Source organism: Uranotaenia lowii, chromosome 2 (genome assembly GCF_029784155.1).
Source record: "Uranotaenia lowii strain MFRU-FL chromosome 2, ASM2978415v1, whole genome shotgun sequence".
Lineage (NCBI taxonomy): Eukaryota > Metazoa > Arthropoda > Insecta > Diptera > Culicidae > Uranotaenia > Uranotaenia lowii.
The window spans coordinates 44,565,057-44,709,235 of NC_073692.1; the positions used below are offsets into that span (position 1 = coordinate 44,565,057).

A 144,179-nucleotide genomic window follows, 5' to 3' on the forward strand; every position below is an offset into this window, starting at 1 on the left:
GGCGTCTTCCTTCATAGGCTTTTAATCGGTCTGCCCACGAGAGTGCCCCGTATCCGGACAGACCGAGAAGGGAAGTTCTCCTTAGTAATTAGGGGTCCTCAGACCCCGAGAACGTTGTTGCTGGTCCTTTACGTTGAGGCGCGAGACCACAAGGGATCTGCGGGCCGAACCGTGAAGAGGTCAAACCGGTATTCGGGTGAATTCCGTGGACGTTCACAAACACTATACAGAAACTTGACTACACTCACGGACGCCTGGTACAGAAGAGAGCGAATTTTCCTGAAGCAAGCTTCCTTTTTGCCTTCCATGTTCTCTTTTTCTTTCCTCCTTTTCCTCCTCTGTGAATTGACAGCAGCCGGCAGTAAAATGTAGCCTACTGTGGTGCTATCTTGTTGTGAGACTCGACAAGGAACATGAATTTTCTAGAGCTAAATATACAATACTACAAAAATGAAAACAAAAATCAAACGATTTGTAACCAACCGGTTACACCATTTTGAAAATAAAATTCTTAAATTGTAGATGTTTCATAGCTAAATTGCGCGTTTTCACTTATTCCATCTAAGAAATTACAGGAATTTATATTATTTTCAACACTATCAGGTCATATTAAAAGTTCATCATAAAAATCTGATGCCCCTGGAATATCAATCACAAAAAAAATTTCAACAAAAAAGTGAATCAAAAGTCTCTTCTATATAGCCAAAATATGTAAAACAAAAACACACTTTTCATGTTAAGTTTGTACTTGAATTGTGTGTAAACAAACAGTAAACGTGTACACAGTTTTGGTGAATGATTTAAAAAAAAAAGTTAAGTTTATTTAATCAAAATTTTTTTTGGGCCCAACAATTTTTAGATGAAGAAATAATGTATACATTTTTTTTTTGTAAAAGTTGATATCCTCACTTTTTGTTATTAAAAAGTAGATTATTTTATTGATAACTTCAATTTACGTTTGCAAAAAATCAAATAGTTCATTCGGTTTTTTAAAACTTCAATTCTATCTAATCTATTTCAAAGAACAGACTCTTGTTGAGAGGACAAATGGCCAAGTTGGTTGAAATCCTCTATAATTAAACAAATTAGGAGAGAAGAGACTCTTGTTCAGTTAATGTGTCTAGCATTCTAGGCGTATTGGATTATACGAAATTGAATGTAAAGCTTCCCAATTTCTTATTTTCAAACGTCCTCAAAGTGTCATTACATTATTTCATATTTATCTTTATCAAGTTCATAACTTTTGGCAACAATTTACTACTTAAATTAACACGAATTAAAAATGGTTTTGATATTTGAAATCGTTTAAATGGTTTTGATTCGATCGATAAAATATCAATCCGTGTCACATCAAGGCGTCATTTATTACCATGTGCTGTGTACAAATAAAATAAGCTAGAAAAAAAAAAACACATCTAGGTTGCATATCGCCCCACGTGCATAAGAAATATAGGTACTTGGTTGAGAAATAGGCGCCTAATTTTTAAATTTTCCAGCGATCAATGAACAGTATGCTTTGGTTACTATTATCTTCTAACGACGTTTGCTAGCGACGCCTCGCCCATGCAGACAAAAAAACAAACCCCTCGAAGAAAAGAAAATCTCTAAAAATGGATGCCCGACTTTTCAATTTCAGATTTTGGCAAAACAAATATTATATGTTTTATTTGATCAGCAAAATGTCAACCTAAGTCACATCTTGGCGTCATTCATAACCATGTGCTGTAGAAATGAGCTAGGAATCAAAAACAAAAAATCACATCAAGGCTTCATATCGCCACCACTTGCATTGAAAATATGTTTGGTTGAGAAATACGCGCCAAAATATTCTCACTGATCAGTATGCGATGCCATGGTTACTATCTTCTAACGACGTCTGCTCGCGACGCCTCGACCTTGGAGACGAAAAACAAACCGCGTAAAGGAAAAAAAATCTCGAAAAAATGGATGTCATGACTTTTATTTGATTCAAAAAACTACAAATTTAATTATTACGGACAATTGATGTGACTTTTTGTTAATTTTATTCGATATAAACCGATTCGCATGGCTACAGAATATTCGAAAAATAATTTCATTCAAATCGTTTTGGTCATTTCGGAGGAGTAGTACTACAAACACCGTTACAAGAGAATTTTATATAATAGATACTTAATAGCCTCAGCTGTTAAATGATATATTAGACTTGGGAGTCAACTTGTATGCACACTATGGTTTGTTAGTTTGCAACCTATATCTTTCGAATTTTCAAAACGCCTGTAGTTTAAAAATTTCCTTTTTGTCATAACGAACGATAGAATTTTGCAGATTTTTTAAATAAGATTATCGCACCAGTGTTTCTCTTATAAATTTTATATGAAAAAACGTAAAAATTTACTCGTCAGAATGTATTTTATGATTTTCCGGACTACATGCGTTTTGAAATTCGAAAAAAATGTTGTAATTCAACACACTGTAATGCACACACCAACCTACACTAAACTTATGCGAGAAAAGGCAAAGCCTTTTTCCTAGCCTACTTCTCTGAGGCCGGTATAAAATTGCCATTCTTGTGAATGTAATTTTATTGTGAACATCTTGCGTTTATATACTCAAAATTCAGTGTAGACTCGACTTTAGATGGTAAAATAATCTGAGTAATTAAATATTGACAAAAATATTGGAAAACAGCTACCTCCAAAATTTTGCCAAAAATTCTGTGTTTCGTTTTTTGATAATCTTAAAGATGGGAAAACTAGTCAAATCACATCAACTGTCCAATCCACCTTTAAAAAGGTTCATACAAAGACTAAGACGTTTAATTTATTAAAATTACGGTTTTTACACCACTTTTTACATTTTTGGTAGATATGATTTTTTTTAACAATTAGGAGCTGATCTACAGTCTTTGCCTTTGACAGATTGCTTTTTCGATTTTATTTTTTCCTTATCGAACAATTTTTTTGCCATTTGCACAGTTTTTACATGTTTTTCTCAATTAACACGACATCTGAGAGAAAATATGATATTAGGGGCCGTCCATAAATGATGTCACGCGTTAGGGGGGGAGGGGGGGGGGGTTTTGATTTTTGTGACAATTTGTGACATGGGGGGAGGGGGGGGGGGGTCAGCTTGAGCGTGACATCACTTATCATTACAAAAAAACGCAGCAAAACAATAGTAAATAATTTTATCCTAAATTCAACAAAACTATGCTTGCACCATTCATTTAATGAATAATAATACTCACGAAATCACTTCTGGTAAATTTTATCAGCATAAGAAAGTTCGCAAGAACACTTTCACTGCAACACTCAGGAAAGTCCTTCCCACTTAAATTGTGGCAAAACGTGAACAGATTACTTGGCTATTCTAACCTGTGGAGAAGATTTTGATTGCGAAAGGATTGAAGAAGAGGAACTAGATTTGGATGTTTGGATAGAGATTTGGTCATTGATATGGAAAGTCATCAACATAATCCTTGAACTCATGATTGAAATGTGTTTTAACCAATGATTGAAGGCTTGTTAAAAGTTGTTAACCTTTTTTCAATTCTTTGAATAAAACTGATGAATTTAAAAAAAGCAACATTTTTAATCAAATTTCTATGAGTTGAAAATTTTACTCCAGGGGAGAGGGGGGGGGGATTAGGGAAACGTGACGTAATACTAAAGGGGGGTTACGGAATTTGTGACAATATGTGACGGAGGGGGGAGGGGGGGTAAATTTTTTCCAAATTTTGCGTGACATCATTAATGGACAGCCCCTTATGAGAAAATGATTCTCCCGCGATGTTGAAAATTCCGCGGTGAAAACCGGGGGAATCGGATTAACAACAGTTCTAGGAGGCAACAACAAGACCAGTGGAATTTTCATCTTTCAACAATTCTCCATCGATTCGACCATGTTACGAAATCTAGTTTAGTCACGTTGTTGACTTATTGACAAAATAAGATTTTTCACGTTCATTTTCACAGTGAAGGCCAGGCATAAACACGAACGAATTTAAAAAAAAGCCCTATTCTGAAAACCTGATTTTTTTTTTTTCAAAGATCGCGTTTGCGGAAACGCTACACATGATTCTTTTTTTTGTTGGCTCCATAAAAAAGTTTGTTCTCCACACCCTTATCTATGATTGTGATTATATCTAGATCCCCCTCCCATAAGGTCCCGAAAATGCCAAGCGAAATGTTTTTCTCTAAACTCAAATTTTCAAATTCTTTATCAAATTTTGATGAACTATTAAAATGATTCAAGAGTGATAATCGCGATTAAGAACTGAAGTCAGAACTTCGAAATCCTATTCCAGGTCCACAATTCTACCACTGACCATACTGGATGGACACTCGATTTCGTTTTTTGGATAATTTTTCCAACAGTACGCAATGTCAATTCCAGAGTGCGCATCGATCGATTTGAAGAAATTCTATCCCAGTTAGGAAATGCCACCCAACTTAAAAAAAAACAGGCAATTTCTACGATAAAATCGGGCTAAACAGGTACATTTTTCCTACAGGGTATTTTTTGTCAAATTTTTCAGGTTCGCCACCTGCCGTCGGTATTGCGAACCTCCAAAATCTGACAACAAAAAATTAGACAGAAAATGGTTGAATTTTTTATCTAAGTGTCATGTCAGTGTGATCAGTGATTCTACTACAGTTTTTCAAAAAATTCCTCCCTTGTTGATAGAAATTTAGTCCCAAATATCGAATTTGAATAGAATAAGACTAAGCTAACCAGATTGCCCAGATGGTGACCGATTTTGTGCACTTCATCTGCAAATTTAAACCTAAATTTAAATTGGTTCATATGCATTTTTCGTCATTGAGCAAATTTCAGCAAAATCCACATGAAAAATTTACAACTAGGCAAAATTTAACTTTATAGGTAAAATGCCTCATAAACAAACCTATGATTAAAAAAACAAAAAAAAAACATGAAAGATTTTTTGGAAACTTGAAATATGTTTTCAAATTGACTGATGTATTTTGATATAAAGAATAGGTTTCAAGTGCTTTCCTTCTTTTATTCAATAAATAATTTTAATAGTGACCCGTATGTTGGCAGAAAAATACCTGGCAAGCTTAGGTTAGAATAATTCTGAATTTTGTAGTTCCAAATTTTCTTATAAACACTAAAATTCGATGTCTGTGATCAGATTTCGGATTGTTTATTCATTTTTTTTTGTTATTGAAATCCAGTTTGTATCATCATTGGCAAAAAACCTGATTCTAATCTTGGTTTTGCATTTTAAACCCCAACTAGATGAATTTTCCGTATTCAAAACCTATTATTTAGGAATGTGAAAAAAATAAAAAATTACAACTATTACAACATTTTAACTTTTGTTTCTTTTGCAGAATTGCAACTTAAGAAAGTTTCATAATGGTGATCCAGAGTTAAAAAATCTGAAACAGTTTCATTATTTGTTGTTTTTCTTTATATTTTCAAATAAATAACTAAAGAAAATATTCACATTGAAATCCAAAAATTCAGAATCCTAATAAGAGATTTCTGGTTGAGTGTTTTGATACAAATTTCGTTTTTTGGTTCATTATCAAAAGAAATCATTGGCCCTTATTCTGCGCCGCGCGTGACGTGATGATTGTCACCTCACCTCGGAGTCACCGTGAGATTTGTCACCTTATTCCCGTAGTCGATATGGGTAAAGTGACAGAGGTTCATTCTAGGTGAGTGGTCGAATGAACACATCTTTCAAAATGGTAGAATTTAGCTGGTGCTGTTTTGATTTTGCTTTCGCTTCGGATTTTCCGAATTAGTTTTTTGTGTAACGGTTTAGAATTTCGATTCGAAAATGGCCATCATCGGATGGTACGGCCACAGCAACATGCTTGAGGATGATAAACGGACGATTTGTGCGACGTAAGTAGAAATTTCGCTCATCAAAGCTGGGTTCGTATTTGGGTATTATTGCCGAAAAAATATCAGATGCCGACGGCTCCGAATGATGCCGGTTTATATATTTTCCCCAACCGAAGTTACCACCGCACAGTGGTTTAAAACTCGAAAAACGTGATCATGGGCTTTTTGATGCCTTAGATGTCAAAATAGCTTAACGACATGTTCTACAATGTTTCATTATTTTCAATTGCGCATATTTTGCCATTAATTTTTTTCTGATCGATCCACCTAAAAGTGAGATATTTTTTTTATTTTTTGAATTTTTCGTCCAATCAAAATTATGTCTTCAGAAAACTTGTAGACAATACAATTTTGAAAAACTTTGATTTCAAAGCTCTGTCTTTTCAAACAACAGATTTATAGACATTTTTCTAAAAACTAACCTCAAAAAACGAAATTTCCATTTAACTTTTATCAAAGCGACTTTCGAGTCTTACTTTATATGAGAGAGTTGTAACAATTGTAAAAATACACAACTTCATTGAAGGTGTCAAGTTTGTATCTTGACGTTAAATGGTACTTTTTGTGTAATTACGTTTTAAAAATGCATATTTTCAATGCTCCATATCTCTAAAAGTTGCAAACTTATGAAAACATAACTATATGCATTTGAAAGGCACATTCTTAAGCTTTAATGAACATATAATTTTATAAAAGACAGATCTTTGAAATCTTTTACAAAGTTTTTCAAAATTGTATTGTCTACAAGTTTTTTGAAGACATAATTTTGATTGGACGAAAAATTCAAAAAATAAAAAAAAATATCTCACTTTTGGGTGGATCGATCAGAAAAAAATTAATGGCAAAATATGCGCAATTGAAAATAATGAAACATTGTAGAACATGTCGTTAAGCTATTTTGACATCTAAGGCATCAAAAAGCCGATGATCACGTTTTTCGAGTTTTAAACCACTGTGCACCGTGGCATGCCGGAAATTATCGATCCGAACAGTTAGTTGATTGTGGCGTACTGATTCTTTACTAATGGATTTTATTGTTATTTTTTAGATTTGGAAAAGTGGTCGCAATCTGAGAACTGGACAAAAATTTACAACATGACTGCGCCATCTTCGAGGCTGCGCCCAAGAACCCAAAAAAATTTCAATAAATAAAAATAATCATAAATATTCAAAACTTTCATTCTTTATCATTTAATTAACTATTTAGAGCCTTTCATTCCCATGTACATAAATTTTCTGTTAAATTTATTTTTCGTCAACACCTGAAAAGGTACCGACAATCCTCATCGATTGTCGAATTAGTTCAGCGAATCTAAATTTGTTCGTGAAAATTGTTTTTAAAATGGTCATACTTTAATGTTGTTGAACTTTTAGAGCCAAATTATTCCCTGTTTTCATTGAATTTCTATCTCGTCGCGACCTGGAAAGGTACCGACAATTGTCACCTAAAATCGTCACCCGAATGCGACGATTCTCACCCACGGTGACTACGAGAATAGGGTAAGAACTCACAAAGTTCATCCGAAGTGACGTTCCTCACCTAAACCGACTGCTGGAATAGAGTGACTTGGGTGACTCGACTATCGTCACGTCACTCGAGGCGCAGAATAAGGGCCATTATCTGAAATTGAGATTTGAAAATTGGTGATTAGGCAGTGACGTCACTCGAGGCGCAGAATAAGGGCCATTATCTGAAATTGAGATTTGAAAATTGGTGATTAAGCAGTTCGAGGAACGATTGACCACCGATGGAACACCAGAAGTGAAGGAAAAAGTATTCCGTACAACACCAAAAAATCACAACCGCGTAGTTGGGGCTTTCAACCGAAACCCTAACGCCTCCGTTCGGGATGAGGCTAAGAAGCTGCACCTAAGCCAAAGTTTTGTCCAGAAGGCCAAAAATAAGGTTGGGCTTCGAACGTTCAAGGTACAGAAGGTCCCTAATCGCGACGAGAAGCAGAACAAGTCCGCCAAAACCCTTGCCAGGAAGTTGTACCTCAACGTGCTGACGAAAGTTGAATGCTACATTATGGACGACGAAACATACGTGAAGGCCGACTTCAAACAGGTCCCCAGCAACCTGTTTTTCACGGCCAAGGATAAGTTGAGCGTTCCGGAGCATGTCCGCACTCAAAAGATGTCCAAATTTTCGAATGAATTTTTGGTTTGGCATGCCATATGCACATGCGGGAAGCAGAGTGCACCTTTCGTGACCAAGGACTAGGACACGATGAACGGACAGGTGTATGAAAGAGTGCCTCCAGAAGAGGCTGTTTCCTCCTCTCCTGAAGGCTCATAACGTCCCAAAAATCGTCTGGCCGGATTTGGCCTCGTGCCATTTCTCCAAGGACGTGCTGAAGTCTTCAGATGAAATATTAGTCATAGTTTAGGCTTTAAGAAAAACAGGTTTCAAAAGAAATCGGCCGAAGGGGACCAAAGTTATTCATGAAAAACTGGATTTTCATGTTCCTCCCGAACAAAATATCTTGAAATCCCATACAAACTTAAGGCTCGTTAAGCGACCCTTTCCCGTGATCCGATCTGGCCCAAATTTGGCATGAGACATTGTACTAGGCCTAGAATCAATTTAAGCCTGCGGCGCATAACATTTCACATGCTTCAAATTTCTCATTCAACTTTGGGGCAGTCTAGTGAACACCCTTCTATCAAATATGTTATCTGAAGCTTTAAATGAATGGTCATATCTAAGCACTTTAAGTTCAATGATTCAAGGTGGATAAGAGTAGTCAACTAAGCTAAGATCGTGTTTGCGGAAACTCTAAACATGATTCTTTTTTTTGTTGGCCCCATACAAAAGTTTGTTCTCCACACCCTCATCTATGATTTGTGGAGGATGAGCCCCCAGACTCCCATGACATCATGCAATTTTGAAATACCCTTGTGATCATGCTTTATACTCCTTACTTGAGTAAGTGTTCTAAAAATTTTTTGGTGTTGCGAAAAAGCAACCCCTTCCAAAATATCCAAATGATAATTTAAAAAAAAAAGTGATTAAAGTTCTCCCCGTTTACGGTACTCATTCTTATACGTGTCATAATCGAAACTCAATTTCTACAAAACCCAAAGCACCGTGCGCACTAACATTCACTTGTGTTTAGGAAATAAATTCTCTTGACAGTTGATTGAGATTACGAACTTACAAATCCGATATAATTCAATCTATAAAACATAAAACTATAAAAACATGTTTTGTCATAAAAAATCTAATTTTTTCCTCCATCTCTCTCTGTTCTTACCGAATTCTGTCTGCAAATTTTGGCAGATGTGCAACGTTATTCTGCTTACCAAACAGAAAAAAAAACAATAAATAAAAGCTAACAAAACACTTCATTGAGTTCAATTGTTCCAGTTTTTGTTATCAACTGCAATACTGTCAATTTTTTGGAGTAGATGTTTAACAGTCATTGTTTTCGATAAGACCAGAAAACCGCATCAAAGCTTGTGGTTCAAATTTGTTTCTCTATTTTAAAATCTGGGACATCATGACCTAAAACCTTTAAACATATACCTTCTTGGTGACATGATTTTGTAAACGATGAGGAAACTGTGAATCTCGCACATTTAATTCGAAACCGGATGGTCGGGTCATGAATGGCCCGAAAAGCACCCAACACAATTGCCCAAATTTAGACGACGGACGACGTCGTCCTCCGCTTGTGTCGTCTAACGTCGTTACGATTCGTTTAACTTTCTTCGTTTTCCTCGTCGCCAGTCAATGAGAAAAGTTCCTTTCGGTTGGAGTGAGACATTTGAAGACGGGACTGGAAAATCCAATTTTAGTCACAAACGGCTTGATTATGACGCCCGGATAATGGGACTGTTCAGAACAAAGTGTGAAATGTATCGTAAATTGTTGCATTCAAACATTTAAGCTCAGGTATACAGTCGGACTCAATCTACACAGAAAGGAAACACACTTGGAAATCAATGAATCGGATCAGGTTTTTATTCTTTGACAGACCGGCTGTAGCAATCAGAACGTGGCGTCCAGACACTAATGGTCGAATCGTCGATGGTTAAGTTATGCGTCAGCAATAATGCACTGTCAATTTGGTCAATACTATTAAATTGCAATAGAACTAGTAGATCAACACATTGCTGAGAAGTGTGTTTTGCAATTTTAGTTTATTTGAACACTTATTATTGTACTTTAACATGTATTATGTAAATAATTTATTGAGTAAGAAGTAAAACGCCACTAAAATCGGTATTTGTTTCGAATCAGTCTGATATTGCGACCCAAATCTCTTGCAAAAATCATGTGGGACATCAACCATTATTGGCACAGCTATCGTACTTGACTCGAATCCGGCGGTTTATGCCTCATTTCCACTTCATTCATATGTATTCTACGCCGAGAAGCCGTTGTTATGCGATTCCCTTTGAGTTGAGAGAAAATCCATGAGAAGGCACCCTCATTAATCAGATGGCAGCTTTAAGTACTGCGGAATCCCTCATCTCGTTCATGTTTATTCATTTGAACGATGATTTTATGCTCTCTATTCTTTGGCTCAGAAACAAGGAAACGCCACAAGTGTTTAAGAGTTTTGGGTAATCCGAACAACCTTATATTTAAAAATGGATGCATTTGTTTTGTGACACCGTCAGTTAGAAACGAGTGGTTAGAATAACGTGAAATGTGCTACCCTAGGATTTTAGATGATTTTTTTATATCAGTTTATAGTGCCTTAATTTTTATTTTGAACGGGGGGCTCCCATACAAATCCAGCTAAAATATGACATAACTTAAACGATTTTCAGTCATTTTTTATAAAAATTGGTTCAAGAACATGATTGGAGAACTCTGAGGAAATACACTGCTGTTAATGGGAGCCGCTTACGGGAGAATAAAATTGCTGCGCATTTACTTTTTTTTTTTTTTTTGAAAAGACATACACCGTCTTAGCCGATTTAGGCTTTACAGACTGAATTAATGACGTGGACAACTTAAGATTAACATTTAACACCCAGTACCGAGATGGGAATCGAACCCATGCCATCAGTGAGCTAGCGATTACCGTCTTACCACGCTAACCACTCGACCACCGAGACGTACGATTTAACTGCAGGAAATTCACATCACACCAGGAGGCGAAGAGGAATTTGACGTCTTCGGGGCCGTTGAAGGGATAAAATAATTTCAGGTCGTTAGAATAAGTTAATTTTTGTCCATCGAGGAGCATCAGCAGGTCGTTGAAATAAATCAGGAATAATATTGGTCCCAGATACTTAGCACCCTTGAGGCACTGTGGCAGGAAATTGGTTGGAGAATGGTTTGGTCGTTCGGAAAATGAGTTTTCGACCTGTCAGGAAGCTACAAATCCATTCCAGTAGAAACCCACAAAAACCAATTCGATCAAGTTTGGGGAAAGATATTTCATGGACCACTTTGTCGAAGGCGGCTGCCAGGTCAGTGTAGATGGCGTCTGTTTGACATCCTGAGGCAAAGCTGTCTTGCACATAAGATGTAAACACCAGGTTTGTGGTAGTAGAACGCTTAGGCATAAACCATGTTGATCATTGGAAAAATTATGGTTTGTAGTACGAGAAGATAGAGTCTAATACAACTAGCTCAAAGAGTTTGACAATCGTGTATAAGGCAGAAATGCCGCGATAGTTGTTGACATTCCTCCTGTCGCCCAACCGGGAATTCACAGGAATAAAATGTTTTTAGTAATTCCCACATCCCGGGAAACGGTTAAATATCCCTGAAATTCCCGAACCAAGAAAATATGCTAAATTACTAAAAATTTACACGATCTAAATTGGAAAATAGATCAGATTGAGCAAGTGGATGACACAAAGTTTCTCTAAAACGACTTCTTTTCAGCTCAATTTTTAAGTAGCTAAACGAACTTTAAAGTTGACAAAAAGTTCGCATAAATTACTAAACACCTTCTAACCAGCTTTAAAAATCTCTTTTATAAGCAGTATAAAAAAAAAATACTTTTTCGCTCCTTCATATGCCTTTTCAAGTCCGCTAGCCAATTTGATTCAAATTAATCAACTATATTTGTTACTATTAACACACATTTTAATAACTACCTACATATGAACATCATGAGTAGACAACAATTTTACTTGATGTGATGACTTTCTTTAAATCGACTTTCCGGTTCCTAATTTCTACTTTATTCCCACTTTAAAGTTATTTAAAAGTTCTTCTGGAAGTAACTTCACATTGTCGTTTCCGAAGTTACGACATGTTTGAATTGTAAACACGGATTGATTTTCGAAACAAATAGAATTAAGCCTTTAAATCTACTTCGAAGTTCCTAAATTGCGAAGTTGCTTTTGAACGCCCGTTGGAACTAATTTTCAACTTTACAGTTTTTTTTGCTATTGAGCTGTATGTTGATTATCCACCATGGGTGCACGGATTCACCGCAGTTTCTGCAGTATGTGCTCATGTCCATTCTTAGATTATTAGGTTGGACAAATCCAGTGTTTGGCACAAAAACGCTAATCCGCTAATCGCTAGTTAGTCAGATAACTTTTTGTTAGCGGTTTAATTTTGCCGCTAAATTTTGATCGAGCTAGCGAATTAAAAAGTTCCGCTATTTTTTGGTTCCGCTAAATGAAGACCGCTAACTTCCATTTACTTGTTTCAAATTCACGAATTATTACTGATAGAAGAAAACTTTTTGTCGTTTGACAAGTTAGGGAGACATTGGGTATCATTCTTACACCAATATGCGCTTCAAGTGAAAGTGGTCACTTCGAATGGACTCAGGGCAGGAATGCCTCATTCAGATTTACTTTTTTTCATCTTTTTAGTACTTCTTTTCTCAACATTCTTAGAAAAAGAATTCAAGAAATATAGTTAAACAGTATTAAACTGGTTCATCTCTTTAGTATTCAACTATTTTAAACATCCTTTATGTAATTCATAGCTAAAAGGTAAACTTTTGGATACTGTTTTTTTGTCTGCAAAAGTACAGTCCAAAGCCTACTTGATCAATATTTTACGTGACTTTAGCATGGTCGTCCACATGTGGTGATTTGTTTAAATGTGCTTTTTAGGTGGATTTTCAAAGGCTTTTCCAAATTTCCAAGTTTTTTTTATTTTAGATTTCAACGTTACTATCCCACCCGACAAGTCTCGTTTAATACATTATTATGGGAAGTTGGCTTACCGTAGGCAAAGCTACGAATAATGATTCTCAAAAAATTTTAAATTTTAGTTTGCTTTATAATTTTGGCAACATTTTACCCCACATTCCCCTATTACATATTGCGATCAGATTTTAATGTTCACTTACGGCATCCTCCATGTAAGCGCTGCAGCGCACTGTGTGGCCACGAATCGGCTTCATCCTCTGCCCTGATGCGGACAAACTTTCTTTCGCCGCCTTCGGTGTTGGTTTCGGATCTGCTGTCGTCTTCGTTTTGCCCAAGTGGCCGATGCCACATATGATTTTTGCCAGCGCACTGATGGATAGCAGCCTGTGCTGCTGATGACGTTCACTGGCCAACGCAAATGCTGACGCTGTGCTGCAAACCGGAAAGCAGCTTGTGCTGCTGGAGCTGATGCGTCTGGGCACCACCGTCGTTGCTGCTAGCTGACCTGTTGAGTGAGCGCGGTTTACGCTTCCGTTGAAGCTGTGCGGCCGACCAGGCCACGGTTGCCACAGCTGACAGTGCGGCATGGGAAATCCTGCTGACGTAGTAACCGATCGGTAGCACTCGGACCCCGGAGATGTTGGTTGAACCGAAGAACCACAGTGGATGCTGATGTGGCGATAAGATTCCTGCTAGAGCTGCTTTAATCGGACGACACAGATCACCTCGACTGATGCTGCTGCGGACGCAGCGGATTGCGAGCACCGCGGGGACCGATGTCCCAATTGATTCGATCGACGATGGGATCGAAAACGATGATTTTCCTGCCGAAACCGCCTTAAATTGTGCTGCTGAAGCAGCGGAACGATCACAAATAGGACCGCTTACCGATGATGCGACTGCCGGTGCAGTGGGGACGAAACTGGAGATGATATGTGGCTGGTGGCCACCCTTGTGCTGCCACTGGTACAGCCAACTGCCTGCTGAGAAGCTGCCAATTCGCCCTGTGGACGATTCCACCGTCGTTTCTGCTGGTAGCTAATCTTGGCCACCACCTTGGCCTATCTGCCGATGTTTTTCCTTCGGAGGTTCTCTCCGCCGGAAGTCAATCGCCGGATGTGACGTGTAGTGATGAAATGCACTGGGGTATAAAGAAAAAAAGAGGGGCCCTGCGAATGTGGGACACAATTTGGTCACTCCCTTTCCTGACCGATATTTAGAGATTTCGAGGGTACTCACTTTCTAGACCCCTTTTCTTGCGTCAAATCTTTCCCCGATGCCAATCGTTCCAGACGTGGCGGAGGATTCCTCTTTGGCTTCCCTATGGGAGAATAATCCACTTAGCTTCTGGGTTTCCGTTTCGGAAGCGAGGACTCACCCTATCGGATCGGCGTTGATCCCTGCTCGGCCGTTGGTGGACCTCGAAATCGGAATATAAAATGTGCGGTGTGCTCCTGCGATGTGGATCCGCTTTTTCTGATGCTGTCGCTCTGTTGCGGTTCTTTTTGTCACACTCGAGGGCTATTTATGCCCGAAACTCGGCGCACACGCTTTTTTTTCCGACAGCCAGCACGCTGTCACAAATTTTTCCGTCCGACACTTCTCAATTTTCTCCCGGAACTGGATCTGCCAGACGGGATTTTTTTCTTTTTTCATCCCTGTAGGAATTTGCCGTCTTCTGCTCGAATTCTGTCAAACCGTGCTGGTTTGTGTTCGAATTTTTTCCGATCAGGGATGAGATCGGTTTCTGTTGTACGCTTAATGTAATTCAGTTAAGGGATGGGTTTTATCAAAAATAATGTTGCCATTCGCTCATATCGTATCGAAAGTATCATGACTAACGTATAGTAAAACTTATATGTAACAACATGTACGAATCGTGCTGGGAAAATCCACTTTCTACAACTTTTTTGAAGTGGATGAGATATTTACTTTTCACAATACAGTTTTCACTGGTTTTTCAAATCAGGCAAAATTAAGATAAGATAAAATCGCCATAGAATAAATTTGGATTTTTATTTCATTTAGTTTTTATAAATCCACGTTTGGCAATGCTCCTATCATAAGAATTTTGCATTCCTATTTTGAAAAAAAGTGAAACCTGGTAAAAAAAAATTTTCTTCAGACTGGGCACAATAAATAATCCACCATATTTGTAAGTTTTTGAGCAAACGAATTGAGATGCAACGATAATCCATCCTCTGGCCATGCTGTTTACGTTATTGTTAGTCAACAGTTAGCGATTAGCGATTAGCGCTTTAAACTTGAAGCAATAACTTTTAAAGCTGATTTAGCGGTTTTAATTAGCGATCGCTAAATTTGAATGGGTTAGCGATTTAATTAGCGTCGCTAATTTTTCAATTAGCGATGCAGAACACTGGACAAATCTTCAATGCAACGCGTACACCATACTCGGACCCCATGGCTTCGTATGTACGGTTATGGTGTGAATGTATTGCGTGTGTTACCGCGTGTTACCGTGTGTTGCGTGTGTTGTACCGGATAAGTTTTTCAATAACGATCCGCCAACTGTAACGTCGAAAAAGTCGCGAATGCCATAAAGATGGTAAAACGACTATAATCGAAAAAAAAAATATTTTGTTAAGAGATCAAAATTCTACTCAAGACTAAAGCGTACATCTTTCAAGGGTTTTATGGCTAGCATCGTACTGATGCTAACAACACCAGCCCACAGAAAAAGTACTATGTGTGCCGTGACCGAGACTCGATCTCATGACCTCTGGTATAGAAGACTTGAACGCTATCCTCTAAGCCACGGTCGGCGGCCAAAACCAGACTCGCGACAGCCTATCTGCAAGACAACATCGGCACTATGAGATTTTTTACGAACTATTGACCTGTACAAAAAGACGTATTGCAAAGTCTGCTACTAGCTATTTATGTTAAAAAAAAGCGAAGTATCTACGTAAAAAGATGGTTTTCCTTTATACCAACTTAAAAACCAAACCAACCAAAAGTAGAAACCGAAACCAAAACAGTAGTTTTAAGCTTTTTTGAGTATTGGCTGAACTTAATGAAGAAATAGCATTTTGAACAGCAAATAGCCTTTTGAAATAGCATTTTGAACTTTTTAACAGCTCTATGTGAACTCATGAGTTCGTTCCTTAGGTAATATTCAGGATCGCCCCTGATCGCATGGATCGATAGCATCAGACCTTTCTTTATAGAATAACCGTACACATTCTTTATAACATTGCAAACGATTTAGTGGACTGTATTTTTACAACTAATTTCTAATTACAATTTAGGTGGACATTTGACACAATTATGCTGACTCAAACACTGACTTTGGTCTCTCTCTAGACCACCGACTTTGGCTACTTAGGCCTTTGAGTCGAGTCCTAAGGGACGCTGACTTGGTTACCGTATCCGATGATGGCTGGTTGAGAGAGGAGATCGAGCCTAGAGCTAAATTTGTCTCGACCCTTTGGAAAACCCGAGGCCCGAGGAATATCGATGATATTTTGGCGCGAAACGCCAACGATTAATGCTAGCAGCACGACGATACTGCTACTGAGCCTTTTCTGGTATAAGGGTGGTTCAACGGAGTTCATTCGTTCCAGAATAAATTACATATATTCGAACTTTTGGTTACTTCGACGGTTTTATTTTAAACGATTTTTTCAACGGTTTTCTCGAAATAAGACGATTTTTGAGCATATCGAAAACAGGTCCGCCGCTTTTTCCAAACCACTCATAGGTGGTCAATGGATCCGGACGTTGCTTCTCGGTAGAGGCATGGAATGGCCGTTTAGAGGTTCTGCGGAAGTTCCGGAACAACCGTATCAGAAAACAATATCCAAAACAAATCTTTGAGCTTCCCGATTTCTCTCAAATCACCTCAGGATGGTCTATCAGGCTGGAAATGATCGATTTACAGTGCAAGTTGGCCACTTTAATCGAAATAAGCGATAATTTCTTTCCAGTTGTTTTGAGCTTTCTTTAAACGATTTCTTTAATCGTTTAAAAAAGAATCCAATGTACAGTCATTTTTTACCGTGCCAAGAAATGGATTTAAAAAAAAAGCAGGCGAGTCAAAATGCAAAAGCAGTATGTGCGTTCTATACTAGGGTTACCATATCCCGCAATGCTTAAAAGAGTACAATGCAAATTTTTTTCAAAAGAGTTAGGAAAACTTTATGGAATCTAAATAAAACAAAGCTATTTAATGTCATTCAAATGCTATCAATTTGTTGGGTGGGAGTAATAGTTAAGATTAAGCATTCCATTTTTTGAGCTTGTTTCATCGAAATACACGAGCAAACATTTTTTGGAAATGTAAATGTAAAGAAAAGCTGGATTTTGGTCAGATTTGCTTGGATATTGCCCGGTTTTTGATTGAAAATTTTAAAATCCAATGCCCGGATTATGCAAGGGTTTGCCAGTTTCTATTACGCAATGTTCTTTCTGGAGCATAAATATTAAAGCGAGAAAGTAGCTAGGAGCAGTCAATTTCGTTACGAAGTATCTTAGCCACAAACAGCGATTGACCGATGGAACGACGATCCGACAGCGTATGAAGTTCAAGCAGGGCACAACGATGAGCGTATGGCGGTAAATTTAAAGGATTCTCCCAAGGTAGCTCACGAAGAGCGTAACGCACGAACCGACGTTGGATGGCTTCAAAACGCGCTTTCCATGAAGCTTCAAAAGGCCACCATACTAGATTCGTAGATTCGAGAATCGATCGCACCAGGCAGCAATACAGAGCTCGCAATCACACTGGATCAGTGAATTCTTTGCTCAAACGTATAATAAATCCCAGCATTCGATTTGCCTTTTCGAGTACCACATAGTAATGACGCTTAAAAGTCATATGACTGTCCAAAAAACGCCAAGATCTTTTGTCTCCTCAACACGTTGCAACTGCTCGCACAGAATATCGTGATTATGCATGAAAAGATTTTTCCTACGCCCAAACGTGATAATACAGCACTTCGCAACGCTCAAAACCAGTAAGTTATTACGGCACCAATTCACGACTGCGTCCAAGAAGCGATGCAATTCATAACAATCAGCTTGACTGTTTATGACTAGAAATATTTTCAGGTCGTCTGCGTACAGGAGAACTCCACATCCAATCAGCACCAAGTTGATGTCGTTACAAAAGAGCGTAAACAATAAAGGACCCAGATTGCTGCCTTGGGGTACCCCAGACTTCGGAATAAAGTCCGAGGATTCAGCAGAACCTATTTTTACAGCCAATCGACGATCCGTTAGATAGCTTCTAATCCACGCACACAATCGTTCGGAAAATCCCAATCTAAACATTTTTTTCAGTAGAATGTTTACAGAATCAAATGCCGCTGAAATATCGGTATAAATCGCGTCAATTTACTTGCCACTATCTGTGGAAACCACCTAATGCCAAAGTGACTTACTATCGTCTCATCGATGCTTAGGTACAGGCGAGGCCTGTTATAGCAGCGATGCCCAACATCGATGGTGAACTCCAGCGATAGTACAGCATTCATATAACAGCTGTTGCATAGTGAGTGCATGTTATATTCACAATCCGTTAATCGTGTTGAGCTTGGCCCACACATTCACCCTCTTCTCGAATAAAAAATGAAAAAAAATGCAATCCGCTGTTATCTCTTCAACTCCTGTTCAACTTCCTGTTAAAGTGTTTTCACTTGTTCATGATGCTCCGATTGGCTACATGGATTTTTATTCTGAAAAACTGTCTCGTGAATCTTTATTCTTTCCCGTACTTCTTTCCTGTAATGTTTTAACGGATTACATAGCAAACTGTCACTAGTTTAAGACTCGGTTAGCAATGCTTTGTTTTGCGTGTTGCAGCACTATAGAATTCACGTTTATGCGCGCATCTATCTCGCTTTTGAAGATGTTTTTGATTAATTACTTAGAACAGAATCCACAGAATACAGACTTTGGCTATTTTAATTCGCATGTTGTGTATTAGAACCATTCCCCAGTGTGTAGATTACCGTTTAGCAGACTTACATGTACGTGTCTACATTTCTGCTTCGCACGTAAGTAGCACAGCCCAGTTAGCTCCCTCGTAAAATTGTAACGTAGTACAGTTATGCTTTAAGCTCCTATGAATGAGCAGCACATTGGACTTGCTTCTAGGCGTAGCACATTAGGCTCATAATGATCTGCTGGGCAGTTTGCTAAAAGATGCAAAAATTTCAAACCGAATTTTGGCACAGCACGATTAACTTGCATCTAGGCGTATTTTATTCACTTACGGGCCACACTTATCTCTCATTCATTGCAGCGTATCAAGCTCATACTAAGTGTAGCATAGAAAGAGCGCATTCCGGCGCAGATCTAGTAGTTCGCACTAAACCTCAATACATTTGGTGTTGGGCGCAGCATATTTATATACAAAATAATTGAATTTAAGATACGTAATCTTTTCCGGCTCGTATTAGGTTCTGGAGCATCATGCATAGCTCGAATTGCGGTGCAGCTCAATTGGCTCGTATTACACGTGAAGCTCTCATTTAGCGCATCGCACAAAGATCACATTCAGAGGCGCTAGTCATTTTTTTCAACCAATCGCACAGCACACATGGCTCGCATTTGGTGCAACATTCACAGCACGCATTCAGGCGTAGCACACACGGCTCGCATTCAGGCGAAGCACACATAGCTCGCATTTAGCGCAACATACACAGCTCGCGTTCAGGCGCAGCACACACGGCTCGCATTTGCCGCAGCATTCAAAGCTCGCGTTCAGGCGCAGCACACACGGCTCGCATTCGGCGCAGCACACACGGCTCGCATTCAGCGCAGCATACACAGCTCGCATTCAGGCGCAGCACACACAGCTCGCATTTAGCGCAGCATACACAGCTCGCATTCAGGCGCAGCACACACGGCTCGCATTTGACGCAGCATACAAAGCTCGCGTTCAGGCGCAGCATACACAGCTCGCATTCAGGCGCAGCACACATGGCCCGCATGTAGCGCAGCATACACAGCTGGCATTCAGGCGCAGCACACAAGGCTCGCATTCAGCGCAGCATACACAGCTCGCATTTTAGCCCAGCTTACAAAGCTCACATCAATTCGCCAATTTTCAAAGAATAAATCCTTTGTTACTTGGCTAAATGCATCTGAATTTTGGTTTTTCTCATACTGAAAAATTAAAATACATTAATAAAAATTAATTTCTCAATAATCTTGGCCAAAAATAGGCTCCTGAAAGGATCGCCAAATGTGGAAACCACCTAATGCCAAAGTGACTTACTATCGTCTCATCGATGCTTAGGTACAGGCGAGGCCTGTTATAGCAGCGAAGCCCAACATCGATGGTGAACTCCAGCGATAGACAGCATTCATATAAGAGCTGTTGCATAGTGAGTGCATGTTATATTCACAATCCGTTAATCGTGTTGAGCTTGGCCCACACACTATCCATGTTTGATATGCATAAGGATGTAAAAACAATCAGGTTTGAAGTTACCGAGCGTATGGAAAAAATCCATACTGGTTCTCAGAAATCTAGTTCCGTATGGTAACCCTATTCTAGACGGTACATAGATGTTCCAAATTGGTGCCGTTCGGAACTTGAAAGTTTAATAACAGTGCAATGAAAAGCACTTGAACTTTCAATGTGTCAAAGGCACATCAAACGCACAATTTTGTCCTAGCCGCCTTTCTAACTGTCGGAGTCAGAAGTTGTTCCAAGGAAGCAAATATTTTCATCTCTGGGGTACCGTTTACTCAGCAAAATGTGAACTTTGAATGTTACTGTTTAAGTATATTTCCCTATTCTATAACTATAAGTCTTAGTATTTTTTATTGAAAATGAGTGTATCAGAAAAAGTTAAATTGTCAGAGAAGTTGAAGAAAATTGAAAAACTTTTAAAATTTGAAAAAAGTCTGACTACTGGTACTGACTACACTGTACAATATTTGAACCAGTAATCTACTGCTTCTTGGCCAACCGTATCAATAATTCTACAATACACAGTGCACTTCCAGTGCAGTCAGTATTTTTTTCATTTAAAAATTTAGGAAGATGTATCCATTTGAACGTAGTGTTTTGAAAATATTGTAGTAAAACTTAGTTCTTTTAGAAATGGGACACTTTCTTTTGCTGATAGCTCATTCACTAGTAATCCGACTTTCAAATTTTTGACAGCATTTTACTGCCTGTAAACAGTACTATACGACCTATTTTTTTTTTTTCAAAATTTAATATTCACGCGTTTTTGAGATATTTACGATGCAAGAGAAAAAGAAAAAAAAATTTGCTTAGTTTCCTTCAGAATCCATCATTATCATATGATAGTTGACAAAACAGTTGATTATTCAAATAATAACTGTATATTAGGGTGTCCCAAAATTGCATTATGTTTGGAAATCTGGGGGCTCACTCTCCAAATGGTAGATTAGGATATGGAGAACAAACTTTTGTATGGGGCCGACTAAAAAAAATCATGTTTAGAGGTTCCGAAAACGCAATCTTTGAAAAAATCCACTTTCAAAAAATTTGATTTTGAATAAATTTTGGGTCCAAAAATTTTTACAAAATTTATATATATTTTTTTAAATTTTGTTTGGATTAACTACTACACGTGAAAAATAAAAAATTAAACAAATTTGTATCAAAATTCAAAACAAGCAAGCTATTTTCGTGAAAAATTTTTTTTTTGGTCCAAAAATGTTGCTGTTGTTGACCAAAATGTGTACCTCTCGTAAAATTTGTTTAATACCAACGCGATTAAAAGATGTGGATTTTTGTGCATTTAAACTTTGCTGAACAAAGCATGTTGATTGTATAATCGTGTGAAGAGCTATTTACGCTTTAATCCTTAGTAAAAATAACAATTTAGGATATTTTTTTTTATTTAATTTATCAAATTTGTCTTAATAAATATCTACTTAAAAACCAAAACACTTGCAGAAAAGACTTGAATGGTTTCAGGGAATCATCAGAAGGCCATATGTCATAACTTATTTGTCCTGAGTCCAATCGAGTTGCAGTCTTCAGGTGAAATGTTAGTCTATATTAAAATTTTCATCAAATCAACATAATCAAGGAATAGATTGGTGAAGAAAAAAATATTTGATGAAAAATCAGTTTTGTATGCTTCTTGAGGACACAATGTCTCAGAATCCCTTTCACACTTGAGATTCAGTGCAACCTCTTCCCGTTGTCCTATTCAGCTCCAATTTGGCATATGGCCTTCTGATGATTCCCTGAAACCATCCAAGTCTTTTCTGCAAGTGTTTTGGTTTTTAAGTAGGTATTTATTAGGACGAATTTGATAAATTAAATAAAAAAATATCCTAGTTTGTTATTTTTACTAAGGATTAAAGCGTAAAAAGCTCTTCACACGATGATACAATCAACATGCTTTGTTCAGCAAAGTTTAAGTGCACAAAAATACTCATCTTTTGATGGCGTTGGTATTAAAAATTTTCACTATAGGTACACATTTTGGTCAGTTAAATACCAAATTTTTGGACTGAAATTTTTTTTTCTTGAAAATAGTTTGCTTATTTTGAATTTTGATACAAATCTGGTTTATTTTTTATTTTTTAGGTGTAGTATTTATTCCACACAAAATATAAAAAATATAAATTTTTAGCAGTTATTCTGTTTAAAACGCTTTTAAATTAGTCAAATATAATCAAGTTTTGTTAATTTCATAACAGTTGTATACACCAAATTGCACTCAATTTCTTCTAGAAAAGTATTGGACCAAAAAGTAGCAGAGATTGAAGGAGAAGGATGCATCCACCTCAAAATCAGATTAGACGAAGTATAAGTTGGAAAAACTGATCAATATCATGACCGAAAAAAGTGTGCGCCAGCCGATGGGAGATACCAAGAATAAAGAAGAGTTTTTTTCTTACAAAAAACGGTTATTTTTTTCAAATTTTTTCATGAATTATCCTAAAATTAGCTTCATTTCCTTCATAGAAAGTATTTCGATCAAACGGATGGTATAGAGATACGCGCATTTGTAACTGTTTCATTTCTAATGCACTAAGCTTTATAATGAAAAGGTTAGAACAATTGCAAATCTGCCTAAATAATTTAGCATTTAAAATTTTGAATCTGAATTCTCAGTGTATTTCTTAACTGACTTTTTCGACTCTTATCGTAAATATCGTTAAACCTTAAGTTAAATTCAACTTTATTTAGTAGATTAACAGCCACTACCGAGGATGGAAGAAAAGCTCGTACGATTCCAGTTTCCAAGCGTTCTTTTGAGAGTCGATTTACTACTCAGACAGAAGTCAGAATGGCAAATGGAAACGTGAGAATGAGCGAATCGCACAAAATTCGAAAACCAGTTGGCTTTATGATGGAACGGCAAAACGGCGAAGCTTTCGTTGTTCTACCCTTCTCGACTATGGCTATATTGGGGGAGGAAGCTCATTCAGTCCTCAGTCAGTGCTTCAACCTTAAAAACCCTGTCAAGAGCAGGTTCAACTTTCAGTAGCATAGAAACGGTACGATCGTGTGCACTTCTCGTGTGTTGTCTAGTGGCTGCTGAATAAAATATCCTACCAACTCCTTGTGTTGTTCGAAATCGTGCGTGCGTGCGTGCTTTCGTTCGTTCTTGAGTGACAAATATCTAGTGTGTGGAGGGCTGTTGTGGGGGTGTCCAACCTGTTGAATGCGGGCTGTGTGTGCAGAAACCACGCACGCACTCTTCTCTGTGGCTTTGTGACTTCCGGAAGTGCTTTCGGTCAAGACAAGTGGACGACCGACGACGGTTTTCCGGACTCGGCCAAGTGTGACAAATGCTGGTTCAGTGATTTCAAGTGCAGATTTTTTTTTTGCTTCATTCACAGTTCAATTTTATTGCAGCAGTGGCGGGAAAACATTTTTTAATTTTTCTGATTCAAGTGTGCTGTTCACAACCTTAAGTGGATTTGTTTTAAAACAATTTAAATTTGAAGTGTCATTTTGAGTTCAGTTGTTAATAAGGTTTAATCTAAGGTAAGCTTTATTTTGGAATGTTCGATTTCAATGGGACTGGCTATTGGGTTTAGAATCGTTGGAAAATCAAACTTTCAATCGAATCGATTCGAATCAAGGGCAGCCGGAATTGGGGCAGTTAAAAAGTGGTTAAGCAAGTAATGATTCCGGATAATGAAATAAATCTCTAAGGCGTACGGAACAAACTTGAGCCGATTCGCGAAACTTTAGCGTGATGTGACCTTCAGTAAAAAAGTGAATGTTAAACATTTAGTTCAACGTGAAAAATATTAAACCAGAGACAACAGCTAAGGCATTCGCAGTTCGAAAAACAAATCATCCTACTTAAGTTAAGAAATGAATAAAGAATGAGCATTCAGAATCAGAATTCAGATTCAGAAATCAGAATCACAATTCAGCATTCAGAATCAGAATTTAGAATTCAGAATCAGAGAATTCAGAATCAGAATTCAGAATCAGAATTCAGAATCAGAATTCAGAATCAGAATTCAGAATCAGAATTCAGAATCAGAATTCAGAATCAGAATTCAGAATCAGAATTCAGAATCAGAATTCAGAATCAGAATTCAGAATCAGAATTCAGAATCAGAATTCAGAATCAGAATTCAGAATCAGAATTCAGAATCAGAATTCAGAAACAGAATTCAGAATCAGAATTCAGAATCAGAATTCAGAATCAGAATTCAGAATCCGAATTCAGAATCAGAATTCAGAATCAGAATTCAGAATCAGAATTCAGAATCAGAATTCAGAATCAGAATTCAGAATCAGAATTCAGAATCAGAATTCAGAATCAGAATTCAGAATCAGAATTCAGAATCAGAATTCAGAATCAGAATTCAGAATCAGAATTCAGAATCAGAATTCAGAATCAGAATTCAGAATCAGAATTCAGAATCAGAATTCAGAATCAGAATTCAGAATCAGAATTCAGAATCAGAATTCAGAATCAGAATTCAGAATCAGAATTCAGAATCAGAATTCAGAATCAGAATTCAGAATCAGAATTCAGAATCAGAATTCAGAATCAGAATTCAGAATCAGAATTCAGAATCAGAATTCAGAATCAGAATTCAGAATCACAATTCAGAACTCAGAACTCAGAATCAGGATTCAGAATTCAGAATCGGAATCAGAATTTCTGAATCTTATAACAGAGTTCATCATGAGAATTCCCACTCAAAATGCAAGTTAAAATTGCAAAGTTTTTTTGTATAACCACTCGGTTTATTTCAATTGGCTATCTGCAAGACTGTTTTGTAAACAGAATAATCTCATTGAGTATGAGCTTCTTGTTCATTTCACTTCTTTTTTTTTACGGAAAAGAAAAGTATCTCCCTCGAAGAATATTTGTTTTTGTTTGCACTTGACTTCAAGTGCCTCGTAATTTTGTGCATACTCTAATAGCGGTTTTTGATTGAAATAGCTGATAAGCACAAAAACGGTGCAGAAGCTATGATTTAATTCAATCGTTGTGCGTTTTGTTATTTTTCTATGTTTATCATGAAATATCATAACCTTTTTCTTATTTTTATTTTAGACAAAAACAAATCCCGTCACCCTTTTCAACTGACATCTCAGTGTGAAAAGGTGACGATGATGATGATGTACAGACGAGGGTTCGCTTTGATAAAATTAAGTAAGCAAAATAGCTCCGTATAACTCAATTACCGTCGGTTGATTGTCTGCTAAATTGGCTGACAATATTGGTCTAGCAGCTAGCCTCATGTACCGAGATTGGTTTGTGGAAGTTCAAAAATTGACACCCATTCAAATGATGGAACATGGAAGTTTGGCAGACAATTAATTCAGGATGTTAGAATTACTCTGTGAAAAGTGAACTTTTTTTTTTAATTATATTTGAAACCTACTCATTAGGATGGCTATAATGTATGTATGGGAAAAATTTAATGATTGAATTTTGATAACCGACCACATACCTACGTTTTTTGAAACCTAAAAAAAACCTGGGCAAAATTTCAGCTCAATCGGACTTGATTTAGGGGTGCCTCAAAGCGCTCCAAGTTTCGGTTTTTTACCCCCCAAAATCACCAAATGGGGGACCAAAAGAAAAAAAAATGAATTTTTAATTTTAATTCCCAAAGACTTAAAAATGCATAAAAAGTTGAAAGCTGGTATTATCTTGAGCCGCAGCCCGTGGCGTAGAGGATAGCCTTCCAGTCTTCTAAGCCAACGGTCATGAGATCAAATCCCGGTCATGGCATACATAGTACACTTTCTGTGGGTTGGTGGTTTTAGCATTTGTAAGATGCTAGCCATCATATCCTCAAAAGATGTACGCTTAGAGTTAAGTGAAAGGAATCTCTTCGAGGAAACATTAAGTTTCATTGAGATCCTGTATGTGTTTGTGTTCGTTTAAAAAAAAAAAAAAAAGTTTTTGGTCAAAAATCGATTTAAAAATTTCAAAAATCAACAAGGTGGGGCCAGATGAAATCTCAAAATAGTAATTTTAATTTCAATGCCAAATGTCTTAGAAAGTCATAAAACGTCGAGATCAGGTGTTATCTTGATAAATTCTCAGGCATCCCACATACGCCAGAATTTTCTCACTTGTTGATTGAATTTCAGTTCTGAATATTAAATTTTAAATGAGATTAAACTCATTTGGAAGGTTTTGGTTCAATATTATCAAAATCGTATCTCTGTTTTCATATTTCGAATTCTGTATCCAGTTTAAGATTCGTGATTTTAAGTTCGCATCAACTTTATTCATCATCATTAAAAATTTGAATTTAAAAGGTGTTTTGAAGTTCTGGTTCAAATTTGGTCTTTCATAAATTTTGTCTCATGTTTTATGAAACGCATATGCGTTTTCAATATTCTAGATAATAATTTTTCGAATATGAAAAAAAAGAAACATCCTCAGATTTTGTTTGATAATCAGATTCGAAGTTCATTGACTTATTTGTTTATTTGTTTATTTTTGCATCTTTGTTTATTTAGCATCAAAATAGCAATTAAAAATATAAAAAACTCATAGATAAAAAAAACTTCAAAATAGCCATTCCAAATTGAAAAATCAGAATCAGATGCATAATTCGAAGTTTATATTGAGATTCACAAGACGGATAAAAAATGATTGAAATAATTAATGCAGACTGATCAAAATCTTCAAAATTTAAATTCTAGATTCTGATTGAAAGCTCTGAAACACATCTTGGCTCTTATTTAAAATTCAGATCTGAATTTACATTTAGAAATCGTATTGAATACCGGAAACAGATTCAAAATTCAAATTTTGAATTCAGATATAGAATTCAGATTTAAAAATGATATTCAAAATTGAGGTTTAGATTCAGCTCGTCAATTAGTTTTACAATGAAGATAAAAATTTCAGGATGATTATTTTGTCAAGGAATTCTAATCGCAAATCTCTGGCAAATAATTTTGTTAAACATATTTTTAACATTGTTAACATCGTCGAAAATAATTTCCCTATTTTGTTACTAAAGAATTTAGTTATACAGATTAAACTTACCTTACCGTTCTGAAGGTTTCAGGATGTATGGTCAAAAACAGCGGTTTGATTCGAAAAACATTAATGTAAAAAAACTTAAGAAAGAAAACTTAAATGGTAAAAACATTTTTAGGGGTTTTTTCATGCATTATTTAAGCAAAAATATCATTGAAAACATCAGTGAAAATAATTTAATCGGCACACACATACATGTAGGATCTCGGTGAAACTTGTTTCTGTAGTGAACCTACATGTAAGAGAAGCGACGTCTCAAACACAAAATTCCAATTCCAAAACAAAGGAACTGTCAAAATCGATTCCAATCGATCCGAGCATTTGTCGCAGAGCTTTTACCTTTCTTATTGAAACTCAACCAAGGAAGGTATTGTGATTGTTGTTATAATTCAAACAGATAATTTTAAAGCTGGTCATATGATTTTATGATTAGTTGCAATTTTTTTCAATGCTTTGGTGAATCGTGTTCCTAGTTTTTTTTTTCTTGTAGGGGAGAGCCCACTGCGACCAGTAGCTGATCTATTGTGGTATTTTCCCCGCGTTACTATATGCTTTCAGGTTCACCTGCACTATTGATTGGAGTGACAGTTGATTGCTGACTAAGCATTTTATCCCAATCGGGTATAATATCAAAGATGTATGATATAACCTTCTTAGGGCTGATATGCAACCATATGTCTTGTGCGCTTATTAACTTTGCCCCAAGTACTCGCTCTCTCCTATTTAGGAGGGCGCAGCAGTTGCATAGAAGATGCTCTGCAGTTTCTTTTTCGAACCCGCAGAACCGACAGTCATCGTTTTGAATTATGTTTATCCTTTTGAGATGCTGTTTTGTTGGACAATGTCCGGTCAAGAGACCTGTGTAAGTACTTAACTCGTGCTTACTCAAATTCAACATGTTTTTGGAGAGTCGTGCGCTTGGATCAATGAATCTTTTTGCCTGAGTTGCTCCCTCCGCTGTTTTCCAGTTGGAAACAATAGTGGTGCTTTCCCAGTTCTTGAGCTCCATAGTCAAGGCACTTCTCGATACTCCGCAGAAAGGTTCAGGTCCAATCAACAGTCCCTGAGATCCTTCCCTAGCTAGTTGGTCTGCTTCTTCGTTCCCTAGGATACCGCAGTGGCCTGGTACCCAGAATAAAGATACTCTGTTCCTTATGGCCAGGTTTCTTAGTGCAACTATACACTCCCAAACTAGTTTGGAGTAACATGTGAACGTACTTAGTGCTCGAAGAGCAGCCTGGCTGTCAGAGAATATGCAGATACTTGTGTACCTGTATCCCCTTTTCAAACAGGCTAAAGTGCATTCTAGAATTGCTTGAATTTCAGCTTGGAATACTGTTGGCCAGTTTCCCATAGGAATTGAGATCCTGAGTCTAGGTCCGAAAACCCCTGCCCCAGTTCTATTATCCATTTTTGACCCATCAGTGAAGAATAGGATAGATCTGGGAGGAACCGCAGGTCCACCTGACTCCCACACGTCCCTATCATTGATAGTTACATTGTATGGTATGTCACGGTTAAAAATGGGCTCCATCCAGTCATCATTTTTCACAATAAGTGAGTTTAATTTAAATTTCTTTAGGATTTTGAGATGTCCTGTAAGATCTCCTTCATAGAGCGTTTTGTGTTTGGAGAGTCTCAAGGCACTACGTTCCGCCTCTAACTCAATGAATTGATGTAGAGGCAGAATATTAAGTAGTGCATTTAGAGCCTCATTCGGTGTGCTTCGCTTAGCGCCAGTTATAGCTAGCGTTGCTAGTCTTTGAAGCTTCGCTAGTTTTTTCTGGGCTGTAATTTGCATAGTTTTGGTCCACCATACTAAGGAGGCATAAGAGATTTTGGGTCTTATTATAGCTGTAAATATCCAATGGATGATTTTCGGCCTTAGTCCCCATTTTTTCCCTACTCCTTTCAGGCAGACCCATAGAGCTGTTGTAGCCTTAGCGATTACATGCTCTATCTGTGGGTTCCATGATAGCTTTGAGTCTAGTACTATGCCTAAATATTTCACTTGTGATTCGAGGTTTAACACTTCCCCATCTAATGTTAGAGGTTTTAGTGTAATTTTTCGTCTCCTAGTGAAGGCTATCACGGTAGTTTTGGAAGGGTTTATGTTCAGTCCCTCTTCCCTGCACCAGAATAGTGCGTAATTAAGTGCAGATTGCATTCTATTAGACATCACATTCTCATGTTTTCCCCGAACTATAATAACTACGTCGTCTGCAAAGCCAATAACTTCGAATCCCATGGATACAAGTTTGTTTAGGAGGTCGTCCACTATCAAGGACCACAACAACGGTGATAGAACCCCGCCTTGGGGACATCCCTTCGTTGGTGTGGCTTTGATTGTAAGCCCTCCCAAGCTTGCATAAATGGTTCTGTTTATTAGCATGGCACTGGTCCAGTTAACGATTGCCGGGTGGCACCCTCGTCTTTTCATAGCTGTTTCGATTGAAGTGTGAGATGCGTTGTCGAATGCCCCTTCAATGTCTAAAAAAGAAGCGAGTGCTATTTCTTTTGCCTCTAGAGTCTTTTCTAGTTTTTGTGTAAGGGTATGTGAGGCCGTAACCGTGGACATACCTTTTTTGTAAGCAAACTGGAAGTTGTTTAGCTTACTTAAGCTAAGATACTGCGATTTAATATACTCGTCAAGTATCTTCTCCATTATTTTTAAAATAATGGACGTTAGACTGATAGGTCTGAATGCCTTAGGTTGAGTTTTATCTTTTTTCCCTGGTTTCGGGATAAAGATCACGCGCACCTTTTTCCACTGAGTTGGAATATGACAGAGGGTCATACTGGCGACGAACATCTCTACCAAGGCAGGTATTACCATTTGTTTAGCTTGCTGTATTTGAATTGGTATAATTCCATCTTCACCAGCCGCTTTAAATGGCTCGAATGTACTTATTGCCCAGTTAACCATTGAAGGTGTAAAGATTGTGCGTGATTTGCGAAGTGCTTCATCACGTCTGACATCCCGAGTGAGTCTTTCAATCGGAATGTCATTAATCTCTGTTCCTTCGATGGATTCCGGGAAATGCGTACTTAGTAGTAATTGAAGCGTTTCATTTGGGTTTGTAGTGAACTCCCCATTCTTTTTCTTCAATTGACCCAGTCCATTAGAATGTTCTTTTGATAGAACTTTCTGGAGTCTGGCAGCTTCGGGTGTAGTTTGCACGGTTTCACACATGTGCTTCCAACTACTCCTCTTAGCTTTTCGAATGTTTTTATTGTACTCAGTTAGGGATTTACGATAATCGTCCCAGTTTGAGTTAGCTTTTGCTTTGTTGAAAAGTTTTCTTGTTTTTTTCCTCAACTTTTCTAGTTGTCTGTTCCACCAAGGAACTTTCCTGTTTGAAACACGTTCCTTGAGTGGGCAGTTGGCTTCGAAAGCGTATATGATTTTATTGGTGAAATTGTTTGAAGCTTCCTCTAACTGTTTTGTTGTTCGTATTTTCGTTTCCAACAAAGGATTGCAAGCTTCAAGTGTGTGTTTGTAAAGACTCCAGTTGGTGTTCCTGGGATCTCTATAAACGTCCTTGATTATAAACCCTCCCACTATATCGAATGAGATATGTCTGTGATCAGACAGTGATTCTTCATCCGATACCTCCCAGTTTTTAATTTTATCTAGAAGTAGTGGTGTGCATAGAGTTAAGTCGAGGACTTCCTGTCTATTTCTCGTTATAAACGTTGGTTTGTTTCCCTCATTGCAAATTTCGATATTATTTTGTGAAAGAAACTCTAGTAAGGACTCACCTCTAGCGTTGATGTCGGTACTTCCCCACAGCGTGTGATGTGCGTTAGCGTCGCAGCATACGAGGAATTGCTGGTTTTGAGCCCGGCACTTTCTCATGTATTCTACAACCATCGGTGGGGGTATATCTGTGCTATCTCCGGGGAAATACGCTGACGCTACACTTACCGTGTGCCTACCTTTCGGTGTTGGTATTTCGATCCGTATAGCTGCGATGTCTCCGCTGATGAATTCTGTAAAGGGAGTAAATTTAATTCTATTGTTTACTAGTAAAGCAGCCCTTGGGTGAGAACTGCTTTCATCGTATAGAATCTTACCATTCGGCGTGTATAGCCCTTTAACTTTACCCTTGTTAATCCAAGGTTCCTGGATAAAGGCAAGGTCCAGGTCTTCGGCGGCGAATCTTCTGAGTAGTGTGCACGAGGCTCCTACGGCATGATGAAGATTCGCCTGGACACACTTTAAGGTGTTTATTTTGGTAGTGCTTTGCCCGTGGATGTGGGGCATTGCACTGGCTTTTTGCCTTTTGCACATGTTTGACTACCCTTTTTCGGTTTGCTCCATGTGCTCAGTGTTTTCGGAGCCGTTTTATCGGTCTTCGGTTTTGTGTTAACAGGTTTCTTGAAGGTTGAAATACCCCCAACGCTGCTCATCCCGCTCGGCCCTGGTTTCTGTTGATTAAGTTCCAAAATGCGGCCCTTATACAACTTCCCAGCTCCTTCCGGTGAGCAATTGGCATTGGATCCACTGTGGCTCTCCTCATTGTTCTCGTAAGTCCCGAGGTTCTGTCCCTGGTCCATAGGTTGGCCCTGGTTCATAGACTCCAGTTCATTGAGATCTAGTGAGGCCTCAGTGGTACCTTTGCTAATCGTCTCTCCTTCTGCGGATCGGACTTGGTCTATCGCCGACTGGTCCTTTACAAGGCCCGGTTTAAGCAGCCCAGGTCCTTGAGCAGCTTTGACGGTGTTCTCCCCTCGGTCAACTCCGCTGTCTGTTGGATTCTTCCGGTTTAACTTCCAGATTTTGCTGGAACCGAATCCGTAGTAGATAACGAATTTTCTTTTCTCTAACTCCCTCAAAGAATTTTCGTCCACGGTAAAGACCACTTCGAGAGCCTCGTTCCTTTTCTGGATATTATAGAACCTCCAGCTTTCGGTGCTCAGCTCCTCATTCTGGCTTTCTATAGTAGCCTGAACAGTTTCGATGTCGTCTTCAGCAGCTCCTGGTAGGTGAGCCTTTAAAATCTCCGATCTGGGAATTTGGGATTCCCCGACGGCGATGAGCTCTGCATCTACCCATGGTTTGAGCACTGGTGTGACTTGTTGTAGCCAGTCCGCTGTGGCCTGATCAAGACATGTCACTACCATGAACCCAGATTTGTAACAACACTGCGCAAATTTTGGTTTTAGTTTCTCTAACCGTTGGCCGAGAACTGCCCTTTTTATTGCCTGTTGTATCAGTTTAAGTTGCTCTGTCGTCAGCTGTGTGCTTGGGTAGTTTTTGGCAAGTATGCCAACCCTAACAGAGCTAGCAACCTCTTTGTAAGAGGGCTTTTGGTTGCCATTTCTGTGGCTTTTTGTGTTCTCGATCGGTCTCACTGGGCGATTGGCACCATTCGACCTCCCACTCCTTACTTTTTGTTGTGGTCGAGACTTTGTTGGTTCTTTGGGATCCGGTTTTGTCATAAGGTCTAAAGGTCCCTTTGCCTTTTTGGCATTTGACTTTTCCGCGCTGCTCGAACCACTGTTTTCTCCACTGCGAGCCCGTTTTGCATTTTTAGCAGGTGGTGTGCATTTAGTAGTGGAAATAAGGCGCATAGCCTCTTCGTACGGTACATTTTGAGCGAGATACTTCTTCAGTCGCTTCCGTCCCGCACCACTTAGTTGCCGAGTATCAAAGTTTTTCGCTTTGATTGGCGTGTCGATCTTTATGATGGTGACATTAACCCCATCATCGTTGCTCTCATCTTCCGCGGGGGAGTCCAAGGCGGAAGAGGAAATGGATGGCACTCCCGTGAACGACTCGATTGAGAGCTGTCTCTCGAGCTCACCTTCTGTGGCTTCCATAGGTTCCGGCTGAGGCAAGCAGTCGGCACTCTTTATATTTTTATTTTTATTTGGTGTGTTCATTATTTGAATCCCACGAGTAGCTAGGGAAGAAACGGTCCGCTGTGTCAGTGCCCTGCTTTAACACAGTAAGGGCTATATACTGTGGGGTGCGCCCTGGTGCCCCACAGGCTCCGTTAGAGGGCAGGATTAAACCCCCCTGCCCATTCATCCTTCGGCACGGTTGCTCGCGTAACACCTTGGAATTAGGGGTTTGCCCCCCATCTCAGTCTGCATGCGACCATAGCATCCACCGGGGTTGGGTGTTCCTAGTTAGAAAACTATCTGATTGTTAACGAAATTCAAGTCATTCATAACGTTTATCGCGATCCTTCGGGCATGGAGTTCAATATTGTTTTGTTGGATTGAAGGAACGTTCACTTTAGAGCTTGAACATTGAGCCAGAAAACAGTGCTGAGGATGTTTTTTGTCCAAGATTTAGAAGATGTTGCCACATATTTTATTTTAAGAGGGATCAGATGTCGCTTCTCTTATATGAAGGTTCACTAGTTTCTGTTAAGAGCTCTTTTAACACGTTCGTCGCCATGCTCATTTTGGTAGTTTTACTAGCCGGGCCCAAAGAAATTTTCAGAGAGAGAAAGGAAAGAGGGAGAACTCCCATATTTGAAACGTGTGGCGAAACTGAGCGGTAAACTCAAGTAAGAGAGCGTCACACGCATTTTGAGGTGACGGGGCCCCCCAGGAAATACACCCGTCACCCGAATATGGGTGCCGTGGCGACGAACGTGTTAAAGCGCAAATTTTTCGATGGTATGATAGCTAGCATCTAACGAGTGCCCACCAACCCTCAGTAATAGTAGGGGAGAGTGGGAGTACTTGATCTCTTTTTCTTTTTTTCATCATATTTTTTTGGAAAAAAAATTGCAGATCGTCGTCTTTTGCATTTTCGACTGCGTGTAATCTAAGTTTATATGCTACAAAAGTTAGATCGAAACATGAACCCGTAGATGAACTAGAAGCGTCTACGGTTTTGAGTCCTGTTTATCAGGAACCTAGGCCGGAACAAATATCAAATGCTTCTTTTGTCTCCCCTTCCCCTCGCTCGATTTTTCCGAAAATATCCGAGTGAGATATAAATAAAGTTCAAGATATTTTATTGCATTGGAAGTATATCACTTTTTGTATTCGAGATTTTTTTTAAATTTTCGATCTAAAATAATTCGACACCTCGATTTTGTGCAATGAATATTGTATGGAAATTTGTTGCATGCAATCTTTTGACCAATTTTTCCAATTTATTGAAAATTCATATTATTTTTTAATTTTACAGATTTCAGAATTATTTATTTAAAAAAAAAGTGGTATTGTATAAGAAAATTGAAATATCAGAATGCCATCCCAATTTTAAACCTAATTTATTAGGTGATATAGCAAAACATTATTATTATTTTATTATTATATTTGTTATGAGGTACATTCAGAATTTTTCGCTATATGACATACAGAAAAATGGGATAAATATATTTTTACCAAACCAGAAACCAGAATTTCTTATGTTGTATCTTTGTTTATTTATTTAACAATTCTTTATTTGAAACGGCTCATACCTTTAGGCTTTAAGGAGCATAAATCGATTTTGTTGTTTACAATTGTTTTCTTAACTTAACACTTTGTGAGAGGAGAAAAATATCTTTGTTATTTAGTGCGATTTTTTTTCCATCAAATAAAATATTAAACCCGCTTCTTGTATTCTGATTGAACAAGAATTTAAAGTCTTTAGAAAATTATTCTTCTTGAATCAGATTTTGACGAAACCTTTGAGGACTTGTATGGTTATAGCACAGACAAACAGACAGGACACTCTGAATAAAATCCGGTAAATTTTTCGCAAAGCTACCACACTGCCATCTGTTGCCGACATTGCCTACCAATCAATTTCAATAATAGAAATGATCATGGTTACCTTTGACAATTCGGTGTTTTGTTTTGAAAAGTAAACAACCGTTTTATAATTTTCAGAACAGCATATTGTTATTCAATCTGTATGAAGTGAAACCCTTCTTTTCTGAAGAGTAGAAAACCAGCTCATTCTTGACGGATATTCTCAGATGGATTTTGATGAGGATGATTCATAATTCAAAAATTATTATTATACGTTTTTATCAAGATTTTTCGAAAACAGCTCTGTGGAATTCCAACTTGGTCTCCTGAAATCACCTGATAACCAGTACCAGTATAGTAACTTACTCTGCCATGTTCCTGCCACAATTATGTTATGTTGATCTGTCGAGAGTGAAGATTGTTTACAATTTGTAACGAAGATCAAAACTGCACTACATTACTTTGTTCTCATTTCAAGTCCTTTAGATAGCCTAAATTGTATTCTAATATTTAAAGATTATGATAAGAAATATATTGTAGGTACCTAAATATTTATTCAATTTATAAACTTCCCAAGGAAGTTGGAACCGCAACATTTTCACCCAACAATTTTTTCTGTCATTTATTCAGTAAGATATTATACATAAATTTATAACATTTACACAAATTTATAACACATACACTTCGAGAATACTGTACACAGCGAAAAAACTCTGAACTGTGCTTCATGCTGGGAACAGAGAGATACTTCTAGGTCCAAGATAAACTGCACGATGTTTGTCATGCTCCGAACAATTTGCCGTGTCAACCTCCGTTATCGTACTCCGAAATCCACTTGAGTAAGTTGGGTTCACAGGCTGGATTCATGTCTTCTGAAATAATGTTGCAGATGGTCAGATTTTCAGGGTCAAATACTACCCAAGATACACATACCTGCATTTAAATCAACTGTTTCTTTTAAACAGCTTCTGCAATCCATAATCGATCTTAGCTTTCCGCCAAGTAGAATCACTGTCCAGGCACCATCAGAAGTTCAAATAACCGGATATCGCCATGCAATTTACAAAGGAATTAAGAATTCACATCCACTTTTTTCTTAGCAATTTTCTAGGTTTCGGGTTGTCAAAGTAAACAAACAAAACCGCAAGGGCTACCATGATGGAAAATTTTGATTTCTCTCAAATTTAAGCAGCGCTACCTGGTGGCGACATTGCCTAGCTCAAAAGCCGTTTTGCGAAGAATGAAAATAGAGTGTCCTGTCTGTTTGTCTGTGGTTATAGGATTCTTATAAAATCAATAGAGAAAAAATATAGGATACTTATAAAGTTCTCTTTATTGCCTGTGATTTTTAGAAGGGCAAACATATAAGCATTAATGCTATTTGTCGTAAACCCATGATATTCCGTCGCCTTTATTTGCCGTCTTCTTTAATGTCTCGATGTTCGCACTTTAAAATCCGAATTAAGAATGACCTTTCCGCACGAGAGCTGTTCTTTTTAAAGGAAATTTGTCCGCGCATTTAGCTGAAAATATGCAACAATCTAAGCAATCTGTGCTTTCCGATTATCTCATTTTATCTGACCGTCAGATGGTCATAGAACAGAATCAAAATTTATGAACTTTTGGCTCTGCTCTTTTCACTGCCTAATCTGTATCCTACACCGTAAACGAAAATTACCGAGTTCGGTAATTTTTTTTACCGAAATCCTAACATGTGTAAATCGTTAAACTGTTCGGTAATTTTTTCGGTAAAAAATGAACGAACATCGGTAAATGAAGAATCGATTTACCGATGTTCATTTAATTTTTACCGAAAAACTTACCAAACAGTTCAACGATTTACACATGTTAGAATTTCGGTAAAAAAATTACCGAACTCGGTAATTTTCGTTTACTGTGTACACTATTAATAAATAATGAAACACTGTTCATCGACCATAGTTGCAACAAATGTCTCACAACTTTTAGTTATAATTTTGCAGAGTTTCAGTAAAGGTATAGGCATAACCGTAGGAACAGGACCCCGATGAGGGTCCATCAAAAGCAAACGAGGTATTCTACTCTACACTCAAAATTTGTTATTCTTAATCAAATTTTGATTATTGTCTCAGCACAGGCTCGAGTAACGGCCAGTCTTGACGCTGCAGTCGATTAGGTGGGCCATTTTATGGTCGATCGACGATAGAGCATAGTGCGGTGGGTGGTCTCGAGTGATTATCTAAGTTGCACAATGATGAAGTAAGGTTGTTCGATTGTAACAATCTTGACTCAGAACTTATGTCAAAACCTCGGAAACTAATCCCAGATTCAGAATTCAACTACAGTTTTTCAAAACTTTCTCACTTAATAAACGATTTTTTGGGAGCCTGAAAACCGATTCAAAATCTAGTTATGTTTTTCGTTAAAAAAGTAATGATTCAAATGTTTTTTTTTATCATTCTTGTTGAATAAATAGTTCATGAATTTTTGTCAAATTTTCCCGGATATTGCCCGGATTTTGACTTGAAAATTGGGAGATAGAATGCCCGAATTCCACCAGGTTTTACATGAAATAGCCCTGATTTGCCTGGCCCGAATACGTGCGGGAGAAGTTCTGCCAATCTTAAGCTAGGTTCACCAGATTTTGATGCTAATTGTAAAATTTAAACCATCGATGAAAGTAAGTGTCCTATTTTATTACTAAAGGGTTCTTTATAAAAATCTTAATTGAAAGATTTAAGGATGTATTTTCAAAAGTTTCTATCTAACACGACAAACTATTTATGTAAAAGAACCTAAAAATGAATTATCAAATAGTCTTGAAAAAATATTTTTTTCATTGTTTGAGTAAAACTGTCAGGAAAACATAGGTCACCAGAACCCACATGAGTCTGTTCTTTCTACTAAGGCAATGTATTTGTACAAATTTTGAAGTTTGGATACCTCGAAACATAATATGATTTTCACGCATTATTACAATACAATCATTTTTCAAAGTCGAAGAAGAAGAAAAACGGAAGCGTGTTCCAGCTGTTTTTCGTAAAACCGGCTAAGACCCATTTAGTCGATTTTTGGGATTTGTTTTTATTAGATGACACCAGGTCTCGGCATTTCATGCATTTCTGAGTGATTTGGCATCAAAATTTAAAAAAACATTTGAATGTCGATTTTTGACAAAACTTTTTTAAATCACACTTGATTTTGACGTTTTAAGCATTTTTAAGTCATTTGGCATCAACATTAGTGATTTTTGAGGGTAAAACAACAGACTTTGAGCGCTTTTAGGCACCCCCAAATCAAGTCCGATTGAGCTGTAATTTTGGAGAGATCAGTTTTTTGGTCCAATCTACTAAATTTAATGGTAAATTTTTCCTATTCATCCATTGCCATTGGACATAGGAATGAAATATCTGGGAGCGGTTAAGAGTTCAGTCATATAATAATGTGAGTTCATAAAAGTTTAAAAACTTCCAAGAGTTCAGTATTCGGGCGTATCTTGTCATCTTTTGAGGTAAAATTACCTTTGAAGTTTTCTTCAAGAGCAAAATTTCTACATAAAAAACGCAAACAAAGATCACAGAATCCATCAATTTGTAGCATTTAGAATATTTCAAAACATGATAGATATGGTACCACTGTTTTGTGTAATTTGAAGTCTATAATACAGACCCCGATCGTTTTTTACAACATTCGAATTTGGCAACATTCGAATTTGGCAACATCCGATTTTGGCACATGTGCCAAAAGACTGAAAATGAGAAAAAAACAACAAATAAATGATGAAGAATGACAAAAACAGCAAATATGACAAATGAAAACAAACATTATAAACAAAACAAGAAAAGTGCGAAATGCATCAAGAACATGATGAAAAAATCAAAAATGACTAAAAATGGTCGGAAATTGACTAAAAATAACGTTTTTGATAATAATAAAAGTTATTTTGTAAAAATAACGGGTGTACGGGCGTGTTGTCAAAATCGAACGGGGTCTGTATGATCATATAGTGGCATTTCAGCCCTGCACATGATAGGTAAACAAGATGAGTCTATCGATTCGATTGGAAATTAATCAACTCGATATCTGGTGAATGATATCGAGCTAATTAATATCCAATCGTTACCTCACTCTCTATCTCAAAATAAGTTCAAATAAAATCTTCATTTTTTGCGAAGTATTGCACAAGTTAACGGATTCACTGCAAATACAGACAAAGTAATAAAGTTACTTTCTGAACAATTTTTAGTTTAAAAAATACACTATAATTGATGATATACAATTTTGGATGTTGAAAATAGTATACAGATGACTTTTATTGGAAATGTTCTTGTTGTGTCGATGTTGCAAATGGGATAATCAAACCATCAGTATGCCAACTGCCAACTCATGATTCAAGTTAACGTTATTCTTTGGCAACTCTGTTTTGCTATAATGAAACGCTGCAGGCAAACCTCGAGGTTTGAGCCAGTATAGTTACTTCTATTGTTCCTGAACATTGTGTCTCCATCGCGTTTCGTTTCACCAAATTTTTAATTGTGTTTCATTTTGTAAAGTTTTTATCGTCCTCTAATCCAAAATGCCAGTCCCATCGGAAACACGGGTAAATAAACCTAAACTAATACTATAGGATAAGTTATATCCAAATAATTACAACCAAAAATGATTATCCTCTGCCCTCCGTCCTTTTCCTCATACCCCAAACCACCTTCAACAGATGCTATGTTTGACTAAATTTTCCGCTAACCTTGCAAGCTTCCTCCTAACGAAATTCGGAATGGGCTCTAACAAGTTTGAGGCACCGCCTGTCGTAAGTATGCACTAACCAATTAATTCGCCAAATTGTTTCTGATGTCTTTATATCGAGTGTCGCTTTACTAATTGGCCCCATTAAATAGTAGTGTGTTTGACGATCTACGCGTGATTGCTTCCTAATGACAGTTTTGATTCTTTTTTCTTCCTGTTCCCCGAAAATAGACCGAAATGCAGGCCCCACAGTTCAAGGAGTTTGCCAAGGAGATGGTGGACTACATTTCCAACTACCTGGAGAACATTCGTGACAGGTGAGTGGAAATATGCAACAATCTAGCCAGACTAGCCATCAAGACTGACTCAGCAAGGTGCGGATATCGAGAGTGAATGGGGATTGTTTGGGTTTTTAGTCTTCACGATCAATTTACCGGAGACCGGTTCTCGAAACCGGGTTTTCCGTTTTCGTTTTGGGATGATGACCTTCACACCGTCATTAAATAACATGCTCGAACATTTTGCCGATTCCGGGATTTTTAGAAATTCTGAAATTTTTGGCTTGCAATGAACGGGTGGATTGCGATAGTAATAAATTTAAATTAGACAACTTCAACTTGGGGAAAGAGCCTTTTGCACTCTTTATTCACACTTTATAAATGTTAGATGATTCTTATATTTCGTTGTATCAAACATTTGGGTAAAATATGTACATTTTTCTCCGTTTTCGTTGCATAAATTTCATTTTATAAAAGACCGAGTCATAATTCTTCTGAGCATTAATTTCAGTTAAATTAACACCCAATGAAATTCTACTGCTTTGTATGCCTCGATTAACAGTTTGCAGCGCAAATTATCGAATTTATTGATTACTCTTATTACGATTCGATTTCGTGTCATCGGAAATGTCGGAAATGTCATTGGAAAATTTTCGAAAGCTTGTCATTTTTTTTCTTGTACCTTGCAAATTATTTCTCAAAACAAATTAAGACTAACGTAAGACTAACGACTAGACGTAACTAAATTAAGAATATTATTGCATAGAAACTATTTTTGATGAAATACGTTATAAAATTTGCATGTTGTTTTATTTTTCTTACATTTTTTCTTAAATTTGTTGTTTTTTTACCTAACAATAAAAACTAAAAAGAAAAAAAATTGTAAAAAAATATAAAGAATCGTTAGGTATATAAAATTTAAATTGATTATTTTTTGCTTTGAGGACCCTAAAACACTGAAATGACAATAACGTGAAAAATGACAAAAATTACATAAATGACAAAAACTACAAATTCAAAAAGTGAAAGAATTGAAAAAAAATATAAAATGGCTATTTAATCAAAAAGATAAAAATGGCGTAGTAAAAAATGACAAAAAATAGATAAAATTAAATGATGAAGAACTGAGAATACTAACAAAATAAAGACGAAAACAGAAAATATTACAATATAAGACAAAAATACAAAAATTGCTAGAAAAGGCAAAAATGACGAAATGGAAAAGTTGCATTCATAGCTGAAAAAAGAGACGTTATAAAAATTACACCAACGACAAAATGACAAAATTTAACAAAAATTGAAAAATAGCAAAATCAATAAAGGTGCTAATAGTGATGAAATTGACAACATAATTGAAAAAAAAATAAAAATTTATAAAAAAGAAAAAAAACTGACGATGTACTAAAAAATGACAAACCTTACCAAAATGACTAATTTGTCAATAATATTATTAAAAAGAAATACAACAAAAAACTTAAAATTACGGAATTGAAAATTAAAGAATAAGAATAATATTATTAAAAAGAAATACAACAAAAAACTTAAAATTACGGAAGTGAAAATTAAAGAATAAGAAAAAGAGATAATTACAAACTGAAATTATGATAAAAATTACAAAAATAAAAAAAAACACAAAAACTACCTGCTAAAATCGACGACAATAACAATAAAGTTACCAAAATGCCAAAAGTAACAAAATGACGAAAAAACGAACACTGTAACAATGGCATAAGTATTACTGTTATAATGATGAAATGTCAATAATGACGATAACAACAAAAATGAAAACCAAGGCAAAAATGACAAAAAATGCTCACTGAAGAAGATAGTAAGTTGCTATCGAAATACCAATATAGGAACTTTTTTTATACCTTGGTTGAATTAAAAAGAATCTTTTGATTGGTTTGATTCAGTAGAATTATTAAAACTACTCATGTTGAAAATGACATGAATTATACATAGACTTAAAATAACAAGAATGGCATCAATTACTGAAAATTACAAAAGAATGACAAAATTATTAAATTAAACAAAGATGCTTGAAATGTCAAAAATGACAGAAACTAGCAAAAAACGACAAAATGAAAAACATAATGAAGATAACGTTACAAAAATTTACAAAAGTTACATAAATGACAAAAAATACTATTAGGCCAGAACAAATTTAAATTTTTATCTTTTGTCACTTCCTCTTTGATTTTTCTTATATATAAAGTTCAAGGTAATTTATTGAAAAATTTGATAAATTCTTCGAAGACTCAACCATTTGGAAGTGCGAAAGTCAAACTGTAGAGAATGAGAATTGTATCACCTTTTTTATTCGAGATTTTTCCAGCTTTTCGATCTAAAATAACTCGATTTTTTTTATTGTGTACGATTAAGGTTGTATGTAAATTTATTAAAAGCTAGCTTTAGTCCGATTTGTTCCAATTTATTGGAAATTAGGATTATTTTTTTATCATACAGTTCCTCCCTCTCGTGATGTTTCAACTCCAACTGACAAAAGAAGGATTTAAAATTTGTTCCATCATCATAGAAATAAAAACAACAAAAATGCCAAAAATAACATGCATGCAGCATGACAAAATGTCAAAATGAGAAAATAAAAAATTAAAAAGTGTACAAATGACAAAAATTTAAAAAATATATAAATCGTGACTTGACATGACAAAAAAAAGATAAAATGACAAATACTACAAAAATGAAGTTAGATCACATACTAATGCATTTAAGAAACAATAAATTTCCAAAATATTTCAATTTAGGTTTGATGCACAAAAAAAAAGAATTATCTGCCAACTTTCAAACACTAAATTACAACAGCTTCAGATAACAATCCTAAACCTGAGGAAAAATGTAGTATCTAGTGTGTATAATATTATTTAGAAGTTTCGTTGGTAAATTTAAGGAAATAGAAAGAGTAATCAAAGTCAGATCCATACACTTGTCAAAAGTGTTTCCAGATCTTATCCTTTTGCCCACATTCCCATACGATTTTTTTGCAAGGATGCAGAGGTGACCTCGGTCCTTAAGCGTAAATTTATGTCTTTCATCCCTTTCTCTATTTTCCTCACTATCATTTATTGACTACTAGGACGTGGCCGGCGCCGTTATTGATGGTCAAAGAGAGAGCATCAGTTTTGCATTGAGAATGAGCTTCTAATCCGAAGAACCATTCTTTTGACCCTTGTTCAAAATTGATGGCCTCGGTCAATCACGGATTAGCAACCATTGGCGATGTGGAACTTGTTCTACTGAGCCACGCCTGCGATCGTGGAATTCGAAATGCATTTGTTTCAAAACACTGACATACATAAAATCATTTGTTTTTAACTTCTATGCCTCATAAAATAATGAACCAAATGGTAAAATCAGTTTATTAATAATAACTTTTTTCAGTTAGTTTTAAATTTAATAATATGTTCCACAATTAACTGAAAAAAGTTATTATTAATAAACTGATTTTTAGAGGTTAAGTTTCTTATTTGGCCGATATCTCTGAAAATAATTATTTTAGAAACTTGACATCTGAGACAAAGTTTTAGAAAATATGATTTTAAACAAGTTTGTCGAAGAGCTAAAACCTATAACAGAGAAGTTAGAAATTTTATCTCACTTGTAGGGGGATTAATCAGAAAATTAATAGTTTTTTATTATACAGCTGATTTTACTGACAAACTTCTCCGAAGACAACAATAAGCTTAAATGTGACCTAAAAAAGTTATAAGCAACGATCACGTTTTTCGCATTTTTGACCACTGTGCAACGGGTTGAACTTCTATAAAAAAACACACACTCTACTAAATCCTTCATAGAAGGGTTTAGAGCATTTGGGAATCTTTTGGGATCAGGTATTTAATTAAAAGGGAATAAGCACCACATGTAATATTAGGAAGAATGACCATGGTGTTTAATTCCCGGAAACAAACCACATGTAATTTTTTATTTTTTTTTTTTGGCAAAATTTTGCTATAAGAAGGATCTAGCTAGATACGCCGACAGAAAACATTTGATTTTCTCAAAAATGTACGAAAAATGTGCAAACAGCTCTCACATAAGAGTAGACATTTCAGATGTGCATTTTTATTAAATGGAATACGACACTTGAAGAAATCTATACAAAATCGAAATAATTTAAGATCTTCTACCAGTACAACAAACAACTCAAACACTCCGATGATTCCAGAAAAAAAGCTTCAAATTTGTTACTTTGCTTAACACAAAACAGGATAGAATCCCAATTTTTCAAACAGTTTTTTCCTTGTTAGAATGCTTTCTAAAACAGAAATTTCATAAATTTAGCTTACAAATATCTTCAACATTTATTTTTGTGAAAATATCATTTTTTTCATTCAAAAACTACTAAAATACTTAGGTGTGTTTCCAATGGTGAGAAAAACACCAGTTTTTGAAACTCAATCTACCGCTTAGTCGTTATCAAAATTAAAAAAAAATGTTTCAAATACTAGAAGAAGACCTTGAAAAATTGATACTACCTACTGTTTTTAAAATCTCTGAAAAAAAAGCCTAGTAAAATGAGTTTTAAATTCAACGATAATTTTTGCCTTTTGTTTATATTTTTCCCTAATAACAAAACGTCAAAGATTTATCTGGCATCCTGAAATTGAATTCATCTGGCTTTCGAAAACTGATTCATGAAAATCTTATGACTTTGGTAATGAGGATTGCTATGTTTAATGTAAAACGACTCAATTTATCGATTTTTGGCACGATTTTTCTTGAAATTACTGAAACCGGTTTGAAAGATCATTGCAACAAATTTTTTGGGTAGAACCATAGATAAGAAATAAGAAATCACAATAAGAAATCAGAAATCGTTCACCTAATCTTTATTTTTAAACTTACATCATTTCAGGCAACTTTTTTCTGCTTGGAACGAAAAAAATACTTCACAAATGAACTTAAGAATGTCTGTGATCGCAGCCTTTGGTTTTGTTGCTTTCCCGACCCGCTTCCGAGGATTTTGAATTTCAATGCTGTAGTTAAAATAATTTGAAAAAAATGTTATCTGAATGAAAAAAAAACTCCAATATTACGTTCTGCTAATAAATATTGCATTAATGCCGTTCAAAGAACATTATGAATACTTTAAATGCTAGAGAAAAGTTATCACTCTGAATGATTAAGGGGGAAATACAACTGAAAACTGCATATTTGACAGTCACTAGCATATATAGTTTTTGGCTTATTTAGTATAGACTATTATTTTTTGATAATAATCTATTTGACGTTGAAAAAAACGGGAATTTTGAACATGTCTCGAGCGCCGCATGCGCGGGTTGCTCATCCCTGGTTCAAAGTTTTATTTTTAACATATTTTTCATTTTTATTATTTTTGTGGTGTTTGCATTGTTTATCATTCTTTTTTTTAGAATTTTCGACACCGTATTTCTCAAAAATTGTCCAAAAATTGTCCAATACGAGAAAAGTGATGCCTTAGAGCAAGTTCACTTGTGTTGGGAAAAAGTGGTAGAAATTTTTACACTTATAACACATTTTGAAAATTTTACCATTCAAAAATATTTTCAAGATCTTTGGGCGTTGTATTTTTTTACGGAACTGTTTCTATTTCAGCCGTATGCGATAGAAATTGAGCCATTTCTGCATCACATCATGCAAAAATATAACACGTGTTGTAAAAAAACTTGAAGGCTGCAGATCTCGAAAAAATTTTTGCATGGTAAAGTTTTCGAAAAGTGCTACAAGTGATAAAATTTCTACAACTCTTTCCCAACACTAGTGAACTTGCACTTAGAATTTTTTCCAAACTTCTCGAAGTCTCTATTATAATCCAAAGAAAAAATTGTGTGATACGTTGTTTGGGAAAAGTTTCGAGTCAATTAAGGAATCCTCGGTTGATGTGTACAAGACATTCGATTCATGTTCAAAATTTGTTTTCAGAATAACTAAAGATTTTTAATTTTAGGCATTTCGAACTCATTACTTCAACATTCAACAGGTGGGAGCTTAAATGTTGGCGGCCAAGATAGATGGTTCAAGTTTCTAAACCCTTTGATATAAAGTGAAGTTGATACCCGTTAATATAAAATGAAGTTAAAAAAAGTTATGATTACACTGACATATCTAAACACATTGCAGACGAAATACGAGACACATATCTCGTTGACTCGCTTCAAGCTTAACTCAAAAGTTATAAATTTAACAAAGAAACTATATTCGACAAAATTAAACACAAAAATTTCGGTAACTCAAAGATATTAAATTACAAGAATTTGGTCTAGTCCTAGTGCCGAGTTTTGGTGTTTCCCAGCTTATATTCCTACGCGGTCCTTAATGTGTTAAAACCAATTTGTCGAAATTGTTTTCTTTTTTTCACATGATCACCTTTAGATCTATATTTTGGAAATGTAAATCAAGGCAATAAGAAAGGGATGAACGAAACAACCGTATGAGCAACAATTTTAGAAATTCCCAAGACGTCATTCGTCGTTGAAAAATCCCCCCAAGAATCAAAACCACTTTCCAACTTCCACAAATATTGACTAATCGTATCAACTCTAGCACGACGTGTCTGGACGCTTTGCTAACTTCATTAGAACATCTATTCAGTGTGCTTAAAGTTACTCGACGTCCAATAAATTGCCTACAAGTTTCTTGGACTAGTTTCCTCAGTTCCTCCGCTGAATTACCTTGAATCGAATCGCCATACACCGGCAACAGCGATCGTGAACTTGAATTGTGCAGCAGCAAAAAAAAAACAGAATCTCAGCTTTTAGTAGACACGTTAAGCTGCTACTGAACTGACAGCTCAGTTCGAGTCTCGATGGGCTAGGTCAGTTGCGTGTTCGTTGGATGGAATCAAAAGGGAATTGTAGGTTGTTGATTTTTTAACTCCGTCTCTGAGGTCTCCAAGTTTGCCAGGTTCTGGATCAAATCTACCAGAACGTTGTCATTGAAACCGAACGGAGCGTGTTGTGACAAATTTTTAAGACTTTAATCACCCTGTCAACCAGTTTCAAGAATTTACGATAGTTCCTCATTGGAAATCTCAATCGTCGACCTAAACACGATTCGATAATCTTAAAGCTTGAATGATTTATGATCTCACGCTAGCGTAACAGGTCGTGTTGTTATTTCAGGACGATTTCTTTTGCTGTATTTTGATTGACAACACCTGCTTCACGGGTTGAGCTCGGTTATCCGTGAATGGTTGCGGACCAATGATCATGCTTCAGCAGTTTTAGAAAGAAAAAACAAAGTTCATTGCCGATTTCTGAACTGACCATTCTCAAAGGATTGACTTTGAACGCCTCCAATAGCCCAATCACGAACTTCGACAAATCGTTTGCTAAAACCAGTTGATGATTGATTTTCTGCTACCCCCAACAATCCCACGTAATGACATTAAGCTTGAAACATTCTGCCAATATTATGCAGGCTCAGGGGTCGGAGGTCGTGGGCTTTCAATGGAACCTCCAACCGGTTAGAACTTCGCGTGTTACATTGAGCCACCCCATCACTGAAATCTTCGCTACGGTTTGGTGGGAACTTTTAAAACTAATGCATTTCGAACAGTTGAAGGTGTTGTAAACGATCCATACACGGGGGATCGATCTCGGTGTTCCTATAAACTGGCCGGTGTCTGGCGGCTTCAGGTGTGGGTCAAGATTGTAGCTTGTTGTTTCCAACTGCCCTCGTCCGAGCCGGTAGAATGCACCTCGTTTTAGTTCATTCATATATTCTGCCAGCTGACTAACTCGGATATCATTCTGATTAGTTGGAGATCAAGATTTTGCTGTCTGCTGATGATTAGGGTAATTGCTTTAACATAGTGTTTTATTTTTAATTGGTCGTTTATCTCTACTTTTAAATTGTGTTTTTGATTTTGCACTCTTCTCAGGTAACATGTCCACTTGCGCAAACTACATATGTCAGTTTCAATTAGTAGAAATCAATACTTCAGGAATATAATCACACACGTTAAAAGCGTTTATTAAATGCCGATACAAGCTTAAATAGCGTTTACATGGTTATCCATTCGAACATTGAAAAGACTGCTTGGCTCATTTTTACATCAGTTTAGGATTAAATTGATCATACACAGCAAAAAAAATGTAACGCTGGATGATGTAATTTGTGGAGACGACGTAGTGTTAGGGCTTTCTGTTGTTATAATACATCTAAACGACGTACGCGAATGCGAACATGTCGTGTAGTGTAATATCACAACCTTCTATGTGATATCGCATCAAGTAGTCAATGTTTCCTCAATTGACGTTCAAATGTTATTCATTTCAAAAAGTTAGAAACGGATTACGGACCTCAGCTATATTTGTTTGGCTTGTAAGTACAACCAAAATTTTATAAAAATGTAAGCAAAACCATAGCTTCAAATACAATTTGATTATTTTTCATTTTTAGGCAGATTCGGCAAGTTTTCATTTGCGGTACAAACATAATTCAATTATTATCAAACAGACTGGGGATATCAAGAAAATGTAATATTAGGTACCATTTGCGACTCAAGTTATGTGCAGGTATTTGATGTAATATCACAACACTTTTTTTGCTGTGTAGGCTTAGAGGGTCACATGCCAACTTTAGGCAAGATCGGACTACAGGAGAAGGTTGCATTGCGCCAGAAATTTTAAGACATTTTGCTCGTGGATGCAAAAATTATAGTTTTTCCCCCTTTGTAATTTTTTTTACTGAAAATTCAGAAAATTTTAATTTTATAATAACTAACAATTTTTGATCTACGAAAAACTTTATAGATAAGAAGAATGAAATACTGTCAACTGGGGAATTAAACTGAGTCGATTTGGGGTTATTTTTTAATTTATCAATCCTTGCAATCGAGCCTTCTAATGGTATAGTATGGTATGGTAGGTATGGTCTGAAGGTAATTTTCCGCTGAACAACTTTGTCGAAGACCGTAACTTCATATCTTATTAGGCAAAAAAGTTATAAGCTGTTTAATAGGGGTATGTCTTTTGGCATTGATAAACAATAAATTCAATTGACATCACTGTTGGGTACCTAGCGAAGTACTGCATGAAATATAGTCATGCCCTATAAAAGAAAAAAAAAGTTGTCATGCAATAACTCGCTAGGCACCCAGCAGTGATGCCAATTGAATTCATTGTTTTTTTAAATGCCAAAAGACATGCCCCCAATCAACACCTTAAAACTTCTATGTCTAGAAAGATACGAAGTTACGGTCTTCGACAAAGTTATTCAGCGGAAAATTCCCTTCAGAGAATTTATAAATTGGCACCAAACCCATAAGCAGGCTCGGTTCCACAGAAAAAACTAAAATGATGTTGATTTGGTCAAACCTAAAAGCTCAAATTTACTCATGTAAAAGTTACTAAAAATTCTGGAAAAAATCATGGATGAGTTTTGAACCAACACGAAGCTTTTTCGACCTCAGTGTGCGAGAAATTCAAAAATGACCAAAATCGACACAGTCTACTGGGGGACTTTTCAACTACAAAGGCTTTCAAAATAGTTATATCCACAGATAGTTATATCGCTTGTGCATAGAAGTCCTACCCGGGATTTCCCGACCAGGAATTCCTTGGAATTAAAAAATTCGGGAACTCCCGAATCCCGGAAAATGCTAAAAAATCCCGGGAATTCCCGAAACCAATAAAAAGTGCAAAATTATTAAGAAAGGAAACACAAACCAAATTGGAAAAATGGTTCAGATTAAACAAGGAAACTGATAGTTCTACCTTGACATACCTTGACAAAAGTTTCTGAATGTTCTATTTTGCAACACTCATCATTTAGAAGTTCCGTTTCGCAAACTGTTGACGGTAGCAAAATCATCGGCAAAGAAATGACATATTTACCTTGAATTAAAAAGGGTAGTGAAAGTCTTTCTCCATTATTTCAAATTTTTGCAGCAAGAATCAGTCAAAATTGACGTAGTCAGCATAAATATTGGTTTCTACAGTTAATGTTAATTTACTAAAAACGAGCGATTTTCATCCAATTTAGAACAAGGGGTAACTTGCAACAACTAGGGTGATCGTATTTACCGGTTTTTTTTTCAAATCCGGTATTTTGGTATTATTAATTTATAAAACCGATAAAACCGGTAAAACCGGTATTTTTCGAAGTATATCGAATTCATGAAAAGGTTTTGTCTAATTGCAGTAGTAATGACAAAATGCTCAGAATTTATAACGCAATACATTTTGCAACGTTTTCAATTGAAAAAGATGGTATTGTGCCTTAAAATTATCCCTTTGTCTTAAATCTATCGGCACTCTCATAATAATCATAATATTTATCATCGTAATTTTTTTATTATAATTTTACATTGAGGTTGCAGAAATTATAGAAGTTTCATATAATTTTCGTTGAATTTTTGTCCTGAACCCTGTAAAACAGTATTCAGATTGAAGAACAGATTTTACAGATTTAGTAAAAGTATTTATAGTCTTTCATGAAAATGATATGAAATTTGATACACAAAAAGATTTTTCGTTAAAAAAAAGACTTAACAAAACTCAGAACACTACCACTAAGTTTTTGGTTGACTCACGAAATTACAGATTATTGTTGTCTAAAATACGGATGTTTTCCCCGCAACCTAAGTCGTTATCGCATTAAGTTAGCCTTTTCAAAATTAAAACAAACAAATAGAAATAAAACTCTATTAAAAACCAGTTAAAACTCAGCTATAAATATAGTTGTTAGGATCTGATCCATACGATCTTTGTTGCTATAGGTAATACAGTTGCAAATTTATAAAAACTTAGTTACTGCTTTGCCTGGAAAAAGAAAATGCTTCAACAGAGTTTAAAATAAAAACAACTGAGTTTCATCAATTGCCTTGAAAACATTGATGGAGAAATTTCATACAAACATTCTAACCTGTGTTTAAATGCTGACTCTGTTGAAACATTTTATGTTTTAAAACAAAGTAGGAAGTTTTTTTAATAAGTGTTCAACATTTTCGGTTTTAAATTGTTGAAAGCCCGGCACCGCTTAGAACGATTTTGATAAACTTGGCAGGTTCATAGATAAAACATTTTTGCACCTTTTGACCAAATTCCAGTTTTCAATGAAAAAAACAGTGATTATTGTGAAGCAATTTTAAATTTCTGGTAGCTATATCTTTTTTTCATCATTGTACACTTGTACAGTCTTTAAATGTTGTAGAGCGTTAGTTCGATAGCTGATCTGAAATGTGTATTGTGTAAAGTTTCATGAAAAAATATCATCTAAGAGAGAGATGGCAGCTTGTCAATGCTCTTTTAAACGCCACTCTAGCTTTAATTCGAAAAGTTACTTCGGCAAGTTTTAGCAATAATCAAATCTCACATTAACCTTGTTGTAAGGTTTATTGAGCTTAGAATTTGAAACTGATGGAACACAAAATATGAGTATTTGTACTCATACATATTTGGTTAAAACATTTAGCTGTGTCAATTTTATTACAGTGCCAAAGAATGATATGAAATTTACCTGAAATATCGGTTTTTACCGTCCTAAAAGCCGGTATTTTCGGTATTGAAAAATTGACGGTTTTACCGGTTTCGGTATAACTGGTTAGACCACCCTGTAACAAAGCTTGTTGATAATAAAAAATCTAAAAAAAAGGTATGAAAATTCGTCGTCGTCTTTGCTCTTTGATCTGGTTTTCGGTGTAGTTTGATTATGGGTGTGTCTGAGAAAATGCCGAATATAATTTTCTCGTGTTTAATGTGCATTCATATGAATATCTGAATATTTTCAACGGTAACAAATGAGAGTTGAACATTTATAATAACTGTAATAGGAAATGTGAAAAAATAATAATAAATTGGATAAATAGTGTTGTATGTAAGTTTTCAATCATTGCCTTGGCCACGATAAATTGGTTAAGCTTGCTGCGACCATTTTTTTTTCTTTTAGCCGTTCATTCTTGTATGGCCTATAGGCTTTGTGGAAGGCCAGCGGGCGCGTTTTATTCTCTCTTTCGATGGAAAGTTTGATATCAATATTCGATTCAAGTGCTGAACATGGTGCAAAACTGTATTATGTTTTAGATTTTACGGGAATCATTATTAGTTGAGTGTGATCGTCAATGGTGGTGAGATGAATATTTCGAGCTTCGTTCCGCTTAAGTGCTGCTCGGAACCGGAAATCATTGAGAGCAGACTGAAAAGCGAAATTCATCATCAATTGACACAGGCCAGATGCATTACTTTTATTTGGTGAGTTCGTTCCATGATGTTTATTTAACTTACATGAAGTTCAAATTAAGGTTAGATTCTGGGTATTTCCACCCTTAATTCTTCAGATTTAATATGATCGACTGCAGGGAATCGATTCCTAAAATTTCAGACTCAGCAATTATATTATTACGTTTCATTTTTACTTTCTGTTTGTTTGTGTGAAACATTCTTTTAAGTAGTTCAATTTTTAGTTTTGCAGACCAGGACACAACTGGACCATTTAAAAGTTTTGAATTTGGTGATTATTATTGTAGTTTATTTCTATTATAAGGGTTATTTTTCTTAAACCTTTCAATTTCTTAACAGGCCTCGGAATGTTTTTTTTTGTTCTATTAATATTTTCCTATTCTCTTTTTTATTTTCAAGAGCGAGTGAAGGCGCTTTATCCTTGGTTGATGACCAGAAATGATTGCACATCGAAATCCAAAACAATTGAATGAAAATAAAAAATCTCAGGATTTTTAAATCATCATATTTATTACATCACATTCTGCAAAATGCATTTATTCTTAGTGTAGTATCTACATGTATAAAAGTTCTCAATTGATACTACCTTTGCATTAGTATACTTCTTGTACAATCATAGTTATCTGTGAAAATGTACACCTGCGATCGCTATTGATGTTACTTAGTAACACACCTAACGACGTGAAGAAAGTTTGATTGTTATTCGACCTCTGACTAGGATATCAAGCTGACGTGTCGATTACAGCTGCTCTAGAGGATACTACACTTAGGTTTTATGATTTCTGTGTACAAAACAGATCATTTCCAGCCACTGAAGAATAGTTTTTGTAATTTGAGAAGTTACTTCAAACTACGCATGATTTTTCAACAAGGAGAATTTTTCTTAGCATGCCTCCAACGATAGTGCCCCTTTGAAACGTATGGAACTGGTGGTCCACGTTTCTTCTGTGCCTGTATTCTAGATGTCTCTGCGTTCTTTGCTCCATGAGAGGCCCAACCATTTTATGTTTTTTTTTTTTATCATTTTGCTGTTTTTTATGTTAAAATGATGAGAAGCATGAACAAAGACAAGAAGAATAATAACTCACTTTTATTGTTCTATGGGACTCAGACATAAGTTCTGGCTGTGGAAATACGATTAGTGATTAGTGAATTACAGTAATTTGTGGTTTGTTTGACCTTAATTTTTTGCATTATAAGAAAAAGCACAATGGTACTGCATACTTTTAGGGGTAAAAATACTACAAAAAATTCAAATAAATGTTTGGATAGATGAAAATTTAAGGCCAAGACTCATCATAATCCAGCTAGGATTGGTCGATCTTGAAACGATCTTTGCGAGATCGATCTTCTGGACACAAATTTTCAGTTATTTTAGATCATTTCTTTTTTTTTAATCAGCCTTGGAAAAATCGATCGGTTTATTTTCGATCCGATCTTTTCGATCCATAAAACGGTCACTTGGAAGCTTACTCGGCCTTGAATTAAGCATCTATAGCATTTTACTCAGCTCAAGATTCAAATTCTAATCGAAAGTTTCACATTCGAAGTTCTTCGAATTAAAATTTCGAATCTTCCAATGTCCTTTGGTACCCCCTTTGGTGAAAACCGAAGCTTTAAGCGCTTTGAGGCACCCATGAACCAAGCAACTGATCTACAGACACATTCCACGCGCTTGTACCGCTCAAAAGTGATTTTTATCCGTTCGCGTATCAAAAAATCTCAAAATTGTCTATAATTTTGATAATTCAAATCACACAAAACCAACGGAAAAAAGAGAAAAAAGTTTCTTTACACATGTTTTAGATGATTTTGAAAATCGGTTTTTTTGTTGAAAAAAGTGGTGTTTTTGACAACTTTTACAAAATCATTAATTTTTATATATGGATGATTCTTTTTTGGAAATATTTTTAGTATGTTCAGAAGCCAAAAAACACGGCTTCATTTTGTAGAAAAAAGAATTTGTTTATATTCTATGTTGTTGGTTTGAAAAGCGAACAAAAACAGTCGCAAATGAGTGAATTCACGTCACAAAAAAAGGGAAGTTTTTAATTTTACGAGAAAACTATGACTTTTTTTGAAATAAAAAAATGAGATTTTCTTTGAAAATGATAAGACGATTCTAAAACTCTAAAATTTATAGAAATCGGATGAAATCTAGCTGAGTTACAACAGCGCGAATGAGTGAATTCACGTCACAAAATTTGATTTTTTGTTAAATTCTATATGAAAAATGTGCTCTGAAAGCTGTTTTGACCCTCCAGATGGTCGGATTTTTACAAATCGAGCATAGTTTAGTTGATTTTTTTTAATAAGTTTATTATTTTGAAATAAAAATACAAAAAGATTGAGAAAAAAATGAAAAAAAAATTTTTGGTGAATCTTTAAATGAAGACATTAATAGTTTTAACATATGATCCCTCAATATGTTTCTATTTAAGTGCCAATTAAAATAAGGAAAACGTTAGGTGCAGATACTGAAAATTTATGATTTTTAAAGTCGGAAGAACAAAATATCGTTTTTGAAAGTGTACATAAAATTTGAAGAGTCTAAAGAATGGTTCAGTATAACCACAGTATAACTTTATATCTCGTGACGTGAAATCAGTCAACTACCCTGTTCTGTTTGAACTGAGTGAATTCACGTCACTTTTTCAAATAAGCGTAACTTCGTTCGTTGTTGTTCAATCGAAAAGTTACGTGCATCAAATTGTGGGTAATTGTTTTCTTTACAACTCATTCGAAGACACCGATATTCTATTTCCACAGGGAGAACAGGAAATCAAAGATGTATGTACTAAAGTCCGAAATTGATAATTCTAGCGTGAATTCACGTCACAAAAGTAATGAATCACTACAAAAACAACTTAAATTTTAAAATGACCAAATTATATTCATATTGAAGGAAATTTAATTTGCGACCGTTTGCAACAATTTTTTTCATTTTCAAGTAAATTGATTAACTTCTAGAATGATAACAGTGCAGAAAAGTCCGGATAAGCGATTTCACGTCACGGTGGAATGTGTCTACAGCGTTTTTTTCTGAAGCATGATTTTATAATAATTTTAATAAGTACTTGTAGTTGATTTTTGTCTCAAAATCTGCGTTACAAAGTTTTATAAACTATAAATTTTGTACATATCGGCTAAGTAGGAAAGCGGTACAGCTGTTCTGGATAGGATTGGCGAATTGGCAGAAATTTCAAGAGTTTAAGAAATCTGGAGCTAATGAGGTTTCAACCGTTATCGATTGAAATGCAACTAATCAAAAACTAAAGCATCAATGCCATGATTTCTTGAAATAAAGAAATCATTTAGCTGAAAGGTGAATAGCAGCATTGCTTGATATCATGGCACTGATGATGACCGGTGTCAAATTAAAGTGATGGAACACCGTTCATTCAGGTGTCTTGTCTTTAATGGACATATGTTGGAGAGGTGCCCCTCGTCGATCGAAATCTGCACCTCAACCGGTGGTACGGTACCATGCTTGATTTACGACTGCTCTCATTTGGCTGCAAAGAACATGCACTGAATAATGAATTCAGTCTGAGCTGCATTTGAGGTCTTTTGCTTGTTTTTTTTAACGTGAGATTGCTTCCTGCTACCAGTAAATTTTGCACTGCCTTTCAACGAGTAGTCAGCACGAATTTGCAATCCTAGACCCGATTCCTGTTCTTGTTTTGTTGTAGACCCGGTAGACCCCTAGCAGCGGTTAGTTGTTATGTAACCTTGATGAAGATCATTACAACACGTTCACTCCGATTACTCGATTCACGTTCTTAGCAACACAGAAACTCGTTTCTTTCTGTGTGGCACCCAGAGCCAATAAACCTTGACACGTGTTTGTTTATTAATTCTCTATTCCCGACTTTCGATCTTTTCCATTCGTTCTTCTAGACGTGTTCTGCCGGAGGTCCAGCCAGGCTACCTGAAGCCGCTGATCCCCTCGGAGGCTCCCCAGCAACCGGAAAGCTGGCAGGATGTGATGGCCGACATCGAGCGGGTCATCATGCCCGGTGTGACACACTGGCACAGCCCGAAGTTCCACGCGTACTTCCCAACGGCCAACTCGTACCCAGCCATCGTGGCCGATATGCTGAGTGGAGCGATCGCCTGTATCGGTTTCACCTGGGTGAGTTCACAAGGTCCCCCTCGAAGCAGTAGTAAATAAATACCTAATTAACGTCGATCGTTTACTTTTGATTTCTATTTCTTAAAACGTTTCGCTTTCGATCGTGATCCGACAGATTGCTAGCCCTGCCTGTACCGAGCTGGAGGTCGAGATGTTGAACTGGTTGGGCAAAATGTTGGGACTGCCGGAAGAGTTCCTGGCCAGCTCCGGGGGCCAAGCCGGAGGAGTCATCCAGGGAACGGCCAGTGAGGCAACGCTGGTGGCGTTGCTCGGAGCCAAGGCCAAGGCTATCAAGCGCGCTCAGGAGGAACATCCGGACTGGGAGGAGTCCCAAATCGTTGCCAAGCTGGTGGCGTACACTTCCAGTGAGTATTGTGCATGTTTATAAAATTTTAATGATTAAAGAACGGTTCATAGAATTCAATCGTTATAACATAACAATAAGACTATCTAAGTTCATATTTAGATATCCCTGGAATCGTCATTCAAAAAATAGTCATTTATAGCCGGTCAAACTCCCACAATACTTTGTTATGTTTCTAGTACATAACAGTCTTGTAGTCCTTCGCTCTGAAGTTCATAAAAAAGCGGTTAGATCATTTGATCTCATGAAGATTTATGAATGGATTACTCATTTACATCACAACGCAAAATGTTTCCGATAAATCTTGATTTTGTGAGCTATTAAAAGTTTCCGCATTTCGAGCTTCTGTAGGACATTAACTTGATTTTCACTTATGAAATCTTTTAATCTCAACTTAAAAAAAATCTACCACTCTGTGTAACAAATAATTTTTTTGTTACGATTATAGTCGTTTTACGATCTTTATGGTATTCGCGACTTTTTATCAATGTTGCAGTTGGCAAACAGTGTTGAAAAGTTATTATTATACTAACTGTGTTCGATGTTTACTCTTGGGCTCGAACTCGCGGACATTGGCTCAGGAAGCAACTAACTTGCCAACTGATATCACAAGCCCGAAAAAATTAAATGATTGGCCTCAGTTAGCAAAAAAATCCCGTTTCAGGTGATAAAAAATTTCAAAAGCTTACACTTATAAAAACTATACAGAATGATACAGTTATCTACCATACTTAAAGATGGCTGGAGAAAATACCCTTCCGGACTAATTTAAACACATTAATTTTTATTTTTTCGATGAATTTTCAGATTTCCTTCCTCTCTTCGTGATTTTGATCTGAATTTTAAGCTTTCTGATTGTCGGCAAATAGAGGATGGAAAACAGCATGTCGAAAAGTTAGAATATCAGAAATTCACAAGAAAAATTTCGCAGTAGAAAAACCATAGATATATTTAGGAAGTTATTTTTTTAATTTTTTCGTTGAAGATTTTATTGCTTTTGCGCTATTTATCCCCAATTCCTATTTTTTCACTCAAAACACACAGTTTTACTTAAGTCTGATTACAAGTTATCTGTTCCAAAATAAATAAAAACTTGAATCAAATAACAGAACATGATCTACTGAGATAATTTATAAAACGCTTCCGATTGAAATAAATCTTTCAATTATGAGGAACATTTATGAATAATGGAGACTTCCGCTGATATTTAGTAATAATTAATAATCCCAAAAGGACTTTAGCTAGAGGAAATTCTTTTCTTATTTTTTGGTTTTAATTTATTACTAGTAACTCACAAGTTGTTAGCGACTTTTCCCCAAATGTTGCGTTACCGGTTGTAAACGAATTAAAAGACGCAGAATTACAGTTTAAAATAATGTTGTATCTTGACTTTAAAATGGACTTGTACAATAACGTGTAAACTGGTAATCGCACATGAATATAATAAGAATGGAAGTTCTGATGACGTTTTGTGGTTTCCGTTCATCGCCGTTACGGAGCTGCGGCATCTGTCAGGCTGACGGTTGTCAACCGGGAGAGCCAGGTGTTACGTTGATGAACGAGGGATCCAACACCTCCCCCCCTTTACTAGAGATGATAAGGCTCGTACTTCACAGGCTGCCTTCGAGCTCGCGAAGATGTGCGAAGAGAAACCGTTGGTTGATCACGTCTAAGGGTAAAACATGGGCGGCGTGGCGGAGGCTGCGGCTGCAAATCCGTCAGGAGTTCTTGTGGCAGACTCCAAGCTGATGCCGCGACGGGTTCCGATGAAGGATTGCTGCTACCAAGTCCCCAGCTATCTAGCAGAATGTTCAGAGGGACTTGCGGCAGTTGGGATACAGAAGAAGTTGATTGCTGGCCTTCCGCTTCATGCCTGATGCATAGTTGGTTGCAATGGGAACGGATCAAAATAGCTAGATCTGGCAACCAAATGTTGTACATCACCTTTCCTTTACGTTCGAGAACACGGCCCGGTTCCCAAGAGTATTTGTTGTTCCGGAATACTTTAGCCCAAACGAGATCTTGTGGTACATAACTTCTCGGCTTGGCTCCGTGTTTCCGGTTGAACTGCTCGTCTTGGCCACTTTCGTTCGGGAAAACATCTGATGGAGGGCGCAAGAGGTCCAGTGATGTTCGGATCGGTCTACCTAGAAGTACTTCGACCGATAGCAGAGCAAAAATGTGTCAATGGCTTCGTCTAAGGCTTCTCCCCCTGCGCTGATTTTCTTTAGGAACCTCTTGAAAGTATCGACGAACCTTTCAGCGAGGCCGTTCGTTGGAACTGCTCGCTGGTAAACTGGGTGCCATTGTCTGAGACCAAGGTTTCTGGCGCTCCGAATCTTGCGAAAACTCCTCGAAGCATTCGCATGGTAGCACTGGATGTAATAGCTTGCGTCCGGATAACTTCCGGCCACTTGGAGAACGAATCGACGATAATCAGATAGTAGTTACCATCTAGGGGACCGGCATAGTCCACATGCACCCGCTGCCAAAGTTTTTCTGGTGTCGGCCAGGTTTCCCAAGGTAGTCAACCTTGAAAGTAAAGTCATTACGTTCCGTTTTGGCGACACTAGCACATTCGCTGCAGGCATGTACAAGCTTGGAGATGTCCTTGTCGATTAGAGGCCAGTAGACGTACTGGCGAGCGATGGACCGCATTCGTTCAATTCCTGGATGTCCTTTGTGTAGCTGCTGCAACACTTGCTTTTGAAATTCGGCGGAGATTTCTAGCCGTTCACCATACATTAGGCAACCAGCAACCATGGAAAGACCATCGCGTCGCTGATAAAATTTCTGGATTTCACTGCTGACGATAGTCGACTGTTTGGAGGGCCTTCCAGAATCGACGAATCGGGTCATTTGTTGAAGGATGTCATCTTAGTGGGTTTCTGCCTTCACCGCCTTGAATGATAACGGTAAAGCAGAAAGCGTTTGGTTCATGACACTCCTGACGGTGTGCTCCAGGAATCGAGACACCGCGAACACCAAGGCCAATCCTTCCTTTTCTATCTGGCTGTAGTTACTCTCAGCCGCAGTCAGACTGCGGGATACGTGGCAAGTAGCTCTGATAGTGCCATCAGAGAAACGATGGGCAATTCGGCCTCCAATTCCAACGTTCGAAGCATCAACCGACACGATGAGTTCCAACTTGAGGTTGTAATGCGTCAACAAAAACGGTGATTGTAGAATCTCACGAAATCGGTCGAAAGAAGCCTGACATGCTTTCGACCAAACAAACTTGGTGCCACTTTCTTAGTATATGGTCCATCGGATGTAGAAGCTGGCGCATTTCTTTGACGTATTTACCGTAATAGTTTACTGCGCCCAGGTACGAACGCAGTGTTGGGACGTCGTGTGGGGCGGCATATTCACGATGGGTGCTATCTTGTCTGGATCTGGGCGTATGCCGTTGCCATCCAGAATCTGGCCGAGATATTTCACTTCCCGCATGAAGAAAGAGCATTTTTCTATGCGGACCGTGAATCCAAAACTTTTCATCCGCTCGAGGACCAGATCAACGTTGGTTTGGAGTTCCTGCTCAGTTCGGCCACCCACTAAGATGTCGTCTAAGTAGCCGATAGCGTAACGAAGATCGGCTAGCATAGTGTCGATAAGCTGTTGAAATGCACCGGGGGCCGCCTTGATTCCCGGTAAAAGCCTTGTCAATTGAAATAGGCCTTTGTAGGCGTTTATAGTTAGCAGCGGTTGACTTTCCTCATCCACCAACACCTGAAGGTAGGCATCGGATAAGTCGATATGACTGTAGAATCGACATCCGGACATCCGAGCAAAAATATCCTCGGGTAAGGGCAGTGGATAATGGTTTGGCTCGAGAACATCGTTCAAGCCAGTCGAAAAATTGGCGCATATCCGTACGGATCCGTTCGGCTTCCGGACCACCACGATAGGAGCGGCCCATTCGGAAAAGTTTACCGGCTTCATGATTTCTAGCTCCTGCAGGCGATGGAGCTCGTCTTCCACCAATGCCTCCATGCTGTACGCAACTGGTCGTTTCGGGCGAAAGATCGGTTTGGGATTGTCTTTGAGTACCAACCGAACAGGCGATTTGTTGCAGAGGCCCATTACCGAGGTAAACACTTCGGGGAACCGTGCTCGCAAAGCCGACACACGCGGCGTAGATGGAGCGCCAACTTTGTTGCTTGATTGGACGATCCCACAAATTAAATAACTCCAGCCAGTCAATCCATAAAATGTCGAGATCAACGTTAGGATAAGCTATGAAGCACTTACCGCTTTTTGTGCAGCCGTTGATGCTGATCTGGCACTGCAGTTCCGCCGTGAGATCTAGCGGCTCACCAGAAGCTGTTTTGGTCCGACATCTTGCTGAACACAATTTGGGTTTTCCTTGTTTGACCCAAGATCGATGCGATAGGATCGAAATATCCGACCCGGTGTCCAGTTGCGGTCGAAGAGGGACGCTGTTGATGTTTACATTCACAAATTTTCTTCCAGCTCCAACTTTGTGTACGACCAGTGTTTTTGTTGATGTTTTGCGCCTTTTCTCTTTTCTCGTGTTCTTCGCACCGCTGTTGCTCTTGTGTTGCGTAGTCAATAGATGTAGATTGAAATGTAGATGTAGATTGAGATATAGATTAACTCAAAATTGATGAATTTGGAACTTACATCACACTGATCCGTAGGACCTCTATTGAGATTGGTAGGAAAACGCCTAAATTTATACTATCAACATAATTTTCGATAATATTTCATGAAAGTCTGATAAAGAAAAACAACGAAGGACCATCTTAAACCGTAAACTTAAATTCCTATTGATGTTCAATTTAGATCAAAAGTCTTTAAAATACTGTTCCGTTTAATTTTTTTCAACGAAAACCTCTAATCTGCGGTTATTTTCACTTTTTTTCAGATCAATCCCACTCCTCGGTGGAACGTGCCGGTCTGCTGGGAGGCGTCAAGATCCGTTCGCTGAAGGCCGATTCCAATCTGCAGCTGCGCGGAGACACTCTGGAACAGGCCATCAAGCAGGATCTGGCCGACGGGCTGATTCCGTTCTACGCCGTGTGCACCCTGGGAACGACCAACACGTGCGCCTTCGATCGCCTGGACGAGCTGGGCCCGGTCGGCAACAAGAACAACGTTTGGATCCACGTGGACGCTGCCTACGCGGGATCGGCTTTCGTGTGCCCGGAGTATCGCCACTACATGAACGGTATCGAGACGGCCGATTCGTTCAACTTCAACCCGCACAAGTGGATGCTGGTCAACTTCGACTGCAGTGCCATGTGGCTCAAGGAACCGTACTGGATCGTGAATGCTTTCAATGTGGATCCACTGTATCTGAAGCACGATATGCAGGGATCGGCCCCGGACTACCGTCACTGGCAGATTCCATTGGGTCGTCGTTTCCGTGCCCTGAAGTTATGGTTCGTTCTGCGACTGTACGGAGTCGAAAACATTCAGGCTCATATTCGTCGTCATTGCGCTTTTGCTAAGCAATTTGAGTCGCTCTGCGTGGCTGACAGTCGGTTCGAAATTTTCACCACCGTCCAGATGGGGTTGGTTTGCTTTAAGCTGAAGGGAACCAACGAATTGAACGAAGCTCTGCTGAAACGCATCAATGGACGGGGCAAGATCCACATGGTCCCATCCAAAGTCAACGATGTGTACTTTTTGCGAATGGCCGTCTGTTCTCGGTTTACCGAAGCATCCGACATGGATTACTCCTGGAAGGAAGTGGCTGCCGCTGCCGATGAGCTGTTGGCCGAAAAGAAGTAAACTTGTCATTGTTCCTGGCATTCTCATACGCATACCCTATCGAGCAAACGGATAATCTCTCTACAAAGAAAAAACTGTTGTTAGTGAAATGTAACAAGAAGCTATACGATTCAATCATACACGTTACTATTGTATTTTAGAAGGAAAACATAGCATTATAACTGTAAAATCTAATCTCAAAAGGCGGGACCATGCAAAGTAAAGAAAAAGTAACCATCATTCGATGTAAATAAGTAATAATGCTTCAGTGGAAAACCAACTAGCAATAATCGTATTCTCATTGTTATGTTTGAAAATGTCCCTTGATGTTGGTTGATTATTAACTGTGTAAATTTTAAATAAAGTAATTTATTCACTATGAAAAAAGAAGAAACTTACTTATTTTGAAAGAAATTTCGTGGTCCATGAAATAAAAAGATAAGTTTTTTTACTGTCCAGCAAATCTTTAATTCTTTCAAGGTTTATTTCACATTGAAATTGCATGTTTTTGTTGAAAAATGAGACCTAGGCCATCTTATTCATCATTTCTTTTATCAGTTGCTCGCGCTGCTGATGACTTCGTCGGCTGTTGGCCACTTGTCCCAGCAATTTCTTAACTTTGGCTTTCTGTTGGGTGTCGTAGCCCTGTTCCACTTGCCGTAGCTGTTCACCAACATCACCCGAATCCTTCAGCTTCTTCTGGATGGCAACCAAGCGCTGCCGATAGGAATCGGTACAGTCTTGTGCATGATCCAAGAATCGGTTCCGCTCGATATGCGCCTGCTGCAGTGCCGCCAAACTTGTGTCCATCAGACACGCAGTTATCATACCACCAGCATTAGATGAGGTTTCCGGCTTACGGGCTGATAGGACCTGACGTACACACGTAATTTCCGGATCGGAATCATCACTATCGCGCTCAATGATATGCACGTAATGGGTCGAGCTGGTGATTTCGGTTGTTTTTCGTACCTTTCGTTCGTCGGCACACGAGTCGACCCTGTTGCGAAAGTTCCGCGATTGTTTCGAAAGACTTGGTAGCTCTGCCATGGTTCCAGGTATCGAAGCTCGCGTATCTGTAGTTGCTTGCGTACTCACGTGTTTGTTTAAAAACGTGTTTTTGTGATCAGCCTACTGAACGATTTCAAACTTCAGTGTCCGTTGGTAAACAAAAAAAAAATCAACCGATGTTATGTCAATTATACACGTTCAAGAACGATTGACGAAATTTTTTAAAAGATTGTTGCGCATTTAAATGTTTGTATGAGGATACTTTTCCACACCAAACCGGTAACGGGAAATTTTATAAATATATTCCTGCCCAAATTCAATGCAAATTTTTGAAACAATTGTTTTGTTTCAAAATATTGGTTCTGAATCCAGAATTTTCATCGTAAGTCCACAAATTTATTTGTTTTTTCAAACGTCCCATCGCCACGTCTACCTTAAAATCGATTGCAGAGACTCTAGCGTAAATTTTTGAAACTAAAATTGTACACAAGTATGTTTTCAACATTGCATATTCTCTAAACTTGTAAACAACATATAAATCAAAAATTGAATGATACAAATAGTTGTGTGCAAGCTTTTGGATGCTTTGACCGTAGCGCCTCTCGCGGAATTTGTATAAACTAAAGCTTGCGCTCAAATTGAAGTGAAATATTTCACAGGCTTTGTTTGCAAGAAAGAGATACCTACAAGCTTTGATTCAACGACTTTGTCGGAATTGATGCAAGTACTAGTTCTTGTCCACAAAATAATGAATTTATGTTTAATATTGAAATGAAGATTGCTTTAGTGGGATTTTCATCTTCAAAATTAATATTGAAAATTAAATCGAATTAAAATCAACAATACTGAAACAAATTTCAATACGACGTAAAAAATTGAAGAATATAACAAAATTTGCCGATTAATTAAGCTTTGGACTCATCGCAGCCACAAATAGAGGAAGAAGAAGAAGAAGAGCCTCACAAAAATTAAATCAAGAACAATTTTCGATTCCAGAAATAAAAAAAAAGCAATTTGGTAATTCGAAACGTTAGAATAAAAACATGATTTTTTGTAATTTTTTTTCGCTTTTGTTAATTTTGTCATTTTTGTCATTTTTGTCAATTTTGTCAATTTTGTCAATTTTGTCAATTTTGTCATTTTTGTCATTTTTGTCATGTTTGTAATTTTTGTCATTTTTTTGTCATTTTTGTAATTCTTGTAATTTTTGTCATTTTTGTAATTTTTGTCATTTTTATCATTTCTGTTATTTTTGTCATTTTTGTCAGTTTTGTCATTTTAGTCATTTTTGTCATTTTTGTCATTTTTGTCATTTTTGTCATTTTTGTCATTTTTGTCATTTTTGTCATTTTTGTCATTTTTGTCATTTTTGTCATTTTTGTCATTTTTGTCATTTTTGTCAATTTTGTCATTTTTGTCAATTTTGTCATTTTTGTCATTTTTGTCATTTTTGTCATTTTTGTCATTTTTGTAATTTTTGTAATTTTTGTAATTTTTGTAATTTTTGTAATTTTTGTCATTTTTGTCATTTTTGTCATTTTTGTCATTTTTGTCATTTTTGTCATTTTTGTCATTTTTGTCATTTTTGTCATTTTTGTCATTTTTGTCATTTTTGTCATTTTTGTCATTTTTGTCATTTTTGTCATTTTTGTCATTTTTGTCATTTTTGTCATTTTTGTCATTTTTGTCATTTTTGTCATTTTTGTCATTTTTGTCAATTTTGTCATTTTTGTCATTTTTGTCATTTTTGTCATTTTTGTCATTTTTGTCATTTTTGTCATTTTTTTTCCGAATTTTTCGTCATTTCTGCCAATTTTGTCGATTTTGTCGGTTTTTTGTCATTTTTGCCAATTTTGTTTTTTTTTGTCATTATTGTAATTTTGTTTATATTTCTGTCATTTTTGCAATTTTTGTCATTTTAGTCATTTTTGTACTTTTTTTTTGTCATTTTGAGCAACTTGAATGATAAATAGGACACGAAAGACAAAATAATTCTCAGTTTCTCAAAGTTTCGGAACATACATATCTAAGATCAGATTAAGGTTTATAATTCAGAAAATCAGGATTAGAACTTTTATAACCAATAATAAACATTTGATATTTTAAAAAAGATTTTGATTTTTTTTTAACTAAATTTGTTTTTCTGTTTATCAAATTTCGACATCCAAATGTGACCTTCCATTTATCATATAAAACAATCCACTAGTCAAACTCATAACAACAAATGATTCAATAAGTCGATCCGGTTGCATCATGATGAACAAGGTTATTGGGCAAAAACTTGAGGTCGCGCGCTCAGGTAAAAATCTTTCCTTCAACCTTTGGCTAGAACGACCCAAAAATGAGCAATTTTCTTTGCTTTGAGTTTACAAATATGCGTTCAAAACAGAAATTTTATCCGATCTAGTTAAAATATTATGATTCAGGATACAAAAAAGAATTTTGTTATGTATGTACATGAACACGTGCAACCTACATAAATTTCTAACTGAAGCTGAAACAATTCAGACAAAACACTTCAACATCGCATTGCCCACTTCCAATCGCTTCAGCAGAAGTACCATTCATGTTTTCTCCGTTAATTACGCGCGCAACTATCTCCAAATAATCCAACAACTCCCAAAACCACCCCAGCCAAAGTCTTCAACAATCACCTGGTTAAATAATACATATTTTTGGATAGCTTCTTGAAGCTACTTCACACTTAAATCACAGACCTACGTCGAAACGATAAGAGCCAAAACAGAATAGTGAATCGAAAAACTGTCATCGCTAGAGGCAGTGAAAAGTCCTCCTCGGCCAGACTCAGCTGAAAACAGCGGAAGATGAAAAAGTAGGTATAAGTATTCGACAAATTTATTTAGGCGGAGGACCATCTAGCCAAATTGTATTCCTACGAAGGTAGGTTGTGTTTTTTCAAGTCTTCGCGAACCCAGTCAGTCTGGCTGGGTTGAACTGGTTTTCACTTTTCTGGGTCTCGGACAGCTGATTTATCAATAAAAACATACACGGGGAGGGGAAATGAGGTGCATTTTGAGATGATTCAGCAATAAACCAAAATAAAAAAAAATCTCTTCCGGCGATTCCTCGCCCGTAACCTGAATTGATGTTTTATTGTTTTGTTTTCCTTCTTGCTGTTATGCAATTTTTGGTTTTTTCTTCGGCTTTGGGGTGGACTTAATACAGAGGAAATTCTTAAAAACTAGCTGACCGACAAACTTCGTTGAGCCTTCGAATTTCAACCAAAATTATGCTCATTTAAGTAAAAGGAAAATTATTATTAGATTTACTTGAAGTTGGAACATTTTTCAAAAACTGAACTTAAAATTCAAACTCGATCATCTCAGGGTGGGGTGGACCAAATTTCAAAATACGAGTTGCATTCGAATCCTTTTTTCATACAGTGAGGGACAAAATAAAGTGTCCAAATTGTTTTTTTTCCATTTCTTTTATTTTTCTGGCCGAAATTCAACGAAAACACATCGTAATCATTTTTGAAATACCTATTATTTATTATGTTTTTTTCAAGTTTTGTTAATGTTGTACTGGTTAAAAAGATTTTTTTTTCTGATAGAAAAAAAAACAGTTAATATTCCAAAAAATAGGGGCAACATAAAGTGTCCAGATTAGTACAGCTTCAAATAAATTAAACTGAAGGCAAACAAGAACGATTTAATAATGGGTATGGCCTTCAACACCTCCTTCAAGCGCTTAGGCATACTTTCAACCAGTGGTCGGAAAATCGCTCAAGAAAAGCAATCAGGAATGGTTTCTAGCTAGAATGATGCTACCTCCGAGTGCTGTGATACGCACGTGGTAAAAGTACCCATTGAATATATGTCGAAAATCAACACTAACTTGATACAAGAAGATATACCATGCCCCACCGGAGGCTACCGTTGCTATTCGTCACGTGGCTAATCGACGGTGATCGACATACTTGGTGATACATTTTGAACGTCGCTCCCTCAATCATTCCCGAACGTCTATCCTCGCATCATTGTTGATAATGCTCGTTATTGATAGACGATCATTAATGTTCCAAAAGGAAAAATCTGAATAAATACCAGGACCACATGTTCAAAAAAGCTGTAGCACATGCTGGACAGTTCATTGCGGTTACCTAGTCATGATTTTGTCCTTCTAGGCAAAACGAAAAATAAAAAATCATCTGATAGCCTACATAGATCGCTCAAAACTGATACATATCAGTTATGATCCTAAAGGTTGAAAGTCGTTGGGGGAAGGAAATCATCATCGAGACGTTCGTTGCTGATAGTCTGCGTCCTTTTTTACCTCATCATGTATCACAAAAGTGTTTCAAATACAGAAGCGTCGTTGTCATGCATGATTGTTTGTATGATTTGGTTGAAGAAGGAAAATTTGACTGCTTTGATTTTTTGGCTCTGAATGTAGTCAAGCATGGCTCAGTCAAAATGATTGATTTTCGGAAGCATGCTTCCAACAAGGTCGTGCAAGTGTTGTGGGTCGAGTTCTTCCCACGCACGCTCCAGAGTATCAAAATAAGTCAAACGAGTCCTCCTCCGTGCTTGACTGTTCCTTAAATATGGCGGTCTTGGAGCTCTTTATCCGACTTGCGCCACAAACGATCCCGCTTCTTCTGGTTGAATAGCTCAAATTTGGATTCGTCGTCCCTCAACACCGTTTTCCAGTATTCGAGCGGTTTATCGGCGTGTTCCTTGGCGAACTTGATCCGCTTAGCCTTGTTCACCTGGCTGATGAAAGGCCTTCTCACTGTGATCCTGCTATGGTACTCCTTCGCTTGGATGCGGCGACGGACAGTACGACGCGAAACCGAAAGTTGGAGCTCTTCCTGCATCTGCCGGATCGTAATTTTTGGCATTTTCTTCACCTCCAGAACGATTTTCTTGTCCGTTCTGGCATCTGTCTTGAGCTTCCGTCCTCTTCCCGGGCGATCTACCACCGATCTGAACGTTGTCATCTTCTTCATGATTTTTGATACCGCTGACTTGCTGATTTCGTAGTGCTTGGCCACTTCCCGGTGCGTTTGACCATTATTGACATCACGAACAACCAGTTTCCTGATAGACAACACAATGGAACCAGAAATTTTTGCGTTCTCCATGTTTCACAACTTATTCGAATGTAGACACCTGTTTGAATACTCCAGAGCCAAGCCAGTTCGCTGTTGGTTGTTTGTTTGGAAATGCAACTGACGTCACAAATTGTCATGGTTTCAATGTTTACAAAAAACTTTTACTAACACTTAGCACGGGATTTCCATCGCCACCTGAGATGTGTATACAGGTTGATCAGCAACACCGACAGATTTTCCGGTGATACGAATTGATTAAACTGCTATCCGATGAAATCTTTTTTGGGCAAAGCTTGTCGTATGTCGGTCCCGAAGAAAGGAGACCTGACAGAGTGCGGTAACTGGCGAGGCATAACGTTGATCTGTACAACCCTCAAAGTACTCTGCAAAGTGATTCTGAACAGGATCCAGGAGAAAATAGACGCTACACTCCGACGGCAACAAGCTGGATTCCGATCTCGACGATCATGTGTGGACCACATCACAACGCTACGAATCATACTGGAACAAATCAACGAATTCCAGGACTCTCTTCTGCTGGTGTTCGTTGATTTCGAAAAAGCATTCGACCGACTTAACCATGAAAACATCTGGGCGGCTCTAAGGCGACGAGGGGTCCCAGAGAAACTAGTCCATCTCATCGAAGCACAGTATGAGGCATTTTCGTGCAAGGTCTTGTCCGAACCAATCCCGGTAACTGCTGGAGTGAGACAAGGATGTATTCTATCACCGCTACTTTTTCTAATCGTAATGGATGAGATTCTGATTGGATCGATTGACTGTGCACCGAACCGAGGATTGCCGTGGAATCCTTCAACAATGGAGCAACTGAACGACCTTGACCTGGCTGACGATATTGTTTTGCTCGCCCAAACACAACCAGATATGCAGAGCAAACTCGACGACCTCACCGAAAGTTCCAAGGCAGCAGGTCTAAAAAGCCAATGTCGGAAAGACCAAGTCGATGGAGATCAACACAGGAAATCCCTCCAGTTTCATTGTAGCTGGGCAACAAGTTGAGAAAGTGGAGTGCTTCCAGTATCTTGGTAGCCAGATTACGCCTGATGGTGGTACCAGAAAAGACATCGAAACACGGATCAGAAAGGCCCGATTTGCGTTTGCGAGTCTCCGAAACATCTGGCGGTCACGCCAGATCTCTCTACGAACAAAAATCCGAATCTTCAACTCAAACGTCAAATCCGTATTGCTGTACGGGTGCGAAACTTGGTGCACATATGCGGTAACGACGCGAAAACTGCAAGTATTTGTAAACCGCTGCCTGCGGAATATCATCCGCGCTTGGTGGCCTGGCAACTGGATCTCGAATGAGGAACTACATCGCCGGTGTCATCAAAAGGCGCTAGAAATCGAGATTCGGGAACATAAGTGGAGATGGATTGGGCACACGCTGCGAAGAGATGAAAACGAGATTTGCAGATAGGCTCTAGATTGGAATCTAGAAGGTCATCGAAGAAGAGGCAGACCCAGAAATTCGTGGCGGCGAAGCCTAGCCGCTGAAATCCGAACTGTCGACGAGAATCTTGACTGGGACCAGGTGAAGACGCTGGCTCCGGATCGTCAACAGTGGAGGTCTTTTACCACGGCCCTATGCACCGGAGGATCGGCGCGGGATCATTAACTAACTAACTTGTCGTATATAAATTATAGAAAATCACTCAATACCAACTTGTTTACGATAGTTATTGAAAATGTCTTAATATTCGATTTAGATTATCATTTCTATTACGATTTCATGTTAGCTGGGTACGTTCTTCACCTAGAATCGTTACTAGATGAATTCAAAAGCCGTTTTCGTGACTTTAATTCATACGAGCAAGAATTTTCGTTGTTTCTATCTCTATTTTCGTTTGCTCCTAAAAATGCTGCTAATAATTTGCAACTAGAGTTGATAGAGCTGCAGTGCGATTCTTTATCAAAAGCGAAATACATTGAAGTGGCTGTACCAAAATTATACAGCTATTTGCCTGAACGCTACGTTGAGTTACGGAAATTTGTTGCCAGAATTCTTGCTATGTTTAAAAGTAGCTATCTATGTGAGCAGTTTTTTCCCATAAAGAAAGCTACAAAAACTTCTCATCGTTCGAGATTATCTGATAAAACTTTATCATCAATAATGAAAGTGTCAGTGACAAATAAACTTCAACCTGAGATATAATAATTATTATTATAATATAAGAATGTTAAACATTAAAAGCTTACATAAAAATTTAACCGAAAATTTCATTCCAAGTTTACTTATAACTATATTCCATTTCATTGTATCTTATCTCCGCGAAACTAATATGTTATGTTTTCTAACTGATTTTGGCTGAGGCCCTCTACGTCATAGAGAATTTTTAATGCGGCCCGCACCCTTAAACGAGTTTGACATGCCTGTTATAAAGGGTGATACGGTCAAAATTTGGTCAATATCAACTTGACGTATTTCTTTCAATTTTGCATTTAAAAACCCTGAACACCCCTCATTTTGAATGTGTGTGTGTAGAATGTGGCTCCTATTTTGATTTTGGAATTCACTCTTCAGTAGTCAAAATGCCGTCCAAGGAAGAAGAGCAGCGTATCAAAATTTTGCTCGCGCATCGCGAAAATCCGAGCTACTCGCACGCAAAGCTGGCAAAATCGCTAAAAGTTGCCAAATCAACCGTCACAAATGTAATTAAAGTGTTTGGGGAACGTTTGTCGACAGCCAGGAAGTCTGGATCGGTGGAAAATCGAAAACCGGAAGCCGCTGAGACGACAAAGAGAGTTGCCGGCAGTTTCAAGCGAAACCCTAACCTCTCTCTCCAAGATGCCGCAAATAAGCTGGGTATCGTCTACAACCGTGCATCGAGCCAAAAACGAGCCGGACTATCGACTTACAAGAAGGTAGTGACTCCAAATCGCGATGATAAACAAAATACGACGGCCAAAGCGCGATCCCAGAGGCTGTACACGACGATGCTGACGAAGTTTGACTGCGTGGTAATGGACGACGAAACCTACGTCAAAGCCGACTACAAGCAGCTTCCAGGACAGGAGTTTTATACGGCAAAAGGAAGGGGAAAGGTAGCAGATATTTTCAAGCACATGAAACTGTCAAAGTTCGCGAAGAAATATCTGGTTTGGCAAGCCATCTGTAACTGTGGCTTGAGAAGCAGCATTTTCATAGCTTCCGGGACTGTCAACCAAGAAATTTACGTGAAAGAGTGTTTGAATAAACGTCTGCTGCCTTTCCTGAAGAAACACGTTTGTTCCGTACTGTTTTGGCCGGATTTGGCATCTTGCCATTACTGTAAAAAGGCCATGGAGTGGTACGCCGCCAACAACGTGCAGGTGGTTCCCAAGGACAAGAACCCTCCCAACACGCCAGAGATCCGCCCAATTTAGAAATACTGGGCTATTGTCAAGCGGAATCTAAAGAAGACCAAAAAAACTGCTAAGGACGAGCAGCAGTTCAAGGCAAACTGGCTTTCTGCGGCGAAGAAGGTGGACAAGGTGGCTGTAAAAAATCTGATGACAGGGATTAAGCGTAAGGCCCGGCAATTTGGTTTTGGAAAAGCGGAAGCCTAACTGAATATTTTTCCTGAATTTTATACTAATTAAACTTGAAAAAGAAATTTAATTTGATTTTTTAAATAAACGATTTCACTGATTTACACGCGTTTTCCCTTGACCAAATTTTGACCGTGTCACTTTTTAGCCAAGGAATCGAACGGGTGGTTAAGATAGTGGTTGCACGCATTGGAAATGCCTAAACTTAATTCAAAATTCAATTTGTACAAATATTTAATTTTAAGTTCGTGTTTAATACTAATCAAAATGTGAAGAAAAAAAGACAGTTCTACCTGATTTAAGTTTATTCTTTGTAAAATCATGGCATCTGGTAACTCTTCATTTCTAGTAACCCTTAAATCAATAACGTTCTTGTTAAAACTACATTTCTGAAAAATTTACGGAAAATCTGTTAGTGTTGCTAGTTTAATTTCATGAAAAAAGATTGCTCTGTTTCAAGTGTTTTAACTTATTTAATTTCTCGCTACTCTCACCGTTTTGCCGCCTTCAGCAAAGTTGTAGTTCGAGAATTTTCCAGTAAGCTCCACATACTGGAACTTCATTTGCATTGCGTGAGAACAAACTATTTAATAAAAACCAAAAAACGGACATTCTCCTAACAAATTTTCGCGTTTTGCCATACCAAATTTCAAATCAAAACCCGAGTATTTAAATCTTATTTAAAAAAATCTGCAGAAATTCTGTCGTTCGTTTTGACCGAAAAGAAAACTTTTTAGACTACAGGATTTTTGAAATTCGTAAAAACTTACAATTCGACACACCCTAATGTACATAAATTTGTTGATTATGTTGATATTTTCCCACCTAAAATCTAACTTTTCATAAATTCTACCCTTAATTTGTAGGGGAGGGAGGGCGTCAAAATTTTCTCCACGCCCATTTTTACGACAAATTGTTAGATAGATTCCTTGTGCATTGAGGACATACAGTCATAATAAGCCGTTTTCAAGTTTATTTTTATCACCCATAACAAGCATTTGAAATAATAGAAGGTTAAACATTATACAAACTATGAATTTGGTGGATTGGGTCAAAGCAATATTTCATAAATATCTGAAAATCAAAATTCAAAACTAACTTCAGAAGCAGGTTTTTCCTTTTGAACAAAAATTCAAAACGAAACAGCCACCCTATGTTGAATCAACTCCTGAGCATAATCAGCCCAGCTATGGGTTATGTTAAACAAAAAAATGCTTGGAGAATCCCTCTTCAGGTAATTGTCCATTACATCAGATTTTGCTCGTAGCCACTGAATCCCACCCAATTCACGCTCAATCGATCACCTGTTTTTTTTAGGTTGGACAAAAAAAAATCTCCAGCAAGACGAAGCTGCAAACTATTGCCCCTCTTATCTGATACAGCTTAGCTACTTCGTGCAGATGAGTATTTTAAATTTAAAACTGTAAAGCTACTCGATCTTCGAAATCCTGCAGGTACTTGAAAAGCCTCTGGAAGACACACTTTGAAGCTTAAGTAAGGATGCCGAACCGTTTTGTTTGTTTATCATTCGTGCATTAGGTAGTTATGCCGCTTCTAAGTGATCTCTTCTCGAGAAACTGGGATTCACATCTATCTCTAGGAGGATGCGTATTTACCTGACGCGACGGGACTGCACTTGCGCTTCGCGATGAAGGGACCCCCTTTTTTCTTGGTCCCTTCCGGTGTAGCGATTATGTGGCTGCTGCCGATCAGGTCATTGTGCCATTGTTGTAATATATGGCCGTCGGTTGATACTCTTTTTTTCTGTATGAAAGTGTTTACGCATACATGAGGCGCGGATTGGGGTTGGGTTGTGACGACGAGTCATTCGGGGGGTCACTGGAGTGGACTTCATTTAGTTTGTCGGTTGATCGTTGGTTGTTTTTTTTTGCATTTTCGGAGGTATCTGAGCTCGTGGTCTAGAGGCACTTTTGTTGTGTCCAGTCAGCGGTTCCTTGCATAAATAAGACCTGGCCATGGGACTTTTGCTCAGTTGCTGGCTGGATTTGGGACTGTGCGTGTTTTTCTCTCGTGAAAGGTGTTTTGTGACAATGTAACCGAGACTTATCAAGAGACTGCCTAGTGAAATTGATGATCAATTGGGACTCTAACAAAGACTGTGATCTGTTGGGCGAAAAAACTTAAAAAATTTAAGTGTATGAACTGTTGAGTGTAAGAAGGAAACCCAAACCTCAAAATGGCTAATATGGATGTGAACGAATTTCGGGAGTTTGGAAGAGCTGCGATCGATTTTGTGGCAGACTATCTGGAGACGATTCGTGAAAGGTAAAAAAGATCATGTGCAAAATAAAGATTGACCAAATTCATCGCTCCGATGAGAAACCTAGCTATTGGTCAGTTTTGATACGTATTGAATTTCTAGTTGATTGATCAATCCTTAAGTCACCTTCTAGAAATTTTTTGAATTTTCCGCAATGTGCTGAGTGTTTTAAATTTCCAAAAAATAAATATTGATGGAAAGTGCCGAGGTTATAGTTGAAAAATCAGTGATGTTCCCGATTTTCTTGAAAATAAAACACAAGTTACCATTAAAGAATTGAAAAAAATTGTATTTAAGTAAAATTGTGGATGGAACAATATATTTTGAGTCTGATGATTTGAGGTCATTCTAAGAATTACAGGAGGATTTTCAAAAATCTGTACTATGTTAAAAATTAACCTACACAGCAAAAAAGCTTGCGATATTGAGAAAACGTGCACATAACTTGAGTTGCAAGGCGACCTAATATTGAATCTTTTTTTGTACAAACTAGTATGTAAAACGGATATGAAATGTTACACTAAATGTATGTATCAAGTAAACAACGTCAAACATAATGAATGTACAAAGCTTCTTACATAACTTCAAGCACATTGTGAATTGGAAAATAATAAAGAAAGCGGCTACGGAATATATTGAGTTCAAGTGTGCGAATCGAAACCTGATCGTGAAATATCCTATTGCTTGCTCTGTGGCTACATTTCGAAATACTTTTTTTCAGTTTTGAATCCTGTTGCTGAATTTGTTTTAAAGTACGGAATCAAAAATTTCAGTTTTGAATATGTTTTGAGTGTGAGCATTTGTTGTTGAATATATTTAAAAATTAAATATATTCAATAAATTAAGTGAATAAAATAAAATAAATCAATTAAATAAATTAAATAAATCAAATGAATTAAATATGTTGTTTATTTTCATAACATTTGGTTCACCATTATGATGTCAATTTTGTCAATTTCGTCAATTTTGTCAATTTTGTCAATTTTGTCAATTTTGTCAATTTTGTCAATTTTGTCAATTTTTTCAATTTTGTCAACTTTGACTATTTTGACAATTTTGAAAATTTTGACAATTTTGACAATTTTGACAATTTTGACAATTTTGACAATTTTGACAATTTTGACAATTTTGACAATTTTTTACAATTTTGTCAATTTTGTCAATTTAGTCAATTTTGACAATTTTGACAATTTTGACAATTTTGACAATTTTGACAATTTTGACAATTTTGACAATTTTGACAATTTTGACAATTTTGACAATTTTGACAATTTTGAAAATTTTGACAATTTTGACAATTTTTACAATTTTGACAATTTTGACAATTTTGACAATTTTGACAATTTTGACAATTTTGACAATTTTGACAATTTTGACAATTTTGACAATTTTGACAATTTTGACAATTTTGACAATTTTGACAATTTTGACAATTTTGACAATTTTGACAATTTTGACAATTTTGACAATTTTGACAATTTTGACAATTTTGACAATTTTGACAATTTTGACAATTTTGACAATTTTGACAATTTTGACAATTTTGACAATTTTGACAATTTTGACAATTTTGACAATTTTGACAATTTTGACAATTTTGACAATTTTGACAATTTTGACAATTTTGACAATTTTGACAATTTTGACAATTTTGACAATGTTTTCAATTTTGATAATTTTGACAATTTTGACAATTTTGACAATTTTGACAATTTTGACAATTTTGACAATTTTGACAATTTTGACAATTTTGACAATTTTGACAATTTTGACAATTTTGACAATTTTGACAATTTTGACAATTTTGACAATTTTGACAATTTTGCCAATTTTGACAATTTTGACACTTTCGACAATTTTGTCAATTTTGACAATTTTGACAATTTTGACAATTTTGACAATTTTGACAATTTTGACAATTTTGAAAATTTTGACAATTTTGACAATTTTTACAATTTTGACAATTTTGACAATTTTGACAATTTTGACAATTTTTTACAATTTTGTCAATTTTGTCAATTTAGTCAATTTTGACAATTTTGACAATTTTGACAATTTTGACAATTTTGACAACTTTGACAATTTTGACAACTTTGACAATTTTGACAATTTTGACAATTTTGACAATTTTGACAATTTTGACAATTTTGACAATTTTGACAATTTTGAAAATTTTGACAATTTTGACAATTTTGACAATTTTGACAATTTTGACAATTTTGACAATTTTGACAATTTTGACAATTTTGACAATTTTGACAATTTTGACAATTTTGACAATTTTGACAATTTTGACAATTTTGACAATTTTGACAATTTTGACAATTTTGACAATTTTGACAATTTTGACAATTTTGACAATTTTGACAATTTTGACAATTTTGACAATTTTGACAATTTTGACAATTTTGACAATTTTGACAATTTTGACAATTTTGACAATTTTGACAATTTTGACAATTTTGACAATTTTGACAATTTTGACAATTTTGACAATTTTGACAATTTTGACAATTTTGACAATTTTGACAATGTTGTCAATTTTGTCAATTTTGTCAATTTTGTCAATTTTGTCAATTTTGTCAATTTTGTCAATTTTGTCAATTTTGTTAATTTTATAAATTTTTGTCAATTTTGTCAATTTTGTCAATTTGGACAATTTTGAAAATTTTGACAATTTAGACATTTTAGACAATTTTGACAATTTTGACAATGTTTTCAATTTTGATAATTTTGACAATTTTGACAATTTTGTCAATTTTTTCAATGTTGACACAATTTTGACAATTTTGACAATTTTGACAATTTTGACAATTTTGACAATTTTGACAATTTTGACAATTTTGACAGTTTTGACAATTTTGACAATTTTGACAATTTTGACAATTTTGACAATTTTGACAATTTTGACAATTTTGACAATTTTGACAATTTTGACAATTTTGACAATTTTGACAATTTTGACAATTTTGACAATTTTGACAATTTTGACAATTTTGACAATTTTGACAATTTTGACAATTTTGACAATTTTGACAATTTTGACAATTTTGACAATTTTGACAATTTTGACAATTTTGACAATTTTGACAATTTTGACAATTTTGACAATTTTGACAATTTTGACAATTTTGACAATTTTGACAATTTTGACAATTTTGACAATTTTGACAATTTTGACAATTTTGACAATTTTGACAATTTTGACAATTTTGACAATTTTGACAATTTTGACAATTTTGACAATTTTGACAATTTTGACAATTTTGACAATTTTGACAATTTTGACAATTTTGACAATTTTGACAATTTTTTACAACTTTGTCAATTTTGTCAATTTTGTCAATTTTGTCAATTTTGACAATTTTGACAATTTTGACAACTTTGACAATTTTGACAATTTTGACAATTTTGACAATTTTGACAATTTTGACAATTTTGACAATTTTGACAATTTTGACAATTTTGACAATTTTGACAATTTTGACAATTTTGACAATTTTGACAATTTTGACAATTTTGACAATTTTGACAATTTTGACAATTTTGACAATTTTGACAATTTTGACAATTTTGACAATTTTGACAATTTTGACAATTTTGACAATTTTGACAATTTTGACAATTTTGACAATTTTGTCAATTTTGTCGATTTTGTCAATTGTATCAATTTCGTCAATTTTGTCAATTTTGTCAATTTTTTCAATTTTGTCAATTTTGTCAATTTTTTCAATTTTGTCAATTTTGTCATTTTTGTCATTTTTGTCATTTTTGTCAATTTTGTCAATTTTGTCAATTTTGTCAATTTTTTTCAATTTTGTCAATTTTGTCAATTTTGTCAATTTTGTCAATTTTGTCAATTTTGTCAATTTTGTCTACTTTGACTATTTTGACAATTTTGAAAATTTTGACAATTTTGACAATTTTGACAATTTTGACAATTTTGACAATTTTGACAATTTTGACAATTTTGACAATTTTGACAATTTTGACAATTTTGACAATTTTGACAATTTTGACAATTTTGACAATTTTGACAATTTTGACAATTTTGACAATTTTGACAATTTTTTACAATTTTGTCAATTTTGTCAATTTAGTCAATTTTGACAATTTTGACAATTTTGACAATTTTGACAATTTTGACAATTTTGACAACTTTGACAATTTTGACAATTTTGACAATTTTGACAATTTTGACAATTTTGACAATTTTGACAATTTTGACAATTTTGACAATTTTGACAATTTTGACAATTTTGACAATTTTGACAATTTTGACAATTTTGACAATTTTGACAATTTTGACAATTTTGACAATTTTGACAATTTTGACAATTTTGACAATTTTGACAATTTTGACAATTTTGACAATTTTGACAATTTTGACAATTTTGACAATTTTGACAATTTTGACAATTTTGACAATTTTGACAATTTTGACAATTTTGACAATTTTGACAATTTTGACAATTTTGACAATTTTGACAATTTTGACAATTTTGACAATTTTGACAATTTTGACAATTTTGACAATTTTGACAATTTTGACAATTTTGACAATTTTGACAATTTTGACAATTTTGACAATTTTTTACAACTTTGTCAATTTTGTCAATTTTGTCAATTTTGACAATTTTGACAATTTTGACAATTTTGACAACTTTGACAATTTTGACAATTTTGACAATTTTGACAATTTTGACAATTTTGACAATTTTGACAATTTTGACAATTTTGACAATTTTGACAATTTTGACAATTTTGACAATTTTGACAATTTTGACAATTTTGACAATTTTGACAATTTTGACAATTTTGACAATTTTGACAATTTTGACAATTTTGACAATTTTGCCAATTTTGACAATTTTGACACTTTTGACAATTTTGTCAATTTTGACAATTTTGACAATTTTGACAATTTTGACAATTTTGACAATTTTGACAACTTTGACAATTTTGACAATTTTGACAATTTTGACAATTTTGACAATTTTGACAATTTTGACAATTTTGACAATTTTGACAATTTTGACAATTTTGACAATTTTGACAATTTTGTCAATTTTGACAATTTTGACAATTTTGACAATTTTGACACTTTTGACAATTTTGACAATTTTGACAATTTTGACAATTTTGACAATTTTGACAATTTTGACAATTTTGACAATTTTGACAATTTTGACAATTTTGACAATTTTGACAATTTTGACAATTTTGACAATTTTGACAATTTTGACAATTTTGACAATTTTGACAATTTTGACAATTTTGACAATTTTGACAATTTTGACAATTTTGACAATTTTGACAATTTTGACAATTTTGACAATTTTGACAATTTTGACAATTTTGACAATTTTGACAATTTTGACAATTTTGACAATTTTGACAATTTTGACAATTTTGACAATTTTGACAATTTTGACAATTTTGACAATTTTGACAATTTTGACAATTTTGACAATTTTGACAATTTTGGCAATTTTGAGAATTTTGAGAATTTTGACAATTTTGACAATTTTGACAATTTTGACAATTTTGACAATTTTGACAATTTTGACAATTTTGACAATTTTGACAATTTTGACAATTTTGAAAATTCTGACAATTTTGACAATTTTGACAATTTTGACAATTTTGACAATTTTGACAATTTTGACAATTTTGACAATTTTGACAATTTTGACAATTTTGACAATTTTGACAATTTTGACAATTTTGACAATTTTGACAATTTTGACAATTTTGACAATTTTGACAATTTTGACAATTTTGACAATTTTGACAATTTTGACAATTTTGACAATTTTGACAATTTTGACAATTTTGACAATTTTGACAATTTTGACAATTTTGACAATTTTGACAATTTTGACAATTATGACAATTTTGACAATTTTGACAATTTCGACAATTTTGACAATTATGACAATTATGACAATTTTGACAATTTTGACAATTTTGACAATTTTGACAATTTTGACAATTTTGACAATTTTGACAATTTTGACAATTTTGACAATTTTGACAATTTTGACAATTTTGACAATTTTGACAATTTTGACAATTTTGACAATTTTGACAATTTTGACAATTTTGACAATTTTGACAATTTTGACAATTTTGACAATTTTGACAATTTTGACAATTTTGACAATTTTGACAACTTTGACAATTTTGACAATTTTGACAATTTTGAGAATTTTGAGAATTTTAACAATTTTGACAATTTTGACAATTTTGACAATTTTGACAATTTTGACAATTTTGACAATTTTGACAATGTTGACAATTTTGACAATTTTGACAATTTTGACAATTTTGACAATTTTGACAATTTTGACAATTTTGACAATTTTGACAATTTTGACAATTTTGACAATTTTGACAATTTTGACAATTTTGACAATTTTGACAATTTTGACAATTTTGACGATTTTGACAATTTTGACAATTTTGACAATTTTGACAATTTTGACAATTTTGACAATTTTAACAAATTTTGACAAAATTAACAATTTTGACAATTTTGACAATTTTGACAATTTCGACGATTTTGACAATTTTGACAATTTTGTCAATTTTGACAATTTTGACAATTTTGACAATTTTGACAATTTTGACAATTTTGACAATTTTGACAATTTTGACAATTTTGACAATTTTGACAATTTTGACAATTTTGACAATTTTGACAATTTTGACAATTTTGACAATTTTGACAATTTTGACAATTTTGACAATTTTGACGATTTTGACAATTTTGACAATTTTGACAATTTTGACAATTTTGACAATTTTGACAATTTTGACAATTTTGACAATTTTGAAAATTTGAGGCTGTCTTCGTACTGGCGTAAGCACGCTTGACTCTCCGGTCCAAAGTTTTGTCCACCGGACCCGGATTCCGTCTAGATTTTTTGTCAACGAAGCTGCTTTCCTCTTCATAGTTTCGGAACGCATTTCGAACTGCTACAATGCTTACTTTCTTCATTTTTGCCAACCGACTCAGCGAATTGTTGGGGATGGGAATAGTTCACCATTTATGCACGATATTTTTGCGTTTTCAAGGGAAAATACTGCTCATTCACGAAAATTGTGAATACAGGAGCTCACGAAACATAATGTTTTAATTTGAACTGTAAAAAACAACACTCAGCGAAATCAGCTGTTTAAACGTCATCCGAAACGATTTAGGCATAATGAAACTCTCCTTAGGCTTCTGAAGAGAATCATTGATTAAAATTTACACCTTCGAATAGGTCTACACTGGAAAGATAGATTACTTAACTAGGCTATGTTTTATGTCTATAATTTTAGAGACGTCCTTCCGTCCGTTGAACCGGGCTACCTCCACGAACTGCTGCCCAAGGAAATTCCCGAGCAGGGCGACGACTGGAAATCATCGATGGAGGACTTCAAACGGTGCATTCTCCCTGGGCTTACTCACTGGCAATCACCGAACTTCCATGCCTTCTACCCATCACAGACTTCGTACTCATCGATCGTGGCCGAAACGATCGCTGCCGGATTGGGGGTTGTTGGTTTCAGTTGGGTAAGCTTCAGCTATTCAACTTATAAGATAAACTTTTGAAAAGTATATTTCCATTTTGTTTTGTAGATTTGTAGTCCGGCGTGCACCGAACTCGAGGTGATCATGATGAACTGGTTGGGTCAACTGTTGAATCTGCCGAAGTGCTTCCTGAACTGTGATGATGGTAACGGTGGTGGTATCATACAGGGTTCCGCAAGTGAATCGATCTTCATTGCGGTTCTCGTGGCCCGGGAACAAGCTGTTCGGAGGTTGAAGGTCGAACATCCGGAGCTGACGGAGGCAGAGATTCGAGGACGTTTGGTAGCCTATACGAGTGATCAAAGTAATAGCGCCGTTGAAAAGTCAGGTATTTTGGGAGCCATCAAGATGCGATTGCTTCCGGCGGATGATGATTGTATATTAAGAGGCAGAACATTAAGGGATGCCGTTGAGGAGGATAAGGCCAAAGGTTTGTTCCCGGTTGTTATGGTGGCCACTCTGGGAACCACTGGTACCTGCGCTTACGACGACCTGGAAGAAATTGGTCCAATATGTTCCGAGATCAAAATCTGGTTGCATATCGATGCAGCCTATGCCGGAGCTTCTTTCTGTCTGGAGGAATACGCTTGGATCATGAAAGGATTAGAAGCTGCGGACTCTCTCAATTTCAATCTGCACAAGTGGTTATTCGTAAATTTCGACTGTTGCGCCATGTGGTTTAAGGATGCTGGAAAGATCACCGAAGCATTCAGTGTCGATCGTATCTATTTGCAGCATAAATACCAGGGTCAGAGTAAAGCTCCCGATTATCGCCATTGGCAGATTCAGCTAGGAAGACGATTCCGATCGTTAAAGGTCTGGTTTACCCTTAAAATGATGGGTGCTGAAAAAATCCGGGAAACACTTCGGTTCCAGATAAGTCTGGCTAAGCAGTTTGAGAACTACGTTCGTGCTGATGACAGATTTGAAGTCACGTCTTCGACGCTGTGTTTAGTATGCTATCGTCTGAAAGGTGAAGATGCTCCTTCCAAGCAGTTGCTAGAGAACATTACAAAGCGCAAGAAGGTTTACATGATTCCGGCAACTTACCAGGGGAAGTTTATCATAAGGTTCATGATCGCTGGCCTGGATCCCAAACCGGAAGACATCGATTTCGCATGGAACGAAGTTAGAACACAAACAGATCTTCTGCTGGGAGTCGACAACAATGGTAACACGGTGACGATCAAGGATCTTCTGAAACAGCAGGAAATGTATGAAAAAGATAAACCTATTGGGAAAATCACCGAGCAGCTCAACGGTTTTAAGCTGTCGGAAGAGAAAGCTCAGTAACAATTTAGTGATAGTTCCTTATTTTTAAACCGGAGACATTAGATCATTTACTAGGTTAGTTTCATTTCTACAAACTATGTTTTCTCATAAGTATAGAAAAATTGATTCCGTACCATAAGCACAATAAAATTTCACTTTTAAACATAGATTGAGTAACTTGTTTATTTTTAAAGTGCCTACCATAATCAGCCAAATGACCGGGTACCCTGTAAGATAATATTTTTTCATCGACTTTGTGGCTTTCCCCAGATAGATGCATCTATACACCTACTGTTCCAAATTCACGGCGGAAGCACTGATTGCACATGGAGCCGATTTGCGGTCGGTCGATGAACTGTTATGAAATGACAAAATTTCTAAAGTCATTCTCTCTCAGAGTGTAAACACCTTCAATCAGACTGTCCAAAATGATAAGCGAAAGATTACCTATACGACGGCTGTTCAGATTGTTTCTAGGTATTACCCATTCAATTCTTCGTTGTGGTCTAAAGCTTCGTTATTGGACACTGTAAGGATTTTATAAAACAGTGGCGTTATTTTTATCAACAAGCTGATCCCGTACGAACTTCGTTTCGTTTTCAATCATTAATATATGAAGATGATTTGAAAAAACTGAATTAGATGCATTTATTGTTAAAATTGTATCGGGTAAAACATTTAACAGTGTTTAAAATGACCACTTTTTCTTGTCCTTCAATTTGAAATTCAAATTCAGAGGTTGATCGGCTTTCTAATAAAAAACATATGAGAGCGTTTTCTTCTCGATTCGGTTGCAAAATCACGAATTTATAAAAAAAAAACATGTACTATTTATTTATTTGCACGACTCCTTTGACGATCGACGATCTTCACACTAAAATTGGATACCATGTATAAATTGACTGCCTCCCACAACATTTTTGCACAAAACACTGAACTTTGAATGTGGACAACTTTTTTTATCGTCACATGGCCCGAAATTCGATAATTTAAATTGATTTTCGTGCCTCAAAACACATACACACACACACACACATACATAATAACGTCAATAACTTGAAAACAGTGATCAGTTAATATAGACGACCCTTTTCAGTAATCGATGACCCGGAAAGGATGGTAAAGTGTCGTAGAAAAAAATAAAAATTGCAAAAACAGTGAACAACTAATTTGAGCGACCCTCTCATTTGAACCACTATCCGAAACTTGACACCTGAAATAAATTACCTGTTCTGTAAAATTCTCATGTGCCAATTTTCATTTTACTACCTATGGAGAATTAAGACAATATTGCAAAACAGTGACCAGATAATACGGACGACTCCTTTTTCCGATCCTTGAACCGAATTTGAAGCCTGAAAGCAACTGTTGTTGTTTTTTTTCCGGGATTTTCCCTTAAAGCAATAGAACGTCTTTCGAAACTTCTATGTGGGAATTTTCATGTCAATCCAACGTATAATTTATTTATTTATTCAGTCTTTGCAGACATTTAGAGATTACACATTACAAAAAGATACTATCTTATTCTACTTTTGAACACAGCCTTAGAAATATTAAAATCAAAGTTACTAACTATTTCATTGAAACGAGCACAACATGTATCCAAAGGGTTGTTTTGCTCTAGTCTAGTAGTAAGTCTGAGGAATTCCTGCGTCCGAGTTGATCTTAATTCCGTCACTGTCGCAAAAACTTTGAACAGTTGATATGGACGACCCCTTTGGCGGTTCTCTGACAAAACTTTGGACCGGAATGTCATGCGTACATATTTATGCCAGTAAGAATACTGCCTCAGTTTGACATGTGGCTAAAAACGTGGATCTTCTCTCAGCAGTGACCATCGTACCAAAGTAAGATAAGGTCTAAAGACATATAAGAAGTAATAGAAGCCAAACTCGAGTTAAAAACAAGCTTCTTTCGTCAAACAAAAACTTGTTAATTAAATGAGTAACTACAAAACAGCAATTACAAAACGCTTCCGGGTGACCTGTAATGCACTGTCCGTGATGGCCAAACTATTGGCGAGGCGGAGGCATACTGAAAAATTCGGTAAAAAGGCAACGGTTTGACAAGCAACGGTTTGACAAGCGACGGTAGTTCCACCTGCGAAGTAGTTCCACCTCCCCGTGGTGCAGAGTGGAAACGTGTCTGCTTTATGCAGATGTACGGCCGAGAGAACTACCCCCCCTTTATGAAGACCCTCGCTATCGAATTTTGATCACGGCAATGGAATTACTATCGGAAACCGACTCCATTGGTGAAGGTGTAAAGCTTAACCGTGCCGATGTACCTGGAAGGCTGGCGGGTCGTTAAGTCACGCCAGTCTCTAACGGTTGCCTGTGGGGCACCGGGACACACCCCACAGTATCCCAGTCCTTGCTGCGCTAAGCAGGTCACTGGCGCAGTGGACCGTTTGTTACCTAGCTACTCGTGGGATTCAAAATGAGCAAAAATCTAAACAAAACAAAAAGGGACGTAACGGATAAAGGCGAGAGCCCGAAACCGTTTGGCGGGAGTGGCCTTAGGCGTTCGCCGGTTAGGCAATCTGCCAACCCGATGGACCCGACGGCGAAGTCGGTGGAAACATCGAGCGAGGTTCGAGCGGACCCGTACGAACAAGTACAGGAAGCGCTGGAGGACCTACTGAGCTCCCCGGAACTCCAAGATCCAGGAGCTCCAGTAGAGTTGGTCACGGCCATGGCTGGCATCGCTGACCTTGTGGAATGTGTGAAGGGGAAGTCCAACATCCACAAGGAAATACGCGAGACGCTAGCTAGGGTGATGCAGCTTTTCATCGCAGCCAACAAAGCTGTGGTGGAACGTCTTGCGGAGCCCGAGGCCGGACCAAAGGAGCGAGGGCCGGCTGAGACCCCTCTGAGGGCGGACACCATTCGCCCGAAGAAGGTCAATGCCTTTGCCCAGAGGGCGGCCTTGCGTTTGCTGGCAACAGCAAACGTAAGAGAGGGTCTCCCGGGGAACTCAGACCCGGTGACCCTAAAAAAAGAGCGGAGGATCCGTCTGTCCGGCAGGATCCTGCAGCCAGCGCTTCCAAGCGGGTGGAAGGCCCTGCAGAAAAGGCAGGTGAGCCGACGAGCGCGAATACCGGATGGCAAACGGTATCGCGCAAAAGGGGAAGGCCCAATGGTACGGAGACGGGAAAAGTCAAACCCCGACCCCAACGACGCAAACGTCGCGTCAGGGAGAGGGGAGAGGCGATTGTCGTCAAAGCACCTGAGGGCACGTACGCAGATGTCTTGCGACAGATGCGTACGAACGAAGACCTCGCCGATCTCGGCGAAAAGTTCGGAGGATCCGTCGGACACGCACCGGCGAGATGATCCTCGAACTAAAGCGTGGTGTGGGAAACTCCAGCGGGACCCTTACGGCTAAGGCAGCCGAAGCCCTTGGCGACAAGGCTGAGGTACGTGCCCTCTGTAAGGAGGTGACCATCCGGGTTAAAAACCTGGATGAAGTCACGACGGAAGACGAACTGCGGGTGGCACTGGTAGAGCAGTGCAAAATCAGCTCTGATCAGATGTCGGTTCGTCTGCGAAATGGCCCCCCTAGATCTGGCATGCAGATTGGGCTGGTCAAACTCCCGGTTGCAGTAGCAAACGCCGCACTTAGGTGTGGGCGGCTAAAGGTGGGATGGTCTATCTGTCAGGTATCCATCCCCCAGCAACCGGACATGTGCTTCAAGTGCTTGTTGAACGGTCACAAGTCGTTCGACTGCACTGGGCCAGACAGAAGCGACATATGCTGGCGCTGCATTACTCAAAAGACACGATGGCTTGGCAAATCCAATAAAGTCCAGATCGTTCCAAAGGAGATGAATCCACCAAATTGTTCTCAACTGGGACCGATTAAAACTTTTTGGGGCCATACCATGTTGTATTCGAGATAATATTTGAAATCAGCAGATTCTATCGAAAACTTTGGAAAAAACTGGATTAAAGTGCCCAAAATCATCGCAAATCAATCTGTTCTGAAGCTTATGAGCAGTCTTCAATCAAAAATTCGATCACTGGTCTACGATTAACTGGAATCTATTTGTTTAATGATTAACCTTTTCTTTTCCATGGTAGCACAGGTGATTCACAACTTCGCACAGCTCGCATTTGAACTGGGGACTTTGGATCCAACAAAACAACATTAAATTTGATGCCCGGTGGATCGCAATAAACGGTATGAATGACTTGAATTTTTTTTAACAACCACATAGTTTTCTAACCACGAACACGAACCACCAGAGCAGTGAAAAAATTGTTCCTTATCATAAATTCATATAACAGCAATCACAATACTCTCCTTGGTTGAGTTTTCAAATATTGTATTGTATTGTTTGTTTATTCAATCAACGGACCAAGTATAGGTCCAAATGACGACTTAAAGTTAAAGATACATAAAATTTACATTTAATTAATGATTTCTTGATAATCTTAAAACACTTCTTCGAAAAACATTCCGCGAATCGTCGAAGTCGAAGAGTTCGGAAAAGCGGTTGAACGTTTTCATCACACCGATGAATGCACTATTGGCTCCATAGTTGTTCAATCGAATGGGAACATACAGTTGAAGGTCCTGGTTTCTCAGTCCATGAGGTCTCACACTAAGAGGAATAGCTTCTAGTAGCGTAGGACAATCGATACGCGATGTCAGTAGATCGGCGACAAAAGAAGCTCGTGTTGCATTTCTTCGGGCTTGAAGAGTATCCATGTCTATAAGACGACATCGATGTTCGTAGCTTGGCATGTGGAATGGGTCTTGCCAGTTAAGGTGTCTGAGGGCATAACGCAAAAAGCGCCTCTGGATGGCCTCGAGCCGCTCATTACCGTTCTGGTAGTAAGGACACCAGACAGCTGAGGCGTATTCGAGGATGGATCGAACTATGCTGCAATACAGGCTCTTCAGGCAATACACGTCCTTGAATTCCTTGGCCACTCGGAATAAAAATCCGAGGCTTCTAGAAGCTTTATCGACGACGTAGTTCGTATGTGTTTTGAATTCCAGCTTACGGTCGAGTATTACGCCCAAATCATTGATGTGGTCCACCCGCGCAATGGACTCATCTCCTAAGAAGTACTCCGCGCAAAAAGGCTGCCGTCTTCGTGAGAAACTGATGACTGCACATTTACTGCGATTCAAAGGCAGGCAGTTGATGTCGCACCACTTTGCGAAAAGATTAAACTGGTTTTGCAGAAAATCAATGTCGTCCTGACCGTTTATGGCGTAAAACAGTTTAAGATCGTCAGCATAACAAAGTTTCGGGCCGTTAAGGAGTGTGAGCACATCGTTAAAATAAATTAAGAAGATAATCGGTCCTAAGTGACTACCTTGGGGCACACAGGCAAATAGAAAGCTAAAAGCTCTACGACAAAAGCTCGGATCGATTGGAATCGATTTTGACAGTTCTTTTGTATCGATTGGAATTTTATGTTTCAGACATAGCTTCTCTTACATGCAGTTTTTGCAACTGGTTTTGCAAAGACTGTGCAAAAGAAGGATTTTCCAGGATACCTATTCAACTACTAATGTAACAACAGGTCTGAAAAAATATTGAAAGTTATGTGAGTTTAAAAAAAAACATAATATTCAGTTTTTTTCTGGTGCCAAGTTTCATGGCGGCCATTGTTCAAGACAAAAACAAAAATTCCAAAAATTAAAATTGTTTGGCTTTTAGGGGATGGATATACATACTCAAGAAAATTTTTTTAAAGTAGGATCATTTTAGTTTGTGATCAATGTATGATCAATGAAATTCCATGTATTTTCGCCGTTATTTCTTATTTTTCATTTGCACCCTATGTGTTGTTATCTTCCCAATGATTCACCTCAAAACCAAAATTTATCAACTGGATGATTAAAGTAGACTAAAATTATGCATCTTTTGTTCTAGAACTTTGGTTGGAAATCAATATTTCTATTTTTAAAACGTGAAAAACCATAAATGGTGAGTTATTTATTATTTCTAATATTATTTTAGTTATTATTGAAATAAGTTTTTTTTTCTTTTTCAGGATTTTGGAAATCAAAGTAAACTGGGCCGCAAGAGCTAGCGGAAATAGATTTTATTTTTATCAGCTAATGGGTGCAGTGATAGTGTTTGTGTTTTGTTCTAAAGAATATAGTGTAAAAAAATTAAATTGAAAATAACTTTTTTTTTTCTTTTATTAAATTCATTAGAGAAAAAGCCGTAACTAAATGAACCCCAATTTCAATTCCGAACAAAATTTTTTTTATGTATTCTTCATCTTCACATCGTATTGAACTCACTTGTAATTCACGTAAATTGTAGCTGTATTATGTAGATTTTCACGTAGCAACGATGTGCGGATTATTTTGGGTGTGGATCAAATGTTTAAAGATAAAAGCATAATTTTTATCTGGTTCGCTTTTTTTTTTTAAATTTAACCATATAACCTGATTGAAGTGGGCATTTAAACCCCGTCTCTTATTCTTATAACTTATCATTTGAAGCTTAAATTTGTTAATTTTATTTTTATTTTCAACTGAACTAGAAAGAAATACCATTTATGTATTGAGATTCTGTACGCAGGATTATCATGTCCAATATATTTCAACAGAATGGTTCAAAACCTTGTTTGATTTTTTTTATGATGCTTGTGTCAAACGCGTACTACCCTCAATTTGGATTGATTAGATATTTTGATTTATCAGCCATTTCGTCATACGGCTGTATGTACACATTACCCGATATGCGCATTTAGGAACATTTTCCCTTACTAAGGGTTGTAAAAAAAATATCTGCAAAGCGAAAAACAACGCGAACAAAGCGAAAGATAAAAGGTTCTTTAACTATTTTTCACAGTTTATAAGTGTTGGAAAAAGAGAATTCCAAAAGTTTGGCTACAACCCTCTTACAATAGCATTTCTAATTTTTAGGCTAAATCCATCTTAAGAGTTCTTTTTTTAGTAAACTAGCTGACCAGGTGTGCTTTGCTACACCCTTCAAAAATAAATGATATTTTCAGAAATTATTCAAATATTATTGTTTTGTTAGTATTATTTTAAACCAAATTATTACTTAATTCAAAACAACCGTTATATTTACAATGAGAGCTGCAGCTGGGGTTCCGAATTGCAACACAAATATGACTTAAATCCTATCTTTCCCTCTCTACACTGTGAAGCGAGAGGGTTTATAACAATCGTAGAAAAAAATCTCGAAACCAAATACCATTCCATGCCATATTTGTTTCCATTTGTTGGCTTCGTTAGCATTAATTGAGAACTTATGCTAACAATATTGTATTGGGCTCACCTCTCTCCTCCTATGTACCTACTCACTGAAAGGAGCATGGTGTGTCAGATAATCATAGAATAATATCAAAATGATTTTCCATGTTAAGTTTTGTCCATTTCTCGGATTTTGTAAAAAAAAAAACAGTTTGATATAAGCTTTTCTCTTCCCTTCCTGAATTTCAAATTCTATTCTTCTACTGCCAGAAAGAATTGTTTCACATTGAAAAATTTCTGGTATTGAAATACCATCCCATGCCAAATTTGTTGGTAGCCCACCTCTCCCATGCCTATCACCCCACTGAGAGGAGGAGGGGTACCTTATATTCATGGAAAACTCGTTCCCAAATACCACCCCATGCCAAATTTGATACCATCTGCTTGATTGGTTTTCGAGTTATGCAAAAAATTGTCTTTTATTTGGGAGGTAACCTCCCCCCCTCCATGTGAGAGGGAGGGATCTCAGACCGTAATAGGAACCTTCCCCTGCCCCCAATACCCCCACCTGCCAAGTTACACGCAAATCGGTTCAGTAGTTTCCGAGTCTATAGGGAACAGACAGACAGACAGACAGACAAACAAACAGACAGACAGACAGAAATCCATTTTATATGTATAGATTGTTTTACAAATATTACTTTTTAACAGTAGGGATCAATTGAACCTAGTTTTTTTTAGATTAACGTTGAGCGTATACTATTGCTTTGAAAATTTGACATTATGAAGTTCTCATTATAGTCTGAAGATATTTTTTTGTTACTTAATTCATCGGCCTTATCAGTGAAAAGTGATTTCCTTTTTAGAAGAGACATCTTTAGATTATGAAATTTTATAGATGGATAGAAATTTAGATGAAGATGGTGAAAAAGAGTGGGTAGATTTATTTAGAAGCATTACCATCACATATCGAATTTTTGTTCAGCACGGGCCAACTACTATGAAGGGGTAGATACATATAGAGTTGAATTTATCACCACACATTAGTAGGCTGAGAGTGGTTCGCCCCATATGCGAAAAACTTGCAGTGCAAACGAACTTTTTTTTTTTAATAATTATTTTACTATGATTTGCTTATGTTGGAAAAATTTGCTAAATGCTATATACTAGAAAAATGTGTCAAATGGAGCAAAGCAACAATGCTGCTACCTTGAAAAAAAAAACAAAACAAATAAATTTTCTGAGTAATTTGACTTTTGATGAAAAATACAACAAAATGTGACTTAAAGATCTTTTTTCTTCATTTACAATTTTATTAAAAATATTTATTACAATATATTGATCTTAGAGGAGTGATTTGAACTTCATAATGTCTTATTCAGAGAAAAGATTAACTCTTCATTTTCCGCTTAATTTTTACCTATCGGTTAAATTGATCCCTTGAGTTTAAAAAGCATTTTCAAAGCAAATTCTGGTATGACAGAGTTGTATTTGACAGGAATATTATCAGATAAGTCTGAAATCGAGTTTAATAGTTATTTATAATAGACTGTGACAACTTTCTAAAATTGATCATCAATTTAACTCATTTGCTCATGACAGCTATCTTTCCCATATGGAGTAACAATGTGCATTTGTTTGTATGTGAAAAACTTAAATTTTGCATAATTTATTTCTAATGTTTTATGTTGCTCAGACTTCGACTGGTTTTTGTTGATGTGGTATTCATTTTCTTTGTTGAAATCCGCACTGCAGTCTATTTTCGATATGATGATTATTTCATTTCATCCAACGTTTCGAGACTAGGTTGGTCTTATCCTCAGGGAAAACTACAAGGTTGTACATATTTTGTTAAGTTAATTGATTTGAGCATAAATTGAGCTTATTTGTGATTTTGGAGAACGCCCATTGTACACATTTCTCACATTATTGGGTGTCTTCTTTATATAACCGCACTCATATTTTTATGAACAGTTTTTAGATTCTTTTTATGTGTTTGGTCAGAAGGTTAGTTTCGACCAAAACCAACGACACATTCAAATTGTTGAGAGAATTTTGCAAGCACAGGGAATTTTAACTCAAAACAAACATTCGAAGCTGCAGAATAGCTGACGTAAGAAATTCTCCCAGCAATCTGAATCTGTCTTTGATTTTCATCGAAACTTACCGCTGTTGAACTTAACCGCTTAAAAAAACATAATAAGTTTAAAATAAAAATAATATGAGTTCGGTTATAGAAAGTAGAAGCACAATAACGTGATACATTTGTGCTATTGACATTCATTTATCACAGTGTATTCTATTGATACTTGTAAGCAAAACTTCTAGAAGAATTCAAAACCATTTATCAAGAATTCACCTACCTAACATTTACAATCAAATAAGTCGAACCTGTCTTTATAAAAAAATATACATCAGTACTAAAACAATAAAATTTCAACCGATAGTAAAATATGTTGGTCAAGACTCTAAACAGAAGAATTTTTAACATGGAGATTGTCTCGTAAATAGAATTTGAAGGAGAAAATTTACTTTGAAGTTTCAGTACAGGGGTCACAATGAACCGCATTCTTTTTTTATGAGAAACCCATTCAAAAAGTGCACCTCTTATCACCATAATATTGTCTAGTTGATAGAATTTCTAGAACACATGGCGCTGACAGATGGAGGTATTGATTACGTGATCAACACCGTTTATAAACAACGAACTCGATTCAACGCGTTTATCAAAATAGAAACAAGTTAATGAGTTCCAAAACGTGTTATTTGTTTTTTTTTTTAATTTATCGACGGTTGACTTGTTTTGCTCGAAACATATTAAAGCAGCTTAAAGTTTCATGTTATTTTCATATTATTTTAAGTATTTATTTTCAATAAGAATATTTAAAAAAAATGAGAGAGAAATATACTTAAATTTATGAATCTCAATTTACCGAAATCAAAACTGACCTTTTTTTTTTGCTATCGAATGTTTTGACAGTGTGTGATCAGGTCAGTAGGTATATCAGCTCAATAAAAAAAATGCACTAATCAGCTGTTCCGCTAATGGTGCGCTAATATTATCTACTGATAATAAATCATCAGCATTGAATGGCGAAAAGTACCTCATACATCATCACATTTGACTTGACCTTCTTAGGGTTGACTATAATTTAACACTTTAAATTATTCTGTGAAGTTGTGGTATTTATGTTTACTCTTAGTTACTAAATAAACATGATACACCTAGGTATACCTAATGTCTATCGTATACCAACATGTTTCGGGGAAAATTGTGGTTCATTCTAAACAGTCATTTCTATAAGTTTTATTGAAATACCTGTTTTTTAATTTTCCAGAACATATAACTGTGCAAATAACTTATTTCAAGCTAAAAATAAAATGTCTGCATGTGGAATTTATCAACACCGTTATCAAAGTTATAGCCGAATTGAAATACATCGTGTTCAAGTTCATACTGCCAGTCAACGACTAAACATCCTGACTTGATATTACATACGACAATTGTTAATCGATAGGGTATTCACACATGGATCTGGTATAACGTGTCTATAATATTTTTTTGTGTTGTTTAAATTTGTAGATACACAAACTCTAGAAATTTATTTTTCTTTATCCAAGATATCTGATGAATAATGAAGTAGAATAACGTTTTAAATTAACTTCTATTTAAAGTTTTATTCCTCATCTTTATCAGTGTCAAATTTTAGTAAATAAGTGTACCAGTAAAATATTCAAAAGTGTTATTAGTGTTTTAAACTGTTATTAAACTCGAGAAAAAATCTTTTTGTTTGAATAAATTGTATTCAAATATGTTAACCTTTAAAAAATTACATATCGAAATTTTCTAATATTCAATGTAAGTCAATTTTTCAATAATCGCACTTCTTTTAATGAAAGTAAGATTAAGCCAATTATAGGTACCTCCCCTAGATGAGTGTGGCATTGCGAATTTGTCTGTGCGTGGATATTTCATAAATAAGCCTTGAACTAGAGCTTTCGGTGCAGTTATCATTCCGAGTCATTGAAGGTTGTTGGGTAGCATACAGCAAAAGAAAAAAACAAACGAGTGGTAAGAGCAATAAGGTTATTTGAGTGACAATGGACAGAAAACCTAGAAGGGGTTAAGCTCTTGTGTGATATAAGTTAGGTTTTTTAAAAATTTAAAAAATGTGGATTTAATATGAAGCATTCGGACATAAGTCAAAGTGAACTTTTGAGTGACGATAGAAGTGATAATTGGAATGAATGGGTGTGATTGTTATCGGCTTTGTTTGTGACGTGTTCCCAAACGGTTATCTTTCCAGGTTCAAGATGGCCAATATGGATGTGAATGAATTTCGGGAATTTGGAAAAGCGGCCATCGATTTTATTGCAGACTACTTCGAGACGATCCGGGAAAGGTACGTAATTTGTCTTTGAAACTGTAATATGAGCTAAAAAAAGTAATAAAAAAAAACACCAGTTAACATTTTCAAAAACCAATTCAAGATTGGATACATAAAATGAAAGGTTTAGTGAATCTTCTGGAACCCAGACCCGGATGTATACGGGGTTTTCCTAAGGAAGTGTAAAAAGTTCACAGTTGGAGACCAGCAATTTCAGCTACAGTAAAGGGTGTTCGGATCAAAAAGTTGCCGTTTTTTTCGAATCAATCATATAAAAAAAACTGAACACCCCTCAATTTGTAGGTGTGTGTGTAGAATGATGTTTCTATTTGGTTTTTGACATTAGATCTTTAGTTTTCAAAATGGCATCCAAGTAAGAGAAGCTACGAATTAGAATTTTGTACATGCGGCGTGGAAATCCAAACTACACGCACGCAGAAATAGCTAAATCGTTGAATGTCAACCATCACCAAAGTAATAAAAGTGTTCGATGGAAGTATTTCGACGACTAGGAAGCCGGGATCTGAGGGAAATCGAAATCCGGGAGCCGCAGTGACGAACAGAAGAGTGGCTATTTAGCACTTTCAAGCGAAACTCCAATCTCTCCGTTCGAGATGTCGCCAATAAGTTGGGAATATCATCTACAACACGTGGGGATGAATAAACCAATTGGTTTAAAATCCCAATAAAAAAAAAAATATAACCTACAACCGTGCATGAAGCTTTAAAACGATCCAGACTATCGACTTATAAGAAGGTAGTGACTGCTAATCGCAATGAAAATCAAAAGTTTACGACAAAAACAAGATCTCTGAAGCTGTATGGACGACGAAACCCACGCCAAGGCAGACTTTAGACAGCTTTCTGGATTTAGGTATGAAGCAACCGGAAGGGGAAAGATGGCAGACATTGTCAAGCATATAACACTATCAAAGTTTGCAAAGAAATATCTAGTTTGGCAAGCTATCTGTACCTGTAGCTTGAAAAGTGACATTCTCGTTGCAACTGGGACCGTCAACCAGGAAATTTACGTGAAAGAGTGTCTTCAAAAGCGTTTGCTGCAATTTTTTTGTTGTTATCTTCCAATTCTCCTTGAATTCTTCCATGCTTTGAGAAACTGTCCTCTCCTTCCTAAAGATCCTCTTCACGATCGCACAGTACCGTTCAATCGGTCGGAGATCTGGACAATTTGGCGGATTGATGTTTTCTCGACGAATTTGTTGTTATTGTCTATAAGCCACTGCAGTGCAGGCTTTGCGTAATGTGCAGATGCCAAATTCTGTTAGAAGAGAGGGGGATACCGATGCTATTTATAGAGAGGCAGAAATCTTTTTTTCAAGGATTCATCTTTGTAAATTTGAGCATTTATTTTACCTTTCACTCGGCCGCAGACCACAGGTAAAGCTTGCCATACTAGAACCTTCTGCCCAAATTTTCCAAAGCCTTTGATTAGTTGACATCATCCACCTCCTCGCGTACGTTGATTTCGTTTAGAAATGTTAACCGGGAAGCGTTCCTGAATCCTGTTTGGCGTAAGTTTCGTCATCCTTTAATATGCACCTGTTGCTGTTGTCCAGAAGCCGTTTTTAAAGTTTCCGTACCCTTGTTTTTGCTCAAGATTGCTGCTCGACTGATTTCTTAGGTGAATGCCGCTACTTGTACATCTTCAAGGAGTTCCTGGCCTCGATTTTCTGAATCATCCCAAATGCTTTTTAGCCAGATCACATGTTGATACCGATCTGTTACCACAGAGAACAGACGTACAAGCTGGCCTCCGAAACTTGTGTAAAATTGCCAACGATCGATTTGATCCAATTTTTGTTTTCTGGCTGGCACACCAAAGAGAACTGTCAAAACCAAACTGAAAAAAAACAAAATTTTGGTCGGTTTTGAACAGGTCGTATGAACTATTCGGCATGTTTCAAGAAACTTGCTGTTAAAGTTTCGTAACACTTTCATTCGGTTGCATAATGGAAAAATATCTTAAAATTAATTGCTATTGCCTTCAAGCTTTTTGGACAATGGGATGCAAAAGTGACACTTAAAAGTAATCCGCTTTGAGATGTCTATATAAGGCTGATCGTAAAGAATGTTCATAATTGACTGGATATATAGACGATCCGTCCTCTGACGATAACCGTACAAGAAGTGCAAAAACTTATTGTAAAACTGTTTATATCGACTGCCTCAGTAGTGCAAAAATAAAGGAATTCATAAAAGTTTATCACCGGTACTTTTTATACGGTTTTTACCTAATACGTGATTTCGGTGAGTGAAACAACTTTTTTTTTTATTTTTAAATTTACGTATCGTTTCGGGTTACTCTGGGTGAAGAAATGTAACTCGAAACGTTACGTAAATTAAAAAAAAAGTTGTTTCACCCATCGAAAAATGTAAATAAGTAAATACCGTATAAAATAAAGGAAGTGAAATTCTGTCCAGTCAAAAGTAACTCTTATTGCATTTACCTATCTAGCAATAAATTGAACTCGTCTATTTTAGAGCGGCATTAGTTTTAATTATTCAAGAGTTCATATACGATTACGCCTTTTCGAAAACTGGGGGGGCACTTGAAAATTTGATTAGTAACTTTTGAACGGCGCAATAGATGGCACTGTTTCAAGTCAATTTTCAACGTATTTTTTGGATGTCAACATTTGAAATTTTACACACTTTTTTGAAAATTTTTTGTTCGAGCTTGTACGTCTGTTCTCTGTGCTGTTACGTGAGTGACTACACACTACGAAAAAAATCTGTAAAATCACATCACATATGATGTAAATAAAAAGAAGCATCATATATGACGGAATTTTCAGTGCTAGTTGGAAATTACACGTCAGTAAAATTTTGCAACGTGTAAAATAAAATATGATGTAAAATTGGCAACGTGTAAAATAAAAATTATGTAAATTATAAAATCACTGAATATTGGAAGAGAAACTTTCCAATTGGAATTTGTTTTGTTTTATTTTTTGTTTATATGATTCAATAATGGAATTTTCTCATCTCTTCATAAAAATTAAACCTTTTTATACTTAAATTAATTTATTTTATTTAGCGACAGAATTTTTTTCAACTCACATTTTTTTTATTAGAATTCACTTCAACCTCTCATTTTTTTCCCCGAATCCTAAGTTGAGTAACATCACAGAGAACAACATGGTGGTAAAATGGAGCCGCTTCCGGAACCGCATCCCTACATCATGAGATCTCCGGGAACCTCACTGACAAAACATCTCACACTTTAGTGTGTAAAATTTCACACATTTTGGAAATAAGTAGACCAACACATTAAATGTGTGAAGGTACTGCTGCACATTAATGTAAAACACCCTTTAAGGAACAGAAATGTGGGCGTTTCACACATTATGCAAAAAGCGTTTGAAACGGAAAAATGTGTAAAATCATAAAGCGCTAGGAAAGGAAAATGTGTAAAATCAAGAAATATGGAAGAGGGCCGATATTTTTAAGTACGACTGGAACCCAATTAAATACTGATGGTTTTCTGAAGTATTTTTATTCATTAAAATGATAAACATTTTTCGGTTTTTAGGCAACTTCTCCTCAGTTTTTGCCAAATAATTTCTCCATTGGCATTGCCAGCATTCAGCTGGCTGGATCCGAAATCTATAAAGAAGGAACATATTTATTTATTAGGTTGTTGTTTAAAGTTTAAATTATGACCAGCTTACATCCCATTTGTCACGATGATTCGACCGTAAAAATGCTTCGACGTAGTTTGTATGTATATGGCTGAAACCAAATTGATAGAAAAAAGCAACAAAAGTGATTTCACACACTTTTTTCTTGTCCGCACTGATTCGAATAATGTGTAAATTTCGAATCTGCATGGTGTGTAAAAATCACAAACCAGTTTGACAGCTCCATATATTTGCTGATAATGTGTGAAAAAATTTTGTAAAATGTGTAAAATGATTTATCAGTGCTCACTCGCGGGAAAACTGCTTAAAACAAATACTTTGGTGCACGACTGGACTTGACACTTTGTTTACATTTGTCTATGGTTCTGTTCTTGACAGTCTGTATTTTTACATGACATCATCGCGTTCAGTGTATTGTAATATTAATTAAATTCAATTTCAATGTCCTATAACTTTCCATGTCGTGTAATTTTAAGATTTCAGTGCTGTTAAGAATTTTGTGTGACCAGAAAAATGTTATAAAATTACATCACATATGATGTAACGAAAAAGAAGCATCACATATGATGGAATTTTCAGTGCGAGTTGAATATTACACGTCTGCCAACTTCAACAGACGTGTAAATATGAAAGACATGTAAAATTTTTAAGACATGTAATGTTTAATTCCCACTGAAAATTCCGTCATGTATGATGCTTCTTTTTAATTACATCATATGTGATGTAAATTTACATCAAATAATCGCGTTCCATGTCAAGTAATGTTTGTGTCATACGAATTCAGTGCTGTTAAGGATTCAACTTTTTTTATTTTGTAAATTTACATAAATAAATCGCGTTCCACGTCATGTAATGATAAAGGTTTTCTATTTCAGTGTTGTTATGGATTCAATTTTTTTTCTGTGTACTTTAGCATCCAACTGGGACTGACTAAAACCTTTTCAGTGCACCAAGTGTGCAGAATTTCCTTTCTAGTTTCAAGATCAATACGAACCATAGCGAAGATGGAAAAAACTGATTTGACCAATTGTTTGCACAACACTTTATAAGCATCACAGCAAAAAAATCTGAATCCTTAACGACACTGAAATTGAAAACCTGTATCTTTACGTGACGTGGAACGCGATTTATTGATGTAAATTTACAAATTAAAAAAAGTTGAATCCTTAACAGCACTGAATTCTAATGACACAAATATTACTTGACACGGAACGCGATTATTTGATGTAAATTTACATCACATATGATGTAATTAAAAAGAAGCATCATATATGACGGAATTTTAAATACGAATAGAATATTACACGTCTTAAATATTTTACATGTCTTTCAAATTATACACGTCTGTTGAAGTTTACAAGCGTGTAATATTCAACTCGCACTGAAAATTCCATCATATCTGATGCTTCTTTTTCGTTACATGATATGTGATGTAATTTTACAAATTTATTTGATCACACAAAATGCTCAACAGCACTGAATGAGAATTTTCTTAAAATTACACGGCGTGGAATGTTATAAGGACTTTGAATTTTATTTAAATGGAAATTATACATTACACTGAACGCAATGTATCATGTAAAAAAAAGCCTGTCAAAGCTGGCACACACAAAAGTAAACAAAGTGTTGCGTCAAGTCGTGCACCAAAGCAATTAGTCGAAAGTTGCTTTGAAGAAGCTTCGACGTTTGTAAGTTAGTGGATACTGTTGGTTCACCGAATTCTTTGCGGCGCTACGGCAGCGGACCCACAAGATGCAACTCTGGGAGCAGCATCCCGTACATAATTGTCCTTCGAAGATGGTAATCCGAAAGAGTTGCTGACGAAATAAGCAAATATTTTCGAAATTATTTATTGTTTCCATGTTTTATAAATTCTAATGCATTCGAAAAACTTTGCTCTTTAGACGGTGAAAGACAATGAAGTGTTGATAGAATCAGATTTTTAACAAATAAATGATTTTTATCAAACCAAATTGATTTTATTTCAGAGATGAATAGTAGTGAAGTAACTAAAAAGTAAACCAAAAAAAATCCAATAAGAACATTTTGCCCAAATTCAGTGGTTTTGAAATTTACATGAATTTAATATTACACGTCTTTAAAATTTTACAGGCGTGTAAAATTCAACACACACGGAAAATTCCGTCATATATGATGCTTCTTTTTATTTACATCATATGTGATGTAATTTTACAGATTTTTTTCGTTGTGTGATGTTAACAAACTTTTGCTTGCATGCACACAGAAAAAAGTTCACCCATTTTCGAGTAAACTACACCCATAGAAGAGGTTGCAAAAATCCAATGCCTATTTAGAAAATCTCTCAGCCGGAAATGCGCTGAAATGTGCACTGTGCCAAAAATGATATGTTTGAAAAAGCACTACTGGCATAAGTACTCGAGCTCCCAATTAAAATGACGCATGACCATTACATTCAAGCGAAACCAGAAAAACATTTTATGGGTTTACCTTTCTATTGGATAATTCATCCCAGAAACAAGAAGATAAAAAAATACAATGAGTAAGGGAAGTGAGAATCGAACTCACAACACCGTTTTTATATCGTCTTGTCAATCCGACATCTTTACCAGTGTACTACCTCAGCAGATGGAGGACGAGAGATATTTGTCATAGGCTTTCTGCCACCGATCAATCACAAAAAAATGCACAATGGTGGCTTCCTGGCGTTTTGCCTCCTTCTATTTATTTATTTATTTATTGGATCCTAGGCTTCATATCCTTAACCTGAACTATAGTTTATAACTAACAGGCTCACGTACTCCTTACAATAAACATTAAACATTAACCTTTAATCTTTACTAGTCTTAACAAAATATTTTAGAATACGCTAACTTAAATCTATTTTTGATTTGTTCTCTGGACATTTCTAGCTTTATTACATTAGCATGAGCGTTGTAGAGCGCCATCATTCTATAAATAAGTTCGTTCCGAGCGTAATTTTGGATACGGTATGTAAGCTGAAACGGTCTTATGCTGCACAAACTGCTACGTCCTTCGTTAGGTGAGATTTGTGACAACAAATACGATGAAAAATATTTTCCACCGGTTAGATCTTTAAAAAACAACACGTCGATTGATTTCCTACGATTTTCTAGGGCATCTAATCCTACCAGCATACATAAGGCTCGATATTCCAGCATTTCGTCATGCCAACCAAGGTTCCTTAGGGCGTATCTCAGAAATCTTTTTTGGACTCGTTCTATTCTGTTTTTATGTACATTGTAGTATGGCTGCCACACTATACTGGCGTGTTCGATAGCAATTCGGACAAGACCAACATAAATCGAAACAATGGTGTAAGGGTTGTCCAGCTCGTGACAGGACTTACTTACCATACCGTACATGGAGTTTGCTTTGGCAACGACTTGTTCAATATGTTTTGAAAAACTGAGTTCCACATCCAACTCAACGCCTAGGTCCTTCACCGATGATTTTCTAGCAATGATACTGCTGTTTTCGAAACGATATTCATGCAAAATGTTATTCATCTTCCGAGAAAAGGTTATCGTGCTGCATTTTGAGGCATTTATTTTCAATCCAAACGCGCTGCAGCACTCAGAAAACCTATATACCGCGTTTTGTAGAGTCAAGCAATCCTCGGGGTTTCGAACTGGAAGGAACATTTTCAGATCATCTGCGTATATCAAAACATACACGTCACGCAACACTGCAGGAAACTCGTTCATAACAGTGATGAAAGGAAGGGGTCCCAAGTGACTCCCTTGTGGTACACCACTGTTAACCGAGAAAACGCTGGATCTTGCATTCCTAAGCTTCACGAATTGTACTCTTACTGTTAGGTATGAACCAATCCACTGCAGGCAAGTGTCGGTAATTCCATTTTTACATAGAACTGACGGGAGAGCATTAATGTCGATCACGTCAAAAGCCTTCGACATGTCGGTATATATGGTATCAACTTGTGATCCCTGCATCATCCATTGAGTAGTTCGAGAAGCGAATTCCGCCAAGTTCGTCACTGTTGAACGCTTTTTCAAAAAGCCTTGCTGAATATCTGACATCTTTCTTTCTTACCATGGATATATTTAATCGTAAATTATGCTTTCAAACAGTTTGGGAAACGCAGATAGAGTTGCTACCCCACGGTAGTTTTCAGCAGGCAGTTTTGAAAAAGACAAAAAGACACACACCGTCTTAGCCGATTTAGGCTTACAGACTGACCCCCTTATTCTGCGCCGCGCGTGAGGTGACAATAGTCGAGTCGAGTCGGAGTCACGTAAGTTTTGTCACCTTATTCCCGAAGCCGATGTGACAGAGCATACGATTTGTCACTTACGGTGACCACTAGATTAGGAAAAAAACTCAAAAAGTTCATTCTAAAAGACGTTTCTCACTTAAAGCGACTACTGGAATCGGGTGACTCGACTATCGTCACCTCACGCGCGGCGCAGAATAAGGGGGTGAATAAATGACATGGACAACTTAAGATTAACATTTAATACCCAGTACCGAGATGGGAATCGAACCCATGCCATCAGTGGACCAGCGATTACCGTCCTACCACGCTAACCACTCGATCGTCGAGACGTATAACCATTCTTATGAATCGGCAAAATGTGTGAGATCTTCCATAGTTTTGGAAACCGACCTTCACGAATTGAAGCTGAGAATAGCAATTGCAAAGGCACTTCGATGCCGGTTACGCACTTTTTGATAAATGAATTTGGAATTCCATCAGGTCCACTTCCTTTGGACTCATCGAGCAGTAAAATTTTTTGTTGAATGTCTGTGATCGATACTCTCAATTCATGAATATTTTCGGTTGCGGCTTGGAATCCTAGTTCTGTATTTAAGTCGTTAACGCTGTAAATACAGCGAAAATATTCGGCGAATAATTCTGAAGAAATATTTTTCGGGATTAAATTCGTCTTATGTTTGGAGTTGACGTACTTCCAAAAACGTTTCGGTTTTGTTTGAATATCTCTTTGAAGTTCGTTTTAATACGTGATACGTTGGGCTCTATGCAAAGTGCTGAAAGCACTGGCCGCGAATCGGTAAGCAGTTTTATCCGGCAAAGTTTTACTTCTACGATACTTATTATATTTCTTTTTCTTATCTTTATGAAGACGAATTGTTTCGGCGTTGAACCATTCCGGATATTTGGTTCGATTCGGTTTCTCTTTAAATGTTCTACAGTGTTCTAGCAATATGCCGTAAACAACATAGTAGAAAGACAAGACGTTAAAATCAATAGAACTTTCAACGAAGCGTGAATTTTCAGCAACGTTATCGAAAACACCCAGACTGCTTAAAAATTCGAACATATTTTGAGCACGCGGCTTAGCGATATTAACGAAAAAATCTTCATTGGACATAAAAACGTTATTCCATTCAATCTCCAGCAGTGATTGAGAAACGGCTTCATCATCGAAAATCATCCTCACCGATCCTCATCCTTACCGAGGAAGAATGACCTAAATGGGTTGAACTCCTATCAAAAAAAAAAAAAGTTTGGCCTCCTTGCAAGGTAGTCCTTTGTATTGTGACATGAGTTTTAGGTTGGTGTGGGAAAATTGAATAATTTGTAATGAAAAATCATTTTTGTTTTTTCTGTGGAGCCGAGCCAGATTATGGTTTTTATACCAACTTATAAATTCTCCAAATAAAATTTTCCGCCCAACAACTTTGTCAAAGACCGTAACTCTGTATCTTATTCTGCAAAAAAGTTATTAGCTGTTTAACAGGGGTATAGCTTTTGGAATTGATAAACAATTAATTCATTTGACATCACTGCTTGTGCCTCGCAAAGCATTGCATGAAAAGTAGTCATTAGCCATTAGCAAAATATTCTCAAAGCAAAATAAAATCTTAGGATACAAATTCTAAAAATCGGAATGAAATCGGAATGTTTTTTAAAAAATCGGTATCAAAATTTGGCCCAAAAATCGGTATAAATACCGGAAAATCGGTATGTTTGGCATCGCTGACCGTAAGTACAACAATACCGAAGCAATGTGCGCCCTCGGATGAAATCCCGATTCGATGGGTGGTAAAAAAAATGCAATATACCAAATTTTTCAGGATTTGCCTGATAAGTTGTCCACGTGGTATGTGAACGGCCCCTTGGTGATTTAACTTTTAATTATGCTATCAATAATTGTTCTGTCTAAGGTCTATCTAAATTGTTTACTGCGTTGCGTTTTGTTTGCTAAACGAGATGAAAAATGATAATTGGTGTTTTCTTGAGTTTGCAACAGTTCAATCAAAGGTGTATCAATCCTTCAAATTCCAGAGACGTCCTACCATCGGTGGAACCGGGCTACCTGCACGATCTGCTCCCATCGGATATGCCGGAACGGGGCGAAGACTGGAAGGCCTCAATGGAGAAGTTCCAAAAATTTATCCTCCCTGGCATCACACACTGGCAATCGCCAAACTTCCATGCGTTCTACCCGTCCCGCACTTCCTACACATCGATGGTTGGCGAAACACTTGCCGCCGGACTGAGCGTCATTGGGATAAGTTGGGTTAGTCCTTGCAGATAAGGATGAATATGAGCTGACGAAATTTATTCAAATTTTCTTTCTTCCTTTTAGACCAGCAGTCCGGCTTGCACCGAATTGGAGGTGATAGTGATGAACTGGGTTGGTCAACTGTTGAATCTTCCGAAGTGCTTTCTAAGTTCTGACGATGGACCTGGCGGCGGAATCATCCAGGGTTCGGCGAGTGAGTCAATCTTCATTGCTGTGATAGTAGCACGGGAACAGGCGGTTCGGAGACTGGTGCCTTTGCACCCGGAACTAACTGAGGCCGAAATCCGAGGACGCCTGGTATGCTACACAAGTGACCAGAGCAATAGCTGTGTAGAAAAATCTGGCATAATGGGGGCAATCAAGATGCGATTGTTGGCCTCGGACGAGAACGGAGTTCTACGCGGGAAAACTCTGAAAGAAGCTGTTGAACAAGATAAGTCGGAAGGATTATTTCCGGTTATATTAGTAGCTACGTTGGGCACAACTGGTACCTGTGCATTCGATAATCTGGAGGAAATTGGACCAATCTGTTCCGAGAATGATATCTGGTTACATGTTGATGCAGCATATGCCGGTTCTGCTTTTGCTCTGGAGGAATACGCTTGGACCATGAAGGGACTCGAGGCTGCTGATTCGCTCAATTTCAATCTTCATAAATGGTTTTTCATCAATTTCGACAGCTGTGGCATGTGGTTCAAGGATTCGGATAAACTGACTGAGGTTTTGTGCGTAGATCGCATCTACCTGCAGCATAAATATCAGGGTCAAAGTAAGGCACCCGATTTCCGCCACTGGCAGATTCCACTGGGAAGACGATTCCGAGCGTTGAAGATTTGGCTTACGCTCAATATGATGGGGGCAGAGAAGATCCGTTCGATCCTACGTTTTCACATAAGTTTGGCAAATAAGTTCGAGGACCTCGTGCGAGCTGATGAAAGATTTGAAGTTATGTCCTCCATGTTAGGATTAGTTTGTTTCCGTTTCAAGGGTGAAGATGCGTTGTCAAAGCAACTTCTGACAAATATAACGAAGCGCAAGAAGATCTACATGATTCCGGCAACTTATCGAGGCAAATATGTCATACGTTTCACGATTGCCGGTATGGATCCTCAAGCAGAAGATGTGGATTTCGCATGGGCGGAGATCAGATCCCAGGCCAATTTGTTGGTACCGAGGTTGAGCAATGATCATTCAGTTAAAGATCAGTCGGTCAAAGACCTCTCAGTAAAAGATCTCTCAATCAATGGTCATTCAGTCCATGGTCAGGCAATAAATGGGCATTCAATGAATGGGAACGTAACTAATAGCCATTCAATCAATGGTCACTCAGAAAATGGGGATTCAATCAATGGCCACATCAGTTCATAAGAGATTTATCAATAAATTTTTGTTATTTTGTGATTTTTAACATGAATAAATAAATTTTGTATAAAAGTGTATTTAACGACCTGATGTTGTTTTAGTACACCATAAAACATCATTTCGGAACTGTGAGGTTTCATGATCAGGTAAGTCGAACAGTCATTTCAGCTAGTTTGTCTAGCTGACAAACTATGTATCAAAAGATGGTAACAGGATCGAAGCTCATGTTTGGTGAACGTTTTTTTAAGATTTTAGGCGTATCAGCTTTGAGACCTATATCTACGAACCCTATGCCCGTTATTTTGCCTCTTTTGTGATTTTTATTTCAGGAGTTTGCCACCTTGTGTCATCTTTCCTAATTTTGTTTCATTTCTCATTCTTGCTATTTTACCTATCTCTTCATTGGAATCACATTCTTTTCTCGTTCAACTGCTCTTGTTTGTCTACGTAATCAGAAGATCTCTTCAAGAAACATGAAGGTTCACTGAAACCCTATAAGTTAAAGTTGCCGGATTACCCAGGTTTTATCCGAGTTTACATGAATATCTATAAACAGTTGCGTTAAAAAAAGAATGAAATCGCGCGAAGCTGTGTACTCTCTCGAAACTTTGACAAATTTTCACACAACTTAGTTCAGATATCCAACTAACGGTCTAAAAAATTTCTACAATGACTTGAAACAAAGATACAGCTATTCCCGTAAAAAGGGAAATTTGGAATCGCTTCACTAAATTCGCTATAGCTTTGATAATTTCCATGAAATAATCTTGAAATTTTATTCAAAGATGTAGTAAAAATGTTTGATCTAGTATCTGGCCAAGTTTCGTAAAAATCGATTAACGCGATCAAAAGTTGTGCTGGTTTGAAAATGAGGTTCGTTATTGTCCAACAGACGATTTCATACTTTTTGTAGGGATATTTGTATGGAAAACATCGTAATCAATGTTTTCTTTTTATTTTTCTTTCACAAAATTAAAATTTATTACAAAGAATGATAAAAATTGATAGAAAATTCCTTCCTGCTTTTTTTTTAAATAGAAGTTGTTCCAACATAACTGGTATTTAAACAAAAGAACGAATATAATACTCGCTTTAATTGTGTATCAAATTTGTTTATCAGTATATTCAGCAGGTCATTTTTTAATACTCTGTTCTTCTTATTTTGAACTCTATTGAAACATATCTTCTTTCAAAACAAAGCAGGAATGAAGATTCTAACAATTTTTAACATTCTTTGTGATAAATTTTCATTTTGTGAAAAAAGACCAAGAAAACATTAATCACGGTGTTTTCCATACAAACATCCGTCCAAAAAAGAATGAAATCGCCTGTTGGGCAATAATGAAGCTCATTTTCAAACCGGCACAACTATTGATCGCGTCAATCGATTTTGACAAAACTTGGTCAGGTACTAGATCAAACATTTTTACATCTTTGAACAAAATTTCAAGATTTTTCAATGAAAATTATCAAAGATACAGTGAATTTAGTGAAGCAATTCCCTTTTTTAGGGGAATATCTGTATCTTTGTTTGCAGTCATTCTTAAGACTTCAAATTTTATAGAGCGTTAGTTGGATAGTTGACCTTTATTGTGTAAAAGTTTCATTAAAAAAATATCAATCGAGAGAAATGACAGCTTGTCAAAGTGCGCAGCTTCACGCAATTTATTTCTTTTTTGAACGCAACTGTATATAAAAATGGATTTCTGTCTCTCTGTCTGTTCCTTATAGACTCGGAAACTACTAAACCGATTTTCTTGAAACTTTGCGGGTGGTTGCTTTTGAGGCCAGAGAAGGTTCTTATTACAGTTTGAGACCTCTCCCTCTTACAGGAAGGGGGGGAGGGCCTCTCCAAAGCAAAAAAGAAATGTTTGCAGAGCTTGAGAACCATTCAAGCTAATGGTACCAAATGTGGCATGGGAGGGTATTTGGCTACGAAAAATATTTCTATGAATGTTTAGTAGGGTAAGTGTGCCTGATTTCGCTATATTTTGTCACGGGTTTTTAGATTTGATAAGAGTAAGCCAAATCTTCAGTTGTACGATATAAAATTTTTAGGTAACTAAATTCCAAATTCTTTGAGGCACTCGGTTGAAGTTTGAAATAATCATTTTAAGCTTTAATTTTCGAAAACTAATTTGTTTTTTTAAGGGGGGTCGATGTTCCTAACTTGGCACTAATTGTTCCGAATTGTTAGCATATGTGTTCCTTATTATGGACATTTGTATCGGAAAACTGATAAAATAAAAATAAAATAAATAAAGGAAAAGTGTATCAGCGTACGAAATATTTGTTCCTAATTTTACCTATGATTACCTTTCTTATTACTTTAATCAGAAAATTCTTTAAACATTCCTTTTTATCATAGCTCTTATAATATATTTTGGAATACTACCAGAGAAAACATACCTACTAAAATTCTACAACAAGTTCGTTCATGTCAGTTTTGGAGAAAGTAGTAGATGTTAAGCTTATAAAAAAATCAAACTTTTCATTTATCAATTCGGACAGATGAAAGTTGCTTTTTTTCAGCAACTTTTTGTCGCTGTACATTTGTTATATTTGTTGAATAAGTAGAAAATTTTAAGTAATAGATTCTGATCTCATTGAGAAGCTCTCTGAAACATTATGGTTTACCTTTCTAATCTTTTTTAGTCTTTCTTCAATCCTTTGTTTTTTTCTCTTCAAACTACTTGTTTGCATCCATTGCTTTTGTAATTTCTTAAAAAAAATTTCTTTAGTTATTTTTGGTTATTGGTGTTTGAGGTAACTTCAAGAACTACGAAAAATCATTTGCTTTGCAAGTTCAATGATTTAATAAAAAAATTAAAACGAAATTAGATAATTTGCTTCGATAAAAGAATTACCTTTGAGAGCTTTTCTATCGCGATTGGTCTTCGATTTAGGGACGAATTGAGAAGCTTTGGACTATCATTGCCTTTTAAATACATGTGACAAATTTAGAATTGTCTGGTTTATAGCAGACTCCAAGAAGTTTATCCTGTTGTTCTTCAATTATTGGAAGATCGATAATATCAATACGCTCTGCTTTTTTCAGCTGAAATATGTGTTTAAAAATGCTGAATACACATGAGCAGACATACATTCTCTATACATTTGAGTTATTTTTAATGGAGAAATTTTTTTAACAATGATTTTCTTTGAACTTTTGTACAATGATCATGCCCATCAAGTCATGAATATGGTTGAGTTTTTATTTTGTAATAGACGCATGGTTTTTATTTAAAGCTTACTTGAGTTCAATTATAGCCATGGTTTCTCTAAGCTGTGAAGCTTCATGTCTATTTCCAGAACTTCTTCGGGTTTCTCAAACAGCGCTCTGTAAAATCTTTCAAAAATATATTTTCTACATTAGATATAGCTTTAAAATACACTATAGTTAAAAAGAATTATCATGTTTTAACTTATCATCATTTATTTTACACTAAGTTGGAAATAAAGTTAAGATAAATTAAGTTTTAACAACTTCACGTCAATAACTTTTTTCATTTTACGTCAATCATATTCATTTTGAAGAAACGCTATAACTTCAATATAGTTTGGAACACCTTGGCTATGTTTTTACTTGAATAATTAACGGCATTTCGGTGAAGTATACATTCTAACAGGAAGAACTTCAAATAAAAGTAATGAACACCTTTCAACACCTTTCATGCTTCCTAATCTAATCTATCCGTCTATAAATTTTGTTGTGATATCAAAAAGCCGTAATATTATTTTGTATCAGAAAACTGATAACAATCATCTTTATTCTTTTCAAGTCATATAATCAAGTAAGGTTACAGCAGTGATTGATATGTCGGATTATCCATCCGTTATAGTGGCAACACTTCTTTTATGATCTCCTAACTGTTCACCTGGCATCTATTCCAGTTTACACTACAAATTCACTCTTCGTCGATTCTTAGAATAATAGCGACGTTCTCTCTCACTTGCGCCTCTCTGTTATTGTTAACATTTGCCACGCGGTTTGTCAGTTTATATTAATCGCCTCGGAGTAAATATCATCGGGTCGTCGCGTGTGAGTTTCCACAATTTTCATTTCTTTCATTTGATGTTCTTGCTGTTAGAATGTAATGTATACTTCACCGAAATGCCATTAATCATTCAAGTAAAATCATAAACCAGCGCGGCGGTGATAATCTATTAACACACTTTGACTATGTCCGACATTAGGAACATACTGAAAAAAAACATGATTTTAATAGTCTAGTCACAAAAATCATTGTGATTAACAATCCGACAATAGTTTCCAAAAAAATCGGTTAAAAAGTTCAGCTTATATCTTCCATTTCTAAAACTGTGTTTTAAAAAGTTGGCGCAAGAGTTTTTTCTTCTATTGGCGCACTAATGCCTGTTTATCCACCTTTCTTTCAAATTTCTATAAATAATAAAATTCTCTCTAGTTTTTCATTCCGCCAAACATGCCATTAAAATTATAATCATAAAAATTACGGCAATTAAAATCATATAACCAACAATCATTGGCAAAAAGAAAAAAATAAAACAAGAAAATACGGTTCAAAACTTGACACTTGGCCAGAAGTAAGAACACGGAATAGAAAAGCGAAAAATCGACAAGTAGCAACTATTCGCAGAGAGAATCTGAAAAATGGAAAGTTCACTGGCGTTGGGAAAAAGTGGTAGAAATTTTGACACTAACGACACATTTTGAAAATTTTCCCATGCAAAATCATTTTCAAGATTTGTGGACTTCTAGTTTTTTTACAACACGTGTTGTATTTTCGCATGCTGTGATGCAAAAATAGCAATATTTCTATCACATACGGCTGAAATAGAAACAGTGTTGTAAAAAAATACAACGCCCCAAGATCTTGAAAACATTTTTGCATGGTAAAATTTTCAAAATGTCAAAATTTCTACCACTTTTTCCCAACACCAGTGAACTTGCTCTAAGGAAAGCTCAGTAGGCCCATGGGTTGTTACGTTTTTGCTCGTTTGAAGTGTGTGTAAAACCACGCTCTCAAACAACTGGGCTCGCTATACACACATCCTGGCATTGATATTCAAACCGTGTGGAGCATCTATCAGATTTCCCCTTTTTTTGGACGATTTAAGCTTTTTTCCTCAGATTTAAGCTTTCATCTCCTATGCTCTCAAGGCAAAAAAAAGCTTAAATCTGAGGAAAAAAACGAGATTCACGAGCACATATTTAAAAAATGTTAGTCACACGATACATAGCCAAATCGTGTACCATTGCCGGGATCTGGCTATACATGGGAATTCTCTTTTTGAGTTTTTCAGCTAGTGTAGAGCAAAAGCGGGACAACTCATGGGAGCTTTTCATCAACATGCCCTCTAGTCTAAAATTTCATCACCTATCAAGCTTTCTCCTATTGTCTATCCACCTTGCTTAGAAGTTCTATAAAAAATAAAATTCTCTCTAGTTTTTCATTTCGCCGAACATGCCATTAAAATTATAATCACTTTGTTTTTAGGAAAGCTGCTAAGAATCCCTTTCAATTTGGACATATTTTGAAACAAACCGGTATTTACTAAAACTTTTAGGAGTTAGAAAACTAAATTGTGTGTATACTAAAAGTTTAGATGTAACTGAACATTATCAATTTTTTTTGTTGTTGTGACAAGTCAAAAATAACGTCACAAACAGTCAAAATCAAACGGTATGTTCACATTAGTCACACATGCCAAATTAGGAACACCCAGCCTACCCCTAATTTTTTCCAGAGGGGAAATAGGAAGAGGGGCTTCATTACAATTTTTAACATTACTCGAGAATAAGTCAAGCAAATGGAACCAGATTTGGCATGTGATGGTATTTGGATACAAGAAATGTTTATTAATTATATGAGCACCCTCCCTTCTTCAAGTGGGAAGATTGAAAAGGGAAGGGGAGCTTCCATACAATTTTTATTGAAAAAGTTCGATAACTATTCGAGCAAATGGAACCGAATTGGCTCGAAACTCCTTTCGATTAGCATTGGGAGGATAGGAAAAAGATAGGGGATCCATGCAAATGTTTGCAATATTCGATATCTGATCAAGCGAGGGGAATCAAATTTGGCATGCGAGGGTAGATATTTGGGTTAACGAAATGTTCCCAAGATAGTTTGAAGCACTCCCGCCGTTTCTTGGATAAACATAAATGGGGGAGAGGGCTCCCATACAATTTTTTGCATGACTGGTGAAATAATGGAGCAATTTGTTTATTTGGCATGGGAGTGAGTATGTTTGAGTACGGAAAAAGACTCTATGGTTGTTTGAGACCCTTCTATGATTCCAATAATCAAATAGGAAGAGAATCTCAGTTTTTTTTAAAGATGTCGAGTTTATCAGTCGAAAGCCACCGAATTTGGTATGGGGTTGTATATTGATACGAGTAATGTTTCTGGAATTATGTGGGACCCTTGCCTTCTTCCATTCAGTGAGATAGGAAGAGGAGGAGGGAGCCTCATACATCTTTGTTGCAAATCTATAGAATTAGTCAAACGAAAGAAACCAACTTCAGTAGGGGAGGAATTTTGGGATGGAGAATTTTTTCTATACTTATTCGGGAACCCTCCAGTTGAGGGCTAAATAGATAAAAGGGGGGCTCTTACAATTTTTTGTTTAACTCGATATCAAATGCAAAGCAAATGGGGTCAAATTTGCATTGGAAAGTACATGGAAGTAAGAATTTAAGACCTCTCCTCTCTTTTCAGAAGGGAGCTTTAAAAGGAGGATACCTTGTTTTAACAACTCGAGCAATGATCAAGCATGTTTTGCATAGGAAGGATTGGGGTACGAGAAAAGTTTCCTTGATTACTAAGCAGGAGTACTATCATAATTTTATTTTTAATGACTTCGAATGTGATCAACCAAATAGAACCAAATTTGGCTTGGGAAAGGAATTTAATAAAAGTAAAACATTTATTATGGCGGAATTTATGAATTTTTGAATAAACTAGCTGACTCGATGTGCTTTGCTACACCTTCCGTAAAAAATTTGTTAAAATGTCGGAAATCAAGCTTTATATCTTAAACAGCATTTCAAACCAAATGTCAAGCTAATTTAGAAGCATGCGCTTTAAAAAATGGCCGCAGCTGGAATCTCAAATTTCATAACAAACAGATGATTTAACATTTTCTTTAAATTTGTCTCTAGATTTGTTTTTCAACTCGAAAATTTTACTCTGTTTTTATAAGCTTCAAAGAGTTTTTAATGATGTCAAAATGTATGTTTTAATGGTATGGACTTCCAGTCCTTTCCCTCTTGTAATGCAAAAAGTGCTCACGAACCCCTATAACTGAGTTTTAATATCTAAATGACATAGCATTTCGCTTTATTTGTCTGATGACTTTTCGAATTATGCCAAATATCATACGAATGATGACTTGCCTCCTTCTTTCCGACTCCTCCCAGAAATAAGGGAGGGTCTCAAATTCTTCCTACGCAAACATCCTCGCTTCCTCCAAATTCATAACATCCAAATTCATAACCCAACAAAAATCAGAATTCAAATTTAAATTTGATAGTTTCGATTTTAGTATCATAAATATGAAACATACAATTTTGTAGTACGAGTTTTCAATCGTGAGTTTGTTTTATTTTTTAAATGAGGGTTTAAAAAAGAATTGAAAATTGTGGAATTTTTATTCCAAATTCACCATTGGAAGCTTAGTATTGTGAACAATTTCGATTTAAGAGTTTTGAATTCAGAAAAAATAAATTGTGAACATAGAAAAATGAATCATGAATATTGAATTATTTATTCTAAAATTTTATTCTTCATTCGGATTTGAAGTTCAGATTTGTAATCTGAAATATAAACAGCAAATCTTATTTTAATACGTATTGTTTTGAAATAATTCAAAAATTAACATCGAAATCATTCACACTTGTGTAAAAGTCTTATGTATGTATGTAAATTTTATGTTACAAATAAAAATCAAAGAAGATGCCACCGAAATTATTTTGCCAAATGAGAATTCCAAAACATTTCTGAACTAGGTCTCTGTAACTTTGAAAAGCTGAAAAACAATCAAAATGATGAAGACAATGACTTAGCTATGAATTAGGTACGTAAAAATATTCATACGTATCAGCACAAACCACCCTAAGTAACCATGCTGGCGATTCCTTCAGTCTGCCATAGAACGGCAGATTTCGAGAGCACGACTGGGAGAGCCATGGATTTTGTTCGATTTACGCTCTCCCGGGGGGTTGTGCTTGCTTGCTACAAAACTATTGAAAATCTGGACGAATTCCGATATCTTTTAGTAAATTCGGAAAACGTTGCTACAAATTTTTGAAAAATCACATAAACAGCATATCAATCGATTGTAGAGATTAAAATCTATCATTGGGTATATAAAAAGTGGGCAGGTTTGATGAAAAGTTTTAAGAAATCACGATAACAAAATGAGAAATGTGCGCATCATAACAGACGGGTTCGAAAATCACGATTTTTTTCTTGTTTTCATTCTCGTATTACGAATAACAGTAATACTTGAGATACTAAGTGTATTCAGTGAAAATGATTATCATGTTATCAAAATAAAACTAAAATTTAAATTTTGAAAATCGGTCCAATTATGAATGAGATACAGCGCTGCTAAGAAAAAATGCTACCTCTTTTGAAAAGTGAGAATTTTTTTTTCCAGTAATTCCAAGATCGCGACCAAAACTCCCATGGGACCCTACAATTTTTATATATGTTTAACAAGATTTATTTTTCACAATTTCAAAACATATAAAAAAAATTTTTTACACCAACCTATACTGCAGATATAAGAATTTAAAAATGATGTCTTTTTTCTGTTCAAAGCGTTCTATAGGTCATCTGCTAAGTCAAATCGATTTAAATTTTATATGTTTAAAATCTTGAATAAATTACCTAAACAATGAATCTAAATTCATAAATATCGGTCAAGATATGTGACCAGTGGAACGAAATCAATTTACTAGTCAAAACCAGCGAAAAATAATTTGTTCAAAATTTTGCGAACGGCCTAGGAAGGTTAATTTCAAATGGTAGAAACGGATGTTAGGCATACGTCAAGGCTGAAATTTTGGTGAAGTTTTTTACATCACTAGTTCTTTTGCATGAAACATAGTTAAGTATGCCATATGGCCATATTTCATGGTAATATTTTGTTCATATTGTATTTTTATCGGATCAGTATGAAGTTCTTCTTTTTTCGCTGTAAGATCGTGATTTGAGCGTAGATTTAATGTTTAAATGATAGAAAGTAAAAAATTTATAAGAATAATCTATTTTTCTTGATATAGGCATTTAACCTGCCTTGATATGGGCATTCAGAACCTGTCTCGTATTCCAATATCTTATCATCTACAACTTTGCCAAAAGCTACAATTTGTTGAATTTCCGATTTCCAGATGAATAAGAAAGAAAAACCATTAAAAATTTTGTTCACAGAATCTGTACGCACGATAATTAAAGTTCAATATATTATAACAAAACTGACAAAAATCTTGTTTGAATTTTTAAATTTTTTCGACTTTATATAACAATTTAATTTTTGCATGCCGTGTGTTAAAAGCGTACTAACCTCAAACTGCACTGATTAGATATGATGAATCTCTAGCCATATCGTCTATCGGCTGTATGCGCATATTACCTAACATGAGCATTTAGGAACACTTCCCCCTATAAAGGCTTAGAAATGAATTTAATACGTGTTTCTGTTTGTTTTATCAAATTTCATTGATTTATCTGCAGTTTTTTTTGCAGTTCAAGTAAACGTTTGATACTCCACTTTTATTTTTCACTTTTTATAATTAAGAATATCCATTTCATATTCAACACGCGGGATACCCCTTCCAGACCTTTCTCATATAATGCAGAATCATTTTGCTGAGGAAATTCTTTGAAGGTAGATGTTTCATTTCTAAAAGAAGCGATTGAACTTGTTCCACCATGTAAAAAGAAAGGAGTTTATAGTATTTCCAACACTTTTCGGTCATATTCAAATTTATAAAAAAAAAAATTTTGCTTCCACTGGCGCATCAATCTAAAAAAAAGTCTCTTTATGTAGCCAAAATACGTAAACAACAACACACTTTTCATGTTAAGTAAGTACTTGAATTGTGTATAAGCAAACAGTACAGTGTTTTTCGGTAAATGGTTTAAAAAAAAGTTGAGTTTATTTCTCTTTATTCTCTTGTGTTGGCCCAACAATTAATAGATGAAGAAATAATTTATTCACATTTTTTTGTAAATGTTGAACGTTTGCACTTGCTCTAGTGTACCTTCTCAACTGAAAAAATCTTCCGGAAATTGCATATCTTCATTTTTACATATAATCTTTTTTTAAGATTTTGTTATGGTTCTGAAAAATTAATACATGTTATTATATTGTCTGCTTTTGAAAGAAATCTTGGCGTATTGGATTTTACAATTGTTTGTAAATCTTCTCACTTTCTTTTTGTCAAGCGTTAGCAAAGATACCATCATTAGTATTAAATTTATATTTTTAGACAAAAAATGCTGCTTTAATTAACACGAAATCATAATACTTTTATTTTCTAAAATCGTTTATATGGTTTTGATTCGGTCGGCAAAATATCAATCTGGGTCACATCTAGGCCTCATTCATTAATATGTGCTGTACAAATGTGCTGGGAATCATAAAGAAAAATATCACATCAAGGCTTCATAGCGCCACCACGTGCATTTACAGAATACCTTGTTGATAAATGCGCGCCCAAATGCGTCATTTATGCGTCCAAAACGAAATTTTTTGAGCAAATTTCAACATCAGGAAAGATTTTTTGGAATCCTGAAATACGATTTAAAATCTGCTGATGAAAATTCTGGCAACCTTACTGTAAGCGTGTGTTCGTTAGAACAAAACTTTGCCATTTCGGAAGTTCATTATTCTCATTCATCCAAATTGCAATATAATATAGATTTTTTCAAAGGTTCCGATCCACAAATAGTTTATCATTAGAGGTTTGATTCTTGACATTGTAAGAAAATTCAAAGATTAAGAGCCTCAGTCTGTTGTTTAGAGTGACTCTTCGCTTTAAATGACGATCGTTAATATAAAGGTAATACGTGCTAAATATAGCTCAATCCAGCCACCCTAAAAAAAAATCATAATTTCGTAATTGAATGTATAACGCCAAAATATTCTTATTCCTGAAAAAAAAATTACGATAAACAGTAAACACAGTATAGCTCAAAAATATATTTTTTCACTTTTATTAAAGACTTTTTAAACACTGTGTTCTGTGTGAGTCTTTGAATTCTGCATTCTGTATCTCAGAAACCATTGTATGAAATTAAAAACTAATACTTTTGAAATACCGAAAGCGTTTTGTTCGAATTCACCGAATATAGATGGAATAATAAATTTATTACATTTGGCAGAGGTGCAAAGAGATCCCTTCATGTAGCATGCAGCGTACGACTTTAAGCCGATTCTTACAGCCCGACGATTTGAGTAATGGTTCTCAATACAGAAAACTCACGTAGAGCGAATAACCAAGATATCACTTATTTGGTCCGCAATGTGTTTAGAATGATCCCTAGTCACTCGCTACGACTTATATTTTATTTGCTAAGAAAAATGCCGCTCTGCTGTGCAGAAAGCTATAGCAGCATGGCATAGAATTTACATATATTCAGAAAGGATTTATTAATTTTCTGTTCTTATAAATAAAGAGCATTACAAACATGTATTTTCTTATATCAAAGAAATCAATAGCATATCATACGAAAACGATTCTAATGATCAATTCGAACTTTGTCCTGTAACGGATAGCACTTTATTCAAGGAAAAAACTTGAAACAGTCGACAGAGATCGGTGCTACCATTCATACGAATTTAATGAACGGTATTTTCGTTCTTTTCTGACTGAACGGAATAAAAAATGCGAACAAATGTCTGAGCTGGGAGGGTGCAAATTGCGCTTTTCAAAATTTCATCCCAGCCCCGGGTGCTACTCCATTGAATGGCGTGCGTTGATGGTTTGGAAACAGAGAATGTGTAAGCTGTGGAAAAGAAAGTTGGGGGAAAAACATCAACAACTATGGGCTCCAACGAACGATACACGCAGCTTCTGGGGGCCGCAGAATTTGTGCATTATTGTCAGATAATTTAGCACATATTGCTCTACCATACAAACCTTAAAGTTTGGCCAAATTCTAGTTAAAGGTTCATGAGAAAAAAATCTAGTAAAAAAAATGGAAGTTATCCACAATATTATTTCTGAGCTTCTTCATATCAGCGCAAGGCTCACAACAGAATGTTGTTGTTTCTTATTATGCAACTACACATTTGAATAAGAATTTTTGAAAAGTGTTTGGTAGTAATTGTAATGAATTCAAAACTGATTGTAAAATTCGGATATTTTATTTTTTTCTGAAGCTTTTAGCTGAATGATAGAATTCAAAAATCTTATATTATGTTATCTTATTTTAATCGCCGCTGGGATATATTCTTATTTAATTTTTGGCATTTCGGCGAGTTGTGAAAATTCAAGGTAGAATATTTAGAAAGAGCATGAAAGTATTATAGGTGGAAAGATCAAAGCTAGAGCGCTTTGGGTAGAAGAAATTGAATAGTTGGTGAAAATGTGAGCAGGGCTTTTGTTTTGTGAACAGCTTTTGAACTACTTGCGTGATTCTTTGCCACGCGCCGTTTCAATGTTGATAGGAAGCGATGAAGAAACCCATCGCATTCCTACATTCTCTGAAGCTTTTTGCTGAAGTTTAATAGTTTTCAGAATCACACTTTTTCTAGGAACGGGGCCTTCATACAAAATCAACTTAAACTGGGACACAAGTCGGACATTTTTAATACGTTTTTCGTATTAACTGGCACGAAGAAGTTCAGGACTTCTAGATGCAGTGAAATTTCTAAAACGATTTATTGATGCGAAGGTAAAACAAAGTTTACCGGGCCAGCAGGTATTGTATAATTACACTAGTTTACAGCATTTTTGATCTAAAGAAACTGAAGATCATTTTTAATGTAAAGTCGGGCGCTGAATCCGAAAATGAAATTAAACAGTAAAACAGTTTTTGAGTTATACTTCAAACATGAAATTTTGAAATAAGAAAAAAAAGTATTTGTACTACGATCCGAATATTTCGAGTTGCATACCATCAAATTGAAATCTGTTTTCTTTTGCATATTGGAAGTGAGTAATTATGCTATCGATAAACTGAACTTTATTTTTTTGTATGATTTACTAAATTTATTCTATTTGTTAATTTATGATCGAAACACCGTTGGAAACGCATTTTTTAAAGAAAATTTAAAGGTTTAAGACTCGATAGAAACATAAAAAAATTTACTAAATGTCAGTTTCAAACAAAAATTTCAAGTGGTCATTTATTAAAATCCCTTAAAAATTGTACAAGCTATGATTACTTACAACAGAAATGTTTGAATTTTTTAATACTTTAACGAACAACAGTGTACAGCGCACCGTAAGAGCTCTGCTGTATACTGTGCTTCATTAATTTTTTTAAAGTCTAATATTACCGCTGGAGTTAAGTAACCATAACTTCTTTAATTTTCAATTGATTTTGATAAATGACTACTACAAATCTTTGGTTTAAATTGAATTTTTAGGTCCATATCAAAAGATTTTTAAAATGTTACCATCGAGTCTTAAACCCTCAAAGAAAACAATTTTTTCTAAAAAATGCGTTTTCATTTCTGTTAACCACACGCAAAAGTGAAGTTCAGTTTATCGATAGCATAATTACTCATCTTCAATATGCAAAAAACAGATTTCAATTTGATGATAGTCAATTCGAAATATTCAGATCGTAGTACAAGTCCCAAGTAACACAGCTACGTTAAGCCAACTAGTATTAAGAAGTTATATTATGGTCTAATTATTTTTTGTGCAGCTCGTTTTATGACGGTTCAATTATGGTCATGCAAAATGCTTATATTTTTGTTTCGACCATATGTTTTCAAATAGTTTTGAAAACGCTAACAAAACTTTTATTAAACATATAAGGTAATATTGATTTTGTTAACAGTTTGATTTACGCACATGTGCCAAGTTTTATGTTGCCAAAATCGAATGTTGCCAAAAACGAACGGGGTCTGTATTGTTGTGGTTTTATGGGATTTTCAGTCACCTCCAGCATTTCAGAGAAACGCGAAAAGAGATATTCGACTTCTATCGTTTAGACTTTTCACCAAATATGCAAATACAATATATTTCGGGAGTTTTGTGCTATTTTCATTCATTTACAGCATTTTTAATTTCAGCTGAAGCCACCATCTTGGATTTCAAGATAGCGTTAGAATGCGAAAATCAACTTCTTATAGCGTACCCAATTAACAAATACTCATATTTTGGAGGTTTCATGCGATATTCAATGATTTATAGCATTTTTAAAGTTAATCGAAAGCCGCCAAAATTCGACTTTTAATCGTTTAGCCCTTTTACTCAATACCAATTTTGTTGGGGTTCGATGCGATTTTAAGTCATTTACTACATTTTTAAGTTCTGCGGAAGCCGCCATCTTGGATTTTAAGATGGCGTCAGATAACGAAATTCGTCTTCTATCGGTCGATCTCTTTCAACTTATTGTAAGGATTTTATGCGAATTTCAGTCTTTTACAGTATTTTTAAGTTGAGGGGTAGCCGCCATCTTGGAACTTAAGATGGCGACGGACAACCAAATTCAACTTCTACTCTTTATCACTTTCACTTTATAAACATATTGTGAAGGTTTCATGATATTTTCAGTAATTGACCGTCTTGAAAATAAAAGCGGAAGCCGCCATCTTTGAATAATGTGGCGTCAATTTTTTTTCCTACTATTTGGGCCCTTTCACTCAATACTCATATTGTAAAGATATTCATACCACTTCCGGTGATTTCAAGTTTTCAAAGTTTTTATATTTTTTTTTTATTTTAACTCAAAACCAACACACATAACTTATCAAAAATGTGTAAAAATGGGAGTTCCAATCAAGGTTGCCGAAATCACAGAAAAATCTGTAATTTCACAGAATTTTGAGCAAATTTTCATCACAGAATCTGTGTCACAGAACACAGAATTTTGAAATATTCACAGATTTCACAGAATTTTAGTATTTTGAATTGATTTCCAAAACTATAACTTTTTTTTACTACTATAAAATTGAAATTTCTTACTTTGAATTAGAATAGAATGGTGAGATTGGTAATGTTAATTGATTTTCCCAACTAAAATGTAATAAAGACCCAATTTATCATGAATTTCCAATGCAATTAAAGGAAATAGCATCACAGAAAACCATCACAGAATTTTTGGGTAAAATCACAGAAAAACAGAATTTTTTTTCTGAAAAATAGCAGAAAAATAGCAAAAAAAAACAAAAACTATAAACAAAACAAGAAAAGCGTTAAATGCATCAAAAAAAATAATAAAATAATAATAATAAAGGGTGTTCCATGCGATTTTTAGTGATTAATAGCATTTTAAAGTTCAGTGGAAGCCGCAATCTTGGATTTCAAGTTGAGGTCCGATAGCGAAATTCGACTTCTTCTAGTTTAGCTCTTTCAAATACCAATATTCATCAATCGCGAAAAAAAATCGACTTCTTCTAGTTTAGCCCTTTCACCCCCCCTTCGTATACTGGTGGTTTAATGCGACTTTTTGTCATTTACAGCATTGAAAGTTGAGCGGTTGCCGCCATCTTGGATTTGAAGATGGCGTCTGAAAGCAAAATTCGACTTCTACTCATTTAGCCATTTCACCCAATTCCGATGTTGTTGGGATTTCATGCGATTTTAAATCATTTACAACATTTTAAAGTTCAGCGGAAGCCCTCATCTTGGATTTCAAGATGACGTTAGACAACGAAATTTGACTTCAACTCATGATTCATTCCGCGGGTCATTCACAACCAATCCCTTTTCATTCAAAAAGTCTGTCCTCATTTACTGTACTAATGAGTAACAACTCAGAAATGAGAAACTCATCCTAAACGTGTAATTGGTTGGCTTGCGAGAGAAACGTCAAATCGTAGTTTTTTTTTGGGGTCATCGTTAAACCATAATAAAACTAATTAGCCATTTTTCTGACCATAGCTATTAAGCATTGAATTGACTAACGCCATGTTGGTTGCAAAATCGAAGGGCACAAAAGGACGCCAAGTTGATGGATTCACAATGCAAGCATTTGAAAATATTTTTTCAGGGCTATTTTCCATCAATTCCATCATGACTGACCATCAGATTTGACGAGGCGCATACTATTTCATACACATTTTACCTAAAATCTTGATTGGCAGCAGAAAAGATGCTCATAATATGGTTAAAACATTGGTGTTTTAGCTATTAATTTTACCAGATCATATCTCAATAATGCAATTATCATTCATCAATCATTATGGTTGCTGGAAAAAATATAAAAAAACTCCGAGAACTCACAGAATCGAAACGAAACAAATATTGCTAACATGTTTAATAATAGCTTTTAAAAATCTTTGGTGACCAACAATGATTGGTCATGTTGACGTTTCTAGGATAGGACCATGATAGGATTTTGGCTTTATTAGAGTCCAGGTGGTGTTATAGAATGCGTTTTAGCTTTTTATGAAGATTGATGCTATAGTCCAAACGAAATTTTGCTGCCCGTAATAAAACTATAATTGTTACTTGGGACGTCCTTTTTTCATTTTTAAAAATTTCATATGTATGGCATTATTAAAAAATTGTTCTACAGAGATTTTTTTGAATTTCATTTTCGACTTCAGCGTCCAATTTTACATTAGAAATATGGGTCAATTACTAAAGTTCACGATTTTTAACATTTTTTGTAGGCTAGTTATATTTGTTTGTGAAATAGTAGGTAGCAAATTTATAACAAATGATTTATGCAAAAAAGTTGAAAAGCGTTTTTTTTTCTATATGTACTCATTATTTCTACTTTTGTGTATAATTTTAAAATATAATGAAAAATTAAATAAAGGGTAAAATTAATACAAGGTATTTATTAATAAAAAGTCTTAATCAATTGCGATTTGAATAACAAAAGGTTCATTTTAAGAATGGATTTTCTACTTTAGCTGGAATTCTGCTGGGAACTTCTGGGAAAAGTCTCGGTAGGCTGTGGCCGTCGATGACGGACGTGTTTTACTTTTAAAGAAAATTTTCGAGACCGTTCAAATCCAAGTTTAAACCTTATTAAATTTTTGTAAAGTTAATTTCAAGTCAAATCCGAAGGTTTTCCGGTATCAGCCCTAAAAGACGGAAATTTTTTCAAGAGGTCTCAAACCCTTATGTCAAAAGATGATTTGACCTGGAATGCTGTCGGCCAATCATACTAATCGGGGATGAAACCTTCGGAGTCATTCATTGATGTTTGGCATCCAGAAAACGTTAAAGCTAAGTATTCTCATTTTTTTTTTGTAATAATTTGATCAAAATTTGTAAATTTTACCTAAATAGGGGAACATGCCCTATAATGCGCCACCTAAGCGAATCGCTGATTTTCTATGTATTCCACGTACAAATTGTGTTAAAAATGGGTGTAATCGTTGAAGAAAAGTGTTTTCTACAAATGCCTATGATTTTTCATCACTCAATTTGCTATAGTTTCTTCAAAAACTTGATTTTTAAAAACCATATTCAAAGCCACAGAACAAAACTGTGTTGCGAATACGCGCCGCTGTGTATTCAATACGCGCCTAGCAGCCGATCACTCCCGAGAGCAGCCGAAGACCGAAAACACACCAATACTTACAGACACTTTGACTGAAAAGAAAATCAAAATGGACTAATAGAAATTTTACAAAAAATGAAAAATAGATTTTTTGGGCTGAATTAACGCTCAAAATATGGTTTTAGACTTTTTGTTAATTTTCAATGAAAATTGGCCTTTTTGAAAAATTTATGGTATTTTCAGCCTACTACGATTGGCGCGTTATAACGAGCGCATGGGCCGTGAAAGAACATAGGTACTCATGAAAAACATACCTTAGCGAGTTCAGTATGATTTTTTAGCATAAAATCATAATTTAGATTGGGGAGGAGCGGGCTATATGCGCCTATTAAACAGAACACTGATTTAATCAAATATCACATCGAATATGTGTACAAAAACTATATACACGTGTGCAGGCGTCTGTTTTCTATACATTGGAGCAATTTTTATGTTAAAATTTTCTTCTGTTTCCAAGAAAACGATTTTATTATAAGTGTTGTCTAAAATGCCGAACCTCAAACCGTGCGGGCTAAATGCGCCTATTTATGTTTTAAACTAAATTTCTGTTTTTTGGGCAATATTTCCGTACAATTTCATTGAAACTGCTAGAAAGTAATAATTTCCGTACGACAAAGCTGAAGTTTTATAAAAATCTATGTATATAATAATTTTATGGAATAATACAAAAGTTAGGGTTGCCATACTATGGAGGCAGTTCATCCATAAGAAAAACTTTATCAAATCTGTTTAAGATCTTCAATTCTCTCTTAAGATGTTAGTCAGAGGATAGATTTGAAGGTTCAATGATAAAAATCATTTATTTATTCTATTTAACCTGTTATTTTAGGATAGAGGCATTTTACAAACATGATGGGGGCATACAAAAACACTCTATTATTCCACTATATAATCATTATGAAACCTCCACAAAAGCTAAAATATGTTTAACTTCTTAAGTTCATTTGAGTAAGAAACAAAAATCATCCTAGTTTTTGTTTTAAGCTTCTTTACGTATAATTTATAAAAGTCGAAATATTACATCAAAATGTATCAAAACCTTGTATGATTTTTTGAATTTTTTTTAGTTTGTAAATTCATAAAATTTTTTCTTGCCTTATGTTCTAAGCGTATCACCCTCAAAATGCATTGGTCAGATAAGCTGTCTAGTCAGCCATTTCATCAAACAGCCGTAGGGTCATTTAACCCGATAGGCCCATTTAGGAAACCTTTCCCCTTCTCCTCTATCGATGTGTCAGAAAATATTGTCTTATTCGTTTTTCTTTGCTTGGTGACACCTTAAAATTTAGATCGAAATGAAGAAAAACCTAAATTGTGAAATTATTACGACACAGGGGCATTTTAAGGAAAAAATCATACTTGTCATGACCAATCACAGCATTTAAAACAAATTGGTAATATTTTGCAGGCTTAAAATGTTTCAGATTCTTCAAAACAAGGGTGGCGCGTATTAGCCACATGGGGCGTTATATGAACTTTTCCCCTACTACAATGTTGTCAATGTGAAAAATTATTCACAAATATTCGTGCCATATTAATAATGTCGTAAAAAAACATTTTGTGATTTTAATAGAATAATTTTAAATGTTTTCAAACCAATCGTTATTTCACAAATTCAAAATATAAATTTAAACAGTTCTATTGCAAAATTGATCCCTTTTTGATTTAAAAATAAATTTTATTCTTGTATCAAACCTAAACTATGATTAACTTATTCAATAGCTTGTTTAGAATTTCTTAATTTCCCATCATTTTTTCTTATTAAATCATAAACAAGACACAAGTTAATTCTTAATGTTTCTGATCAAATGGTGGAAATCGTTACATGAATCTTTAGGGGCTTGTGATATAGCTCAGTTGGCAAGTCTATTGTCTCCTGAGCCGATGTCCGCGAGTTCGAGCCCAAGAGTAAATATCGAACACAGTTGTACCGGATAAGTTTTTCAATAACGATCCGCCAACTGTAACGTTGATAAAGTCGCGAATGCCATAAAGATGGTAAAACGACTATAATCGAAACAAAACAAAACAAGTTACATGAATCTTTCAATCGAAATTCCTAAAAAATTAACATAGTTTTATATGTGATACTATTCTCTCCATTTCTTTTTTTAAAAAAAAAAAAAGATAAAACGTTCTATTTGGACTAGATTTCTCCAATAGTTCAAATCACTTTTTTTATTCTGAATTTTTCTCCAAAAGATTAGAACTTTTACACCTTTCATACGTTTTTAAATTCCTACATAAATATGATATAGAACATCAGATCTAATATCATTTAGAACTTTGAATTATGTGAGCAACAATTATTGTAGATATAGATAAGAATGGAAATCAAGTATATACGATTGATTTCGAATGTGTTTTAGTCATAATCACCATTCAAAACTGTTGTTTCTTATTTCGCTCAAATGTTTTATTAAATAAAAATATATTTCAGGAGAAAAAATTGCTGATAGCCACTGCTGTACACTAGTCAAAAGTGTTTCTTTATTATTTCCTTTCCCCCACATTCTCAACAAAATTTTTTGCAAGGATGCAGTGGTGACCTCGGTCCTTAGGCATAAAGTTGTTCTTTTATCCCTTTCTCATTTTCCTAACCTATCTATTGACTACTAGGACGTGGCCGGCGCCGTTATTGATGTTTAAAGAGAGAGCATCATTTTTGTGCATTGTGAATGTGTAGCCAATCCCAGGTTCCGTTCATTTGACCTCTGAACAAAATTGATGGCCTCGGTCAATCACGGAGTAGCAACCATTGGCGATGTGAAACTCTTTCTACTGAGCCATGCCAGCGATCATGGAATTAGAAATGTATTGACTTGTATTTAAACCAAATTTAGAAATCAATCACCGAGTATACTAGAATATTTTTAAAGTCTTTATCAAGACATCTTAAGCTGCATTTCGGGTTCAATGATTCAAGGTGGATGTGAGTAGTCAACCAAGCTAAGCTAAGCTAAGCTAATTCTGCTGGGAACTTCTGGGTAAAGTCAAAACATAGGCACATTTTGGTGCCTATGTTTTAAAAACTGATTGTGGAAGATTTTCGCGTCCTTAACTTGATTTTTTTGTTCAAGAATGAAAATGAATTATTATTAAAAATATTTTGACTGAACTTATCGAAGTAAATATCTACCTTAACAAGAAAAATTGTTTTTTTAGTGAGCGAGAGGAAAATGAAACTGTTTCTGAGCTTGAGAGCTTAAGTCTTTATGCTGGTCGTGCATTTCCAATCATATCATCACTGGTACAGTACACTTTTCAGCGCATTTTCGGCACAGAGATTAGCTAAATAGGCATTGGAATTTTGCAACCTCTTCTTAGGGTGTATATTTTTTTTCGAAAAATTGAACGATTATATAATAACAACAAATTCAATGCAGAGCATAGAAGCTATACATTCATATTTCAACCGATATCATTCCTGTGCATAAATTTTAAGTGTTCGTTAGTTGATCTGAAAAAAATGGTAATTTTAACCAACTTATTTTTTTTTTAAGTTGGATTGATTGATTATTTGATTAGAGAGACATTCAAGCTGGATATTTTAGCGAGACAATTCATCGATCGCCTCAAGATAAACTTACCAAATCACACTTGCCCTTGTAATGGAAAATCAATGATCGTTGATCTGCCGCCAACTCCATGGTCATATTTTTTCACGGCTAACAGTTCGAATTTATGAAGTAGGTAGGTACTTAACCAACCGGCAGCGATGAGTGCTTTTATAAGGCTCCAAATCAAAGTTGGCAGTGAATCGGTAATCAAAAAGAATTATAACACAGTGAAAGACCCTAAATTTACCACCAAAAGCAACAAATCGCAGGCGCGCCCGAAAATTCCTTTATGGCCGAACGTTCCGTTTTAACCCTGTTTGAGTAGGTTTTTTTTGGCCTGGCTGAAGCAAATACGATGAAACAACAAAGTGGGAGCAGGGATCGAGTGGGATGTCGTGTCCTTCCATTCCTTGCAACCTGTCCCCCGGGATGCAGAAAAAAGTGGTAGGTAACGTGTTGTTCCGTTTTTGCGATGATATGGCGTGGGAGGCCACGGGGTGTTTGTGTTAAACAAATCTCGAGAAATTTTTCTTTCTTTTCGGGAGGTGGGGTGACACCACCCCCTAGAACTGAAGTGAGTGGAAAATTGGTTTGGTATTGGTGACGTTTCCACAGATTTGGACCACTTTGAGTGTAGAAGAGCACGTCGGTTTGCTTGCGTGCGGGAGAAAAATTATTGCCCCTAGCAACGGTGGGTGGAGCCAAAAGTTTTTCTCTTGCATCAGTGTGCGTTGTACTAAAATTGTCTCATTATGATGTGTTTTTCGTGTTTCATTCAACGCGAACAGAGAATACTCCGGATGTTCTACTGCGTGAAGCATTTTCCTTTGATCCCGAGCCCTGTTGAAGGAAACGATGGAAAATTCATATCTGGGGTGGTTAAAGCAACTAAAGCATTTCTCCCCGCATTTACATCCGGTTTTTCACCATCATGAAAAACAGGAGACTGCAGCCATTGAGAGTGCGCAGATTTTCGTGGTTAAAGGGAACGCAAAATCTCGGTGATGATTTTCTTTGGACGGCTTTTTTTTGTGGTTGAATTTACTCCGCTTGACATGCTAGCAAGGAGAAAAAAAACATTCCGCGTAACATAAGCAAAGATGTGCAAAGTAATTAAAAATAATGCTTGACTCGTTTTAGCGGGAACAAAGATTTCGTCTTCTTTGCGATGTTGAACTTGTTTGACAAAAAGATGTTCTTTAAAAAAACTATGTACTTTAAAAGTATTTTTTTTATTTAGAATTTATGTTATTTTATTTGAGATGCTTTTGAACCACATGACATAGACATGCTAGGCAGTATCATTGTCGGCTGGCATTGATTGTCTGACACTGATTATTTGCAGCTTTGTACAAATATAGTTGAATCTATCATATTAACAATTGAATCAAGTATACCATTAAAGTTGATTATTTTATATTCATAGTTGATTGTGGAAGCAGGTCTCAAAGTCAATGTCGGAAAGACCAAGTCGATGGAACAATACAGGAAATCCCTACAGTTTCATGGTAGCTGGGCAACAGGTTGAGAAAGTAGCCAGAAAACATCTGATGGTGGTACCAAGAAAGACATCGAAACCCGGATCAGAACAGCCCGATTTGCATTCGCGAGTCTCCGGAACATCTGGCGAACTCGTCGGATATCTCTACGAACGAAAATTTGAATCTTTAACTCAAACGTCAAATCCGTGTTGCCGTACGGGTTGCCGGCACATATGCGGTAACGACGCGAAAACTGCAAGTAATTGTAAATCGCTGCCTGTGAAATATCATCCGCGCTTGGTGGCCTGGCAACTGGATCTCAAATGAGGAAGAACATCGCCGATGTCTTCAAAGTTCGTTAGAAATCGAGATTAGTGAACGTAAGTGGAGATGGATTAGGCACACGCTGCGAAAAGATGAGAACGAGATCTGCAGAGAGGCGCTTGAAAGGAATCCAGAAGAAAGGAATCCATCGAAGAAGAGGCAGACCCTGAAACTCGTGGCGGCGAAGCCTAGCCGCCGAAATACGAACTGTTGACGAGAGTCATGACTGTGACCAAGTGAAAACGCTGGCTCCGGATCGTCAACAGTGGACGTCAACGCCGGAGAAGTTAAGTTTAGTAAGTAATTAATTTCATAAATTTTCGAGTTATGCCAAACATTCATACACCAGAATCCTCTTTTATAAAATACTAGCTGACCCGGTGTATTTTCGATATCTTTACAACAAGAACTTTTAAATTATTATTGGAATACAAAGAAAATTAGATACTCTGAAATGTTTTTTTAAGAATTGATTTTTAATAGTGGTTTTCAATTTGATATTAAGAACTCGCTTTTATTTTACTTCCTCCTCTGGCTAGGGTCCATAAACTCCACAAACATAACAACGTTTTTCGAATCTATGGCTCCATGTGCTTTATAATTTTTCCATCTATACATTCTTTCCTTCATCCCCTTTCTCCTCTCGAAGAAGGAAATGTCTTGCGTCTTAAAAAAACCTCTCATGTTGAATATGGTTTCTTTAGCTTGATTTTTTTTGATTATGCGATAAAACCGTCCCATTTCCAGTTGTACTGTAAAAAAACAACACTCGGATACTTTTTCTTTCAAATTTGGTTTCATTTTATGGATAAGTTCTCAAGTTATACAAAAAAATGTTTAAACTTCTCCTTTTTTCCTCTTCTATTCCCCACTAAGGTGAAAAGGCTTTTTTTTAATAACCAAAGAATCATTTCTCGTACCCTTATACTCTTCCCTGTAAAATTTGGTAAAATTTATTTGATGAGCTCTAAAATTTATCAAAACAAAAGTATGTAACCTATCTTCTGTTTCCTATCCCGTGAGGGGCAACCAAATCACCTTAGAAATATTTCTGGTATTTAAATACCCTTCCCAATTTGTTACTGTTACTGTCACTGTAAAACAATCATAAAAATTTGTATGAACTCAAATAACCTCTGTTATTTTATTTGAATAATAAGTTCTCGAGTGATCCAAAAGTACTGTATGAAAACCTCCCTCCTCCGTCCCCTCTTCCCGTTGAAGAGAGGGAAACATAAAAAAATATTTTTCGTACTCGAATATACTTCCATGGTAATTTTGGTTTTTTTTGTTCGATTAGTTCTGGAGTAATGCATAAGAAGGTCTCTCCAGTGGAAGGTCTCAGATGTGTCTCAAATATCGTAGAAACTTGAATCGTAGCCTTATATCTTCCTATATGAAATTTAGAATAATTTGCATAATTAGTTATCGAATAATAATGAATGGAAGACCACCTCCCACCATTTGTATCTCTCCAATCGAAGAGGGTGGAATCCCAAATAATCATAGAAACATATCTCGTATTCGAAATAAACATCAATTTCAAATTTGATTCCATTTGCTTGATTCGTTATCGAATTTTTCAAAAAATGTATGGAAGACCCCTCCCCCTTTTCTATCTCCACACTGAAAAGAGAGAGGGGTCTCAAACCATTTTTAAAATCTTCTTCCTACCCATTTACCCTTGCATGAAAAATTTGGTTCTTTTTTTTTTTTGTCGATTATAGTCATTTTACCATCTTTATGGCATTCGCAAATTTTATCAACGTTGCAGTTGGCGGATTGTTATTGAAAAACTTATCCGGTACAACTGTGTTCGATATTTACTCTTGGGCTCGAACTCGCGGACATCGGCTCAGGAGACAACAGACTTGCCAACTGAGCTATATCACAAGCCACAAAAAAATTTGGTTCTGTTTGCATGATTAGTTCTCGATTTGTGGAAAAAATTGTACGGAAGCACCGACAGCACAGACAGACAGACAGACAGACAGACAGACAGACAGACAGACAGACAGACAGACAGACAGACAGACAGACAGACAGACAGACAGACAGACAGACAGACAGACAGACAGACAGACAGACAGACAGACAGACAGACAGACAGACAGACAGACAGACAGACAGACAGACAGACAGACAGACAGACAGACAGACAGACAGACAGACAGACAGACAGACAGACAGACAGACAGACAGACAGACAGACAGACAGACAGACAGACAGACAGACAGACAGACAGACAGACAGACAGACAGACAGACAGACAGACAGACAGACAGACAGACAGACAGACAGACAGACAGACAGACAGACAGACAGACAGACAGACAGACAGACAGACAGACAGACAGACAGACAGACAGACAGACAGACAGACAGACAGACAGACAGACAGACAGACAGACAGACAGACAGACAGACAGACAGACAGACAGACAGACAGACAGACAGACAGACAGACAGACAGACAGACAGACAGACAGACAGACAGACAGACAGACAGACAGACAGACAGACAGACAGACAGACAGACAGACAGACAGACAGACAGACAGACAGACAGACAGACAGACAGACAGACAGACAGACAGACAGACAGACAGACAGACAGACAGACAGACAGACAGACAGACAGACAGACAGACAGACAGACAGACAGACAGACAGACAGACAGACAGACAGACAGACAGACAGACAGACAGACAGACAGACAGACAGACAGACAGACAGACAGACAGACAGACAGACAGACAGACAGACAGACAGACAGACAGACAGACAGACAGACAGACAGACAGACAGACAGACAGACAGACAGACAGACAGACAGACAGACAGACAGACAGACAGACAGACAGACAGACAGACAGACAGACAGACAGACAGACAGACAGACAGACAGACAGACAGACAGACAGACAGACAGACAGACAGACAGACAGACAGACAGACAGACAGACAGACAGACAGACAGACAGACAGACAGACAGACAGACAGACAGACAGACAGACAGACAGACAGACAGACAGACAGACAGACAGACAGACAGACAGACAGACAGACAGACAGACAGACAGACAGACAGACAGACAGACAGACAGACAGACAGACAGACAGACAGACAGACAGACAGACAGACAGACAGACAGACAGACAGACAGACAGACAGACAGACAGACAGACAGACAGACAGACAGACAGACAGACAGACAGACAGACAGACAGACAGACAGACAGACAGACAGACAGACAGACAGACAGACAGACAGACAGACAGACAGACAGACAGACAGACAGACAGACAGACAGACAGACAGACAGACAGACAGACAGACAGACAGACAGACAGACAGACAGACAGACAGACAGACAGACAGACAGACAGACAGACAGACAGACAGACAGACAGACAGACAGACAGACAGACAGACAGACAGACAGACAGACAGACAGACAGACAGACAGACAGACAGACAGACAGACAGACAGACAGACAGACAGACAGACAGACAGACAGACAGACAGACAGACAGACAGACAGACAGACAGACAGACAGACAGACAGACAGACAGACAGACAGACAGACAGACAGACAGACAGACAGACAGACAGACAGACAGACAGACAGACAGACAGACAGACAGACAGACAGACAGACAGACAGACAGACAGACAGACAGACAGACAGACAGACAGACAGACAGACAGACAGACAGACAGACAGACAGACAGACAGACAGACAGACAGACAGACAGACAGACAGACAGACAGACAGACAGACAGACAGACAGACAGACAGACAGACAGACAGACAGACAGACAGACAGACAGACAGACAGACAGACAGACAGACAGACAGACAGACAGACAGACAGACAGACAGACAGACAGACAGACAGACAGACAGACAGACAGACAGACAGACAGACAGACAGACAGACAGACAGACAGACAGACAGACAGACAGACAGACAGACAGACAGACAGACAGACAGACAGACAGACAGACAGACAGACAGACAGACAGACAGACAGACAGACAGACAGACAGACAGACAGACAGACAGACAGACAGACAGACAGACAGACAGACAGACAGACAGACAGACAGACAGACAGACAGACAGACAGACAGACAGACAGACAGACAGACAGACAGACAGACAGACAGACAGACAGACAGACAGACAGACAGACAGACAGACAGACAGACAGACAGACAGACAGACAGACAGACAGACAGACAGACAGACAGACAGACAGACAGACAGACAGACAGACAGACAGACAGACAGACAGACAGACAGACAGACAGACAGACAGACAGACAGACAGACAGACAGACAGACAGACAGACAGACAGACAGACAGACAGACAGACAGACAGACAGACAGACAGACAGACAGACAGACAGACAGACAGACAGACAGACAGACAGACAGACAGACAGACAGACAGACAGACAGACAGACAGACAGACAGACAGACAGACAGACAGACAGACAGACAGACAGACAGACAGACAGACAGACAGACAGACAGACAGACAGACAGACAGACAGACAGACAGACAGACAGACAGACAGACAGACAGACAGACAGACAGACAGACAGACAGACAGACAGACAGACAGACAGACAGACAGACAGACAGACAGACAGACAGACAGACAGACAGACAGACAGACAGACAGACAGACAGACAGACAGACAGACAGACAGACAGACAGACAGACAGACAGACAGACAGACAGGCAGACAGACAGACAGACAGACAGACAGACAGACAGACAGACAGACAGACAGACAGACAGACAGACAGACAGACAGACAGACAGACAGACGATGATTTTTTTTGTTTCCTGTACCGATTGAAAACTTTTTCGGATTTTTTAATCAAAAGATTGATTTTTTTTTAAATAACGAATTCGTGAATAAATAAAAATGTAAATATTTCAAATATTCATAAAATTGAAAGCAGTAATTATTAGAGCATTACACAATTTCTAAATTATTCATATTTTTCATCTCTGAATTTTAGATTTATAAATTTCTGATTTAAATTTTTCGAACTTTTACCGTCAGATGTTTTGTGCACTCATGTATGAGTGTCTGTCAATTTTACTTGTTCAAGATATTAATCTGTCAACTATCACGATTCATAGAACTAGCTAGAGGAAAATTTGAGAAATACTAATATAAAAAACTGAAAAAGAGGTTTTATTTTGAACTACTCTAGTTGCTACATAGATTTTTTACTAGATTTTTCATAAAAATATGTTCAGCTCTCATGTTTAGTACATTTTTTTCCATGAATTCATTTTATTAGTGCAAAACATTGCATCAGATGACCATTTAAGCTAGATGTGTTGGGAGCAAAAAACTAAATCTGGATTAAAATATAAATTTTAAGACTTGAAATACTATTCGCAATACTTAACTGTGATAGTATAGCAATGGAAACAGATTAGAATCATTAATTCACTATTCCGGCCAAGTTATGATGACATTCAAAGTACAGATTGAAGTATTTAAAATTTTGAGACTGTTAATTGCATTCATATAAAAAAAACAGTTGAAAAAATTCAGAAGAAGCGCCACTTTGTAAATGATTTAGATATACGTTAAACATGTTCAACAGAAAGTATGGATACTCAGTAATGAATTCCTTTAGGTTCCTACTAAATACAGTTAAAGATATCATGAATTTAGAAATTGTACTTAGCTGTGGTATTGTTCCTTATCCACGTTCCACCTACATTAAGCTTGCCAGATTGCCCGGTTTTATCCGGGTTTGCCCGGATATTTGATGCAAAATTTCGATAAAGTCCGGTCCGGCCCGGTTGCCTGGAAATCGTGAAAAAAGTCCGGATATTGCCCGGATTTTTTCACAATTTTCACAAAGAAACCAAAAAAAAAATCAAAGTTTTTGAGTAAGTTTCAGCAAAATCGATTAACGGTATGGAAATTTTCAACGGTTGTTTCAAATAATTTCGCTGATTTACTTTTATAAACCTTTAAATATTTAAGTGTTCCAAAAAGTTTTTGGAAGTCTGAAATTACATTAATAAAATATATTTTCATTTTTTTTGCATTTTTTCTTTGCTTTTATATATAATAACACCTAAATATTGCCCGGTTTTTGCCCGGTTTTTGGATTTGAAAAATTGAAATCCATGCCCGGATTTTGCCAGGTTTTTTTTAAAAAATGTCCGGAATTGCTAGGCTCGGATGGGAGTGGAAAAAATTCTGGCAACCTTAACCTACATCCTTCGTGCAGGCTGATGATGATGACGATTTCCCCTACTTTTCCAACACAAATTCAACAAAATGTTCTTTCTCTTCATAAAATTTTCTTCGTCAATTCTCGAACACATGTTTTGTCACTATATTATCACTTTGTTTTCACAATTCAACAACTTCCAACATCACAATTTTCAAATTGCTAAAATTCACCAAAATTGATATTCGCAAAAATACCAAAGAGAAAACGCGACGTTGGAAAAAAACACAACCATTCTCGAGCACGGCTTGCTGCGATCTCTAGCTTTAGATGGAGTATTTTTGGAGCTGAAAAAATAAGCAATAGGTGATTGACACCCAAGTCAAGAGAACCCAAAGTGTTGGAAACGCATAGTGTCACGGACTAAAGTGGGTTGGACTAAGCCTTGGCTCGTCATTTGGCTGATCAATGTGATAATTTTCATGTACAGTTATTAGATATATTGTTTTGTCAGCCAATTCGTCAAATGGCTGTAGGCGCATTTAACCCGTTCGTCGCATATAGGAACACTGTACTCTAATCATCATTCGTTTAAATCCCCTTAATCTCCTTTCACTATTCACCTACGCAGGAACCTACCTAACTATTCTGTTTGACAAACATCAAAACAAAATGTCAGAGCGCCCCACATAATTCATGAACTAACTCCTGTTGCCTAGGCTCATGGCACTAAAGGAACCCACTAACCACTAGCTTTGTTCGTACGTATTTAGTTTAACGTAATTGGACCAGCTTTTGGTGTTTTGTGAATTTGAAGTGGGGTTTAGTACAACCGACGATGGATTGAGTCAAGAGAAAATATTGTACCGAATCATCCCCCCTTACCTATTAGATAGAGGAAAAACGACAGATTTTTTTTTGTTGCAAAATTATGGGTTTTTATTGTAAGTTAATGGGTAAGAATTTTTTTTGCATTCCTTAGTATTTAGCGTTGATAATAACAGTATTGTTACTGTCATCTGAAATGACAGAAAAATTAGCATATCTTACTTAAAATTGCTTCAAGCTGTTACTGCAATTTTATGTAAAATTGTGTAAAAGATAACAGTATACATTTGGAAGCATACATGTTTGTCTAGCCCGAGAAATTGGTTCAACCAGTAGTGTTGATTTGATACGCGGAAATCACATGAAATGAAGCTACCGGCTATTTACCATTAGATAGTGTGGTGTTCTGTTATTATGAAAACCAGTCTGGAACATACAATTCTAGGTAGGCACCAACTCTAATCACTCCACCAAACTAGGGTGTGGTTAGGTTGTGTTCTAACTATGTGACCGAATCGAGCCAGGCTTTCACGAGGAACGAATCGTTGAGGCATGTTCCTGTCACGGCTATCAATGTCTGCCAATGTCACCGACTACGATATGATGATGCAGCAAACATTGGCACATTGTCTCGTCGTTCCCCGATGGCATTTCTGCGGAGGTGAGAGAGTCAAAACACATCCGGCACCGCAAAATATGATCCAACAGCAACAGCCGCAACGTCAGCACCAAGCTTAGCCAGCTATCATAATAAGCTTCATCACCAGCATCATTGGTAGCATAATCGTTAGCACTTTCGGCTGGGCCGACCTTCCTCATTTCCAAATAAGGTTCATTCACATTATGAATTATGTTATTGACTATAGCGGTAAGATTAGAATAATATGAATGGTGTTGAAAATCAGCGGAAGGGTAATGTTAATTTAAATTTTTTTCATCTTATTCTAACATGTTTTCACTTATAGATTAGAAGTTATATTTAAGGTAATTATATACTTTAATAGTGTTCTCTATTGGAAGTACATATGTTCATCGGGAAATTTCTAAGCCCAAGGCTGTCTCTGAATCCCAACGAACATATCAACCGCGCCTTATCTGTTCTTGTTAAGGTAACGTCAGTTCTACACAGAAAATTACACAATCTTCAAGCGCCGATCAGCATACAAAGGCCCGGACTATATTTCTTGTAGTCCAAATTTATCAGCGATAGACCTCAATAGCCTGCATGTGTCAATCAAAACAGAAGAAAAACATTCCTTTCTATTTGACAAACACCTTGCGATACGTTTTTTCAAACGTCACCTGATTTCGTCTTAGACCGATCTAAGGTTTTTGGTGACTCCAACAAGCTGAATATGCTGTAATTTGGGTGCTTCGAAATACCACTCAATACCGTCGATTGGGATATTGATTGATTGGAATCCTCGGAAATATTTAATTTGCCTTAGCAAATAAACGCGCGTACCCAATCATCATTGTTCTGGTACCCGTTGACTCGTAGCAGGTTGTACGATTTGTTTAATTAGCTGCTTGGGAACCCCAATTCCGATTTCGATTCCGGTCCCTGGCTGGATGGCGCCCGGAATTTGATTTGATTGTTTAAGCTCCGCCAGTCAGTCAGTGGCGTCTTATCGGTCGGTTCAAATTCGACGGGACGGGACTACATTCGAGTGGCTCCGGACGGACGAATCCCATCAGAGCGAAGACAGTCAGGGCTCAACAATCGCGCGCCGGGACCATCATTTGATTGATGGGATACCCGAATATTTGTAAATGATAGTAGGGTGCTGGGGCTGATGTTAGTCTTCCAGAATTAGCTTTAACAAAATTTCAAATGCTTTGGTTCGAACCTCCTGAAGCTATACTATTCGTCCATAACCCTTCATTTTTTCAAAGCCTAGTAAGAAGGTTTAAAGGAATGGCTTTCGATGGCAAGCAATTATGAGTATTTACAACCTTAGGTGCAAACACCCTAGATTGCTACTAATAATTGGTTCGCCAGACGGTTCCTCCCGAGGGAATTAAAAAAGTGTTTTTGAATAATACGCGAGGTACAATTTCGGAAAGTGATACATGTATTTTGAAAAGGGAGCAAATAGGTCCGGGATCTACCAGCTCCCAGATCCCACGAGGACTGATGGCTTTTAAAGCTCCAGAATGGGTTTCCTAATTCGATCGGCAGCAATCGGTTGAAGCGGTGATGAATTAATAGGCCACAATTGTCCGGCTGATGAGCGTTGATTTGGGCGTGAATGGGTCCGTGGAATGCTTTCCTCATTATACAAATTAGCCAGTTGTTTGGGGCGGATGGACATTGGACACATCCGGATGAAAGGGGAATCGATAAGCTGAAAGCATCGGTTCCATTCGTCGTCGATTACCGTTTTGAGCGAGGATTGAGCATTTGATTTATTGCGTTTCGGATTCAGATAATTGAAAGTATTTGTCACGACGATCGGTAATCAGATGGAACTCTATTATCAAATGGATATGAAGGCAGGTAGCCAACGTCCCTTTCAAGTGTTCAGTTCTAAATTGAAAATTCGTTTGAGATCTGAGATATATCCGCGCACCTTGCGCATTTTTCGTCCATATAAGGTTTCGAGAGCCACACACACTTAATCTCAATTGCTCTGAGGTGGGACAATTTGTCATGTAAAGCTTGCTTCAGATAGAAAAGGAGCAATAAAAATTGCCTGTATTTCAGTTATTTATTATTGAATTCAAGATCTTTTTTATACAAATGTAGAAAAATTAGAAAAAAAATACGGATAAAATTATTCGTCTCGGGTTTGAAGAAATTCTCGAATTTTCAGCTATCTTATTGCACAAGGTTTTGTCAAAAACATCAGTCAGATATGTTTTTGACAACCTTCCCCTTTGCTTTGGTTTTTCGGAACAAACTGGATCATTTCTTTGCATACCATTCTTGATCGACTTCGCTGTAACGACAGCTTGCCAAATCTGGCGGCCAAAACATTACGGGATAGTCGTGGGATCGGCAAAATTCGTTCGTTTTTTTTTTACACAACTGCAAATGCCCTGCCAAATCATAAATATTCATGCAAATTTGTTGGCAAAAACAAATTTAAATTTGGCTGGAACATCCTCCCAAGTCTTTGTCAAGTAAAATTTTTGACCACGGATTTGCCCGAAGCCAACCTTGACATAGGTATCATCGTCCATCAGAAGCCACCCGTCGAACTTGGTCAGCACCTAGTCCAGACTTCTGGCTTCCGAAAGACTCCGACAAGGAAAAATGAAGTATCCTGACGCCTAGTGTAGACGTAGCTTTCAACGTAATATTGAAATCAGTCCAGTAAGTAATAGCAGAGAGTTTTCTTCACGTATTCAAAATCAAGCAGGTTTTAGTCTATTATGAGATGGATAATTTAAAACGAACACAAACACTGCAATCATAACTTTTTTTTGCTTGGCTGTTGGCAAGCGAATTTACCATAGACAAAAAACGAGGAATGTTTATCCATTTTCGTAAGTTTTTGGGAATTCTCAAAGGACCCCTGGTGTCATTGAAACTAACTCCTTTTTCAAATTAATTTTCTATTCAAAAAAGCAGAACAAATATTATCAAAACTTAACGTTTGAATCAATTTGATAAGGTTTTTCCTATATTAATTTTAGTATGACATTTTTGTGAAAAATATGTATAAAAAGCAATTTCTGTGGGTTTGTTTGTTTATTTGTTTGTTTGTTTGTCCTCTATAGACTCAGCCGTATTAAAAGCTAGAGAGCTGGAATTTGGCATGTATGTTCATTAGGACCAGGAATGATGAAAAATGTTTTCGGATTTTCGGATGACCCCTTCTGAAGGGGGTCGTCCATACAAGACAAATATTGTTTTCGCGATATTGACGTTTTTTTTCGTCGGATTGTGATGAAAATTTGCACATGAGGGTGTTGATAGATGGCCAATCGATTTCAGGCATTGCATTTTGGGTCAGGGGTCGGCAAAAGGGGTCGTCCATATCGACTGTTTATTGTTTTTTTTGATATTGGCGTTATTATACATCAGATTGAGATGAAACTTTGCACATAGTAGTTTTGAATGACGAGCAATCAATTCGAGATGCTTAATGCGGAGTCAGGGGTCGTCCAAAGGGGTCGTCCATATGGCCTTCCAATACCTTAGTGATATTGAAGTTTTTATACATCGGATTGGGATGAAGGGGCCTCGCCGCCTTCCACTCTATGGCACATCGGCTGTACCATATTCCAATGGAAAAGCCTGAGTTTGAAGACGAGAAGTAAAAAACTTTTGATGCAGGAATTGTGAATGGATACGACAATCACTTCGTTCGTAAAATTCTTCACAAGCACGCCCGGAAAAAGCACCGAAGGGATGCAACAACACCAACACCGGATAAAGAAGAATCGCAAAGAGTTAGTCTACCGTTTTATCCAAAATTGACTAACGGAATCAGCCAGATTCTTCTGCAGCATAGTCTAAGTCTCGCTTAAAGACAAGATTCCTGAGGAGGATAGATCCGGAATTTACGAAATTCTATGCAGCAGCTGCTCGGCTTATATTGGTCAAACTCGCCGAAAATTCAAAGTCCGTTTCAAAGAACACAAAAATGCCGTTGAGAATGAGAGAATTAATGACTCGAGTGTTGCCACCCACACAACAGAGTTTGACCATTCCGTCGATTGGAAAAAGGTCAAATTTAGGAAGTTTGTACGGAAAACATCTCATCTGAATGCTTGGGAGTCGATGTTCATCAGTACCGCCGAAAAACCGATGATGAACGAAGACGAGCCGCCGATCATTTCACCTCTCTTTAACCTGATCAAACAAAAATCCGCATAATGCCAATTGCGTTCGGCGAATACTACACCAAGTATGATACTGGAGCTGTAATTATCCTTTGTGTAATCAGTCGGACATCGTCCTGTAGATGGGCAACATCGAGCCCGAAACCGGTCGACAAAAAGGTAACTTTATATCCTTTTTCCGTTAAGTAAGAACGTTATGTGTCGTGTCCTGTATTACGTCGTGTGTTTTGTGTATTATGTCACATGGTCCAATTATGTTGCTTGGTCGGAAAATGTCACTTGGTCGATTATGTTGCATGGTCGGATTATGTCAGATGGTCCATTATATTGCATGGTTGAATTATTTCACATGGTCGGATTATGTTACATGGTTGGACATGGACTGATCATTATGCTTGCTCAGATTATGTCTCTGTCTCATTATAACTTTATATTACTTCTTTAAATTCTGTTATACCAGCTATTAGAAGAAGCGGTTAAAATTTTGGATTCAAATTAAATAAGACAGCCGTAACGAAAGCACGCGGCGATACAATTTGTAAGTGCAGAAAAGTGATTTTAAGCCATATTGTGTGAACTAAGGGTGTTAATTTACAAAAAATTTATATTTTTTATCTGAATACAGTTTTTTCTGAAATTATCCAGTCCGAAACGTTAAGAAATTGTTATTATTTGACTCGACAATCACCAAAAAATATCAACTTTAAAAGATAACAATTCACGTTTAGCGGTCTCAACTGTTTTGACGAAGAATTACGTTCTACGGCAACACTATAGGGGGGCAAATTGAAATTCGCGAACGGATCTCGCATCACAAAAAACGCCTCTTTAACGGACATCTTTCCTGAAAGACATACAAAGCCTGCTCATCGTTGATTGGCTAGTCAAAAATGAAAAAAAAAACACGGAAGCCCGCCCCTTGCACTATGGGGCAGGTTCCTACAATGAGGCGGCAAAATGTATAATTAGGTGTTTATTTTTTTTTGTAATTTTTGGATTTTTTTTTATTATTATTTCAACTAACTAAAACAAAATTCATATAAAAATTGTTTATAAACAACTTAGAAATTTTTATGTTGTATGTATGTTGATAATCCACCATGGGTGCACGGATTCACCGCAGTTTGACCAAAGTATGGATACACATGCATTATATAAACAACTCCAAATTCCATACCCGGCACCATGGCTTCGTGTGAACTGTTTTGATGTGAATGTATAACGTGTAAATGTTGGTATATTTTGAGAGAACAGTTCAAACAGATACACAACCAGTTCAAAATGTATAACATGTTCAATGCTATGCATTTACTACAGGTATTCCGGCATCCGTGTATATACCTGGTCAGTTGGCATCTAATTGAATGTTCCTATTCAAATAATCGTTATATGAAATAAAATGATACATAAAGGAACAATCTCACCAAAAAATCAGCATAAATTCCTCGTTTTTTTCATATCAAGGATGCGTTCACTATACCGCAATAGGCATCAGATCCAGAAGCAGACAAATCAGTCCACTCTTCTTCGCTTCTTTTTTCACTTTATCAAACACTTAATTATCCCTCAATTCGGAGCTTGAAACTCTCGATTCACTGCTTAACTTCCACCACAAATTATTCCTTCGGACTCAAAATAAAGCTCAGCACTCGTTACTTAGGCCCACATTTTGGATTTGAATTTCATCACACAACACCCTTTTTCAGCCATCTATTTTTCATTCAACTTCAACGAACTTTAAGCTCCCACTTTCTTTCAGATTCCACTTATTGCATATTTTTCCCCTGTCATACCACGTTCCGCCAAAACCATTGCCATGCCACTGTTTTTATTTTATTAGAAATTTTTAACATTTAAAATAAAATTACATTTCTTTAAATAACAATAAATTCTTCTCATCACTTACAAAAACAGTAAGACAGCACAAGTTTACTCCACTCAGCTGCTTGTCGGTTTGTTTACTGTCGTTACGTGAAAATAATTAAATAGTTGTTTTACTCACCGAGAAAAATCAATAAGTGATAATATATAAAAGGAACCGGTGATTAATTCTCGTTAATAAAAAAACTATTAAAGTAGTATGCTTAGGGTTATTTTTGACCCAACTTTTTATTTCTTTTGAAAACCGGGTTTCATTAATGATAAATATCATCACGACATTTCATGAAACTCATAAGAAAAATGTGTGAAATGATTAATCAATCATGAGAAACATTTTTTTTTTGACAAACCAACAACAACTTTGTTGCATTTATACTCATTAATGGGTAAAAATTACCCATTTTCATGATATTTTCAGCTTTATTTGACTATAACTCAAAAAACGGTGCTTTAAGGTGCCTGGAATCTCTTTCATTGTATTTTTAGGACCTTAAACTAGGTCTTGATAGTGAAAACAGTATGAGGAATAAAATTATTTACTCATTTTTATCATAGATCAATTTAGTGTGTAAACATTTTGAATAGTTCAAATAATAGCTTTTAATACAAGCTTACATATGGTGTACTTTAAATTTTAGAAAAAAATGTTTTCCGTTGAAATATATGTTTTTTCTTATTCATAGTTTGTTTATTAAGGCCTAATTACTTTTTAATAAGGGGAGGGTTGGAAGGGGCTAGGGGAGGGGGAAGGGAGTTGAGGGGGTTTGAGAGGATTCGATTTTATTTGTTCCATTTGGCTGGGGGATCCATTTGCTTTTTCGCTACGTACTTCTTCGGCCTCGTCCGACGATTGCGCTGGAGAAGGTTGATGGGTTATCCGTTTCCGAGGGGGGGGGGATGCTGGTTTAAGGTGTGTAGTGATTTGGTTGGTTCGCTTCTGTTGAGTTGGCTGCTGCTGTTGTTGAATT

General features: G+C 36.3%; 3 protein-coding genes across 5 annotated transcripts; all 3 read left to right on the forward strand.

Annotated features, from left to right (window-relative positions):
- Nucleotides 1-23,424: 23,424 nt before the first annotated feature.
- On the forward strand, nt 23,425-62,898 carry LOC129746817 (aromatic-L-amino-acid decarboxylase-like). Of its 3 annotated transcripts, XM_055740703.1 has the most exons (6): nt 23,425-23,902; nt 39,834-39,888; nt 40,056-40,141; nt 56,185-56,419; nt 56,535-56,784; nt 61,672-62,898. In XM_055740703.1, the coding sequence occupies exons 2-6, from the start codon at nt 39,856-39,858 to the stop codon at nt 62,538-62,540; spliced, it is 1,473 nt and encodes a 490-aa protein (XP_055596678.1). In that variant the 5' UTR covers nt 23,425-23,902; nt 39,834-39,855; the 3' UTR covers nt 62,541-62,898. The 3 variants fall into 3 exon arrangements, with proteins under 3 accessions (XP_055596678.1, XP_055596680.1, XP_055596679.1); XM_055740705.1 differs by lacking the exon at nt 39,834-39,888 and having other exon boundaries at nt 23,426-23,902; XM_055740704.1 differs by lacking the exons at nt 23,425-23,902; nt 39,834-39,888 and adding an exon at nt 39,574-39,681.
- Nucleotides 62,899-74,164: 11,266 nt separating this feature from the next.
- LOC129746365 (3,4-dihydroxyphenylacetaldehyde synthase) lies at nt 74,165-83,461 on the forward strand. Its single transcript, XM_055739991.1, has 3 exons — nt 74,165-74,445; nt 81,770-82,004; nt 82,071-83,461. The coding sequence occupies exons 1-3, from the start codon at nt 74,357-74,359 to the stop codon at nt 83,313-83,315; spliced, it is 1,569 nt and encodes a 522-aa protein (XP_055595966.1). The 5' UTR covers nt 74,165-74,356; the 3' UTR covers nt 83,316-83,461.
- Nucleotides 83,462-94,478: 11,017 nt separating this feature from the next.
- Nucleotides 94,479-106,492, forward strand: LOC129746470 (3,4-dihydroxyphenylacetaldehyde synthase-like). Its single transcript, XM_055740125.1, has 4 exons — nt 94,479-94,560; nt 94,796-94,891; nt 104,813-105,047; nt 105,117-106,492. Exons 2-4 carry the CDS (start codon nt 94,803-94,805, stop codon nt 106,419-106,421), a joined length of 1,629 nt encoding a protein of 542 aa, XP_055596100.1. The 5' UTR covers nt 94,479-94,560; nt 94,796-94,802; the 3' UTR covers nt 106,422-106,492.
- The last annotated feature ends 37,687 nt before the right edge of the window (nt 106,493-144,179 follow it).

Excerpts from the sequence above, each read along its gene's own strand:
- LOC129746817 (XM_055740703.1), top strand. The coding sequence starts at position 39,856 with ATGGGCTCTAACAAGTTTGAGGCACCGCCTGTC. Across the intron at positions 39,889-40,055 it reads AGTTTGAGGCACCGCCTGTC|ACCGAAATGCAGGCCCCACA; the intron begins GTAAGTATGCAC and ends CCCCGAAAATAG. Across the intron at positions 56,420-56,534 it reads CCTGTATCGGTTTCACCTGG|ATTGCTAGCCCTGCCTGTAC; the intron begins GTGAGTTCACAA and ends GTGATCCGACAG.
- LOC129746365 (XM_055739991.1), top strand. The coding sequence starts at position 74,357 with ATGGCTAATATGGATGTGAACGAATTTCGGGAGTTTGGAAGAGCTGCG. Across the intron at positions 74,446-81,769 it reads CTGGAGACGATTCGTGAAAG|AGACGTCCTTCCGTCCGTTG; the intron begins GTAAAAAAGATC and ends CTATAATTTTAG. Across the intron at positions 82,005-82,070 it reads GGGTTGTTGGTTTCAGTTGG|ATTTGTAGTCCGGCGTGCAC; the intron begins GTAAGCTTCAGC and ends TTTGTTTTGTAG.
- LOC129746470 (XM_055740125.1), top strand. The coding sequence starts at position 94,803 with ATGGCCAATATGGATGTGAATGAATTTCGGGAATTTGGAAAAGCGGCC. Across the intron at positions 94,892-104,812 it reads TTCGAGACGATCCGGGAAAG|AGACGTCCTACCATCGGTGG; the intron begins GTACGTAATTTG and ends TTCAAATTCCAG. Across the intron at positions 105,048-105,116 it reads GCGTCATTGGGATAAGTTGG|ACCAGCAGTCCGGCTTGCAC; the intron begins GTTAGTCCTTGC and ends TCTTCCTTTTAG.